The sequence below is a fragment of the Indicator indicator genome, chromosome 31 (assembly GCF_027791375.1).
Source record: "Indicator indicator isolate 239-I01 chromosome 31, UM_Iind_1.1, whole genome shotgun sequence".
NCBI lineage: Eukaryota > Metazoa > Chordata > Aves > Piciformes > Indicatoridae > Indicator > Indicator indicator.
The window spans coordinates 8185667-8328931 of record NC_072040.1 but is presented as its reverse complement, the minus strand read 5'-3'; the positions used below and the strand labels follow the sequence as shown (position 1 = coordinate 8328931).

Sequence of the window (143265 nt, the reverse complement as noted above, 5' to 3'; positions counted from 1 at the left end):
TGAGGAGCCAAATCAGAAAGAAGCCAAACAAAACCCTCTCCACAACTCAGTTCCCTCTTTATACTGAGTGGCAGTTTTATGGAATGGGACAAACATGTAGCCAGCTCAGGTCAGCTGCCCTGATTGACTCCAAACTGCTAATGACCTGCAACCCAGGGCTGCCCCAACAAAAACAAGAGAGTATTCTGCCCCTTCGCCCCCAGAATTGATTTCACACCTAAATCATGCCTGTTCTTCCCGTCTCTCAATACATAGATACACACAGGTCCAGGGCACTGGAGCATCTCTCTCACAAGGAAAGGCTGAGAGACCTAAGGCTGTTTAGCCTGGAGAAGAACAGACTGAGAGGGGATCTTCTCGATGCCAGACTCTTTTTGGTGGTGTCTGGCTACAGGACAAGGAAAAATGGGAACGAACTAGAACCTAGAAGGTTCCTTCTGAACATAAGGCAAAACTTTTCTGTGAGAGTACTGGAGCACTGGAGCAGGCTGGTCAGAGAGGTTGTGGAGCCTCCTTCTCTGGAGAGATTCCAAACCCACCTGGACATTGTAATCCTGGGCAAGCTGCTGTAGGTGGAGCAGCTTTTGCAGGGGGTTTGGACTGGATGATCTCCAGAGGTCCCTTCCAGCCCTTACCATTCTGTGTGACACTGTGTGTGTAAAAGGTGCTGAAGTTCACTTGATGCCATTTCACCAGCAGATGACCACACAGTCTGATAAAGTCAATGTTAAATCTTTGAGTAGCCTGTAGGACAAAGCTTAAGATCTTACATGAGGATCCTGAAGAAGCAGGGAGCAACCTAAACTGCCTACTCACTGGCATTCAGGAAGGAAATTTAGCAGTTAATCCATTGCTGTAAAGAGGATTAAGAAGCCATCTATTTGCTATTTGAGTCTTCTGTTTGAGTCAGATGCTTTTATCAGTCCTTTCTCATAAAACAGGGGAAGATAAGAGCTTAATGCAGCTGCTGTAATACTCAGGTTGTGGGATTTACTCTATTTGCAGGGAGGGCATATGCATTTAAATTCTTCTTCTGCTTCATTTCTGCACTGCTCATGGGAGTGTTCAAGGTTATTGGATATTAACTATCTGCAGAGAGAAGTTAAGAATGGCTTTCCAGGAGCCTGTTGGTTTCCTCACTAGGCTGGGAGTTGGGAGTGTCTTTGAATCCCTTTTCCAAAGAACACAACATAAGATACTTAATGTTTATTGGTTAATGGAGACTACCCACCCCTCCTCCAAATCTGTGTTTTGTGTTCCAAGAAGTATTTCATAGGGACCTCACACAGAACCTTATGGAGCCACCTTGGGCTTTCTCAAGAATGGATCTTGTCCTAGTAATTTCCCTTTCCAGACTAGCTTTCCTCAAATTCCAATGACAATGGCAGGGGTGAAAACAAATTTTCACAGCATTTATTATTAGATTTGAAACACCATGGGCCAAATACTTGAAAAATATTGACCTTTGTATGATCATTTATTTTTATACTAAATGGTTTCCAACACCCTGTGGCTATCAAGGTTCTTGCACTGTTGCTGCTGCTTCACAAACACCAGACTTCAGCAGGAGGGATTGAAGAGTAACTTAACCATGGTGGGGCTAAACAGTAAGGAAAGTAATAGCACAGCTATGCTGTTTCTGCTGCTTGAAGCTAGTGAAGGGTCTTCTGAAGAGCAGCTGAGGGAACTGGGGTTGTTTAGTCTGGAGAAAAGAAGGCTGAAGGAAGACCTTCTCAGTCCCTATTATAACTCCCTGAAAAGAGACTGTTGTGAAGTGAGGATAGTTTCCTCTCCCTTATGTCAAGCTATAGGACAAGAGGAAATGGCCTCAAGTTGCACCACGGGAGCTTTAGGTTAGATATTAGGAAAAATTTCTTTCCTGCAAGAGTGGTCAGGCATTGGAACAGGCTGCCCAAGGAGGTGGTGGAGTCACCATCTCTGGAGATGTTCAAAAACATGTAGACATGGCACTTTGGCACATGGTTTAATGGCCATGGTGGTCTTAGGTTGACAGACTTGATGATCTTAGAGGTCTTCTCCAACATTAGTTGAGTTGGCACATCTGGCTCAATGGAAGGCAGTGAAAAGAGGAAGGGGAAGGCTGGAGACAATGAGAAGAATGCACAGAAGTAGGAATGGAACAGAAGTAGGTGTATGTGTAGTAGGGTAGGACTTGAAGAAGTCTGGGAAAGAAAGCGATGGCTTGGTGAGGGTGGATTCCCTGTGTTTTAGATGTGTCCTTGCAGTGATTCCTATGAGCTCTGCAGGATACAGCTGAGCAAGGGCAGCAGATGCTAAAATTCCTTGGTGCTTCTAAGCTCAGGCAGGATGGTTATTAGAGTGAGAGGGAGGAGAACAAACTTCTGGTTTTTATTAATATGGATACCTAGAGAAATTTCATTAATATGGCTATATCTACAATTTTGTGTTTGGAGTTCAATCAGAAGTGTTAAAGTTTATTTCTTCTGGTCGTATGTAACATGGAGTTCCTTAGGAAGAATTTCTTTTCTATGCACTCCTCTTTCTGTCTCTTGATCACTTGTTCATCAATACATTTCAAAGGTTACCAGTATGAAGTACTCTCTAGTATGTTTTTGCAGTCAGTTTTCAATCAGCTCAGTGTGCTCTGATATCAGTGCTTTTAGATACAGAAAGCTGCATCCTAGACACACCAACCAGCATGTTACCTACAGCTAGAGCCAGCAAATGGTGTAAGGAAATAATTGAGAGGGTAGGCATGTATGCAGGATCTCCAAAGCCTCCATCACTTGCTGTCTCCACCGGCAGTAGCTGCATTCCTCCATCATTACGTTACCACCAGTAAAGACCCATCGGCACCTACAAGTCTGACATGAGCACTGCCTGCAGTGCCACTGAGCTTTTGTCATACCTGTGCCTCCTGTTGTCCTCTGCCAAACTGGGAATGTGGATCGGGGCATGGCTTTAGGCTTAGGCTTAGGCAAAACAGGAAACTGTCTAGGTCAGTAGGCTGCCAAGCAGCCATGGTGCTGGTGGAGGCACTGCTGGCAGCAGCAGCTTTGTGTGGCTGCCAGGGGAAGGGCATCAGCTTTTCCAGAGGCTGGGATGGCTCAAGTGGCCAATCCCTGTCCTTTTCTTGGAACATTTCATATTGCTGCTCCAGCAGACCTGATGATAGCTCAAAAGAAGAGCAATTGCCTCTTTTCCCCAGGAGCCACTTACCTTTTACTCCTGAATGCCAGGATCCTTTTCCAGACTTTCAGTGGGTTAAGAAAGAGACATAAAGAGTCCAGCAAAATATATTCATTGTGAGGATATCAGAAACATTGAAAAACTCCTTCTCTGTAGGGAAATATCAGAGAACAGTTAAAAACCAGTTAGAAGACCGAGTGACTTTCATGGAAGGTATCAGAAATGAGCAAAAGATCTGTAAAGGAATGGTAAGAACTGGATGAAAAATGTTGTAGGAAAATGCTTTTACTCTCGGGTAGGATCTTTTTACCTTTGAAGTCCTTTTTTGTACCATTAGACAAACAGCAGACCAAGAGCCTGTAATGCTCTCCAAGACTTGGTGCAGAAGATGTAGTTAGAAATATGCGTTGATATAGAAGAGACAACAAACAGTGCCTTGGGCATGGAACAGATGAAAAAAGACAAACAGCTAAATTATTTCAGTGGATTTCAAGCTCATTGCCACATGGAGTGAAGAAAGGATAGTGTTGAGATGAAAGAGCTTTTGATTATTACCAGAGTCGAATAAAATTTGACCTTCACAGAGAGAGGTCTGCAGGGATGTATGCTGAAAAGCAACCAGTGCCTTGTCTTTGTAGAGCAAAGGAGGCACTACCAGAAATAATCTTTGGGTTTTATTTCTCACAGATCCTAACAGCACAGAAGTGAGACTCTCTGTACTTACTAACAAATGTTGAATTATTGTCCATTTTTTACTTACAATATTCTACAAATAGTGCAAACCCAGGTTTTCATATGTTCTAAATGTCTGCTGTGCAATACCTTTGTCCTGCTTCTTCATAAATGGCATCCTTCTCCTGAAACTTCCCTGAAACATCTCACAGGGTAGGAATATCTGTAGCCAGTTCTACAGGGAGGTTGGAAGCTACAGAGTTGGGAAGTGGCTTGTTCAAGGATGTATACCTTCCCTGCTAGAAGGGTCCAGAAAAAAAGATTATCTGAAGCTTGAGGAGGGTAGATTTAGACTAGATATTAGGAATTATTTACAGTGAGGCTGATTATACACTGGAAGAAGTTGCCTAGGGAGGTCATGGATCCCCTTCCTTGGACAGTGTGCTGTAGATGACTCTGCTTAAGTGTAGTTGGACTAGGTAATCTCCAGAGGTCCCTTCCCATCTCTGCCATTCTGTGCTTATTTAACTAGACAGGGATCTGCTTTTCATGTATTTATTACTTTGGCATTTGCCTCTTTTCTTCCCTCTTCTTTTCCACTCTCAGATTTAATAACTTGCTTATGCACAACTAAAAACAGTTACTAAGGACATGAAAATAATGCTTTCATGTCTTCCCTGGGACAATGCTTGTCTTCTCCAGAAGTCAAACTGAAACATGTATAAACATACATTCTAGTCATATAGCAAGATATAGAACCCCCATCACAGGAATATCACTGATTTAAGGACTGACTCAAGTTTATTTTGATATTCTTACAATATTAGGCCAATAGGAGGAGAAGGAACAGCAAAGAATCACCTTCTCCTCATCAAATGAGCTTTATTGTCCACATGGGACATTAAATTTAAGGTGGAGTCCACAATGTAATGTCCGTGGAGTTTCATTATGTGACCCACAAATACAAAAAGAGAATCCATAAGATACATATATGACTGACAGTTATGTCTGTCTCCTAGCTAAGTGAGAATGATAGGGCTGTGTGTGAACACAATGGGCTTTTTGCCCTGTTGAAGTGTGACCTTTGATCTCTGGTAGCTACTCCCACATGAACAGCACAGGGCAAACCTATCACAAAGGATGGTGTAAAGTTTTTCCCTCCTACTGCTTTGATGCCTGTAAAGCTCCAAATTTGCCTGCACAAATATTTTTTGCATGTTTCAGGTATTTGCTTTGGCATGCATTTTGTATATTTTTGGTAGCAGTTTGGCTCCATGTCCTTATGCTTTAGCGAGGCTATTCCAAGTTTATTAGGTCAGGTAAATAGGTGTGAAACTTCTGGTCTCAAAACAGTTTAAACCAAGTTGGTTGTGCTTGGTCCAAGAGCGTCCAATGGGTTTCTCAGCATCTGCTTGGCTGAGCAGACCTCAGGGCCTTACTGTGCTCCTCTTGGCACAGACTCCTGCCCACCACAGACTCACAGACAGGGGATGGCCCAAGGCCACCAGGTAAAGCTGGACCCAGTTCCCAAGTTCTTTTTTCTTCTCATAGCCTCTGTCTCAAAGGCTTTCAAACTGCATAGCACATCTTTCCAAGGATAAACTTGAGCTGAGTCACACAAGGATATTTTTGGCAAGGGTTCAAAACCTCATAGAGCTTCTTCAAGCACAAGAAACAGCTACAGATCCAGCCAAAGCCCCAGCCAGCTGCATGTGCTTTCCTGCCTTAGCTGTTTGCTGGGCAATCACTTAGATCCAAAGGATGTAAAAAACACTCCATTCCAGCAGCAAGACATTATGCTATCACCCTCAGCTAGCAGCCAGACAGCATCAATATAGTAAGCATCTATTATGGATGGAGGAGACTGAGGGGACATCTTCTCACTCTCTACAACTACTTGGAATGAGGATGTAGTGAGGTCTTGGTCTCTTCTCCCTAGTAGGAAGTGACAGGATGTGAAGAAATGCCCTCAAGTTGCACCAGGGGAAGTTCAGTTTGGATATTAGAAGAAACTTCTTTACTGAAAGGGTTCTCAAACACTGAAACAACCTCCTCAGGTAGGTGGTTGAGTCCTCATCTCTGAAGGTGTTTAAAAGAGGCAGAGATGTGGTGCTGAGGGACATGGTTTAGGACTAGACTTGGTAGAGCTAGAAAATGGTTGGACTCAGTGATCTTGAAGGCCTTTTGCAACCAAAATGGTTCCACAATTCTATTCCATTTTCAGTCTTCTCAGAAACCTCCCTCAGGTTAATGCATTTGGTTTCCTCCCCTTTGCTAGGGTTCAAACCAAAGAAAAGTATCTCACATAGAAGCCAAATCATTACAGGCAGCCTTCTTTGGCTCCTTACAAATAAAAGCATTGGTAGAATGTAAAGAAAAGAAAAAACCCTGCGGAGAAATATAGACAAAAGAACCACACGTGAGCCTGGCAGTCAGGTTGCTTAATGCAACTTAGGAAGACAATTAGACAGACACAACACTCAAACATGAGAAGGATGGGATCATTTTTTTAACTTGTCAGACACATGAAATGCAAAAGATGCTCCCATTTTATTCTAATTAACTTTTCTGGAGGTGCTGTATTGGAAGCACAGGTTTATTTTAGTCCTAGTGGAAAAGAGAAGCATTATGTCAGTTTTACTTTGAGAGGCACTCCCTGATTTATCATACCCTAGCCAAATCAAGCTTGAGAACTACTAATCAGTAGATGTCTATTATACAGCAAAGCATTAGCCTAAGCATGCACAACGCCTTCGGCATTCAACAGGGCATCTACTGGAAATAAGAATTCCTTTGTCATTTGGCCAGGGAAGCAATTACCTCCCTAGTTCACGATTTGTATAATAATCAGTTAAAATAAGGTGTGTCATCTGCAGAAGCTCATGAAAAAATTAACCTTCTGGTTCTTATTTAGCAGCTTTGACTTCTTAAACACTTGAAAAGTCCTGCAAACGTAGACTGTGTATTCAGGCAGCCTGGATTCTCTTCCTGCAGGGCTTCCTTTCCCCTCTTTCTCCTCCAAAACACACATTTTTACAAGAAAACCAGGAAACTCCAGTCACACTTCCTTCTACAACATTCCTCACTCTGATATTGCCTCCCACTCCATGTATGCACAGGTGAACTACACATGTTGATGTGTTTATGGGATAACATAAAATAAAATAAAATATAAAATAAAAAATAAAAAAATAAAATAAAGTAAAATAAAATATAAAATAAAATAAAATTAACATGAAATAAAATAAAATAAAATATAAAACAAAATAAAAATAAAATAAAATAAAAAAATAAAAAATAAAATAAAATAAATATAAAATAAAATAAAATATAAAATAAAATAAAATAAAATAAAGTAAAATAAAATGTAAAATAAAATTTAAAAAATAAAATAAAATATAAAATAAAATATAAAACAAAATAAAAAATAAAAAATAAAATAAAAAATAAAATAAAATAAAATAAGTTAAAATATAAAATAAACATGAAATAAAATAAAATATGAAATAAAATTAAAATGAAATGAAATCAAATATAAAACAAAATAAAAATAATAAAATAAAAAATAAAATATAAAATAAAAAATAAAAAATAAAATATTAAATAAAATATTAAATTGAATTAAATTAAATTAAATTAAATTAAATTAAATTAAAATCAAGCCCAACACACGTTTATGTGTTTATTATCATGCATATCACCAGCTCTTCCTGCTAATTTTCATACCAGTGTGACAAATGTTCCAGGTCAGATCTCTGAGCCAGGCATGGCCAGGGAGCTCTAGCTCACCTGTGAGTACCCTCAGGAGGCACTGTGTCCCTGAGAGAGCTCTGGCCCTGAGAGTTTCCCAGGGGAAGAAGAGATGCAAGTGCTCTGGACACTTAGCAAAATGTGTCATCTTGTTTTATATGCTGTTTATTTAGAGTGAATTACAGCAAGTAAATATAAGCTGTTTTAACCACTATTTATTTACCATTTATTTAATCCCCACATTTGAATGGAGCTACAGGGCATGCAAGCTACCATAGTCCAAATGTGTTTGAGTCCAGGGTCAGGTAGCTCACCCCTAACTTCCTTGCATAGCATGTGCTATAACTTACACGTGCCTTTTGCTATTAATTAATTGCAAAAAGAGCTTCACTAATGGTATGACAAAGTGACAAAGACTACTCCCATATACTCCCATACACTGAAAAGTGTCTTCATTTTACTGAACAGGAAAGTACTAATAATTAATGTAGAATAATTGGTAGTGAGCAAATTGCAGATCATCATCCATACGCTTTCGCCACATTTTTAACCATTAAGGTTTGCAGGTGGGCATCAAAGTCCATGTTAATAGCCTACATCATAGCTGGGAGACCCTCTGACTGCTCTCATGAAAATCACTTTAAGCATCACGTCACTCACAACTCTCATATGACACACAAAACCCGAAATCAAGTAAGTGATATCACAATCAAGTGCTTAAAGTATTAAGATTTCTTATTTATTTCAGACATTATCTCTCCATCTGTACCAAGTTGTGTTTGTTAGCATGAATCTCGGTTTTAGTGGTCCAAACCAATCTCATGCCCCCTTTCATAAGAGCCCAAGTAGCTTCCACTTCCTCCCCCAAGCTGCTGTCACTTACAAAAGTTATTCTGATGACATCAGGAAGAATCATTTTGAACCTACTGTTCTCTGTAGGAATTCAAGAAAATTACAGCCTTGCCAAAGCCCAATTCTTACACAGTGAAGAGAGCATGTCCATAAACATGTGAAAATGGCAGGAAAATTAAGCTACCTACACTATGATTATTTTATTTCTTCTACATCATATTGTTGAACTGGGAAAAAAAAAAAAAAGAAGAAATAAAAAAGAGATGCATTAGTCTGCTCAGAAAATGACAGAAAGTGCCATCCAAAGTGCACTAATACAATAATTTTCCAATTACACAACTCATTGATGAGAACTGAGGGAGAAGTATATTCATCAGTATAAAGGGAGGAAGGGATCCTTGTGATCTTCTAATTTGAAAAAAATAGCCAAAGCCATGCACAAACTAAACAAAAGGGAGAATCACACCTGGAATCAGAATTATCTGGAAAAGTTTTATTTAATTTGTTACAGCTTTATTTTTCACTCTGCTAAAGAAAAAAAAAAAAAAGTCACACAAAGCTTTCTTATTGGCATCAAAAGCATGAAATACATTGAGATTTCACCAGGGATTCCATCTTCCTGAAAAGCTGAAGCCTGTGAAGCCACAAACCACAGAAACGGTTTCTGTTTACCTGTTCATGGGAGTTATAACCACCTAATCAAGCTAATTGACTGAAATATTGGTTCTGCAGAGAGAAAGAGGGTACTTACCTACCTACTTTAAAAAGGAAGCCAGGCTTTGGTGGCCTGTGGCCATACTAAAGCATCCTGTCCAGTGACCCAGTCAGCCTCTCTCTATGCAAGGGATAGCCCTTAATAAGCAGATGCAAAATTTTATGGCAAGTGTAGTGTTGTGTCTAAATACAGCATTAAAACCCCAGCCTTTCTGGTCCAGCTAAGAGCTCACAAAATCACTTGTCTATATTTCTTTTCCCTCTAATAAAATACCTACATCCACAAACATGCATAATGACACCTTCCTTATGAAGGTGTTTTATTGATCTGTTGGTGCTTGTAATACCATTGGAAGATGAAAAGTTCTTCCCCTTTCCTCTTGTGTGAAGTCGTTACTCATTCTTGAGTCACATGGAAATTGTGGTGTCTTCCAGGAGAGTTTTTACTGAGGAGGAATCTCAGCTTTCATTGTTAAATTCAAATATTCATGCAAATTGACTGCTTAGCTTAGTTACCTCTTGAAAACTCTGCATGGGAGAGGTGCTGGTACTTTGCAGTATTGTTAAGCCGTTTCTAACAAGAAGATATAGGAATACCAGGGCAACATCTTTCAAATGAGAGCAGAGGCAGGCAGAACCCCTAGTCCCACATCAAGTCCTAGGACAAAAGATTATGTTTAAATCAAATATTGTTAATCATTTCAATAAATAAGCTTCTACTATTGGAAATAAGGTTGATGTATGCTGTGGATTCATTGTTCAAATACTTGAATGTGGCTCCTTAGCAGTGCATCCGTGCCACTAAAAAGAAATCCAGAAGAAAACATTGAATGGATTCAGAGCACTGCAACAGGAAACAGGATTGTCTCTGCTTTTTTTGCTTTAACTTGGTGACCAAGACAGAGCTGTTTTCTCTAACAAAGTGCTATTGTTTTCCTTTGCTAATCCTTGTCGTAGTTATGACAGTGACAGATGATTGCAGTAAATCTCTCACCTTTTTCTTTTTTTTTTTTTTAAAGACAGACTGAAGCAGTCTTGATCACAGCTGGTGACTCATAAGCAAATAAAGGTAATGTCTTTAATAAGGTCTCTAAAAGTCATTTTGTAAACTATGATGATGATAGTGCATCCTTAAATGACTTATTTTGTTGCATGTACTATAAACTTAGAATCACAGAATGATTAATATTGGAAAAGACCTCTCAGATCACCAAGTCCAACCTTCTACCCTTACCTCCATGACCACTAGATGAAGTGCCACATTTGCACCCTTCTTGAAGACCTCCAGGGATGGTGACTGCACCATCCCCCTGGGCAGCCTGTTCCAATGCCTGACTGCTCTTGCAGGAAAGAAATTCTACCTAGTATCCAACCTAAATCTGCCCTGGCAGAGCTTGGGGCTGTTACTTCTTGTCCTGTCGTTAGTTACTGGGGAGAAGAGCCAAAACCAGCCTCATTACAATCTCTTTCAGGCTGCTGTAAAGAGCAATAAGGTCTCCCCTCAGCCACCTCTTCTTCAGGCTAAACAATCCTAGTTCTCTCAGCCTCTCCTCATAAGAAATGCTTTCCAATCCCCTCACCAGCTTCATTGCCTTTCTCTGGACCTGATCCAGCACCTCGTTGTCTTTCTTATACTGCAGTGCCCAAAGCTGGACACAGTCATGCTCCAAATAAATGTTTGAAGCAGGTTTGCTCCCTATCAAGCTTCAGCAGTCTTTGGGCTATGGTGCTTTGTTCTGTTCACTGAAATTGGTTTTAAGCCTTCCATGAGCTTTGAACGTGAGCTGAAGGTCTTGAAAACTCCTGCCTGCTTCTGGGAAAGAAAACTATGTTCACGTGTGATCTGCAGTTGGTCAAATATCTCATTAAAAAATCTGTGAAATAGTTTTGGTTGCTGTAGTGTGTCAGACAAAATAGCTGAGCTTAGGTAGTGTCTTCTTTAAAATGTCTACCAGCCAAAAGATAAACCTGCTAGACAACTCTCTAGGGTGGGGACTTTTTGTGAATAATTAGCCTTGAGCAATGAAACTCCAGAGCCACACCTGGGTTGGATCTTTGATCTGTCTTTATACAGCTAGAGCCGAGTTACAGAGTTTATGCCTTATCCTGATGTTGCAGGTGATAAAATCTTGACTCTTGCATACATACTGCAACAAATACATGTGTGTGTGTGTGTGTGTGTATGTGTGTGTACACATCTTTATATGTCTCTCATATATATAAATATATATGGGGGAAATGGATGTTAAGGCTCATCATTCCAGGATGTGTCTCCATTGCTCATTCTGGTGTGGTTTGATAGCTTTTCAGATTTGTTATTTTTCCTTTCTTTCACATAAAAGATGAAACTCAGTGACTCACTCTTTCTTGATGGCATCAGAACAGTATGTACAGCAATCTGGGTGCTGACAGAGCAGAATCTTTACCTGACCTATTTAGTAGGTAGGCTCATCAAAGATGGTGAAAAGAAGTTAATCATTTACAACATATTGGTGTATTTCTCTTTTTACATAATACCTATTTTTTTAGACAAGTTTTATTATGTAAGAGACTCTCATGTATCTGATCTGACTACATATGGCCTTTACTGGACAAGCCACAAGTGTGAACTAAGTGATAATCAATTTGTCCTCCATTTCAGCCCTTGATGCATTTCCAGCTCTTCCTGTAGCCTTGGGCAAAACCCTGAACTTCTCTATCTTATATGTGCAATAAGAATTACAATACCTATAGAATTAATTGGGGGTTTTGTTTGCCATTTTGAAGATTCTTAACCATGTTCTTTTGTAATGTCCCATGTGGAATGGGCCAGTGGAATGGGCTGGCCAGGGAGGTGATGGGGTCACCATCCCTGGAGGTGTTCAAAAAAAGCTTGGATGTGACACTTGGAGCCATGGTTTAGTTGTCAGGAGGTGTATTAAGTAATAGGTTGGACTTGGTGATCACTGGGTCTTTTCCAACCTGGTTGATTCTGTGATTCTGTGAAGTACATGACTTTTTGCCACTTAGAAAAATTCAGAGTTTCTGCCCTCATACTTATTGGTGTAGATCTCTTCTGCCACTAAGTTCTGCAAATACACATGGGAAATGCCCATGGGGTTATGAAAATTGTCAGGAATAAAAGACTTTGCCTCTTTCACCCTGTGTAGCAGTAACTGCTTCTGATTTAGAAATAAATAAGAAAAAGAATTGCATGCCAGCTATGCAGTAAAGCTCTAGGATGATTAGAAAAATTATTCTCACACAAAATCATTAGAAACTTGGTCACCTTGCCCACCAAACTTAGAGGTTCACCATTGTGTAGTCTCTTAGTAAAATATGCCCCAAAGCATTGTTTGGGCTGCTGATTTTTTTGCTGTCTGTAGTTCTTCAATAACATCAACATACATCTGTGTGGCTGGGCTGTTCAGCCTGCTTCAGTTGCACTCCACACATGAATATTCAGATTTACTGCACTGATGCTGTTGATGCCACTAAGAAGTAACCATCTGACAGTGGATAAACCATTGGGCAAGTATCTGTGAGATGTAATTCTTTCATATCTATTAGTGCTGAAGCAGTCAGGATAACTTGCACACCAAGAGAATTTCAAGATTCACAGATTGCAGCAGGTTGGAAGGGACCCTCAAAGGCCATCTTGTCCAACCCCCTGCAGTGAGCAGGGGCACATCCAAATAGAGTAGGCTGCCCAGTGCCACATTGAGTCTGATCTGGAATGTCTCCAGGGACATGGCCTCAACCACATCCCTGGGCAGCCTGTTCTACTATTTCACCACCCTCATTGTGAAGAACTGCTTCCTAATGTCCAATTTAAATCTACCCTGCTCCAGTTCAAAGTCATTGCCCCTCATCCTATCCCCACAGGCCCTTCTAAACAGTCCCTCCTCAGCCTTCCTGTAGGTCCCCTTCAGATATTGAAATGCAGCTCTAAGGTCTCCCTGGAGCCTTTTCCTATCCAGGTTGAACAACCCCAATTCTTTCAGCCTGTCTTCGTAGGAGAGGTGTTGCAGCCCTCTGATCATCCCTGTGTCCCTCCTGTGGAGCCACTCCAGCAGGTCCTCATCTCTCCTGTGTTGGGGCCCCAGAGCTGGACACAGTAAACTCATTTCACTTTGCTTTCAGTATTGACAGATTCAAAAAACAACATTTTATATGCATTCTGACTTTTTCTATTTAAATAAACTACTTTAAAGGTAAAATGTTTATGAGGCAGATGAATTGAGAATCATCAATATCCCTTCCCTTCTATATTATGCAGGAGACTTAGTGAAATACAGGCAGGTGGGAACAGCCTTTTAGAAACACTTTCTGAGTGTTTGGTAATGACTATATTATAATGCATCTGATTTTTTTTTTTTAAGTCATTAATATTTTTCCTTACTGGCAAAAATGAAGTGGAATATACTCTTATTTCCAGGCATAGCTCATGAACATGCATGGATTTCTCTTCACTTGAGCATTTATGCAGCTGTATTGGGATGACAGAATGGTTTATGCTGTAATATCAGCTCTAGGGAGTTCCATCCTGGGCTTGGCTAAATGTCTGAAAAGGGATTTTAAAAAAATTCATGGTGATTGAAGACATTACATTTCATCTCTGTTTAACAGATCATTTAAAAATTAATTCAATTGGTTTGTTTATTTGTAGCTCTAAAAACCCACAGAAAGCGCACTTCTAGGGACAAACCTCCCTGATTTTCTGATCCTACGGATGCCAGAAAGCTCTGAGCAGAAGGCTTTCCTTATGTTCAAACTGCAAAACAACCTGTGAACCTTTCATCTGGCACCTTTTGCTCAGTACTGATGGCTCCACCATGCAGAGTCCCACATTTGGGACTTGTCTGTGAGAAGGGGAGATTGGGGGACACCCTGAATGGAGGACACTCCTCATCTCCCTCCCCAAGGCAGAAGCCCACATAGCTTTCAGCTCCAGCAGCAGAATACTTGCAGTCTGTCATCACCTGGGCTTGTTTTTGTGCTCAGACTCCCAGCTGAATCTCTGAGAAGATCCAATGAAGCTTGCATCTGAGTGTGGTTTCACCCAAAACCTCAAATAGCATTCGTCAACAGTGTTTCCAGTGCTGTGGTTTCAACTGCAGGCTGAGAAAACAAACACTTAATGGGCAATAAAAACTTTAAGAGACTTGAAAAGTTGGGGAATGTGGTTTTGCTTGGCTACACACAGTCTCTCATGCTGAGATAGAAACTTGCATGTTCAGTGCACAGTTCCTTGTTAAGAGCCATGCAAAATACTTTAGGAAGCTGTTACAGGGCTAAAATCCACTCACAGGTTAGTAATTTGGGATTCATATACTTAAGCACCCTAAAAATTTTGCTGATAGGGTTGGTGGGAACAAATCTAGAGTACCAAGTGATTTTTCCAGAGTATAGGTCAGAGTTAGTGTGCCACCCAGCCTCCTTGTTAGCCTTATTTCCAAACACACTGCACAGCTCTTTTCATAGACTTGTGTCCTGCTGTGGGTGAAGTGTTCTTCCCTATTTCGTAGCAGCAGAGTCATTACTGTAGGGAAAGACCTCTAAGACCATCAAGTCCATCTGTCAACCCAACACCACCATGGCCACTAAACCATGTCCTGAAGTGCCATGCCTACATGTTGTTTTGAACACCTGTAGGCATGCTGACTCCAGAAGTCACCATACTTTCTGCCCAGGGAAATACTGTTTCTGAATTATACTTTTTAAAAGCACGGACTTCTCACTTGCATGTTCAAAGAATCACTACTCATTTTTTGTTCTTTCTGCCTTGCTTGCCCTGTTCTGCTAAAGCCCAGCCTATAAAATTCTCTACTAGTCTGGCACAGGCTGCAGCACCAATTCCTGCTTAGTTACAGGTTTGAGAATGATGGTGCCCGCCAGCAAAACTATCCCAGTGGGAAAAGATGAGAAACCACTCTAATCTATAAGGAATGAGATAACAGAAGGTGTAAGAATTCCTTCTGCCCTCAGATTTCTCACAGAGTCAGCAAGATCAGGCCAGGATTCATCTGGTATGTCATAGTGCATCAACCAGCATCCACTTTGGTTGATGTTAACCAGCTGGGCTGTGAGCTGCTGGGCTTGAGGAACCGGTTCATGTCCACCTCTGTGACCTGGCTGTGAGGAGGCAGCCAGGAGCAGAAAGGTGGAGCAGGCATCTTCAGCAACAACCTTTTAAAGTGTCTCTTTTACTGTCAGGAGTTTGTCATTCTAGAATTCTAAAGCCAGAGAGCTGAAGAGCACTGAGAAAATACAGGAAAAGAAGATTAAGCTTTTGGGCTTCGATGTAAACTTCCCATTTACTATAAATGAAATGGAACTAGTTAAACAAGCTAGGCTGTTACTTTGTCCCAGCTGCTTTGTCTGTAAGAGTCTGACACAAGATCCTCTTTAGAAAGGCCAGGTGGTACCCATGCTGTGCTTAGCCATGCCACACTCCAGGGCTCCTGTTCCCATATTCTCTTTCACCCAATGCTGTGATTAGCTCCTTGAAGAAGCAGGCAGAGCAGTACATACAGTGTGCTGATCACCCAAGTTAGCTGAAATAATTTTTTTGTTGTTGTTTGAAAGCTGATCTTTTACATGAGGAATTGATATGCATAGGTACAAACATATATGAAACATGCATGCAACACACGTGAATAAATGTGAACATCACTGACATTATTGTAATTAAAAGGTTTCCTGCATCAATATTCATATGTCCTTTTGAAATTTAAAATAATAATAATAATAATAATAATAATAATAATAATAATAATAATAATAATAATAACAACTTCTGCTTGAATTAATGAGCAAGAATGATTTATTCCAGAGGTATTTCTAAGCTGCTCTTCTCATAAACAGGAATAATTTCTTCCGGAAGTATTTCTCTGTAGCCAGGCAAACAAAAGGCCTTTGTTGTGAATTCCATTTTATTAGGCTATTTAGGGCTGATGACCTAAGTAGAAGATACCTACTACACCTCTCCCACCCCATTCCTGACTCAATCTCCATGTTTTCATTGGGAAGCACATGGATCCATGGCCAGCTGCTGGCAACGATGGGCTTGTCCCACCTGAGGTGTCAGAGCAGGGTTTGGGGCACATTGGCTGCTCTGTCACCAAAGGTGTTGCTTAGTCCTAGGAGGGCTGCAACTCACAGAATCAACCAGGCTGGAAGAGACCTCCAAGATCATCAAGTCCAACAGCCAGGAAAAACCAGAGCAGTCAGCAAAACACACTGAGGTGGCAGGGGGCTTCTCTTATCAGTATGATACCAGCTTCGGTGAAAATTTAAATATTTCATTCATTGAATTCAAGTTTTGGAGACTGGCCTGTTAATTCACAGAAATAATAAGCAAAGCTTCTCATTATTTTTTGAAAGAATGAGCAACAGATAACAAAATGATCACATCACTTCAACCAACAAATGAAAATTCAGTGTTTCTACAAAGGCAAAAATGAAAATGCTCCGATGCAAAAATAAAAATGCTGTGGTGCAAAAATGAAAATATTCTGGTGCAAAAATGAAAATGCTCTGGTGCAAAAATGAAAATACTCTAACTTTTTAATGACCTTTTGGCTTGTGCATATAGTTCACAACTGTGATTTTTTTTATTTTGGTTTTTTTTGATCTATCTGATGTGGAAGCCCATCAGATTCTATGTGCTTTTCTTCCTCCAAAGCAAATGGTATGTGGCTTAAATTTACTGTTAGTAGTAAAACCTCCTGACAGAGTAGTGTTTTTTTTTTTTCTCCTGGTGCTAATGAATGTAAAGACAAGCTCACAGTTGCAGTCCTTTGTGTAGCCTTTTCACTGCTTCATATACTGCTTTATGGTATAGTTTAGACTAATATTTGATCATTTAGAGTAAATATTTGTTCTTAGATCTGTAGTACCATTTCATAACTATGTTTTTGTTTGTTTTATTAGAGGTTAGTGGTCAATATTTTTGTACAAAAACTAGAACATAATTAATTGAGCTTGCATTTACTGCAGGAAATCTGTCAGTTTCTTTTATGTTTAATAATTCCTCCTTTCCGGGGATTAAAAAGATAAACAGGTTTGACAAAATTGATTTCAGTGTTTGTCTGGTTACTACTCAATGGTATTTCAGTCCTTATCTGCTGTCTGATTAACCTGTCAATCTTTAAGTTTTCTCAGCTGAGTCTCCTGTGACAATTCTGAGGCTCCAAGGTTGTCTCTTTTAGTTCCAGTCACATTAGTAAACAAAAAAAAAATTTTCTCAATGTCTGACAGAGCATTCTCTGCAATTTGAAACCAAAAATGGCTGATGGCACAAATATGATTAAAGAAGCAGCCTCTCAAGGTATGACTGGGAATGGAATAGAATAGAATAGAATAGAATAGAATAGAATAGAATAGAATAGAATAGAATAGAATAGAATAGAATAGAATAGAATAGAATAGAATAGAATAGAATAGAATAGAATAGAATAGAATAGAATAGAATAGAATAGAATAGAATAGAATAGAATAGAATAGAATAGAACAGGAGGAGAGAAAGAAAAGAGAAGAGAAGAGAAGAGAAGAGAAGAGAAGAGAAGAGAAGAGAAGAGAAGAGAAGAGAAGAGAAGAGAAGAGAAGAGAAGAGAAGAGAAGAGAAGAGAAGAGAAGAGAAGAGAAGAGAAGAGAAGAGAAGAGAAGAGAAGAGAAGAGAAGAGAGAAGAGAAGAGAAGAGAAGAGAAGAGAAGAGAAGAGAAGAGAAGAGAAGAGAAGAGAAGAGAAGAGAAGAGAAGAGAAGAGAAGAGAAGAGAAGAGAAGAGAAGAGAAGAGAAGAGAAAGAAAGAATAGGTTGTACAAAACCCAGCATGATCATCTAGTCCAACTGCCTGACCATTCCAGGGCAGACCAAGTTAAAGCAGATTGTTAGGGGCATTGTCCAAATGCCTCTTAATCACTGATAGAGTTAGGGCATTGACCACTGAGTTCTCTAGAAAGCCTGTTCCAGTGTTTGACCACTCTCTCACTAAAGAAATGGTGGAAAATTTTCTAGGCATAGCCTAGAATTTAATGTTGGGAGGAATTTTCAAACCCCCCCAGAAATGCTTCCTAATGTCCAGTTTGAACCTCCCCTGGCACATCTTTGAACGTTATCTTAGAAGACAAGAAACAAAGTGTTGCATGATAAACTTAGTATTTAATTTAATTTCGGTTAACATAGTTTATTTCCATCCTAAGGGATTAGTCTTAGGAAAGAGTTAATGACACAGAGTTTCAGTAGCACATTTCATGTGAGAAATATTGTCTATTTTTGTCCTTACTTTTATTATGGTTAGTGAATGTGATGCATGACAGTTCTGAGCCAAGCAGGAGTGCTGTCGTTCACACCTGCTCTGTAAGTATGATCACATATGTCAGTGGCCATAGTTGTCTTTCTGACAGGAAATGCTTTGAAGAATCAAAAGTAAAATGTCTCCAGAACAATTTAACTGCATTTGAAGCCCTCTCAAACCCTTACTCAGTTCAAAGTGACCTTCAGAGTCAAGCACTCTAGCTTAGGTAGCAGTTTTTCCCTGTGGGAAGTGTGCAGAAAATAATTACAGTTATAAACAGTTCTACTATGAAATATATAATTGCTGCTTCTCACTTTATAAATGACTGTATAAGGAAAGATGGAGTAGAGAGTAATGGAGTAGAGAACAACTACTTAATGGCACCTTTGGTGAGCAACTGTAGCCCAGTGGGCCCTGTTTCCTAATCAATTGCACCTTTTTACATCTGCATCATACTGTGGGTTTTTTGGAAGCAGGTCTTGATAGCACTGATAGTAATGAAGTGAACTGAGAAAGAAGCCTGCTCCCTAGTCTTCAAAAATATTAATATGCATGATGAAATGCATTGCATTGCTTGCCAGTCAAGAGCAACTTGTCAAGACTCTTTTCCTGGTGTTTTCTTGGACTGTGCTATTCAAAGCTAAGCAACAGGCAGTATCTTGTTCTCTAGTTAAAGTCTGTGCCAGAAAGTTCTGCACAATCCCTGAAGTTCTCCAGAGCTTGCTGACGCATTTCTTCACAGTTTACCATATTTACACCACATCAAACCACATCAAACCCAAAGAAGACAACTTGTCCTTTTCACTGTTTATGTTTTCCTGGTGTGTTTATCACTTTCATGATAGCCATTCCCTCAAAGATCATAGAAAACCTGGCTGAGACCTGAAGTATGCAGTTGCCCTTTGTGTGGTTAAAGGAAATCCAGGAGGAATGATTTCACAAAGCAGCTCTACTTCCAGCCAGATTTGCCCACCTTTAACTATCTCTCTTCTTGCAAAAAAAAGCCAGATGAAAACAATATTCTATGAATAAATGTTGAACAGCAAATGTATTCCACCTTCAGAAAGCTACGAAGACTAAAAGCTTTCTTTCCAGTTTAGTCTTTCCTTTCTTTATTTCTTTTTTTTTTTTTTTTTGGTCAGAGGTATGCAGATGTGTTGTACTCCTAAACAAGGCTAAAAGGTACTGAAAAGGGCCAGGAATGCTCTGATCTGAGTTAGTGGAATGCTGTGAAAACCAAGCTGCAACATGCATGTTGCTGTAGAAATGCTAGTAGTGATTTATCAACATGATTTCCACACACTCATCTCCTCCAACACACATCAACACAGGCAAACACAAAATACACATTGAGCTGCACTACTTGTATCTATGGGAACAGATTCTAGTTAGTGTAAGTCTGGCTTTAATATTATTCAGCAATACATGTAGGTTTTAATTCTAAAGGAGGAAGTAATTGTGTGAGGTAGGGCAAAAATGCACTGCTCCTGCCGAAAAAAATACTTAGCTTCACAAATATGGGATGGGGAATGGCTAAGCAAGAGGTATGCAAAGTAGAATAAGCTTTTTGAGGCTCACAAGCTAAATGGGATCTAAGGTTTTCAGATATAATTTTGTAATTTTTGGATTGCTTTCCACTGCAACCCATTTGTTTCAAATTCAGAAGGAGAAGCATTTCAGAGTGAGTCTACATCCAAGTATTTACACCATCAAGGCTCTTCCCTTGCTGTTAAATCTCCAAAACATATCTGTCTTGGGTTCCTATCAAGAGAAAGTGGTTGATGCCTGATAGCATCCTCTCTTTCTTCTCTGGATCCAGGCCAATTCCTCTTGAAGTCACCAGAAAGAATCCCTCCAGCTTGAGCAAGAAATTAAATTGGGCTTTCTTGAGTTTGTGGTATAGCCTTGGGCAAGACACCAACCCTCTGCCCCATAATTCATTTATCTGCTTGCTCCCTTCCAGTATCACAGCAAGGCAAGTTAATACTGCATTTGGAGTGTGTACATCTTTTATGGTGCATTTCAGGTAGTTCAAAGCAAAGCCTTATTTTAGGTACTTACATATAATTATAAAACTGAGATCACCAGATGCTAGAAGCAGATAAAATGTGCAGGGTACACAAGGATATTACAGAGTTGTTGGGGTTTGTTTTTTTCTTCCTATAAGACAATTATCTTTCTGTTTACTACATCATCTGGAAAATGGACAGCATAGGAGAGGGACTTGTTAACAACAACAACAAAAAAAGTAATAATAATTTTCATTGTATCTGCATTTTTCCCTAATGATAGCTTTAAAGCTGTGATACACAAATGCCATAATACTGCATTGCATGGAATATGTTAAAGGTCAGGGTAAGGGAGGATGAGTTCTGCTTTTGAAACAAGAAAAATACTCTTTTGAAAGCCTCTTCTTTCTGTATATCCTCAGTTTTAGGTGAGAAACTTTCAATTTCTGAGCAAAGTCATAGGAAACTTAAGTAATAAAATGTATACTTGCACATTGTGTTTTGGTTGACACTTGGTTTAAAGGACAGAGAAAGGATTGCAACACTTGCTTACAAACCCAGGGATATCATACAACAATCAAATCAATCTTAGCATCAGACTTACTGGCCAAAAAAGTAGTTAATGGTTTTTGCAACATGCACCAGTTCTGAGTTGGGAGGATGTGAGAAAATTAGTAAAGGAAATATTTAACCTTTGTTCCCAAATACCCAAGGTAAGTATCATAACCAGGCCCTGAAAAGTAGTTAATGGGGGGAATTGTATGAGACTCATCTGACTAAATGAATGTTTACTCCACCAACACAAACACCTGAGCTTAGGCTTTTTTATAGTCAGCAGAGATCTGGCTCAGTTGATGGATATGTCTCACCCTAAAGCAGATGCCTACCTTTGGGCAGATTAATTTTGTCCTGTGTGACACTGATCATATTTACTCACCTTCCACTGACTGCAGATGGTGACTAGGTGACCCTGGTTACTTGTGTGACTGACTCAGATGGAGGCATCTACATGGCAGGTATTAAAGTGTTAGATGAATTAATGCTGACCCTGGTAGTTTGTGTAAGATTCAGTTGCACGTTGAACAGATCTAATAGAAGAGCCTGGGCAAGACAGAACTTAAAATAGTCAACTGATTATTTTCTTGGCATAGGAAAGACCTTGAGACAGATCTTTGTTCTCAGTTATTCAAAGTAAGGGACTGAAATCAGTATATATTACACTCTATCAAGGTCTACTAACTTAGGGGCTACTACAGTTACTCTTGTGATGTGAATCATAGAATCATAGAATTGTTAGGGTTGGAAGGATCATCCAGTTCCAACCCCCCTGCCATGGGCAGAGGCACCTCACACTAGATCATGTTGCCCAGAGCCACATCCAGCCTGGCCCTAAAAACCTCCAGGGATGAGGCTTCCACCACCTCCCTGGGCAACCTGCTCCAATGTCTCACCACCCTCATGGTGAAAACCTTCTTCCTAACATCCAATCTGAATCTACCCATTTCTATTTTTTTTCCATTCCTCCTGAAAACTTTGGAAGATCCCTTTTTCATTCCAGTGCAGTGCAGAACTCATTTGAAAATCTCTAACAGTTCAAAGGGATTTCAGCTCCACACCTTTTTGTTGCTCCAGTCTGTGCCTCCAAGGCACATTTGAACATCTAACCCTTTTGATCCATCTGGTGGAATATACACACAGAGCAGGAGAAATTTAAAGGGGAGTTGATTTATTTTACACATTCATAGAGCTTTCTGCTATCTGCTTAACATGCCATACCCTTACCCTGTGCCTTGGCACACTCATTGAATCAGTATTAGATTGCCTTAATGTTTCTTAGCCTTAAACCCTGAAGGCTAAATTCAGAGATAGTCTAGCAGATGAACAGGGAATCCAGTGTGGATCTAAGGTGGTTTACATGACTGGCAAATTAGATAAACTTAGATTACCACTACAGTTATTTCATCTCACAACTGCAGTTACTTTGAATTTACACAAAACTTAATACCTGAAGGTGGCAGCAGGATGAGCAAATCGATACACAGCCATAGATGGCTGCAAAACCCACACCATGACCCTGCAATTATTTTAAGTGTTCATTTAACTAGAGTGCCACAAAGGGCCTTTCAGGGTGTGTGGCTGAGAGTAAGTTCTGTGGTAGCAGTTGGTTTGAGGTTTGCTCTAAGTAGTTGTCATGGGTTTTTTTCTGCTGAGCTGTAAAGTTTTTTAAAAGAACACCTTTTCCTTTGGGTGCCTTTTAGCATCTCATGCTACAGGTTTGCATGAATTATCATAAGCACTACATACCAGGAATGGTGAATTTTGGACATTTTTTTGGTGAATTTATAGAACATAGACACAGTAATCCATCATAGATGGCTTGTCTTCTCTGTCTAGTTTAAAGCCCTCTTCATAATGTGAACACTGTATGGAGTGCCCACTTGTCTAGAAGGTTATTTTGGTGGTTGTTTATTTGGGGGGGGGGGGGGATTTTGTTTGTTTGTGGGTTTTTTTACCTTGTTCTGTGCAGGTAAAAGCTATATCTGTATAGGCTGGATGAGTCTAGAGAAAAGAGGAGATGCACTGTCCCTATGCATACAGAGACATGAATCACTCATCTTTACATAAGCAAATTTTTTTAAAACTCCTTGGTAGCAAACACAAGATCATATTGAAATGAGGAGGGGGAAAGTTCCAGTAAGCTTAAAGATTATTAGATGAACCTTTTGCTTATCCAGACTCAAATCAGAAAAAGCAAAGAGGTACAGGTTGCTCTTGCAAAATCATTAGGACAGCCAGAGGGAGTCTGACTTTACCCCCAGAGGAACTCAAGCTTTACTCCATCCCCATCTCCTCATCAGAAACAGGCTTTTCAGACTTGGTTAACCAGGGTGAACCACCCCATGCAGGGTGGCAAATCTATGGGATGGTAAAGCAATATGTGGGCACGTTCCCCAAAGCTTCCTCCTGGAAGAAAGAATTTGCATCATTCCTAAACGATGGCTACACCTAAATGGTGCAAACCAGCCCTTAGGTCTTCCAAGACATTTTCTGGTAGGCAGAGACAGTTTTCAGTCTCTTTACTGTAGTGCAGGTTGTCAGATTCCTGGAGAAGAAAGCTCCAGAGCAGTACTTTGCTTTTGGGTCTTGTTTAGCTGGTGAGAGTAGCCTGGCTTCCCCACACCTCTCCCTCTGTGCTGCTGTCTCAGAGGCACCCAGGAACCAGACAGCTCTGGAAAGCACAGGCTGTTGAATTTGAAAAAGCATGTAGGAGAAACCATGCCTTAAAAATGTTCAGATAGTATGAATAATACTTAGCTTACCTGCTTGCCACATGTCTTTTTCCACATGAAAATCCTGCAGAAGGTTTGCCTCAGCCTTGCTCCATCTCCCATCTGTCAGTGCTGAGATGGGTAAAATGCCTTTTCTCTCATGTCAGACCCGAGGTTCTCCACATTTTCACATCCTCTGCCTTCCAAGGCACACATCCCAAACCTGACCAAACTAGTCTAAGCTAATCCCACAGGGCAATACTTCAAAAGGCTTTTTTTCTGCTTAATTTTAGTATTGCAGTTTACCCTCATTATTTTTAATTCCTACAGCAAGCACTCCTGCTGTTAACTGATAAGCCAGGGAGACTTTAACTAACAGCTCTGTCACACCGTCTGTCCAACCTCAGTGCAGTCAGGAGAGCTGCTGCTGAATGTTCAGTGCTTCTACAACATCTACAGCATCAGCACAGGAGAAATGACACTGCCAGCCTGAGAATTGTATTGGGGTTTTTCTGTTGCAGCTTCTTTAGAATTTCACTCCAAATGTTTTATTGTCAGAGCTCTGCTGTCAGATATCCACTGCACTGCTTCTAGCCCCAGCTCTGCCAAGGCAGAGTTAGCCCCAGCTCTGCCAAGGGAGAGTTAGCCCAGCACTGGTGTGGTTGTAGCTGTGGTTTTGTTCTCACCTGGGCCATGTTGCCCTCCAGATGTGCCTGGAGACTATGATCTGAAGACAACATGTCAGAATGTATTGCAAAGAAAACTGGAACAGCTCAGTGGTATTACCTCAGCTAATGGCAAGTGCTACTGGCCTGCCATTCTGAATAAACAGAATAAAAATAATTGGTAGACAGAAAAAAAATACATAGAACAGAGGGCAAAAAGTGAGGCCTGTGACTGCTTTCTGTTTCTGAAATAGACTTGGACTTGCAGAAGAGCCCTGAGTGTAGCAGGCTGCATGAACTGGAGTGTGCAGGGTCAGTCACTAGAACATAGCTCTTCCGGTACCCCCTGTGCAATGGCAGCTTGTTTGTCTCCTACCTCTGTATCAATTCATCTCTGGTGATTGGTACAGAAGGGCAGCAATCCCAGTTCTCTACTCCATAGAATCCATAAGGTTGGAAAAGATCTCTAAGACCATCAAGTCCAACCATCAACTCAACACCACCATGACCATTAAACCGTATCCTGAAGTGCCATATCTACAAGTTGTTTGAACACCTCCAGGGATGGTGACTCCACCACCTCCTTGGGACTCCATCACCTCCTTGGGCAGCCTGTTCCAATGCCTGACCATTCTTGCAGGAAAGAAATTTTTCCTAATATCCAACCTAAACCTCCCTCGGCACAACCTGAGACCGTACCCTCTCATCCTGTCGCTAGTTACTAAGGAGCAGAGACCAACACCCAGCTCTCTGCAACCTCCTTTTTCAGGTAGTTGTAAAGAGTCCTCCTTCCACTCCTTTTTCTCTAAAGAACAGTACTTTCTGTTTTCCCTGTTTCCACCCTGAGTTTTTACCCAGGCTATGACTAGATAAGCCCTTCAGATCCAGTTGAGTGATAAGAAAGGTTGTCGAATTAGCTGCTGCCTACAAGCTTTTTCCAATGGTTAAGTCCTTTTATTTTAAAATTCATTTAAAGTTTTTCTGTTTATATGCCAGATGAAATCGTGTCAGATATTTTGCTGAATGGAAATGAACCTGGATTTGGAGGTGGAGGGGGGTGTGTGTGTGTGAAATAAGTCAACCCACCTGTAAAGGAGAGCCTTGGAGCCTTTCCAGCATTCACATTTAAAGGTATCCAAGGGTGTTTTATAAAACAGAAATGTACCTGATCTCTTAGTCACAAGCAGAAAGTTTTGCCATTGCATCTGGTTGCTGCACCTCCAAAAATATTCACAGTGTTTTTATGACAACGTGAAAGTGGCTGCAATTAATCTCAGAGGCTTTCCCCATTCAAAGTATAAACAACAGTGCCTGATGTGCACAGATATTAGAAGTTTAATGCAGCCTTCATATTAAAAAAATCCTTTGAATGCACATGCCTGTTCTCCGTGTTCTATGACAGAGAAACAGATATTTTCATCTGGAAAATGTTTTCTTTTGTTAGCCTAGAAGGACCAAGGAGCACAGCACAGGTATTTGTGTGTTCTAAAGCACATTTGTGCTTCTGCTTTTATGGACTTTCATAGAATCATAGAACCAGTCAGGGTTGGAAGGGACCACAAGGATCAGCCAGTTCCAATCCCCCTGCCATGGGCAGGGACACCTCACACTACATCAGGCTGGCCAGAGCCTCATCCAGCCTGGCCTTAAACACCTCCAGGGATGGGGCCTCAACCACCTCCCTGGACAACCCATTCCAGGCTCTCACCACTCTCATGGGGAAGAACTTCTTCCTCACATCCAGTCTGAATCTCCCCACTTCCAGCTTTATTCCATTCCCCCTAGTCCTGTCACTACCTTTCCTTAGACAAACCCTCCAAAGGAGATGTTCTTGTATCTGAATCTCCAGCTATTAAATAGATATCAGGCTTCCATGGGAACTGAGAACTTCAGGAAAAATGGTTTTTAAATCAGGGTGACTTGGCTTGGGAGTTTACATTGGCTTCTGTCCAAACAGAAAGATCCAAGAGAGCAAATTACAGCTCCACGCCCAGTTAGAAAGTCTGCAGGTATTAAGTTGTTTGTTAAGCAGAGGCATTGCGTTAGTAATTTTAGCTGTGTTTGTTCTTTGTGGAAGGCAACAGGCTCTTCCAGATAGTTTCAAAACACAGCAGGGCAAAACTTGATCTTATTAAAACTGAGTTTCTACACAAACTGTTGATTCTCACTTCACAGGTTTCCTCTGCTCTGCTCAGCCAAAACTGTTGCTAATTTATCTTTCCTTGTGCAGTGTTGTTTTGTTTTATTTTCACAAGCACTTCTTTCAGAACCTACACTCAAATCCTTTGCTTTAGGGAAAACAACCAAACTCACCATTTTGACAGCAGACTCCTTTGCCTCATGGCCCACATCTTCTTACCCTAGTTATTTTATATTTCTCCTAATCAAAGGAAAAACTGTGCCTCTCTCTTAGAGCAAAGTTGTGCTGGCATTTTTTGTGTATTTGAATTAAAGCATGCTTGCACACAGCCAGCAAATCAGATAAATTATTTGTCAGTTTCCTTAGGCTTCTGAATTTCAGGGTCACTGAAGCTGTAGCTCAGTTCTAGTCATCAGTAGAATCCTTACTATAGAAGCCTGGCCAGAAATATTTCTATTTTCTGAAGGGATTTGGCCTCAGAAAGCAAGGATGACCAAACGATTACAATAACAATCCTATGCTTCAGTTGGCTCTTTGCTGTTGTACTAGGAAATTACTCTTGGAACTCCAAAATGAGTGGAAAGGTCTGGAGCTAGTATCTGTCCTCTGTAACAGCAATGAAACATCCTAGCTAGTTTCAGTGAAGTGCAAGAGTTGCCCCAACTCACAGAGATGTGACTGAAGGCAGAGTTTAGTTCAAAGGCTGATATAAGTGGAACCTACAAGCCTAGCTGGTTCCTCTGGCTCTGTGAGTCTGCTCATTTGAGGAGGAAAAGCAGGATTGTGTTTTGCAGAGGCAGATGTTGCTTTAATTCTTACTGTGTTAAACCGCAACACAACCCAGAAGAAATCTGCTCTGCAGGTGCCTACAGTCCCTAGCAAAGATAACCTTCCTAGCAGAGGACTCCACTGCAATGCAGTGCCCTCAGTCTCCCCTATATCTTCAGGGTGCCTGCAGACTACTATCAAAACCTTATGTAGCTGTGGCAAGTGGGCATGGAGGAATTGCAGGCACAACTCTCTCAATCTTCCTTGGCCTTGCATACCGCTGCAAATTGCTGTGCAGGCTTCTGTCCCTTCAGTGAGGAGCTCAGCTGTCCCCTCAGTGAGGAGCTCAGCTGTCCCTCAGGCTCAGTGACAACTGCTGACACTTGCTAGGGAGGTGTGAATTATGCCAGCTTTCAGGGGTGATTCATCCTTCTTGTACCCATGTCTCCAAGCATGCTCCAAATCAGCATATTCCAGCTCACATATGGCTTCTAGGCCAAAAAAAGGTTCAGCTGTCCTTGCTGTGGATTGTATGGTTCCTTTCCAAGTTCAAGAGGCTGAATTGGTAATCTGCAAATGACAGGAGAGATTTTCTTTTGCCTTCTCCTACCTGTGTGGAGCCTCTCGTGTGTTCAGCTGCAGCACAGCCACTGGAGCTTGTTTTGCAGGCTGTGCAGAAGTGGGCTGGTAACACATCTAACCAGAGCACAAGCCTTGAGGCTTCTCTTCCAGCCAGCTGTCAAAGCTTTGAAACTATCATGTGTTTAAGGCACTGAAAGGGCTGTGCTGCATGAGCCTGATGGGATGCACGGTACTCATTTCTCTCTGCAAGCTGCCATGTCCTGCTTGGTGAATTAGAGCTATCAAGCAAAAGAAAAAAGAAGCTGCAAAGGAGTAAGAGCCTCTGCAATTATGCAAGCTGCTTGAAAGCTTGAATTCACCAAGCCAGGCTTTGGGCCTTCATTGGAAAGACTTTCAGAGTAGAACAATGGATCTTGTACCTGGCCAGATTGTACCTTGATGCTGCACAACTCCAGAACGATTTATAACAAGCACTCTAGAAACAGACAGAGTTTTCCATTGCAGAGATAGCTTGAACACTGAAGCCAAAATGTGAGTAGATGCCTGACCCTGTGTCACAGAAGGATGACAGGGATTGAGCCACATGTACACTCTAAGCACAGAATCGTCCATCTCTCTTCTTAGGAGTCAGCTTTAGCTTTGTGCTCAGCATCCAAATCTGCAAATGACTCTGTGACCAGTTTGCAGTTAATGCTGTAGGCAAAGAGCTGGTATTGCAAATTACTTAGGAGTAAGAGCAGTTAATTAATTTTTATATTTGCTTTGAGTCTAGCCAAAATGACAATGTGATGCTGCAAGGTCATTGCAAAGGCTGATGAAGAATTCAAACATCTAAAGACAAAGTTTAGAGCAGGACCTGCCATGCAGCTCACATAAGTCACAGAGCATTGTTTCTGTAGCCACACCATGCAGAATGAGTGCTCTAAGTGGTGCAGTGGATTTCTTCAGAAGGAGGGATGGAAAGCCAGCTCACTGCAGACCTCTAGCTGATGCTCTGACTTGCTAAATGTCATCATTCTAAGCTCCCTCTGTAGTCACTGGGAGGAGATCAGCGTCTCCAGCAAGTAATTGAGATCTTGGACACTCTGATTCATCTTCTACAGATGACTTCCTCTCCACTGACTGCACTGCACTGTGTTTCTGTTTGATTTACACAAGTTAGATGCATAAAGTCAAATGGTCTAAAAGTTCCTCCAGACTAGCTTGGAGAATTCCAGTGTATTCTTCCTTCTTCCTGTATTGCAGCTTCCTAGTATCAAGTGACAAAGCAAGAGGAAATGGCCTCAAATTGTGCTGGAGGAGGTTTAGGTTGGATATTAGGAAAAATTTCTTTCCTGCAAGAGAGGTCAGGCATCAGAACAGGCTGCTCAGAGAGGTGGTGGAGTCACCATCCCTGGAGGTGTTCAAAAAAATACAGGAGCATATCACTTCAGGACATGGTTCAGTAGGCATGGTGGTGTTAGGTCAACAGTTGGACTGGATGATCTTAGAGGTCTTTTCCAACCAAAAGGATTCTCTGATGACATTACTCTATGAAAGCCTGCTGTTGGCAGTGTGTAATTGGCCATCTGTGTATTCAGATCTAATTGCACAGGCCAGATGCAAAGAGATGGAAAACAGGGAGCTCTTGATTAAAAGATGGAGACTGCTTTTGCAAACAGAGACTGAGGAAAAACATCTTGCAGCTCCCAATATCTTCTGTGAGGAAAAATGAGTTGTGGGTGTTGCTGGGGTACCACTTGTGACTGGGAGCATGTGGCACAACCATGGACATGAAAGGAAGGGTTTGACAGGAGGGGACATTTTGACATTAGGGGGGTTTGACATTAGGAGTTGGTTGGTTTTGTTGCTTTGATTTGGTTGGGTTTTGCTGATTTCTTTTTCTCCCCAGAAAATGAGATAACTCCAAAACTGTGCTTTAACAGGTATAAATACATCAGAAAATATTTTGCCAGTGACCAAATCAAAGAAGAGTAGAGACATTATCCACAGTGGAAGCTGGGTTTGGTAGTTTTGTGGGGTTTGTTTGTTGTTTGTTTGTTTTTTTTTTTTAAGGATTGGCTTTTTATTCATGATAAATCATGACTGAAATCTAACCGGATTAGGATTATGTCTTAATCTATGGCTTTGGGGTAAACTGAAAGAGCTATGTTCACTGGTGAGGGTGACAGCCTGCTTTTTTTGCTTTCCTAGCAATTTCCATAGCTAACTACTGGTTGTGTCACTGTCTTTCTCAGCAGTTTCCTAAATCCAGTTGTACCAGTCGAGTGAGGTTGATTTGTTACTCTTCTTTTAGCTTTTTTGATCAACTGTTAAAAAAAAAAAAAAAAAAGACTCTCAGGTTAATATTTTACCCAAAGAGAGCCAGCAACATTCATAATACAGAAAGTTCTCCTACAAGCTTATTACAGGCACCTGGTCCCATTATCCAGAATTCTTTAACACCTTTATTTCTTATAGATTCTTTACTTTTCTGGTTTTGTCTGCTGTTCCTTTCAAGGCTGAAATACCTGAGCAATCACTTAGAGGGGGGGGGAAAACCCAGTATTTCTTTTCAAGAGAGGTTCTGTTGCACCCCACACAAAAAATTTCTTGTTTCCACACTGTTATTACTATTTTTAATCCCATTGCTACTAATGTAAAACATTTAGAGTGCACTGTGATTTTTAATCAATGTGATTAAACCCAAATTCTCTTCCCCAAAGAGGTCTGCCATTAATTAACAAAAAAGACAGAATCACAGAATCAGCAAGGCTGGAAAAGACCTCTAAAATCATCAAGTCCAACCATGAACCCAACACCAGCATGTCCACTAAACCGTGACAGACACAGTTACAGTCAGATCAGAGGGTACAGAGAAGGGCAACAAAGCTGGTGAGGGGTTTGGAGAGTATGTCTCATGAGGGGAGGCTGAGGGAGCTGGGATTGCTTAGCCTGGAGAAGAGGAGACTGAAAGAAAACCTGTTTGCTTTTTACAGCTACCTGAAAGGAAGTTGTAGTGAAGCCAGCCTCTTTTCCCAAGTAACTAGTGACTGGACTCAATAATGGCCTCAATCTGTGCCAGGAGGGGTTTAGATTGGACATTAAAAAGAATTTTGTTACTGAAAGGATGGTCAAGCATTGGAACAGGCTGCCCACAGAGATGATGGAGTCACCATCCCTGGAGCTGTTCAAAAACATGTAGATGTGGCACTTTGGGACAGGGTTTAGTGGCCATGGTGTTAGGTCAATGGCTGGACCTTCTGGATCTTCTCAAGCACTAGTGATTCCTTGATTCTACAATTCAAAGGTGGGAGGGCAAAAAGAATACATAAACACATGGTGAGCAGAGTGGGACATCTTTGTACAGTGTGCAGCATCCTGAGCATTGCTCCCTGGACCTGTGCAATCTACCCAGTGCTTTGCTGAAGCACCCTTAGGGTCCATGCCCCTTCCTAAAGCTAGTTTGGGAGACCTGCACTTCTCAGGTACCCAGCTGAAACAGCAGACTCTTTGGCTTTCTGTCTGTCTGGAGTTTGGCTTTTTCACCTTGGATGTGGGGTACAGAAAGTGCTAATCAGTGTTCCCCATGTTTTGGTAGGTGTGCCTGTAGTGAGTGTGCTAGCAAACCACACCTCTCCATTTTCACCACTCTCCTTCCCCATCTAATTACATATGCATTACATACTCTTGAGAAACCAACTGGAGAACTTGCTAATTCTTTCTTTTGTTGTTGTTGTGTTGTTTGAGGCATCAATTTTACACCTAACAAAGAGTAAGACTTTTTTAGTGCTTAACCTTTGCTTCTTCTGACAACATAAAGGTAGAAACTGCCCATAATGATTTTTTTTTTTCAGGACTAGTGTGAAACCCAGTATTTGAAGCCTTAGCCTTGTTCTTAATACCTGCTTTTCTCTGGTTGGCTTCACTTTCTCCTCCTTTATCTTTGTGTATAAAGAAACCCAACTGGTTTAAAAGTATCTTGCAGCAGCCTTCTAGTACCTGAAAGGGTCCTACAAGAAAGCCGGGGAGGGACTTTTTACAAGGGGTTGTGGTGGTAGGACAAGAATGAATGGATTGAAGCTTGAGAGGGGCAGATTCAGACTGGATATTAGGAAGAAATTCTTTACAGTGAGACACTGGAACAGGTTGCCCAGGGAGGTTGTGGATGTTGCCTCCCTGGAGGTGTTCAAGGCCAGGCTGGATGAGGCCTTGAGCAACCTGGGCTAGTGGAAAGTGTCCTTACCAAAGCCAGGTGGGTTGGGACTAGATGATCTTTAAAAGTCCCTTCCAACCCAAATCATTCTTTGAATCTGTGATGCTTAGAAACTCCAAGATGGCAATTTGCTAATCTGCAGCTTTCTCTCAAGGTCAAAGTCTGGCAGATCCATAGCTGAGGAATGCATGAAGGGAGAAAGGTGAGGAGTGGATGAGTGGATTCAGCCAGACAGTAGATAGCTGAATAGCATCTGGAGTTACACAGGTGTCTTACATCATTAATTTGTGAATCTGTGCCCAAGTACGCTGTGGTATTTCATGCTTGCATTAGCCTGATCAAATGATCAGAAACAACACCTGGGGAAGAATTGCTTCCTAACAGCTAATCTAAATCCAGTTTCTTCCAGTTTGAAGCCATTCCCCTCATCCTGTCACTACAAACCCTTGTAAAAAGTCCCTCTCCAGCTCTCCTATATATCTTCAAATACTGGAAGTCTGTTGTAAGGTCTCCACGGAACCTTCTCTTTTCAGGGATGGGCAATTCCAACTCTCTCAGCCTGTCTTCATAGCAGAGGTGCTCCAGCCCTCTGATCATCTCTGGACCTGTTCTAAGGGTTCTGTGTCTTTCTTGTATTAGGGACTCCAGAGCTGGCCACAGTACTGCAGGCGGGGTCTCACCAGAGAGCAGAGAGGAAGAATCACCTCCCCCTCATGCATTCATGGAGAATACACATTTCTCCAGACCATTCAGTATACCTCGATTATCTAGTTCAAGTGACTTCAAATGAGCAGGACTTTGCAAATGTGATGTGTCCTTTAGCTGCCATACAGGGGGCAGATGAGCACCTGGCAGCAGCTTTTGCAGCACCATTAGCTGTCACTGTGCGCAGAGGCAGCTCTGTTGTCGTTGTGGCTTTGGGAGCTGTGGCCACTGTGGTGAAAGGTCCCTGTGAAAACTGAGAGCAGACAGCTGAGATCAAGGAGTTTTAAAAGGCACTAATGAAACTGGAGAGCAACAGAAACCCAAACTTTGCAGAGGGGCAATGCCTTTCCTCCATGTTACACTGACCAAACTAGAAAATTGATTTCCTGATTCATAGAATCGTTAAGGTTGAAAAAGACCTCTAAGATCATTGAGTCCAACCACTGACCTAACACCACCATAACCAATAAACCATGTCCTGAAGTGCAGTGTCTACAAGGGTTTTGAACACCTCCAGGGATGGTGACTCCACCACCTCCCTGGGCTGCCTGCAGCAGCACCTGAGCACTCTTTGAGAGAATAAATTCTTCCTAATATCCAGTCTAGACCACCCCTGGCACAATATGAGGTCATTTCCTGTCATTCCATCACTTCTTACAGTGACCAAACTAGAAAACTAATGTCCTGAGATCCCAGGAGAAACAAAACCAGGTTGATTGTGTGAGAAAGACCTGGATAAACACAGGACTTCATAATAAACCTAAATCTCTGCATGGTGTATGCAATTAAGGGAAATTAATAGACAAAGATTTTTATAAGTGTTTTAAAAGGGAAGCTTCAAAAAATGCCGGAGTGGCTCTCTGCTTGCATGGAATCCCAGCTGTACATGTAATCCTAGTAATTGCTTCCTTCTAATTAGACTTGTAATAGGTACCCAGCCCAGTCTAGATGTTCTTCAGCAACTTGTCTGAGACGTCCATGGACCAAATTGCAACAGAAGCTGACACAGGGACGATGGAGCAATGCACAGTGAACCTGTCCATCAGCAAGTGACCAGTGCAGGGGCTGGCCACATCTTCAGTTCATGCACAGCTTGGAACTCAGGCCCAGATAAATCTCACCTGCCTGACTAAGCACCTGCCCATCAAAGGCAAAATGATAGAAGGAGAATCGCTTCAAATTTCTACATGGCCAGAAAGAGCCATCTCTGGAGGCTCATCTTTGAGGAATCTTGAGCAGGGGGCACTTTATTGACTTTATATGCACTTGTGATGATTATCTTGGGCAGGTGATATGAATTTAGGCTTTGCAGGGGTATTAAGGAAGACTGCTCCACAAAGCAGGCATGGTAGCCTGCATCATACCAATAGCAACCATGCAACTTATTAAATGCTACTCAACCTCTAATGATCCACATTAGGCCCTGTGGGGACTTATTTCTTGGATTTAGGGATGTGAGAAGTCTCCACCACTTGTGCTTCAGCAGAGCATTGGCAAGGCCAAGCAAGAGCGGCTGCTTCAGGTCTCGTGGTACAATATTCAAATGTGCCTGTGTCAGGAGAATAAACTAAGAGCATGATTCACATAATTTAGGACTCTGACTTCATGGATCTTATTCAAGCCTCTTGCAGAGGCATTTCTTGCTCTCCTTGATCATATAAATTGAGGAAATTCATTTCACCTACAGAAGCAGATTTTCCCTCACAGGACCTGTCCTAAAGTCCAGCAAACTCCAAACCATCATTCTCCATGAATTCAATAGTCTCTGGGTCAGTCCCTTCCCAGAGATGAAAGACAGGATCCAGAAGAACTGGAGAGATAAAACAAGCTGTTCTTTATTGCCAGCAATGCAGCATGTTAATCTTTAATGGTGCATAATGACTGCTATTTACAGGGAAGGCTGACTCTTGATTAAAAGAGAAGTTTAGTAGTCATTCTTCGAAGGTATGCACTTCAGTTTGTTGAGCAAGTCCCCGTTGCTCAGTAGGATGCCAGAGAATGACCTGGAGAAGGTGACTAATGAACAAACTACTTGCTGCTTCTCCTAACAGAGTGCATTCAGTGGAATAATCACTCCTCACGTTTAAAACAAGAGAAGGAAGAATTTTTTTCTCGTTGCACATAACTAAATTGGAGGAACTCCTTGCCAGGGGATCTTTTGGTAGTATGAAAGTGTTAATACAAATTAATGGCAGAAAGATGCATCAGGTATTATTGGACATAGCTGTATGGATGCAGTTTTCCAGCTCATGAAGTAACTAACCACCAATGACCCTTTTCTGGGAGTTCCTTTCTGGATTTGGCTGTTACACTAAGCAGCTGCTATTGCCCACCCTCAGAGGCAAGCTGGTGGGCTAGAGAGAACTTTGGTCTGATTTCACAAAACCACAGAATAATGGAATGTTAGGGGCTGGAAGGGACCTCAAGAGATCATCCAGTCCAACCCTCCTGCCAGAGCAGGATCACCTATACCAGATCACACAGGAAATCATCCAGGCAGGTCTTGAATATCTCCAGAGAGGGAGACTCCACAACCCCCCTGGGCAGCCTGCTCCAGTGTTCTGTCACCCTCATAGTGAGATAATTCTTCCTTCTGTTTCCATGGAACTTCCTATGCCTCAATCTCCACCCATTGCCCCTTGTCCTGTCATTGGGCATCACCCAGCAGAGCCTAGCTCCAGCCTCTTGGCACTCACCTTTACATATTTATAAACATGAATGAGGTCATCCCTTAGTCTCCTCTTCTCCAAGCTAAAGAGCCCTCAGCTCCCTCAGCCTGTCCTCATAAGGAAGATGTTCCACTGTTGGATGTTTCTGTGGCAAGGGATGTGATACATTCTTATGTCATTCATAATTCTATGAAGACATCTTCTCACAACCTCACTGTGCAGGCACAGAATACCTAAAGATCCTTGGCCAGATATAATGCTTTAAAGCTTTGTCTGAAACACAAAAAGAGTTCAGATGCCTGCATTACTAGTGCTGATATAAAAGGAGAAAACAACAATGCCATTGCATTGAAGAAGAGGATGTGTAATCTTTTATGTAGTTAAAATGTAAAACAGAAGTATTACCTTAGGGAAAAAATTAAAATATGTATTTCAGCCTCAAGCCTGGTCATTGGCCTCTTCCCCAAAAAATAAATAAATACTCTGGCATGGTAATATTTTTGGGGTGGGGTGATGTGGGAATTTGTGATCGTTTCACCAGAGCTAGTTGTTGAAATAGAAAGAACAGGAACTCACTTCTTTTTATTGGTCACAGAGTGTTGAAACACCATAGTTCTCCCTGTTCAAAGGAAAAAAGGAAATAACCTTAATTTTACTCAGTGACTTTCATGTCTAATTATTAATTTTTGATAAAACACTGTCTTAGGGAAATGCTTTTGGCTGTCACTAGTTACTGTTGCTAAGGGGGATATTTTAGTGATGCTTGCTGATCTGTATGGCTTCCACTTTCTCATTGCCTCAACACTCAGATGCAGGCTACACCACAAAGATCTGCTCTGAAGAAAAAGACAGGGGTACCAAAGGAGTTTGGAGGGGCAGGGCAGCACCTGAAGTCATTATCTATGTAGTGATGACTAAAACAGGAAAAAAACATCCAAGCAAATGGTTACATCTTCTGGGGTTCAGTTCATACTTGAATAAGGCTGGATTCAGAAAGTCTTTGTGCTATTAGTCATGCAGTTCACACAGCAATCGCTGCCTGAGCAGCCGGATCAGACAAGAAGCTGCATGCTCTGCTTGTGGCTCACATACTTGCTTTATAAAGTCAGTTGAAAAGAAGCTGTCACACCCCCAGTAGTGTCGTCGTTTTGTCAGTGCTATGGAAGTGCAAATACCCTCTGAGCCTCAGCAAAGGCAGCAGATGAAGCCCACTGCCCATGCCCCACAGCAGTGCATACATACACCTGATTATTGCCATCTAAACCTGCCCTGGGATTTCCATAATCACCTTCATGCATAACCCATTAATGGTACAGACTGGAAGGGCTAGAAGGAAAGGCACTGGCTTCCTTCCCTTCTTCTGCCCTTCCTTTCTTCCTGGGAAGAAGGGGCAGTTAAGGGATTAGTTCTCCACCCACCACATGTGAGGGCATTGTGAGAAGCATCCGCCCAGCAAGCCTCCTTTTGCCTCTCCTGTAGCTCAGCTGCAGTCACAGCCAAAGGCAAAGCATGCCTGTCTGTCTGTCTGTCCCCTGCATGACTTGCAGGTGGACACAGATGGCTAGAGTTGTACACAGGCTGGGAGGCTGCTAGAAATAGTGGTGGGACAGGGCACCATACCAGACAGCCTGGTCTGGTATTTTAAAACCAGAACCAAGTGAGTGTGATAAAGGACTAAGATTGACAAGCAGTCAGTTCTGAGGTATGTCTGCTGCTAGCCAACGGAGAGATGGGGGAGAAAAGCTCATTAAAATTCCCTGCCTTTTAAAACCCACAGATGCAGAGCCTTAAGATGTCTCCTCTAAGCTGCTATCTGCAGTTAGGCAACACATGGCAGTGCCACTGAGGGTGTTACACAGCCCTCCTCAGACCCATTGTCTTCATCAGGTCTTGTCTTCAGCACCCTCTTGTCTGCCCATCCTGCCCAGCAGCTTTCAGGAGGAAGGATTCAGGTGCAGAACTTGTGCATGAAGTTTGAGATAACGTAGTCATCCATACAACCAGGACTTTGCCTGAGCCAAGATGGGAATGGGACCTCTCTTGGCAGGCATGGAAAAGGATTGAAAATAAAAGTAAGATGACAGAGTGTGCTTGAGGGGTTTACTTGCCTTTGGGTACCAAGAGCAGTAAGACTGGATAACAACAAAACATTGCTCAGCATTTAGAAACCATGGATGGTTTAGGTACAATATATTTAAATTGAGATGGTGAGGTTGCTTGTGTGATATTAGACAAACAGGCCTGGCTCTTGGAACAGAGATAGACAGATAGATTAGATAGATAGATAGATAGATAGATAGATAGATAGATAGATAGATAGATAGATAGATAGATAAAAGGGAATTTTTAACTGCAAATGATATCAGAAGGTCAAGAGCAGGCACCTTTGTGTCTTACTAACATCCACATTGTACAAGTGTGAAATGTCAGCATAGGCTTTTCCTTTTCAGTTCAGAGTGCAAACCAAAAATTCCCCCCCCCAACATTAACTTTGCCAGACTAGCCCAGGTGGAAGCAAATGAAAGCTGTATTTACAAGCAAAATTAGAATCAACAATGAAATGCAATGAATATGTACAAAATATACAATATTTACAGTATTTACAGGTATTTACACTTAACAAACAGCACTAGGACCCCCCCTGGCCAAAGACCAGGGGAGCTGCAACAGTTTCTCTCTCCCTGCCTCCCCCTGTACAAAAGGGACAAGAGAGAGAAGCAGAGATATTAGACTTAACCAAAATAAAAGCAATGCAGCCAAGGTCAAGCAGAAGCCAGCAGAAGCACACAGTTAGTATCTCCCAGCCAAAAAGAAGAGAGTGAAATTGCTTTGAGAACCAAATGTTATGGGAGATATCTCTCCAATGGAATTGTTTAGAATAATCATTATTCTCCTTCTTACACCCAATAGTGATTTATTTACATTTTACTACTTTCTGCTCAAGATCTGTGAAAAATTTTAAAGGCACAGTCTAAAACTACCACAGTACCCAACAACTTCACAGCTCTGGAAGTCAGTTATACTATCCCTAAATCCCAAGAAAAAAGAATTCTCCTTACCCTGTGCAAGTTAGCAAATCAGATGAGAGAGACACATTGAAAGAGTGCTCCAGACACAGTCTTACAATGCTATCCTTTATGCCATACATGCTTCTGCTCTTCCACTTGCACATCTGAAAGTGATACCTAACTTTGCACCATCAAAGCAGGTCAACTTTTACATCATGTAAGCACAGAGGTTCATGCTTTAGACTGCCAGGCCAAGATTTTCTGGTGGTTTCATTTTTCAGTGGCTGCTGAAGTTCAATTCTTAAATTCATCTTCTGAAGTGATGCTGTGATGCTCTTAACCAGCTTGGTTTTCTAATTAGCAGGCCAGCACTAATCTGGTGATATTTGACATCTTTGAAATTTGTGTTTCTGAGTGCATCTACAGAAGAAAGTACTTAGATGCTTGGACATGACTTTGCAAGCCTTTTAGAAGTGTTGCTTGGACTTGACCCTCCACCTGTCACAGCACTGATCCTGGGTAGCTCCAGATTGCTCCTTGAGTTTCTTTTTCTTGCTTTTTTTGGCTTTTTTTTTCCCTTCTTCCTTAAATCCAGGCAGGCATCATCCCAGTGAGCAATTTCATGACTACATTGATCTAATCATTCTAATTTCCACACTCCTTATTTTTCTTCTCTACCTTCTTTTCCTTGCATCCTGTTTGATTTTTCCTAGCTTTGTTGAAAGCCTGACTTTCTGACTGTGTTCCTAGGTTTGCTCCACACATCTTCAGCAGCTCAGAAATGTCAATGTTATAATCACTGTTATCAACAGTTACTAATGGCAAGTAAGCTGAAATGAATAGGCTGCAAAAATCGCCTCTTCTGAGAATGCTGGAAAATTGCCTTTGGCATATTCCCTAAATGAAGTTTTAACAGTAAATTTCATACCAGACAGATGGGTTGGTAATATAATAGATGGTGTTGTTAATAGGGCTGACAAAAGAGAGATACTCATCCTAGAAACTCTTTTTCCTAGAGAGAACTTCTTTTGGAGTGAAACGGATGCTCAGCAGTCCAAAACAATCTTGAGAGGCTTGTACTCCATAAAAATCTTGTCAGCAACAACAATGGTCCTGTTGATATTCAGATGAGAGTCCCAAAACATATCAAAACATGACAAAACATAGACCTGTATACCATAAGCATTGCAAAGTGTGCCTGTGTGCCTTACCTGGCAACGAATTCCCAGGAGCTCCAGCTCCATAAATGTAAAATAAGATATATCAGATGTCAGTACATTGCCCCAAACCACTTCTAAGATATAAAGTGGAGCAGGTGGGACCACTTTGCTGAGGTATTTCAGACAACTTGCTTCACCTTTCTGTGCCTTGGGTTCCTCATATGAAATTAGGATGAATGGTGCTGACTTCTTCATCCTCTGCTATGACAGAGCTAATGGCATTTCACTTTTTGCCTTCTCTTGCTGTGACAGAAACTCTCTTCTTTACCCTTCCATGAAGGTCTGAATAGAGCATTGACAAAAGAGTTTAAATCTGCTTTCCTGGGTGCTTGCCAGAAAACAGTTTAGAAAAGTCTTAGGTTGGCTTCCTCTTCAGAATGGAAGCCTGTGTTGACTTAGAAATGACAGATCCTCCAGGGAAGTGCTGTGGAAACATGCTTCCTTTAATCATGATGGCAAAGTTAATAGCAGAAAAGTTTAATTATTTAAGTTGCTGGGGGTTTTCACTTCCCACACAGGAGACTCACTCAAGGCTAAGTCTGAGGCTGTGGTATTAGGGGGGTGTGTTCCTGGTTATCTCATATAGCTCCAAGCCTTTGCTACAGCCCCAAGGGCCTGTCCTACCCATCCTCTGCCCCTGGCTTGGTACCCACAGCTTTTCCTCCCTGCCATCATCTGCTCTGGAAGTTTAGTGTCTTGAAAAAATATGTGGTTTAAACCATTTAGGATATCTGAAAGTTGTAATTCAGCCACTCACAGGAGTGAGTATATGCATGATCTTCAGAGTCACGGGTAATACAAAATTGTATAAATATACATATCTTAGTTAAGAAAGAAAATATGGGGAAATATTTAACACAAACTGCTAGAATAAGTCAGAATTAAACTCCTCCTGGAAAAAAAAATATAAACTAGAACAAACCAAAACAAACAAATGAAACCAAAAGCAAGCAAACAAAAACACCCAAAACAAACCACACTAAAGTGAAACAAAGAAAAAAGTTGAACTGAAAAATAAACATTAAGAAAAAAAAAAAAAAAGAAAAACTGTGCAAGGTGTAACCAAGAAGAATAGAAGGGAATAAACTAGAAGTGATAAATCTTTTAATTTAAAAAGTCAATTAAGCCATCCACATTATCCTGCTCTGTAAGGTCTCATACAAAGATGATAAATTCATGCATAGGTCATTTCAGGGTTTAACATCCCAGGCTGTATGACGCTTAACTTTTAAAGGCACATTTAGCTTCTTTCATGTGTTTTCCTCTTTCTTTCATCTATTTTTTTAACTGTGGAGTTAAAATTGGAAGCTTTAGCCTACAGGAACATTAATGTTAGCTGTGTAGGAAAATACCTACAACATATACCTGACTGAAATGCTCGATCTGACTCCCCATTTCCCTCAGTAATTCCCACCTGGTAACCTCGTCACATATCCTGAAGGGAAGGAGTCTTGGGAGATGGAGATTAGCTCTCCTTCAGCAACGCCTTTTACCAGCCTCCACACTGAAGCAAGTTCTGGAGACGGATTTTTGCCAGCTGGAATTTTTTATCTGCATTTCAGTTATGTCTTCACCATTGGTGACTACCTCCTCCTTCATCCTGTGACACAAACAAGCCAAAACAGATCAGAGAACCATTAAGATCGGAAAAGACCTCTAAGATCATCAAGTCCAACTGTCAACCCAACACTACTGTGACTACCATGTCCCAAAAGTTGTCACATCACTGTAGAAGGATATTGATTCTTCATCCCACCTGTGGTATGGGTAACATCAGACCATACTCATTCCATTTTCATGCATTTTGCAAGTGACTGATAATAGCTTGGTCAGTTTTGTTCAATCAAGAGCATTAATTTAGAGCAGCAATTAACAATCACAGTGTTGCCTGAAATGTTATCAGGTGACGAATTTTATCACCTTTTGCCATCTAGATGAGACACAGAAGATGTGAGAGAGTGAGAAAGTGTCTGTTGAAATTGAATTCACAGAGCAGCACTGTGCTTTGTTATGACTGCTTTTGTATGTATCTTACACCACTCTCTTCTCTGCACATTTCCCTCTCATGGGGACATCTTACAGATGGTAAAGAAAAAAAAAAATCAATCTTTGTGTGGATGAGGCCTGGCCACTTTATAGGAGGGCTACCCTAGCACAGTACCTTTGTTCTCAAAATACCAAAATATGAGGAGCACTGACATTGTATCAGAATGTACAAGGGGTTCAAACTTGAGCATAGAAGATTTCAGCTCAACGTGAGGAGAAACTTCTTTACAGTGAGGGTGACAGAGCCCTGGAGCAGGCTGCCCAGGGGGGTTGTGGAGTCTCCTTCTCTGCAGACTTTCCAAACCCAGCTGGATGCATTCCTGTGTGGACTACCCTAAGTGATGCTGCTCTGGCAGAGGGGTTGGACCTGATGATCTCTTGAGGTTCCTTCCAGCCTCTGATATACTGTGAGACTGTGAATACACAGATATCCCTAGCTTTTCTGTGATGAAGATATTTATTATTATCTCATCAGGTCATTCTTTGTTGTTTCCTGTTCTTTTTTTTTTTTCCTAGGTCTTGTGAAGCTCTTCTTCCTAATTTTTTCCCCACTCTTACATTCTGTGCACCATGGGAAATGTTAAAAAACCTGTCTCTCCAATGTCTTTAAATATGAAAATTAATTATGTTTGTAGGCAGAAAGTAAAGCAGCCTTTCTGAGTGTGGAGCAGGTTTGTTTATTTTGAAACTGAGAAAGGCACTGAGTGGGCACCCACCCAGTGAGGACAGCAACTGACCCTGCCTTGGGGCACTTGCTCATTGATGACCTAGGTTAGATATTAGGAAGAATTGCTTTACTGAAAGAGTGGTCAGGCACTGGAAAGGGTTGCCCAGGGAGGTGGTGGAGTCACTGTCCCTGGAGGTGTTCAAGAAGCATGTAGATGTGGTGCTTCAGGATATAGTTTAGTGGTCATGGTAGTTGGGTGACAGTTGGACTCAATAGTCTTGAAGTGCTTTTTCCAAGAGTAATGATTCCATGATTCTATGACCCCCTCCTCCAAGCCCTAGGAAGGTGTAAGTCAGGCTGGGGACTGTGCCACAAGGTGTGCAGGACCAAAGCTTTCCCTGTGAGATGCTCAGAGAGTTCACTGAAGTGGTAAGGACGTGGTTTAGCACCAGACTTGGTAGAGTTAGATAATGGACTTGATCTTAAAGGTCTTTTCCAACCAAAACAGTTCTATTGTTCTATGTGTGTATGTATAGATGTATTCGTGTGAGAGTAGTCTGCATCAAATAGTCATGAAACAGGAGGCTGAAAAGCTGAAAAGCTTACACCTCATTTTGAAAAATGACTCAGGAACAATGTTTTAAAAATCATGAGCCCACTGCATTAGGAAAAGGATGATTTCTAAAGCATTCTGATGTGTTAGTTACCTCACACAAATGGAAGTCACTGGGAACTGGACTCTTAGCTGACTTTGCACCATCAATAAGTGACTGAATATTCAGTCAGTCTTTTTTTTTTTCCCTTAATCCAAAAACAAATTGCAGTTTGTGGAAATTTTCCCAGAAAAGGACAAATCTAGGTGTGATCCATTTAACATTCCCTGTCCCCCTTTGCCTCACTGACTCACTGCTGAGCACACTGAGCTCAGCTCCAAAAGCCAAGTGACAGCAGGGACATGCAGGAGTGGCTCTGACAGCCCCAGCCAGCCGCAAGACAGCAAAGCCCCTGTGCCAAGCAATGTGTAGCTATGGCTTGTTGCAAAACTGCTTACCCAGCTTGGAGCCTCATCCCGGGAGGTGCTGAGCCCTCTTTTCCCAACTTGCATTCAGTCCTGGGAAATGTCCACACTGTGGTGGGCTTGCAGGCTCAGGAGCACAGCGGTCATATTGCACTTCCCTCCTAGTGACAGAGTGGAAGCTCACTTATCTTTTTCTTGCCCATTCTGGGGCAGTTCAGGTATCCCAAGGGTGCAAGGAGGGACTTACAACACCTCTGCTGCAGATGTGAGGGACCTATTGCTGAGCAAAGCGGGGAAACCTCTTTGGTTTCTCCATCCCTCACATATTTATGTTTGTGCCATCTGGAATGAGGGCAGAAGCAGGCTGAGATGTTGATACGAGCAGCTCTCCAGTTTCTCTGGCACTGGACATGTGTACATCTCCTTCTCCACCGTGCCAGTGAGAGCACAACCCATAGGAAGGGAAAGGTATGGCAGAAGTTGGTGAAAACAGTCTCCTTCCTCTGCTTGAGATATTCCTACGATCTAATGAATAAAACACTGGGTTTTCCCACCCAAATTAATGTTACCACTTTACTGCCAGCCCCACTCTGCTCTGAGTGCTGCACTGCTATGCACAACGTGCACGGAACTGACTTCTTCACGCCTGGAAGTAAACAACTGGATGGAGAATTTGACTCAAAGGACTCATTTCTTCAAGTCCATATTCTTCACAGTAACACTCATTAAGCTCTTCTATTATATTCAGTGCAAGGAGAAAACTGGTAATTGCATTCAAAGCAATGATAAGTTACCATTTTAATGATTCCTTATGTTGTGAGTAATTTAGAAATCACTCCGTATCTTCTTGGTGAAGCTTGCCTCCTGTTTTTCAGACGTACCCTTTCGTATCCAACAAAGGGTTTCAGCGCAATAAGAATTAAGGTGTGTCTCTCAGCTTTTACCTGCAAGCAATAATGGTGTTGTCAAGCGTTTCAGGTGAGACCAGCCCAGGATTTTGGGGTGGGGAAAGACACTGTGTTATACAGCATCTTCAGTGCTTCCCTCAGAGGGAGGCAGAGACACCTGGAAGGGCTGAGTATAAGGACATCTACCGAGTGTCTTTTTAAATAGACACCAGAGCTGGGAGGGGGAGGGGAGAGGGGAACAGGCTGTAACCATAACTCACTTGGACTTGTACCCCAGAAGTCAGATGCCATGGATTGGCTCCCTCATCGAACAACAGCTTTTCTGCTCCTTTTATTGGTAAGTCAGATTTTATAACACTCTTTGTAAACTGGGAGGTTATGCCAGCTGAGTCTTCCTCGGCAGACCATTGCATTTTACGCTGTAAACGAGCACCCCCTAAAAAAAAAATAAATCTTGTAAAATTCAGCATTAAAGAAAACAAAGCTGTGCTGATTTGAAGCTGAGCTTCTCAAGATTCTATGCAAATAATCTAGTTTTCCTAGATTTCTATATAAATAATCTAGTCTTCCACTAAATGCTGACAGATGTGTCTTTTGATTTCGGCTTTCTGCAGTCTGTTGGTGTCCAATATGTGACTTTCAATGTTTAATGCTTGATTTTCCAGGTGAATGCTTTCTGTGGCGACTATTTAAGGAGTCACTGTCCTTAGTAAAAGTCTTGTTATGAAAATCTTCATAATTTGGTTGGATAGAATTGGTTCTATATCAAGATATTGTTTGATCACTTGAGGGAATATGAAGAGCAAACCTTTTTTCTAAACTGACTAGCAAGAGCTGACCAAATTCTACAGCTATATTCAAGAGAAAAACATGACATCTAGTGAGACCTTAGCTGAGTAAAAATCAAGAGTTGGCCAGTTATTTCATATTACAAAGAAGTCTTGTCCTGTAGAGGCTTAGTGGCTGAGCTGCCATGTGCTAAGCAAGTGAACTCATGATGAAAGTGTTGCTCTCTGGGTTTGTTTTTCTCACTGTAAAAGGAAAGTTGTGGTTAAGGTCAAGTGACAGAGTAGTAGAATGTGTTCATCAAGGGACAGAAACTACCCAAAAAGGACTTAGAAGAACTGTGGAGGCTCTTGTGCTCCTGCAATCTGATTTTACATGGATTATTTTCACTCGTGTGTGCCGCTCTTCTGAAATTAGGCAGAGGTTTAAGGCCCTGAAGTTTGAAAGGAGTAGGATTTCTGTTGTGGTTATGTCCTTCTGTGGATTTCACACAATTTTACACTTAACACAATATATTAGTAAGCATAAATCTTTGTTAACTTCTCATTATTGGCCGCTCTAGAAATGCTATAATCAAGGAAACAGCATTTGTTGTTATAGAGCAATGAAATCCTAAGACTTACTTTCAAAAGATAATCCATTAATGCTAGGTGACAGCTCTGCAGTCAGTAAAGTAGAACTAACCAGCACGGGGCAGCTGCCAAGCAAACAATGACACAACTTGGCAGAAGCCACCTCGGGCTGCGATGAGTTTCTGCTGGTTGAACGCAGCGCGGAGGTCTCTGAGTTTGGCACACTGCACATCACACCAACATCCTGAACTTCCAGGTAGCATTAGTGGCTATTTTACTCACTTACCTGGTGATACCTGCTCCTGATGTGCTGCAGTTCAAAACCAAAAAGCTGACTGTCCTGTATTTAAGATCTGTCCATTCAAAAGTAATTTCATTGCTTTCATCAGTAATTTCATTTCATTTCATCTCTCGGTCCCTGTGGAGCCCTTTTCATTCTTTGAGTATGTTCTTGTTACACTTGTGACTGAGGCAGGGTATGTGTCGGGACAAGAAAAAGGAGCAATTGTGAAAATTACCATTATGTTTGGATGGCTATCAAATATTTGAACTTTTACTACCCAGAGGAAAGAGTTGTTGTTGTTGTTATGCATAGCAGTCTACATGGTGGCCTGTGCAGCTAAATAGCATCTTCTAGCCCTTTGTAGCAAGCTGATGGGCAAACTGTAGAGATTAAATTAGCTCTAAATGATGTATCTGATTTAAGTGTATTCTGAGAATCAGTCTTGCTGTCCAGCTTGGCTAATCTTTCATGAAAATCACCTGTCTGAATGGTGTGGCTGGTTGGTGTCCTGTTAATAATCGTACCGAACAAAAATGGCTGTGAAGTCATCCGTATTTTAGTACACTTTAAAAACTAAAACAAAGAAAGAAAAAAGAAAACTTTACAGCCAGCCCTGAAACTCCTAATTTTCTATATGCATTTCACCATTGGTGGGAGTGATTCTGCAACCCCTCCTCACGTGACTTCAAAGGCGTTATTCTCGTGAGTAAGGGAGTTCTCTCTGTGGTACCTGCACAGACACGTTTTATGGAAACAAGCTGTTTGGTCAGGTATGACTCTTCTCCTGCCAGCTATCATGTGACAGCTAATAATTGTAAATTCACCACATCTCTTACGAGCACTTTTGTCTGGTTACATTTTCCCATGTGTTATCTACGCTTCTCTCTTCTGTTTTTTTTTTTTTCCCTCCGCTTGTTAGGCTATGGTTACCCCTCCTACTCGTAACACACAAAAATATTAAGGGGTCAAATCCTCTCCCTGCATATGCATGTGAAACATGTGCCAAGGTGTAGCCAGGAAGCTGCAGGCTCTTCTGCCAAAGAATTTTGTTGTAGGAAGAGAAAGCAAAGCACTTCTGTATCCAGGAACTATCACCTAAGATTAGGTTCTTCAGTCTGCAGTCCTACATTCCTAAGTAAAAACGGCCCCTCAGTAAAGATGTATTTGCAGCTAGGACATTCTATATATGAATTCAGGTTTTATTGAGGAGATTTCTTCAGGAGACTTAGCATGACTAATTTGAACAACTCGAATTTGAATGATAATGGCATACACCCTGCATTGAAATTACTTTTCCATTCATTTTTCTAATGGTGAAGCTCAGTTACTGTATGGAAGTTCATTATCTCTGTGTGACTCAGCAGAACGGAAGCAATCCCGATGGGAACTTCCCCAAAGTGGACAGTTCTTTGAATAAAATAAAGAAAACTTTGGAACAGATTCTTCTGAAGCATTGTCATACTTCTGCTGAAATGGCAATGGGTTCTCCATCCTTGGTGCAATACAAAACTTTAATGTCAAAGGCAAACACAGGAAGCAATAGAAGGCCCTGACTTCTGCAGAGTAAGGCAACACAAAGTCAGAAAAACCAGCCTGAAAAATCTTCCCTTTTAAACTAGAAGAAGAACATGGCTTAGTGGCTTACAAAATGAGAAGTATAAAAGGAAACATCTTTCTGGTTTGACTCAAACCAGACCAAATGGCTTCTAGTTTAAAATATGAGGGGTTTGACTTCTGTTCCAGCTCTGCTTCCCATTAGTTCGTATCCATTGATTTAACACTTTCAAAAGAGATGCAGGATGAGTAAAAATAAGGGTTAGCAATTTCAACCCTTTACTAGTCAGAGCTTTGGCTGAGTAACAAAGACCTTAAAGTCCCAAAACGCTGACACAACCAGAGCCACCATGGCACCCCAATGACTAATATAATGTGTGAGCTCTCAGCACTCCTCCCAGCCAGGCCAGGAACAATTCCGCTGTTGACTTCAAAGAGAGAGAAGCAGATCCTATATGAATAATGCTGGGAAGATGTTCAAGGTGTGTTCAGTCATTTAGATTTGAGTAGGTGGAGGAGGGAGGGTTCCATAATTGCGTATAATATTGCTTGGCACTCAATTAATGATTAGTTAATCCTTGTTTGTAAATTGCTTTGAAGGTGCAGAGAACCATACACATCCTATGGGCCTCATTCTGTTCCCAGTTACATCAGAATGTATCCAGAATAACTCCAGTGTGACTCTGAGGTGTCATTTTGGACAAAAGGTTCAGGCTCTGTACCACTGCAATAAGAGAGAAGCTTTCAGACAGGTCACTGTACAAATCACATTCACCTTAAACACATTTCCTGCCTCCACCTCTCCCAACCCACACCAGAAAGCTTGTGCAACAAGCCTCCTGCTTCTCTGCAGAGTTTCCATGATTTCACTGCCTCAGACACCAACAGGACAGCAAATCTTGGTCTCATTCTGACCAGCTTGCCTATCCCATGGTCCTCAGGAGGCATCACACACGTTTCAGTGGCTCCTATTGCTTTCATCATCATTAATCAGTAAAAGGATGGAAAGTTCTGTGTTTGGATAATAGTTCAGAAAGGAAATTTGTTCACTACCTAGAGGCATGCTGGAGTTAGCTGCTAGGAGACAGCACTTCTCTGCTGGGAACAGCACTAGGATAAAAGGGGTTGTATCACAGGGAGATGTTAGAAATAACTGCTGGTGATAGTGGAGAACCTCCACCCCTGGATCAAGCTGGACAGATGTCACTCCAGAATTGCTGAGGTTTAGCTGGTGAATGAGACAACTTTATGTGGTGTTTGCCTGCTCTCCTTCTATAGCAGTAGCTGAGAGAGACATTCCTAGTGGAGACAGCAAGTTCTTTGGATCAGCCTTTTCAAATAATACCACAGACTGTACTAAAGACTCTGGATACAAGCCCAGCAAGACTTCTTTCAAGAACCTGCATTAACACATAGCAGAATGTGGGGGTTTCTTACTTAGCATGAGACAAATGTGAAAATACACAGCCTAAATTTGCATTCCCCTGCATTACCCATGAATGAGTTCCTGACATCCCCATCACTGGTGCTCAATAACAAGAACGAAACTCCAGTGTATGATGTATATTCTTCAATGCTTCAAAACAAAACTCCCTATAGGCTGAAATCAAGTGGTTTATGAATTTTCATGTCCTTGGAGAGCAGATTTCTTTCCAGGCATAAGTCTTATTTCAGAATACTCAAGACAGCTTTGCAGTCAGCCCTGCTGAGTATGAGGGTGATGTGGCTGGATGTGAGAAGGGAGCCTCACTCTTAAGTGGTAGAACATGCCACAGGAAGCAGACAGCAGACAAGATTCACTAACTCTGCTCTGGGAGGTGTAAACCATCACTTTTCTGGGTCAAGACAATTGCTTGCATGCCAGAAGAGATTTCATCCCAAGGGTGGAGTGGATTTCACTGTGCTTACCAAAGTAGGTACTCCTCTGCCAATGGGATGAACTGATAAGAGATATTGACTCAGTGCTATTTCTGGTGGACTTCATCATTCAGGTTCTCTGGTGAGGGTGCAATGTGCCCCTTCTGCTCTCCTGTGTTTCCCTAGGTTCTGAAGTGCATTACAAAAGGACAGGTCTGAGCTTCCACTGGGGTGAAATAACCCTACAGTTTAAAAGAAGACTGATACTGCCCCTTCTCTAAGAGTAATGGCTGCACATGAGTTCAAATCCATCTGAAGACCTAAATAATCACCAAGACACAGACTCAAATTCAAAGATGTATTGATGCTTTTAGCCCAAGATGAACACGTTGTAATGATTTTCCTGCAGAGTACCTTTCTTAAGCAATTCTGTCAACAGCTTGCTTAAAGAAACAAGAAAATAAATTCCTTACCCCATGAATAATCCAATAAATGTTTAAGTATATATACACAAATGGGAAAATCCACAGTCTAAAGGTCTCATTCAGAAGCAGATTAGGGCAGTTATCATGTGCCAAGGTCCTGGAGAGTGTTCTGGACAAGATCAGAACACTGGAGACATTGCTTTGTAAAATGACAGATGGTGGACCTCTTACAGCATGCTGGTAAATGGGGAAAAGAGGAAAGAGAGAGGAAGGAGAATGAAGCTGTTGTTCATTAATCTGTGGCATATAAGAGGCTGTTTTAACATGAAGTAAGTGGAAAAAAATTCTGTGCTCATCTTCCAGCCTCGACAAAACAATGCAATAAATTTGAAGAGAGGGAAGTCCCATGAGGTAAAGCTACCACAGGTAGTAAGATTGTCACAGGTTTTATCCAAGTATAACTGACATCAAATCTACCAGATAAAACATGTCAAACAAAAATGTTATTGAACAGTACTGGAAAATTATAAGGAGAGTGGAAAATTGGTAACTGTAGCTGTTAACCACATTTGGTAACAAAAGAGAAACTGCAACACAATTTGAGTCACTTGGCTGTTTGTTTTTTTTTTTTTTTTTACCTAATGATGAAAGAAGCAAGCATCTGGCCCTGCAAATCCCATATCCTTTATCCTTTATTGCCCAAAGAGACCAGGTTTCAACCCAAAAGAGATGCTCTGGCGAGGAATATTCACCATGTGAACTTCACTCTGACACCTTATTTAGGAACATGATTAACTGTACTATTCCTTCTTTCAAATTGTACTAATCAAGAGGTTGAGGATTTTCTGTTGTTTTAATTTTAAAGATAATTGCACATTGCATCTGATCCAGCCACCTTTATTTGCTCAAGACTTTGGTTGCACAGTTAGATCTCAAATCAAAGCCCACTGCACTGCCTGATGACTGCAGCTGACTTTCTATCTTACAGCTCTTCAAACCCCAGTGGGAAGTTTCAAGAAGACATTTTCATTATTTTTGGTTAAACTACAGAGTTGAGTAATCCAGGTCTACTGTGGGCTTTCTAAACAAGAAGAAATAAAATAATAATAATAATATCTTTAGAATTTATAAATACTCCTTTTCTAGGTTCCTTGACATACCTCTTAATAACAATTCTTGCAAACACTTCTCTTGTCAGCTGAGGTGTTGGAACCTAAATCTGTGAAAGCTGCATTTTGGTGTAGGTATAACTTGACATCTGCTGTGGCACATCCTTTCAAACTCACAGTTCTGCCTTGAAAGAGAATTAATTTTGAAGGTGTTAACTGTCAAGGAATTCAATTGATGGATGTAGGGGGGAAAAAAATCACAAAGTAATTTCTGGAAATCCTGTAGCCATTGCCTAGCTTGGCTACTGCAGGAGACTTGAGAGCTGGTACTGCTCCAGTCCTGCAGCACAGCAATGTATGGCAGCTGGGGTTTGCTAACTGCATTTTTATATGCTGATCTTACTGTTCTTGCCTTGCAGGTCCTCTTGGATTTCAGCAGAGGATTTCATGTAGAGGTAATATATATTTCTTCAGAAACTGATTTTTCTGATCAAGTGAAATGTAATCAAAGCAAAAAAATTAAATGGAAAACACTCAAGTAAGCCATTTCTGAACACAAAGATTGAAAACATACTTAAATATTAAACAGTTGCAGGTAATAACCTGCTCATCCTCTCAGGAGAAGATCTGAACCTAAATGAGTACCTCATACAAAGGAATAATTGAAAACCAAGCATGTACAGTCTTAGAGTTTGGGACTTGCAGACATATAAGAACCCACAGGATCCCTTTTCTCCTTATTGCTGTAAATTCTAAGTGTCTGTGTGAATTTAAAATGGATTGAGGTTACTTTTCATATGATGCTGGAACTCTCTGTCAAAGGTAAAAGAGTGGAACGAAAATGGAACAGCAAGATGGAAAACTTTCAGAAGACAAAAACGTGAATGGATCAAATTTGCTGCAGCTTGTAGAGAAGGAGAAGATAATTCTAAGAGGAATCCAATTGCCAGAGTAAGTAGAACCAAAACCAAGTGTTCACTGACAAGGAAGTTTTTCTAAAGACAGCCTGATAAAGACAAAGTGATTTGAAAGTATGCTTGCTAGTAGTCAAAGCAAGGAATAGAATGAAAGAAAGATGAGGCAACATTTCCAGCTCTGCTGAGTCTCATAAGGTGAACCCACAGGGCTGCTGAGGAGTGATCAAAGGCTTCTGAGAACATTGCCATCAGCCTGCTTCCTGAACACCTCAAACCATAGTCTCTTCCTATGCAGCATGTGTACTAGATTGAAATATCTTTCTTTTCTCTCCCACCTTGAGAAACCCCTGAGCAGATGTCCAAAAATAGTGCATGACTTCTGTGGGGAGCAGAGCAAAGTTGTCTTCCTATCCTCTCATCATGACTGTACCCTTACTGAGGTCCAGCCAGAGTGTGATGCTCTTGGGAGTTTCTCTCTCCACCTCCCTGACAGAAGATTTAAGAGAGCTAAAAAGCCTTGTGCAGCACTTAAAATGAGGCTGACTGTTTTGTAAGGAGCCTTCCACTGGTTCTGTCAATTGAACCTTGAGATAAGTGGTTGAGAAATTGAAATGGCAGAGAAATTTTTACAGGAACTAATAAGGGAAAAAAAGACCAAAAAAAGCCTGCAGGTGTCCTCAGTAAACTGGCATCAATTTTTATTGTCTCTTACTGCAGATCCGATCAGACTGTGAAGAAAACAATCCAATCACATACAGCATCTCTGGAGTTGGAATTGATCATGCCCCCTATGGAATATTTGTGGTTAACCCAAGAACAGGAGAAATTAATATAACATCGATAGTGGACAGGGAATTAACCCCAGTATTTGTTGTAAGTACTCCTCTTCTTCTTTCACCTTTATAATGATGGATTCAGGCTGGGGCAGAGAGAGCTGGAGACAAATCCATTTGTTTCAGATTGTCCTTTGCTTCACTTTTGGTTTTAAAATGACTCTGTCTCTCTGTCTAGATCCGTTGCTTTGCTAAGCACTCCCAGACAGGTGTAGACATGGAACCACCTCTTGAACTTCGAGTCAGAGTTCTGGATATAAATGATAACCCTCCTATATTTGCACAAACTGTGTTTACAGGATCCATCGAAGAAAACAGCATGGACAGTAAGTAATTATGGTATTCCTGTTACACTATGGTTGGTGAAGCTCCCAGAATATAGCTAACATAAACCTGGGGTGCTCATTCTACTTTTTCTTAGGCAATGACACATATTGGTCAGGGCTGCTGCAGAGGAAGGAGCAGCAGATGCTTGTGCAAGTGCTATGTGAGCTGGGACCCCAGCTCATTGGCTAAAATTAAGCAGGGATGCTTCCTTCCTCCTTTCCTCCCACACATAAACATTAAATGTTCTAGTTTCTAACCGTATCATCATGCAAATTCTTTCAGATATGAACATCTAAAATAAATCCATTAATTCCTTCTCATTAAAGGAAATTAACATTACATCTACACTTACTTTATGCTTACGTTTATACTTCCTTTGAGGGTATATGAAATACGGGTTTTTTTTTCCCCAAAGTGCCATGTCTACAGATTTTTCAAACACCTCCAGGGATGGTGACTCTACCACCTTCCCAGGCAGTCTGGGTTCCAATGCCTGACCACTCTTGCAGGAGAGAAATTTTTCCTTATACCCAACCTAAACCTCCCTGGCACAATCTGAAGCCATTTCCTCTTGTTCTATCACTTGGTACTAGGCAGAAGGGGCCAACCCCCACCTGACTACAATTTCCTCTTGTTCTATCACTTGGTACTAGGCAGAAGGGGCCAACCCCCACCTGACTACAATCAGGAAACTGAGAGATCTCCCCTCAGCCTCCTCTTCTTCAGACTAAATAACCCCAGTTCCTTCAGCTGCTCCTCAACAGCCCTGTTTTCCAGACCCTTCACTGGCTTTGTTGCCCTTCTCTGGACCCACTCCAGCACCACAATGTCTTTCTTATAACAAGAGGCTCAAAACTGAACCCAGTATTCAAGGTGCAGCCTCACCAGTGCTGAATACAGGGGCATAATCACTTCCCTACTCCTGCTGGCCACACTATTAACACTGATTTTTCCAATTCCCAGAAACTGTCATTTAAAACTGTATAGATTTTTTTTTCCCCAGGAATATCTACAAGCTCAGTAGCTACTGAATTTACATAGTTTCTATGGTGACTTAAAGAAGTTCAGTGAAAATCTGTGTTGCTCCATCTGACCTTCATTTTGAATGCATTTTAAAGTCGTTAACATTCAATCAGGATCTGTGCTATGAAACTGAACTTCTTTTTTTCTAAATGTCAATGAATTGATATCCTTCTGCCATTTTTATACATTTTAGCATTGCTTTGATGTCGAGTTGTTTGCAGGAACAGAGCAGATTTTCTGATTTGCTTTTTTAAATTATTATCTTTTATTCTCAGACACATTGGTGATGAAAATAATTGCAACAGATGCAGATGAACCTAATAACTTGAATTCTAAAATTGCCTTCAAGATAGAGAGTCAGGAACCTTCAGGTCTACCCATGTTCATTATGAATAAATATACTGGAGAACTCCATCTTGCAAATTATCTTGACAGAGAGGTAATATTTCAATTTCTGAAGTTAAATAACAAGATTTGGTGGTGGATATGTGTTATGTGATGAAAAAGACAAGACAAAGACAAAGGAAAAGGAAGGAAAAGGAAAAGGAAAAGGAAAAGGAAAGAAAGGAAAAGGAAAAGGAAAAGGAAAAGGAAAAGGAAAAGGAAAAGGAAAAGGAAAAGGAAAAGGAAAAGGAAAGAAAAGAGAAAGGAAGGGAAAGAAGAAAAGGAAAAGGAAAAGGAAAAGGAAAAGGAAAAGGAAAGAAAAAGAGAAAGGGAAAGGGAAAGAAAAAGAAAAAAGAGAAAAAGAAAAAGAGAAAAAGAAAAAGAAAAAGAAAAAAGGAAAAAAGAAAATTAAAAAATAAAAAGAAAAAAGAAAATGAAAGAAAAAGAAGGGAAAAAGTGAAAGAAAAATAAAAAGTAAAAGGACAAGGAAAAAAGGGGGGAAAAAAAGGATTAAAAAGAAAAAGAAAAGGAAAAAGAAAGAAAAAGAAAGAGAGATGTTATATGGTTTATAAAAATTAAGGAAGGAAGGCATTGTTTTTCCACAGGTTACAATAAAATGTTTAAGCTAAATTCATGCATTAGGATGTAACAGCAAGTGCTGAGTATTTGCAGTGTTTAAGAGGTACAGGTGGTCCTTCTAACACACTCATTTCTCTTTCTGTGACAGCAACACAGTAGCTACACTCTCGTTGTGAAGGCATCAGACCGGGATGGAGCTGTGGATGGAATGTCCTCCCTTTGTAGCTGTAACGTTAAAGTTATTGATGTCAATGACAACTTCCCAACTCTTGCTCAAAGCTCTGTAAGTTTTTAATACTAAAAGGAGAATCATTCTTTTTCAACCCTCTTCAAAACCACAGCTGATAACAGAGCCCTTACCAACCCATAAAGCGTTTTCCCATTGGAATGCTCCACTGCATGAGCAGCATTGTTTCCACAAAGCATGTTCAAAATCCAATCCAGCACTTGCACACCAATTCTGTCAATGCACACATAGATCATTTTCATGTTCAGCGAAGTTAATCCTGACACTGACTTGTCTGTATTCAGAGAAATCAGTCATTTAGGTGTCCAGATCCATGCAACAGAGCCAGGTTCCACAGATTAACCCAATCTTTGCATGATCTTCTTTATACAGAAAACACAAATCCTTTTCATCTAAGTTACCCCTGCAAACACTGGAGGTTGTGTAGCTCTTCAGATCTGCAACCAGGATCTGAGTTTACCCAGAATACATGGGTTTAATTCAATTGGGATGGACTGTGGACAGAAAATCCTTCCAAAAAATCCCTGCAGTCAACTGTGTTTTCCTCACATTATATGCTTTAGTGTTTGCTGAGAGGTATTTCTCTGTCCTTCCAGTTTTCAGCAAGTATTTCAGAAAATTCCCTCAGTTCAGAACTGCTCCGAATACAAGCTCTGGATGCTGATGAAGAGCTTACAGACAACTGGTTAGCAGAGTTTTTCTTTATATCTGGTAACGAAGATAACTGCTTTGAAATTGTTACAGATCGAGCTACAAATCAAGGAATCCTTAGAGTAATTAAGGTATGGATTATTGTGATTCAACTGTTGAAATAATCACCTTAAAATAGTTTTAATTGCTTGTTAACAAAACTAAATGAGCAGTAAAACCACTGTCACTCAACCGTTTTAACCAGGAAAAAAATACATAATATTAAAGGAACCTTTATTATTATCTAGTTCATAGATTCATAGATTTATAGAATGGGTTGGGTTGGAAGGGACCTTAAAGATCATCTGGTTCCAACACCCCTGCCATGGGCACCCACTAGAGCAGGGTGCTCAAGGCCTTGAATACCTCCAGAGAGGGGGTGTTCATGACCTTCCTGGGCAGCCTGTTCCAGTGTCTCCCCACCCTCACTGTAAAGAATTCCTTCCTAATCTCAAGTTTAAACCTGCCCTCCTCAAGCTTCAGTCCATTCACTCTCATCCTATCACAACAAGCCCTGTTCTCTGTGGTTTATCTTTTAGGAACTGAATTACGAACATCTCCAAACTCACTCACTGATGATTGGTGTCAGGAATGTAGCTGCCTTTCACCACTCTGTTGCACAAGACTACCGAATCTCTGGAACACCTCTTGTAATAGAAGTAAAAAATGTGATGGAACCCCCAAGATTTAATCCATCTTCAGTGGTGTTCACCGTCTCGGAGAGCACAAGAGTAAATCACATTGTGGGAACATACACAGCCTTCGACGAGGACACTGGGGCTATTGCAACAAACGTTGTGTAAGCTCTGCTCAGTTTCACTCCCTGGATGGAATCATTCTTTTAACAGAGATTTCAATGGGATGAGGAATGGGTATCTAAAAAGGAGGGCTTTAAAGACAGCCTTAAAGTTGTTAACAGATCAGCAATAGAATAATAGCAATAGAATAGTATATTCTTCGCTGACTGCTTTCATTTTCTGACCTACTTTCCTTCTTTGTGCACAAGGCAAAGAAAATATTTTTCTAACAGGCTGTGACTTCAACAAATCACAAAAGATTTTTTTTAATAACCTAAGAATACTTTTTTCTTTAAATGTTTGCTACAAATAAAGAATTTGTTAACATCTCTATTAAAAAAGCAAGCAGAAAATCCCGATAATGGGCAACGTGATACAATCAGAAGAGGTCACTGCCAGCTCATTCTGCAGTTTGTAAATAAATAATGATTTGACTTTTTTTTTCCTGCTAAAATTAGTGATAATTAATGGGATCATAATTTGTTTATTAATCTATTTAGATATAAATACATCCAGTTTACAAAGGCTTGAAAAGTTTTCATAAACCAGAGAAATAGGTTGGCAAACACAACTCTAGAATGCTATAGGAAGAGCTGTGGATTTAAATACTGATATCAATAGAGTTCTAGTAAAGGTATACAAGGTCCAGAAAGACTTTACTTAAGACCATGATATCACTTTCAAAATATAATAAACTTCTACACACTTACTTTAACCATAATAAATTTTCTGGTCTACATCTTTGGAGGTCTACAGGAATTTTGCTTGAAGAGGGTGAAATGCAGCAGGACCTAGTGCAGCCTAAAGGAAAAATACTCCACAGTGACAAACATGATTTGCAAAATGAACAAGTAACCCCTATGTTAAGAACACACACTGAGTATTTTTACTTTCCCAAACACAGGTATAGTATAGGACGTGACCCAGGTGCCTGGTTCAGGATCAATCAAAACACCGGTGAGATCACGTTGAACAAAGCTGTAGACTGGGAATCAGTCCATGTGGTCAATGGGCAGTACAGAGCAGAGGTCCTGGCTATCACCAGAGGTAAGAGAAGAGATTAAGCTTTCTGCAACAAAGCTCTCCCCCTCAATATTTTCCCCTGTTGCTTATATTTCCACCCGAAGTGCATTATTAGTAGTATCGATGTTCTCTTCTGACTACAATCTTCTTCTTCCAGGAGCTCCTCGCTATACTGCTACTGGCACCATTGTGCTTTCAATACAAGACATCAATGACAACTGCCCACGTATTAACACTGAATTAAGGAAAGTATGTATGCATTCCCCATCAGTGATCATTACAACACAGGATTCAGACACTCGGTCGTATGCTCTCCCCTTCACATTCAGCATACATGGTGAACCTCAAACTACTTGGATTATCAGATCACTAAATGGTAAATTAATCTACATTTTATAATAAAATAAACCATAGTAATGAGCTCTTATCTGAGATAATAGATTACTTTAACCTTTTGGGAAGGGAAGGGAAGGGAAGGGAAGGGAAGGGAAGGGAAGGGAAGGGAAGGGAAGGGAAGGGAAGGGAAGGGAAGGGAAGGGAAGGGAAGGGAAGGGAAGGGAAGGGAAGGGAAGGGAAGGGAAGGGAAGGGAAGGGAAGGGAAGGGAAGGGAAGGGAAGGGAAGGGAAGGGAAGGGAAGGGAAGGGAAGGGAAGGGAAGGGAAGGGAAAATAAATTTTTTTTTTTAAATTAAATCTAATTTAATTTAATTTTTAAATTTAATATAAGTTTTCCGTTTTATTTATTTTTTTTAAATAAATAAACTAAACCAAAAAGTACATATGCCCTTTTTATACTTGTCAGGTTAAAAAGTGATGAACAAAGTGATCAAGGTCAAGTTTTGCAGAATAGAAAGATAACATAGATGAATAGCAAGAGTTTCTCCTTGGAATAAGTGCTGCAGGCACATAAGTAACTGAAGAACTTTGCATAGGAATAGAATCACAGAACCAAAGAATGCTTGTGGCTGGAAGAGACTTCCAAAGGTCATCTAGTCCAACCCTCCTGCAGTGAGCAGGGACAGCCTCCACTAGATCAGGTTGCCCAGAGCCCTGTGGAGGCTGAAAGTTAGTCTTCATTGTGTGCTATCAACATTGCTTACAAAATGTAAAATTCTGTACAGTCTTTATAGTCAATACCTTCATCTAAATATATTTTTTTTCTTCCCCCTAAAGCTTCCTCTGCAGAACTGGTGAATCCAAACATGGACTTTTACATGTATAGGATCTATATCAATGTCAGAGACAGCCAAGGCCGACGCTGCCGTAAACCACACATCATTCCTGTGCAAGCTTGTCAGTGTGACAGTCGCAATTACTGCACCAGTGGGGCCACCAGAATAATTATCATTGGTGGCAGAGGCAGTGGTAGCGGTGGTGGTGGCAGTGCTGGTGGTGGCAGTGCTGGTGGTGGTGGTATTAGTGGTGGCGGAGGTGGTGTTAGTGGGGGTGGCAGCGCTGGTGGTGGTGGTATTAGTGGTGGAGGGGGTGGTGGTGGTGCTGGTGAAGGAGGCCAGCAAGGGGGAGGAGGAACAGAGACAGAAGGTGGTGGCCATGGTGACTACAGACCTGCAGAAGAGACAACAGACTGGCAGAGTTACACTGATGGATACGGCGATGGATATACTTCAGCCACTGACTATGGTTATGGAGATGGAAGTTATGGCAGAGATCTCGAATCTGCTACCACACTTAGTGGTTCTGCCATTGGCCTGATGTTCCTTGGTGGATTAATATTTGTCTGTAAGTATAAAATTAGGAAAACAACGTTATTAATTTTATAAAAAGTGTCTTTTAAAAATTCTCCTAAAACAAGGTAACTTTTCTACTTGTTTTTTAGCCTGTTAGCTGCCATAGACCATTTGACAGTGGGAAAAAAATATCTTTTAAATTAAAAGAATTTATATATCTTTTATGTTCTACATATTTATATACTTATTTCATTCAGAAATAACTACTTCCTTCCTAAGACTTAGAGTATTGTTTTCCTCAGCTGTTATCCCATTCTCAGACCATCAGAAAATGTTTAGTAGAAGGCTCAGAAGACAGGAGTTGTCCATTTCACAACTTAGACTTTGCAATTCATACTTCCTTTACTTTACCAAGAGTAACAGACAAACATCACTCCAAGTTGGCTATGAAGAGATGTAAAGAGTAAGTGTCCTTTGAACTCAAAGCCAGATTTCAGTAGTAGAACCATAAATACAACCAGCTTACATTTTGGACCTTTTGCCTATTGCTGCCAAACACTGCATCTATTAAAAGCAAGTAGTTATTTGTGGTAGCAGGATCAAAACTTGTTCATATGTCCTGGCATTTGTGAAGAAATGTGAATTTCAGGAGTAAGAATGACTCAAGTTAGTTTTTATGTGAGCAATTATTTCTAAAGCCACCACAATCAGATGTGGTGATCTTTATTTCATGGCCTGGGCATCGAGCAGTCAACACCTAAAATCTCCCAGTGCAGGACTTTGATGAGTAGGAATCAACAAACACAACAGTCTGAAGCTGCAAAAGGCTGAGGTTTTTTTGTGGTTCCCAGGTAGGGACATGTTACAGGACAGACCATCTTTCGGCTTTTGGCCATCTCCTCTCCTAGTCAGTACCCTGGAGTAAACCTGTCCATAGTTGTGCAGGGTGAGGTGCACTTTGCACACTGTATATAGCCCTTTACCCTTTTCTCTTCAGTTCATTTTGATGATAAACTGAGAGCCTTAGATGCTCTGCAGAGTCTGGTGTAGACAACTCTCTCTCTCCATGCCCTCTGCAGTGACAGGAGGCTACTAACTTGACCATCTAGGTTAAGGAGCTGAAGGCAGCCAGAATGACTACTCCAGTGCCTTTCTAAAATGTGGAGTGTTTTCAATGTTGGTGTTTAAGGCATTCAGCAATTTCCAACACTGAGCTCTCAACACAACTCAGCACAATACAGCACCCCGGGAAACCTGACTCACTCTATGCCATCATTTCTTAAAAGTGGGGTTTGGGGGTTGCCTCTCTTAGTACACATCAAGCCTTACACATATGTGATGTGAAAACTGCAGCAAGAGCCTTAGCCACTGCAGGCAGACAGACCTCTCTCCACTGATTCCCATATGTCTGTTATTGCTAATGTGTATTTCTTTCCAATTACAATATCTGAGGAGACAAATGCATGCTTACATACTAAGAAGGATTATCCCCGAATGCTGTATGTAGGAAGACTGGTTCTGTGGGTTTAATTTTCCTATGTAACTTGTATTCATTCAGCTGGGATAGATCAAAGTCTGTTCCCAGGTGCACAGGCATACATTTGGAGTAACAGCCCTACTCCAACCCCACTTTGCTCTGCTATAACTAAAGGTACAAATTATTCTGCATTTCCAAATGCATGCATTTCCAGAAGCAGCTAAGAATTCTGAAAGCCAGGCTTGCAGGATGCTTGGTTTGAAACATTTTAAAAGTTCTTGAGCACCTGCCCTCTAGGAAAAGCAGCTATTCCTGTGAGGCAAAGATGTCCTAAAACCTTTGTTCCTGTTTCTTTCCTGTTCAGTGATTCCAATTTTGATGTCAATGAGTGACTGTTGTGGCTGCGGACCTGGTGCTGCAGGTGGAGTTGGAACTGGATTTGAACCGGTTCCTGAATGCACAGAAGGGGCAATTCATCCATGGGGAATAGAAGGTGCACAGCCTGAAGACAGGGTCAGTATATCCCATGTTTCTAAAACCCACAGCAACTCATATTTGCTAGAAGCAGGAAAGTGATTATAGCATTGTGTCATCTTCTGCTAGAAGCCCTGCATTGCCAACAATCCCCAGGCAGATATGAAAGGTGATTCTTAGTTAACATTTCCAGGTGGTGTTTGTGGGTTTTTAAGCTGTGCTCAGTTAGCTTAGCCCAGCAGTTTGGTGTTACTATGCCCTCAGCTGAAACACTAACTAGAAAGTTTTTTTCAGTGCAAAGCAGGACAAGCCAATACAAACCATAATCAATGAACATCTTCTACCTTAGCAATGAATAAAACTTGAGTGGAGTCTTCCTTTTTTTTTGTTAATGGAGATGGTAGTCAATACCTATCCTTAACAGTTTAGTCTGCTAATTCCTTATATGATTCATAAAGTCTTGATCTTCATAGGAGAATTTCAAACTCATAATTCAAGGTGTCAAAATGTTATTTTCCAGGATGTCTCACACATTCTTGCTCCAACAACAGCTGCAGGAGGTGATTTTTGTGAACCCTCTGGTAAGCAGATCCTAACATTTTCTATGTGCACTCTCATAAGGCTATTTCAGAACTTCATGTCTTTTGATTCAAGGAGTACTTTGGTTTCTCAGCTACAATCCAACTTCTCCAATTCCCCATCTACAGATACTCAAACTGATGCTAGCAGGACTTCCAGTATGAATAAAGGATCTGAGGTTTAAGCCCTTGGGCAGATTCATTTCTGCAAACTACCTTTATTTTTAAATACCTGCCAAGGCTTTCAAATCTCAGGCAGATTTTTCATCACTCCAGCTCATGAATGGAGTTTTAGTACACCAGTTTTAGTACAAACCAGCCATGAGGCCAGAATAAAGAAGTTTTCTTTTACAGCTCAGTGGTGAAAGGTTTAGTTCTTCCTCATTTCCAGGCTCTGCTTCCCATAAGGGAGAATAAGACCTCTCAAGTAGTCAGTTAATTACTGATCATTTGTGCACTAGCCTAGACAGAAAGCTGGTACACAGCACAATAAATTTATACTTCTGAGATAAGATTCCCTCAAAGAATTCAACAGGCATAGAGAGTAAGTCAAGCTCTGCAACACCACTTTCTCTTTTTCCCCATTCCTTACTCCACAACAGGAAAGAAAGATATTAGCACAGATCCATTTTCACTATCTTCTAACAGGAAGAAATGTCACTCTGCAAGACAATTTCTGCTGTGGCTGCTGATTAGTCAAAAATGTTCTCATCCTTAAGGTAAAATCAAAAGAGAACATTTTAGGGCATAAATATGAATTAAGAGTCTACATTCTCAGGGAAGTTCTGCTGCCATGACAACTGACAACTTTAAGACTTAGACACATGTGATTTACTTTATTTCCACTGTTCAGCACCACTGTGAGGAAAGCCCCTGGTTCAAATTCTATAAACTGAGCCTAACAAGATTAAATGAAACAAACAATAAAATTTAGCCTATGTTTCTTAATGCAGTCAAGATTCCTGCATGCAATTAGTTTATGTCACATGCCAATATTTAAGGCCACTAATTCCTTGTTATCATACATGCAAAAAGCCCTGGAGATTAAATCCCTTAAGTATGACTCTATAATTTATTGTAAAAGTCATTTTCATTCTGCATTCTGAACAGTGCTGGTTACTGGGATCAGTTGTTGTTCTCCCAAATTGCCCTTAACAACTAGAAAATGTGAAAGGAGATACAAAGCCATTTCTTTTAGAAAAGTGTTGAAGGAAGAACAATTTGAATGCCAAAGTGAGCATAAATACACATTTATGTGTTTGCACACATATCCATAAGCATTACCTGATTTTCTAATGTAAATCCCAGGACATCACACATGTACACCAGACAGGGGAATCTCTCCAGCTGATTAACACAAGTAAATCACTGATTTTCTAAAGCACATAAGCACATGCAGCCTAGCCCCAGGAATAAAATCAAGATCACAGAATCATAGAATTGTTTTGGTTGGAAAAGACCTCAAAGATCATTGAGTCCAACCACCAACCTAAGACCACCATGGCCATTAAACCATGTCCCAGAGTGCTATGTCCATACATTATGTGTGCTGATGTGGACTTCATTGCTTGGCAGATGTGCATGGATCTATGATTGAAATTGGTCTAAAATACCATCAGTAGTATTTGTGAAAAGAACTAGAAAATCCTGAGTAAATTTTTGCAGAGCACAGGAAGGACAACTTCTCCTATTTTTATGTTTTCAGACATCTATACAAACACATATGGAGGAGGAGGAGTAGTAGCTTCTGGTGTTGAAGAAACTACAGGGGTTGGCTACGGCACTGGTACTGGTTACGGAACAGCTGGAGGAATTTCTGGAACAGGGGAAGTAAAAGGATCAGTTGGAGGAACAATAAAAGAGTATCGAGAAGGAGGGGTGAACATGGCCTTCCTAGACAACTACTTCTCTGAGGTAACTACTTTGCATTATATCTGTGGGCCTACTGGTAGATTCTCAAGTTATGTGGTGGAAATCCAAAATAACCCCACTCAGACTGACACTTCTCTGATATGACTGATGTAAGAACAAAACTGTCCTGCTCAAAATGCATTTCCCTCTGGGCTCACCGAGCTTTCCTCGCTGTGGCCAACCCTCCACCCCATCCCCTCTCTCCTGGCCTCTCCACCGAGCCCCTTGCCTATCTCCTCTTCCTACCGTTTCATCCAGATGCAGCTGCCTAAACAGTACATTCTTTTCTGCTCCCTTTCACCCTCTTCCTTCACCCCATGGTCAAACCCACTGAAAACACACCACATTAGAGAAGCTACATGTTTACAGAAAGAAGATTAATAATAATAATAAAACTAATTTCAAGGTCACAAAAATGTTGATTTAACTTGTCTACTTGATGTCCTGTTCTTCAATCAGTTGGGCCTGACTGGTCAATGCTTTGAGTCTTCATGGTTAAAAACCTGATGAAAAATCACTCTGTTCTACTTTTTCTCTTTCTTTTTTTCCTGTTTTTTTGCAAACTACAGAAAGCATTTGTGTATGCAGACGAAGATGAAGGCCGGCCAGCAAATGATTGCCTCTTAATATATGACCATGAAGGAATTGGTACTCCTGTTGGTTCTGTGGGTTGCTGCAGCTTTATTGGAGAAGACATAGATGAAACATATTTGGATACATTAGGACCAAAATTTAAGACCCTGGCAGAGATCTGTCTGGGCAAAGAGATCGAACCTTTCCCTGATGTCAATCCACCCTGGCCGGGAATTAACATCAACTTTCCCAACACTGAAAGTGATCTAAACCTCCCACCGCCTGGAACCACGATCGTTGTCAACGGAGGTGTCCCTATGCCCCCCTCGGTCAGCACCACCACGGTTGTTACAGAAAACACCTACACGTCTGGGTCAACCATCCAGCCCCCGAGGCCAATGCCAGATCCTCTGCTCCACGGCAACATGACGGTGACTGAGACCTACACCTCTGGCTCGTCCGGTCTTTGCGTCGACCCTCTGCGCGCATCCAACGTTGTTGTAACGGAAAGAGTTGTTGGTCCTGCCTCTGCCTCTGACCTGCGTGGCATGCTGGACATCCCCGACCTCACCGACGGCTCCAACGTCATCGTCACCGAGAGAGTGATCGCACCCAATTCCCGGCTCCCGGCCTCCCTCAGCATTCCTGATTTGGTAGACGGGTCAAACGTGGTGGTGACAGAAAGGGTGTTCAGGCCTGCCTCTGGCATGCCAGGCAGCTTAATAAATATTCCCTCAGAGTTATCGAACGCCCACAACGTAGTGGTCACCGAGAGGGTAGTGTCAGGGTCTGGGATGAGCAGCCTTGGGGGGACAAGCCTGGGCAGTGCAAATCTGGGGGGCCTGAGCAGCACCGGTCAGATGCTCAGTGCTGACTGTCACCTTGGCCAGGCGATGGGCACTGCATCCCCTGGCACCTCCCGGAGAAGAGTGACAAAGTACAGCACCGTGCAGTACTCCAGTCAGTAAGGGCTCTGCCGCAGCCCTTCCTGCTGAAGCCACCGTCTGCACCAACGCTCGTTAGCTGCCACCCACCAGGAATATTGGTATTATTTATAACTAGGAAATAGCGCTCAGCTTTCAGGGATTCCTATCTTGGGTGAGGATCCCCGAAGGGTGCCCCGTTCCAAGGCCAAACACAGGACATTGTCAGTGAAGGGAAAGATGAAGCTAACTTTCAATTTATTTCTTTCTCTCTACCTAGCACCAAAAGTGTTCAAACAGATGCTTATGTTTTGGGGGAGAGATCTGATTACCGAGCGGAGCAGTGGGAAGGGATCCTTGCGTGCATACAGTCTCAGTCTGAATTGATGTCACATCAAAACGTGTTCAAATCCTGTACTGCTGAGTGATCTTGCACAATAAGCAGACTTGGGTTAACAGCCCCTCACTGACAAGACAGGAAAAGAATGTAATTAATAATTAGTCAACTCAAGACTAAATAAGCACTTTCAAAGGCATCACTTTGCATGTAAATCAAGAAGTGCTGAAAAAAAGGGCACTTTCAATCATTTCTCCCATCACCCACAAGAGTTATAAATAATAATCATATAAACACAATACATTTTCATTGCTTTCTGAAGTTCTCAGTACAACAAACACTCTGCCACGGCCTGCCATGCTCTTACTGTCATGGTGAGGAGCATGACCAGCAATGTGCTACAGCCAGCACTGCCACATTGACGCTGTCACCCAGGACAATGTTGGCTTCATCTTTTCTCCATTATTTTTACAGCTTTACCTAAATCTCAAAGGACTTCTCTGCCAACCAGGAGCATTTAGTCAGATTTTTGTGCCGAACTATGACTACCGTTTAAAAGCCCAATGTCAGGTTATATTAAGAGGGCTGTAAGTTCTCTTTTCCAATGCTGACAAGTAGAGTCACAGAATCATAGAACAGTAAGGGTTGGAAGGGACCTCTGGAGATCATCTAGTTCAATCCTCCTGCTAATGCAGGTATTCCAAGATCAGGTTGCACAGGAACGTGTCCAGGCAGGTTTTGAAAGCCTCTGGAGAAGGAGACTCCACAACCTCTCTGAGCAGCCTGTCCCAGTGCTCCACCATCCTGAAAGCAAAGAAGTTTCTCTGTAAGTTCAAGGGAAACCTCTTGTGTTCTAGTTTGTAAATAAAGTTTTAGAAGCTCTGTGATGTAGGGAGACATTAGCAACAATTGTATCACTGACACTGGTAACTGAAGTCCTTTAGGAAAAGCAAAATACAAAACACTTGGGAGCAGTATAAATTTGGTAGTAAGCACTGTGGAGAATTGTTTCATATGTCAATGTATTTTGCATTGATATTTGGAAAGCTTATTTGAATGTGTTAATGGAAAAAGTCTCTATGATTCTATAATCTCAATTAAATCTGGCTTTTATTTTCCCACAAGAGCAGCTCTACTGGACTCTGTTATTCTAATAATACCTTAACATGGCTTAGAACAAGGTCTGAAGGAGCAAAATACTGAAATACCTATCTCATTTTACTTTTGTATCATATGTATAGTAACCATAGTGTACACATCACTTCAGTGTAAATATGATAGAGTTATACGAAGGGACTACTTTTTTTTCTGGACCACCAAATTGGTAGTTTTCCCTTAAATTTTGCTTCTTCAGCTTTAATGGATAGGTTAGTGGAAAGTTTAAGAGCTGTCTGTGAACCTCCTGCTCTAGAAAACAGAAAAGAAACTTTCAGTTGCATATGCAGATTAATTTAGCTCAGAAGAACTGGAGGACAAGTTTCTGAGTCTGATGTCAGGAAAAGGCTTTTTAAAAGATGCTTTCAGAAAAGTGACTACTGTCAAAGACAACCCACAGTGCCCTCTCAGTCAATGCCACTGCCATTAACAGCAGTAATCCCCAGCAGTCATGACCAAATCCCAAGGCTACCTCAAGAAAGGGTCTTTTCTGTGGCTTCAAATTCTTTTCTGAAGAAACTGAGTGTGTTAAATGCTCTCCCCCACAACACCTGAAGTATTGCTATTTTCACTTCATCCTGTAGCCTTGCTTATCCTAAGCACCACTAAAACTGCTTTGACTTCAGTGGGATTAGGCTCTCCTATACATTATGTACCAACTGTAGGTGTGGTTTCTGGACACGTGTTTTAAAGAAGCAAAACAGGTGCTAATATACAAAGCTGTCTCCTTTTAAGTCTGGGGAATCTGTGCTGAAACTCCCTCAAATGCTGGCAAGCTCCCTTTCATTTTGCTAACCACCTACTGACACATAAAAAAGCAAATATTTGATGTAGGGACGTTCAGAAAGCCTATGTGGTATACCAAAAGCTCACAAGAGATGTTTTTTTAATGTAAAAAAAAAAGTGTTAAAATAATGAAGTTCTGTGTAAATAATTCCATAATCATCTTATGCAAATCAGAAATATTTTTCCTAATTGTGTCTGAGAGTAATAAAATTAGTCTTTGGGAGCACATGTTGAATTCTTTGTGACCCTCTTGAACCAGAATGCTGTGTGAAGTATGAGTGTCTGAACTACCTACAGTCTCTGGCATGTCTAGAAATAGAAATAATACAGAGAAAATGTTTTTCTAAAATAGAGCTTTTAGTTACTGAAGTGGTTGTCTACTTCTAGCACAACCTTTTACCAACTTTTTATAGATAAATAGCACATTATTTAATACAATTTCTTGAAAGGTTTCTAGCATCTTTAATACTGGTGTCTGACACCAAATAGCAATCACATTATCCCTCAGTGCACTTTAAGTGCATTTCTGAAGATGAATTTCTATTGCTGCGTAATTCCTACAGACTTCCTTCAATTTCTTTTCTTAGTGAGATGTGGATATTCTTAGGTAACTACAAATTGTGGGGAAAAAATCGTATCTGAAGATGTGAACAAATATTTGGTTCATTAAAAATCCTGTGCAAATTTTTTTCTAGCTTTATTCTTAAAAGTAGCATAAAGTTTAATCCTGACTAGCAGACATTAATTTTATTTCTTTTTCTTCAGTTGTAATTTAGAAGTCTGCTTGCTGTCTACCTTTAATCACACTGTTTAATAGTGAGGAATCAATGGTTTTCAGGAAAGAAAGATAGATATGAGTAATGTTATCAATCCTGCTCTAAACCATTCAAGCAAAAAAAAACTTAGGAAAGTGTCAGCAGCACTCAGCACCAAGTCTACAGCCTTCTTCCTTGGGTCTTGTGGAACAGGATCCTACTGTTTTACACAAGCTCATTGAGATCTTGGCATCATGAAAAGCATGCTGTCATGGCAGAAAACAGAGCCACAAGATGAGGATCTCATTAGATTTCTATCTTGGGAACGCTGTCTGAACTGAAATTGCAGTTTTCAAAGCTTTTTATTCTGTCCTGATTTTGTGGTAATAAATAGCATATTGAAACTGTTGTGAGCAGCACCTACTATGTGCAATAGGACAAGACCACACAATATAAGCAAAAAATAAAGTCAACTCTTTTGCCTGAATTAAGACACATGAATAAATCAGATGCTCCTCACTACTGGGTAACAAAATGCATCATTTTCACTCTATTTAAAATATACTTAACATTGCAGTCTTAGTGTGTTTTCATAAACAAAAATATTAGAGATTTATTTGTAATAATTTCTGAGTAGCACTGACCAAAACACAATAAATGATCATTTGGAACATCGTGTTTTACGTAGAGTGGCTCAGGAATTATTGTTTCCCATTTATCACTGGGAAATGCAGTTTCTTTAAAACTTGGTTTGTGCAGGAAAACTCTAGTTTTCCTTCTTCTCTTCTCTTCTCTTCCCTCTTCTCTTCTCTTTTCTCTTCTCTTCCCTTCCCTCTTCTCTTCTCTTCCCTCTTCTCTTTTCTCTTCTCTTCTCTTCCCTCTTCTCTTTTCTCTTCTCTTCCCTTCCCTCTTCTCTTCTCTTCCCTCTTCTCTTCTCTTTTCTCTTCTCTTCTCTTCCCTCTTCTCTTTTCTCTTCTCTTCCCTTCCCTCTTCTCTTCTCTTCCCTTCCCTCTTCTCTTCTCTTCCCTTCCCTCTTCTCTTCTCTTCCCTTCCCTCTTCTCTTCTCTTCCCTCTTCTCCTTTCTCTTCTCTTCTCTTCTCTCTTTTTTCTCTTCCTCTTCTTTCTCCAAGAAAAATTCACACCACCCTGAGGAAACAGTTTATGGACTTTAGAACAGCCTTGGTTGCTATGCAGAGAAAAACACAAAAGAGTTGCTCAGCCACTCCTTGTTTCATGCCCATAACAGACAGTATTTCATGCTGTCAGATGGTAACAAAATGCCTGTGTTCAGGGCAAGGCTCTGCTCTGGCTTTTCTGTGGCTCTGCCAATCCCACAGCACACAGCTTGGTTTACTCACTTCTACAGCTGCAGCTGGTACCTGAAAGTTAAACAACCTGGCCACACCAGAAAAGAAAAACCAGGCAGGCTGCAAACAAAAGAGTGAATACAGGGGAAAGAGCTGAGGAGAGAATAAAGAGAAAGCAGCTGAGAGTGAGCAGGTAATACAAATGAAAGGCACAGGATTATTCTCAGGGACTAAACAGCTTAAAATTAAGGAATGTGATAGGAGGCATGGAGAAGCAAAACTACAGTTAACACATGGGGAAAACAATGACTCAGAATCTTCCGACAGCACCCATTATTTACTTAAAGTATCAAAACCTGTTGCTAAAGTTCTTCTCTCCCACCCCTGTTCATTTATCCCCACAAGGGCCCTGGTTCTGCCAGCAGTATGAAGCTGGTAACTGCACCTAATGTGACTGCTCTGGACCCAAGACCTGACTAGGGGTTAGGAGCCATCTCTGTGACATGCATATTTTCCACAGAATATGCATTATCCATTATGTATTTTGAATAACTAAATCTAATTTTGATCTATTCAGGCACAGCCTTAATTCACTGCTTTCTGCTGGGACATTTTGCCAAAGGCCAAGTGGCAGCTGGGACCATGGTGCAGTAAATGATCTTTAAACAATGCAGAAAAGATTAACTGCATAATTTCAGACAATGTGAAATACTTGCATAATAGCTTCATCTGAAGCATAAATTAATTTCAGCATTTCCTTACTAATACTCTACACTGGAGTTTCCACCTTAACACCATTTGCTAGATACTGCACTTGTCTCATTTGATTGAATCTCTTGTCTAAAAGAAGAAACTGTACTCTTCTAGGGAAAAAAAAGGCAAAAAAATTAAGGCAAACAAAGCAAAAAACACAGCTGCAGTAAAGTTAATCTTTGCTTTTGAAAAGAAGCAGAGGTGGACTCTTCTGGTCTGCTCCAAGGTCTGGCTGGCTGTCTCCTCCACCCCAGGGAAGCCAGCAGTTGCCTGGGACTGCTGCAAAGCATTACTCAGCATGAGCAGGGAGTGGCAAGCAGAGGGGCAAGGCAATGTTTCAAGAGTCACCAAGGGCGAGCTGCAGTCCCTTACACTGAGGCCACTTGGCATGATTATAATTCACTGGAATACTTATACTGACAACTACTAGTCCTGACAGCAAACACTCTCCCCTAAAGAGAAAAATGTTTAGATTATAATTTGTTTGCTGTTAGATTATCAAGGGGATTTAGACAGATGCTTGTACTGTGATGTGTCAGTGTGAGCTGGAATTCCCCCCACACCAACAATAACCAGGCTAGCTCAGCAAATGAGAGCTGTATTTACAAGCAGATCTACAATCTAGGATGAAATGCAATGAATATGTACAAATATACAAAATTCACAACATTTATAAATATATGCAATCAACAGAAAAAGCACAACCAAGCTCCCTTTGCTCCCCCCCAAAGGGGACCTTTCCCAAGGGGCCTCCCCCCAGAGCCCCCTGGCAGAAAGCAGAGTTAGCTAAAGCAGAAAGGTTGTTAACTTAGCTCGCCAAGGTCAGTGTGTTATCTTCAGCCAGAAGAGAAGAAGAAACAGCAGCCAGACAGCCCAGCAAGCTGCCCTGACTGCAGACTGCCCCACTTCGTTTTGAGTAGTAGTTCTTAAACATGTCTATCTATCCAATGGAAGTGTTTAGAACAATCATTATTTTGCTTTCTTACACCCAATGGTGACTTATTTACACTCTTTCACTTTCTCTGCTTGAACTTTGCAAAGAAAAATTAAAAAGACAGTTTCAAACCATCACATGTGAGACAAGAGCAACCAGGTATTTGCCTTACACCTTGGAAAGCCCCTTTTCTCACCAGGCACTGAAGAAGGGTTCAGCTGCTTTTATGGCTTGAAAAACAAAGACGAACTTCCTCTGTTCTGTAGTGTCGGTGAACTCTGAACTGCTTACTGTATCCAGACAGAAAACAGAGGTCTAATGTTCCATGGATCCTCCCATGCAGAGTGATTGTAGGGGAAGAGCTGTGGTTTGGTTATGGGAACAGTGTTTGGGAGCTGCCAGGTTGAAGTGGAGGAAAAGCAAAAGAAGTTTGACTTCAGCGGTCGGTGAGACAGCTACTAGCAGTGTTAGAAACAAACTGATAGTATCTGATGTAACATCAGGCAAATTATTTCTGTAAATTATGAATAACATAAGTCTTCCATAGAGAGAAACTGAGGAACCTTCATAATATTTAAATTATTTGTGTTTTGGTCAACTAAAGGGGGGGGGGGGGGGGGGGGGGAGTTTGGAAGGCCCAAGCTTTTTTTTTTTGTGATGATTGTCTTGTAGGATGTGCAGGACATTTACCTAACCCGCATGGAAGTTCTAAGCAACATAAGAATAGACATCTAAGCTCTAGCAAAATAATTTGCAGCACAGCTTCTGTCTCTCTGTGGCTACGGAGCTCTGTGAAGATGAGATGATTCTACTCATTCCTCCCATAAACACAGAGGTAACTTCAAAGGGAAATCAGTGCTAAGGAGTTTTCAAAGGAAATTAAATTAGCTTTATAGTCTATTTTTTAAAATGGCAAATGGTTCTAAATATATTTTTTACTAACACCTCATTAACAATTAATTGGATAGGCAACCAAAGGCTTTTTCAGAATTCCAGGGAGCTAACTTCCAGATTTAGAAGCAAGTAACAAATCAAGGTTCTTTTCTTGCAGCCTTTGGATGCAAAGAAATACTTTCAAGTTATGCTCAACCATCAGGCTAGGAAATGCATGATTATACGATTCTATGATTCTATGCAATATACACTCCGAATTGAACTCTCCTTTAAATCCCCAAATTAAAAGTAGTGTGATATGAAGCCTCTTTGAGACGTGCTCTGCCACATTTGTCTCACGTGGGGATTACTAGAATTTCACATTACTTTTACCAAGATTAGCAACATTTGCTGTTAAGCCAGTACCAAATGACACTCCTGCCCCTGAGACCCTAAAGATCCTCAAGGATCTCAAGGTATATTTTTGTGGAAACAAGCACATGTACACATTTCTCTTCAGTTCCAAAGCGATCAGTCCAGTGCCATGACTTAGTGACAGAACCAAGAGACGAGGTAGAAACTCTTAAATTCTGCGCATTTAATGTGTACTAATTTCTGTGTTTCTTCCTTTTGTTTTCTTTACATTAAGAAAATCATCTTAATGCAAAGATATCAGTAAACTCCATAAATTGTGATATTCTAGATACACATAACTTCTCAATAAATTCTGAGGTAAAACTGTTTCCCTTCTCATCCCTGTGTAAATGATAAATGCTGCGATTGATGTCAAGCACAATGTGAAATCACTTGTCATACATTATTACAATAGTAATAAAAGGTTATAATGTAATTGGAAAGAGTCCCACAGGGCTGATTCACTTGCACAACCCTAATGGTATCACACATAGTACCCAAGCAGCCTCTTCAGAAATTCAGGTAGGGGTTAGGTCTCTTCTCCCTCGTAACAAGTGAAAATGGCCTCAAGTTGCACCAGGGGAGGTTTAGGTTGGATCTTAGAAGAAAATTCTTCACTGAAAGGGTTCTCAAACACTGGAACAGGCTCCCTAGGAAGGTGGTTGAATCCCCATCGCTGGGAATTGTTGAAATGAGGCAGAGATGTGGTGCTGAGGGACATGGTTTGGCACCAGCCTTGGGCGAGTTAGAGAGTGTTCAGACTCCATGATCTTTTCCAACCGAAACAGTTCTGTGATTCTGTGATTCTATTTATGACAAACGAGTGTGATCTTAGAAAGATTAATTAGGAAAGTGCTTGAAAGAGGAGAGGAGGTACGGGAAGTGTGTGTAGTTGTTTCACCATCATAAAGAATCAGTTATGCCTTCCTAAGCACCAATTAATCAGGTGTATCCAGGAAAGATCTCTGCCAGGAGAAAGTAGGAAGAATATAGCTCGGAGCACATCAAAAAGAAGATCACAGGGAAGGTTATGATTAAAATCCTCACAACTTTATTTTCCCACGAGACTGTATGCCCCCCATCAAACTACTCCTCAACTTTGCCGTTTGTTGTCACAGTCGCTTTGCATGGCTCCTACCCGCCCCAGCTCGCCTTCCTCGGCGGAGGGGACGGCGGCGAGGAATAAAACCCAAACTTTGCAAGCCAAGGATAATGGCGACCGCCAGTACGACGGGCAGCACCAGCCTCCGCGGGCGGGTCTCGGTGTGGGGGACAGGGCTCCCAGGAGGGGCTGGGGCCGGTACCGGAGAGGGTTGGGCACTACCTGCCCCCGCCCGGCACACTCCACCCACCTACTCGCGGCTACTTGTGCGGCCCTCGACGGGCCGCCTCCATTTCCTTTGGCGAGCGGCTCGGAGAGGTGACCCTGTCCCAGGCAGAGCGCGGAGGCGGCGGCCATGTCTTGGGGCCCCGCCGCGGCGGTGCGGTTGCTGGCGCTGCTGGTGAGTCCGGCCCCCGACGGGAGCTCCCGGTACCGGGGCGAAGGGAAGGTGCTGCTTTGCCGGGACAGGCAGCGGGTGTTGTGCGGAGCTATGCAGCAGGGCAGCGAAGGCACTGCCTGGCCCCACGGGGGGCTGGTGTGCAGCCGCAGGGAAGAATTCTCCCGCCGGGGCTCGGCAGCCGTCCCGCCGTCGGCTGCTGGTGGCTGAGAAGGAGTTTTCTCCCTTTAGTTGGAAAACAGATAAAAGCAATCGGCGTTTGTTATCCGAGGGCAGGTGAAGGTAGAAAACCCCGATAAGAAGGGTGCTGGGGATGGGTGGGGTTCGGTGAGGCGCCGGGAGGAACAGGAATGCAGCGAAGGGTTCTGGTGTTGTTGCGGTCCTCTTGTTCAACGTATCACCCGTATTAATACATTGCATGGCCGTTTTGAGGAAACAATTCCAGGAGGAAAAGTATATAAGGTATGATTTAATGGAAGTGTTTATTGCCTTGGTGAAATTACACCAAACCTTAATCTAAGACACTTCAGGCTTTTTCCTTTCCTGTCCTCACTCTCTTTTAGTCATCACACTTCAGTCCTGCCATCCCGTGAAACATCTTTCCAGGCTAAAAGCAAGGAGTATTTCATAGTAGAGACCAAACCACCAGGTTTGTTTGACTTGGACTGCTGCTTTCTGGCATTGTTCTTTAGCTCTTCACCTTTGCAGGCTGGTAAAGTGCCTGCGGAAGTCAGGCTGCCGCCGAGCAGTAAAAGGCAAGGGTGGAGACCATGGGCTGTGCCAGGGAGCCGGACAGGGTTCAGTAACGTCTTGTGGCATGGCCAGGCTGGCAGGTGCTGTAGTTCGGGACCTTGCTCCCTGAGCTGGAGATCCTGCAAAATGGGATTTGTTAGCTGGAGACATGTTGCTTGGTGACTTGATAATACAAACTTGTGGTTGGCCACAAGTCAGCCAGCAGCAGTTAACCTTGTTCTTTGCAGCAAGCTGGGAGTCATGGTTTGGTTGGAAAATGTTTTATCCTTGTGGAGTGCTACTTGTGCAGAAATTTTCATTGATTGTTTCTCTAACACCTGAAGCCATACTGTGATTTGTTTTGGTGAGCTTGCACTGGTCTCAGGGTACTGTTGGTTGTGCCTGAAGAAAAGAGGAAAATTGTCCTCAACCCTCATCATTCCTAGTCTCAGCTTGAAGCAGGGGCAGGGTATGGCATGCTAAGAGTGAACTGCTTTAGGTGCTTAAATGCCTCATCAGATGGAATGCTAAAGAAAATAAAGCTGCCTCGGCTGGTTGTTACCAGGAGGGACAGAGGCACTGGCAGGTCTTGCCTTTTTCATTGGGCTTTTGGTTTCATGATTTTTTTAATTTTTTTTTTTTTTCCCCCCAATCTGGTCAAAGCCATTCATGTGGAGGAAAGTCTAGTTGCTTGACAGCATCAGACTTGGGTCATTTATATCTTATGCAATGCAAAGGTGGCACTGATAACATCAAAACCTTAAGAAACTGCTGAAAAAGAAGACATCTAGAAGTAGTGTTATCCCAAAGCACCTTCTACTTTAGAAGCAGCAAGAGCTGTAAGTTGTTCTTGCTGTTTTTCCTCAAGTATCTCTAGCCATCTGGGCCCTCTCTGCCAGTGGGCTGCATCCTGATATCTTCATCCCTGGATACCTCAGAGGCCAAGGCAGCTCTCCCCATGTCCCTGCCTCCAGTCCTTTTCCAGGAATATCCTGGTGTGCTGGTCGGTAGCACAGCCCTAGGCTTGGGTTTCACTTGGGTGTGTCCAGGGTGCACACCCAGAGCTGTGGGGCTGCTGGGCAGGTATGGCTATCGAGGATATTACACTGGGAGGTTTCTTGGTTGTTTCTGAAGGGCGTGGACATGGTGTGTTCAAGAGATTAAATCTTAGAGCACCTCTTATGTTTGAGTGAAAGAAAAATTGACAGAGATTTATGAATCTTACTGCATGAACTGCAGAAATTGTGGGGTGGTTTGTTTTTTTTTTTTTTTTTTTGCTCTGAAAGTCTTTTCAGATTGTACTTCCTTGATGGTTGGGGTATTAATCTTGGGCTGGGTATGATGAAATTCAGTCCAGAATACATGAGATCACTATTGTAATGTCAGAGCCAGTAGCAATTACCTTTAGAAATTAATAGAAACAAGCTAAATTTAAGTATCATATTGGCTTTCCTTTTTAGTTTTAGAGCAAAGGTGAGATAATTCAAAGCAGCCCAACTTCTATTGCCAGAAATGTGGTGAAACATGACAAAAGTATTTACAAGCATCTGTGCATTGATTCATCAACTTAATACAGCCACAGAATAGGGGGGAAACAGCACTCTGGTGAGATAGGAAAGCAGATGAAAAATGCATGAGTTCTAACATTTTATCCAATGTATTGAACTGTAGTGCTGTATTATTTTGTACATCAGACTTCAGAATAAAGCGTGTCTGCCCAGGAAGGACTAGAGGAAAGCAAAAAAAACCCAAAAAACTCCAATCTAAATTCAGGAAATCCCATGGTTTTGTTTCTTGAAGTGAAATTAAAGGCTTGAAAACGGATTGAAACAAATCTCCAGAGTGTGTGAATCTGATCCCTCCTGGGTGAAACTGCTTTGAGAGATGCATCCATCTGCTCATAGGTGTTTGGTCTGTGGGACCAGGTTAATTCTAGTCTGAATTAACAACCACAGAATGTGGATTGTGTAGTGTTGGGTTTTCAGCAGCAACTACTTTGCTTTAGAAATCATCTAGTATTGGTCTTAAAACTAAACATGGCTACAGTCAGTTGAGTCCAGAGAGAAGCAGGAGATGTAGGCTAGCTTTGGGGTGAATTGAACTGCTCTGATCTTTTTGGATGTGTTTCTGTTGAGTATAACAGGAGTTTAGGCACTTAGTGTTCATTTAAGCATATGAAGTTGTATGCCTTAATCTGGAACTGAATCTCATCCATACATCAGTGTAATCAACTTGCAAAGAGCTAAAAATGAGGATAAAACTTATTAATTGTTTTTTCCACCTGTAAGGTTAGTTAGGCTCCACCTTGGCTTAGCTAGGGAGACTGTGGGACCTCCATCACACCTTTTTAAGAATGGGTTAAATAGTTGTCAGAAAGTTTGTCCTGGCTCAGGGCCAGGAGGTGAGCTAGTAGATAACTTTGAGCCTGGTTCTCCAAGTGTTGAAGATCTTCACTTGCCCATAGCCTTCAGCACCAAACTGACTCACAGGAGGTGTGAGATCCAAGACTCCCAGTGCACAGCATACGTGGAAGACCACGTTTCTAGGCATTACTGTTCCGGTGTAACAAGCACAGGCACATATCTTCTTACTTAGTCTTCATCTTTCCATTGTAAAATGAAGCTGTGTGTTTGAAATCTGTCCTTTAGTCACTTCTTGACCATATATGAACATGGATTGGGGCAAGAACAGCCTTGTCCTCATGACAGTTACACCCTTCTTTCTCCTGCTCCCTCAGCTACTCCTGCTGTGCCTCTCTGGTGTTTCATTCCATTTCTATTACTTCAGGCCTCAGGTTTTCCACTTTGCTTTCTGTTATCTTCTGACATGCCTACTCAGCTCTGTCTCATCAACAGATCTCATCAGTAGATGTCTTATTTCTTGTACTAAGACCATGATTCACCTCAAGGGAAAGACAGGGCTTTTTTACTCTTACTAAGCCATTTAATAAACAACAGCTCTAGGATATTAAGACGAAAATTCAGCGTTTAACACCTGTTTGATATGTGACCCTGCTCTTTGTCTTGAAGAAAATTTCACTGAAAAGCACTTTTCACCTCTTTAATTTTCAGATCCTTTAAAAATTTTCAATGAAAACGCAGAAAGTATGTGTTTGTTCCAAATATGCGTTCTGTATCTTATGAATAAAATTGCTGTTCTTAAATACCTTTTATTGATTTCTTAAACTCACACATGAGATTGCCAGTGGACTACAGATTGGAAAGTACAAAAGCAAAAGGGTTTTTTTTCCTGTCTTGGCAATAAACCAGAAAGGTTTGATACTGACTTGAAAACAAATTGATTTTTTTTTACTTTTAGTTATCTTAATGAAAGACTTGTGGTTTATAATGACTAGTGTGAAATTCTCCACTTTCTTGATATATATTTCAATGGAAGAGCTGCTTGTTCTTCAACTTCAGACACTTTTGTTGTACTGTGGTTCTCTGGTTTCCAGTACCAGGAAGCTTCTCACTTTGTCTCTGTTCCATATTGAGACGTTCACAGATTGCATCAGGTCAGAAGGGACCCTCAAAGGTCATCTTGTCCAACTACCCTGCAGGCAGCAGGGACACCTCCAACTAGATCAGGCTGCCCAAGGCCATATCAAGCCTGATCTTGAATGTCTCTAGGGACAGGGCCTCAACCCCATCCCTGGGCAGCCTGTTCTACTATTTCACCACCCTCATTGTGAAGAACTGCTTCCTAATGTCCAATTTAAATCTACCCTGCTCCAGTTCAAAGCCATTGCCCCTCATGCTATCGCTACAAGCCCTTTTACACAGTCTTCTCCAGCATTCCTGTAGGTACCCTTCAGATGCTGAAATGTACTTATGAGGTCTCCCCTGAGCCTTCTCCTCTCCAGGCTGAACAAACCCAATTCTTTCAGCCTGTCTTTGTAGGAGAGGTGCTGCAGCCCTCTGATCTTCTTTGTGTCCTTCCTCTGGACACGCTCCAGCAGTTCTATGTCTCTTGTATTGGAGTTCCCATAGCTGGACACAGTACTCCAGGAGAGATCTCACCAGTGCAGAGTGGCAGAATCACCTCTTGATCTACTGGCCATGCTGCTTTTGATACAGGGACAGGAACAGTTTTCCCTTCGGTTACCAGTAAGAACAAACAAGGGTGGTCATGACATCTTGACAGCTGTGCACCTTCCAAATGACTTGCAGCTTCTGTTGGAAACTGGTAACTATAAACCGAAAGCCTCTTGTCACTTTTGCTGGCACAACCTCACTAATCATGAAACCAAACCTTAAAAATCCATATAACGAATAAAACCAAATAAGGTTTTATTAAGGAGGAGAAACTTCTTTACAGCAAGAGTGACAGAGCACTGGAACAGGCTGCCCAGGGGGGTTGTGGAGTCTTCTTCTCTGGAGCCTTTCCAAACCCACCTGGATGCATTCCTGTGCAGACTACCCAAAGTGATCCTGCTTTGGCAGGGGGGTTGGACCTGCTGATCTCTTGAAGTCCCTTCCACCCTCTGATATACTGTGAGACTGTGATATTCATGAAAACAACTTAGTCTAAGGTGCAAGATCCTGTAGCTCTCATAATGCATTTCTTTTAGAGAACTTAATGGTCACTGATTTGTTCTGTTGGTGGTGTTTTTTTGGTTTGGTTTGGGGTTTTTTTTTTTTTGTCTTCAGAATATATACATTGGGAAAACTGCCTTGTGGAAGACAGTTCTGTTGTGCAAGTTGAAACAGCAGTCTGCTGCATTGCTCAATGTTGTCCACTGCATTGTGTGGGGAAGAGATAAGATCTTTAAAAAAAAAAAAGAGCTGTCATCGATAGGGTGATGAAGGTTGAGTCAGAGGGATGGATAGGGAGAACCCAGTTAGCAGCCTAGAAACCAGTTGAGAGAATACAAAGAAATAATCCCTGCTTTATTTCTGTAGGAGATCACCTTTTCTGTGCCTGCTTTGCCTTAGGCATTAGCATTAAAAATAAGTAAATAAATAAATCACCTAACATGCAAATTGTAGGTAGATGTAATCGTTCTGGGGACAATAAAAAATTTCTGCCCAGTACAAAGCTAAAAAGCTGTATTTGCTTTTTTTGTGTGTTGCAATAACCTAGTTCTTGTTCCCCAGTGCCTACATTTTGTGGCTGCTTGGGGGTGGGGTTTAATATGTGCAGAATGTGTGTGGAGAGTGGATGTAAACACAGGGTCTCAATTTGGCTGAGGCTCCAGTTCCTTCCAGCTAGGACAAGGCAACTGAGATGTTTAAGGGCACAAAGAGCAAATATTGGTGTGTAAGGTTTTGTCAGACCAAGCATATCTGCTTTCTTTAAGGGATGGATAGAAGCTGTTTACCCTCCCTGCACTAAATAGAGATCTGCCTGTGTTGGTTACACTTCAGCAGATGTTTTGATTTAGTCCTTGCTTTTAAACATTATGTGACCTTGCTTTGGTCTTCTGATGTGGATAGTAACACAACACAATTTGCCCTGAACAGGGAGATTCCTCAGGGTGCTGCTGGCAACCATTATGTACTTCAGTCAAGGACAGCAAGTTCCATGGGTTTGGAATAACGAGGCATTATTCAGCACCCAAAAAAAATGTTGTTTAAAAATGACTATAAAGTCTGTATTTCTTGGGGGAAGGGGATTAGTTGCTTATTTTCTGTTTCTTCCTATTGATTATTTATCTGTTGCCTGCTAGGACAAAAGTGCAAAATGTAATAATTATATTAAAAATATACACTAGAATGATGTGAATGGCTGTAGGTGAATTTTTTGGAAGCTGTTATGGGTGGGTAGTAAATATTAATTGATGGGCATAGGATTCATAGATTCATAAGATGGTTTAGGTTGGAAGGGATCTTACAAAGATCATCTAGTTCAAACCACCCTGCCATGGGCAGGGGCATCTTCCACTAGACCTGGCTGCTCAAGGCCTCATCCAACTTGGACTTGAACACCTCTAGGGAGGGGGCATGCATGACCTCCCTGGGCAACGTATTCCAGTGTCTCACCACCCCCATTGCAAAAAGTTTCTTCCGAATATCCAGTCTGAATCTACTCTCCTCAAGCTTAAAGCCATTCCCTCTTTTCCTATCACTACAGGCCCTTGTAAAATGTCCCTTCCTAGCCTCTTCCTTAGGGCTTTGCTGCTGTTACAAAGGAGGTTGTGTCAGTTAAGTTTTAGTACTGCTAAAGTAACGTGGAAGTTATAATAATCATTATTAATTTTATTGCAGATCTGTTTGAATGATGGAAATGGACTCCATGTGAAGGTAGGAAATAATGGAAAACTATTTGCTTTATCAGTGCCTGAAGAAAGGTTCTCTGAGCAAAATGCCAAAGCTGTGTAATGAGTAATGAAAAGAAAGCTAAAATGTAAGTGAATAGATTCCTACATCCATCAAACTGAGTGGCATTCAGCTTTGAGAAACTTTCCCTAAAACATTAAGTTTGTAGATATTTTTAGCTCTCTGTAAATGAAATGAACTACTCTTTTATGGAAGGTATTAATTGTGAAACATTTCCAGGTGTTAATCTGGAAGTCAGCAGACATAGTGGGGGCTGGGATGGACAGAAAGATGAAAGGTGTCATGCAGAATAGTGGGTAGTTGAGCAAAGATAGCAGAGATAGTGAATGGGTTGAACAGAGGCCTGCTGTTTTGGAGAGAAGGTTGTGTACAAGGAAGTATTGGTAGGATGACAGCAGGGTAATAAGGCAGGAATCATGGTTCAAAAGGGCCCTAGTGCCAGACTTCTTCCTACATCTGATGGCAAGCACCTGACAGTTGGACTCAATGATCTTAGAGGTCTTTTCTAACTGGAATGATTCAATGAGTCTATAAATCTTCCAGAACAGATGTTGTTTTCACCAACCTCAGATCTTGGGAACTTGCTCATGGATTTTAAAGGTTGTGTTACCTGGTTCTGTTTTGATGAGAAAAAAGAAGTGTGGTAATCCCTCTTCACACAACTAGAAGAGTGTGTGGCTGTTGGATTGTGTCTTGGAAGGCTAATGCCACTCTGTGATTTTGAAGTTAGCAGCTACTGAAAGAGCAAAAGCTTGTTGAGAAACCTGAGCTACAGCAGCAGTAAAGCCTTATCTGAAATGGCTAAATGGAATGCTGGCATTCCACCTTCTTTCTTCACAGGTTTACGGTGGACATGGCAGCAGAGGCATGGTGGCTCATCCCAACAGCCTGGTCAGACAGAAGAGAGAATGGACAGTCCCTCCGGCTTTCATACGGGAAGAGGAGGACAATTCCTATAAGAATCCAATTGCTAGAGTAAGCCCAGCAAGCAGATAAATACAGAATACAGATAAAAAGAGAGATGAAAGTGGAAAGAAAGAATGTGGCTGCCCTAAGCACATGCACAAATATTTCTTTAGTTGTAAAGGACTGTTCAGTGTCAGCTGAAGATTGGCACATTTGTTTCCTTCCTGCAGCAAATGCAGCCTGACTTGGCTCAGTCTCTCATGTTTTCCCAGCCACCAGTTTTCATAAAACTTTTGGCAGTGCAACATCCTTGAATTTTTATTTATTGATTTATTTTTCACTTCAGTGAAATTCAGCCATAGCTGAATTTGTCAAGTGTGTCCCAAAGCTACTGGTGGTGCCTGGGGAGAGAGGTTTTCATGGAATATGATTGTTCCATGTACAAGAAGCTGAAACATGATGATAATTAGGAGAAAGAGCTAAAAGTAACAAAGGTGTTATCCTTTGTGCAAGAGTGATATGCTTTTGGTTCAGCACCAATGTGAACCATTGATTCACCACTCCTGTCACTTCAGCATGTAAAGTAACTGCAGATGGTAGCAGGCTGTTGCCCTTTGCTTAGACTACCCTTCAACAGTGATGCTGGCACAATGCACATATGCTTTTCAAGATGTTTCAGGTATTTGCTGACAGCAGAGTATGATCTCTAGTCTGTGCAGCCTCTTCTACTTGCTCCTCTCCAGGTCTGACCTTTCTTCTTCCACCCTATCACTTCCTCAGTCCTTGTCACACTGACTAGCTTAGGTCTAATCTCCCTTAAAAAAGTTGTCATGTTTTATTTCCAGGCTTTGCTCAAGTAATTCCAATCTCCTCTGCTCAACTCATAGTCTCAGACTACCTTTCTGGTCTATCTCCACATTTTATTTGTCCCCATCCATTTGACCAGCCAGTTTCTTTCTTCACTCCAGCTTTTTACCTTGCCACAGTGGCTCTCCAGCCTTTCTTTGCATTTGTATCCTGTTTCACTCTCTGTACAAGCAGTCTCAAATTTCTTTTCTCACAGAACTCTCTGCTCCTCAGTTCCCAGCTGTTGCACTGCCCATCTTATTCCTCATCTCCCTGCACCAAATCTTCCAACAACATGCAGCTGAACCTGCATTCATCTCAACATCTCCACACTCAAAAGAGTGTAGGGAGATGCATTTAATATTTAACTTGATTACCAAAATGGGAAAACATTTTTGTTTCATTTTGAAATGTGGTTTTATTTGTGGAACGTTACTTAATCTGTTATATTTTTTGCTAGATACATTCTGATCTTGAAGACACAGGGGTAGTGGTGACTTATACTATATCTGGTCAAGGAGTAACAGAACCCCCTTATGGATTGTTTGTTATCAATGGAAAAACTGGAGACCTGAATATAACTGGAAGAGTTGACAGAGAAAAGACTCCAATGCTCCTTGTGAGTTGAACAGTAATTTTTTTCCTTCTAGGTGCCTTTCTATCCTATTTTTGCATCTTTAAATGTGTTTGCTTCCATGTTTTAAAGTTTCTGGGTATTCATGTGTGTATGTATAAATAAGCATATTATGATTATATAAATGCTTAGATTTTGTTATATTTGTATATTTTTTTTATATATAGGTTTCTATTTTGCATATGTATTACAGTCACAACAATTTGCTTATTGTTTCTGTCTGTCTTACAACAGCTCAGAGGTCATGCATTAGATAAGACTGGAGCAAAACTGGAAGAGCCAATAGACCTCCCAATTAAAGTTGTGGACATTAATGACAATCCTCCAGTGTTTTCACATGAAGTTTTTGTTGGCTCAATTGAAGAATTAAGTGAAGCAGGTAACAACATGATTTTTGTAATTGTTTTTATTTCATTTAGCTTTTCCCAGCATGTGCAAGGGCACAAGTGTTTTTACAGCAGCACATCTGCAGTAACAAGGATGCATTCTGCTTGCCTAAGACAAGTGATCCACATGTCAATGCCTGTGTTTATTCAGGGCTAGGTTGTGTGGTGTGGTTAAGAGAAAGTGTCCACCTGAAGGCAACAGAAAATAGCACTTCCTCTTACAGCACCTTTGGTTTGGTGTCAGCTACCACAGATCCAGGAAACAGAGTCCTTCAGCAGGTACTGCTTGGGAAGTGCACTCTACCTTCTGGGCTAGCAATCCCAGCCTATTTGGAGGAGACTTGCCTCTGCTATACTCATGAAAAGCTCTGCTTTTTACCTGTGGGCTGGAGAGATACTTTGTTGTTAAGCATGTGGCCATGAGCAACCCCTCAAACCATAGTTTTCTTAATGTCAGTAGACATAAACCCAACAGATTATTTCCCAGAAGATAAGATGAAATAAAACCAACTAATAAACAAAATGTGTTCATTTCAAAGTCACAATAAACTGAAGAAACAAATTCTTGACCATTCACTTCAGTAACCGAGGTGTTGTGTTGAGGTGTTGAGTCCCTTCAACTCTTTCAGGTCAGTAGCAGCCATATGGTAGTTGCTTTTTGCCTGAATTCCAGCTGATGTTCCAATCTGGGCACAGAACACTGAGGCACGCTTTCCCAGAGGACAAAGCCCTGTGCCATGAGATATAGAATCATAGAATTGTCAGGTTTGGGTAGGACCTCAAGGATCATCTAGTTCCAACCCCCCTGCCATGGGCAGGGACACATCACACTAGAGCAGGTTGCTCACAGCCACATCCAACCTGGCCTTAAAAACCACCAGGGATGAGGCTTCCACCACCTCCCTGGGCAACCTGTGCCAGTGTCTCACCAGCCTCATGGGGAAGAACTTCTTCCTAGCATCCAGTCTGAATATACAAGGGGATTGCACCATGGGGACCAATGTATTTTGAGTAAAGCTGTTGGGAGGCATCAATACAGAGCCAATTGTTGTTCAGGTAGAGGAGTTAGTGCTGCTCCCTGTTGAATAATGGGATAAAAATGTAGCTTGTTCAAAATGTGTTTCTTCTCTGTATGGTATCTAGAGTTTTCTGTCAGTGTTTGAGAGAATTCAACCTGTTGTTTAAATCTGGTGCATTGAGTTCTGTGAGTCACAGATCTCTTTGTTGCTAGAGGGTATACTTTTAACACGTTTAGATTGCAGAAATACTACTTCAGCTCTATTCATTAAAGGCAAGAGCATCAGGAAACTGTGCAGTGTACCTGAAAGCTTGTTCTTATCTGTGACATTACAGGAAAAATGCTTTCCAGTGCATGGCTGTGTAAATAAGCACTGCATTTTGTTTGCTTTTTTTCAGGTACACTTGTAATGAGGATAAATGCAACAGATGCAGATGAACCAAATAACCTAAATTCCAAAATTGCTTTCAGAATTGTTTCCCAAAGCCCCAGTGCTGCATTCAGTATGAATAAGGATACTGGCGAGGTTCGAGTAGCAAAAATAAACCTTGACAGAGAGGTAAAAAGCCCTTCCAGTTTTAATCTATCTACAGTAGCCTTTTGATGTCTGTTGTCACCTGCAGCTCTGCCTGCCAGGGTGAAAACTTGTCCACCTCACCTTCCTTCACCTCCTTTGGGATTAAATCCTTGTGTGGTTGATACATGTTCTTCAGGGAGTAGGATGGTGATGGAATTAAGGCTGTATTCCATTTGTGGCTGTTGCTTTCTCTCCCTCCCAAGCAGCTAGGGCAGCAGCTCCATGAAGTAAGAGGTCATTCCTTTCTGCTGGAGAGCATATGGCAAAGAGAACCCAGGTCATGATCTGCAAAGCTGCTGATTGCAATGAGATTTGTGTAGCCTGCTATGCAAATTGAGATACAGAGAGCTGGGAACAGGAACTGCTGTGAAATAGCTTTGAAAGCCACACTCTTTACCTGTGCCTGCATAAATTTTCGCTGGCCAGCAGATGGTGATCTGGGTGTTGGCTCTCTGCAGCTGAGGGCAATGTCTCTGCCCCTAGCTCTGTCCTGACATGCACATATTGCTGGTCTTGTCATTGTTTCTGATCACTGACTTGTAAGTACAGCCTAACTCTTTGTGGGGAAGCACAAAACTCCCAAATCCTTTACAAAGCCTCAGCTCTGTTCTAGCAGCCTGTCGAGGTAGTTGTGGGTGAGATTTACTACTAGCTAGGAGCAAAGGAGCTATAATTTGTTGTAAGAGAGAAAATCAAGACATGATAGAAGTAATAAAGGCAAGGAAAAATTTACTGTGGTTTAAACACTTCTTTCTTATTGCAGACACAAAGCAGCTATTCCTTGGTGGTGGAAGCCAAAGATCGTGGTGGTGAAGTAGGTGGGAATGCTGCAACATGTTCTTTAGAAATCAAGATTTTGGATGTCAATGACAACCTGCCTGTGGTTCAGAGTAGTTCAGTAAGTCCATTTATTGCTGTTTGGCATGTTCCCACATCTATGTCCAGTTGCTTAATATGAGGTGGTGCAAACTGTCTTTCAGTGGTGGTGAAATGAGGTAAATCCTGATATCTTTTTAAAGAATGGTGTTTTTCAATTGCAGTTTGAAGGAAGCATTGAAGAAAACAGAGCAAATGTGGAAATATTACGAATAAAAGTATTTGACCAAGATGAAGAGTTTTCTGATAACTGGCTGGCAAACTTTTCTTTTGTTTCTGGTAATGAAGGAGGCTTTTTTCGTATAGTAACAGATGCCCAGACAAATGAAGGCATCCTGACTGTTGTGAAGGTTAGTACAGCCTTTGGAGAGTTGTCTTTAAAGATTCCTTTATTCACATGGATATAGAAATTAATTAGATTCAGTCAGGATGTAAACTGTGCATTTACAGTGGTGGACACTCCTGCTTTGATATATGCTGTTTTGATGCATTCAATAATTCTGTGCAAAATAATTATATTGTCCATGTTTATCTTTTACATTCTGTCTGATCTCAGACATATTCAGTAGGGCAGTCCCCAAACTTGCCTTGTTGGGCAACAGTGCTAACATGTATGCTGTAAACTTCCCCATCTTTTTGCTGCCTCTGATGGTCTCAGTTTAAATTCTTTATTTCCTGTGGCCACAGATAACATTACAGGCAACACCTACTCCATGAGCCATGGGCTACAGACTATTCCATGAATTTCCAGAGGTTGAAATCCTTAAAAATACTTTCCATAAATTCAAATTTCCATTTTATTTTCACTCCATGTTAGTCCATGAGACCTGAAAATTCCCTAAAGTACCTTTCCTTTATTATTTTTCTAGTTTCCTTCTCTGAAAATTGATAATTCATTAAAAAAAAAATTGGAAGAATCAAGTAATAGTCAACCTTGCCTCACTGAAAGTCAAGAATATATGAGTAGGAGTTAGTGCACCTACCTTAGTTAGTTTAAATTCAATAAATTAGAGGAGAGTAGATTAGATTTAGATTGAATGCTAGGAACAAGCTCTTTGCCACAAGGGTGGTGGAACTCTGGAATAGGTTGCCCTGGTAGGTAGTTGAGCCCTGTCTCTGGAGATCTATTCAAGGTCAGGCTCAATAAGCCTCTGAGCACCTGATGTCCCTTCTGGGGTTGGACTAGATGACCTTTGAAGGTGCCTTGCAACCCAAACCATTCTGATGCTATGAATATAAAGAGAGATTTATGGTGCCATCCATTAAAAATCAAGAGTAATCTTCCTTATATAGAGTATTCTTCCATTTGAAGAGCTGAAGCATTATGTACTGAGAGTAATGAGTTAACCAACAGTTCTTTGCATCCTTATTATTTAAGTAATAATAAATACTAATTTAATAGATGTTAATTTATTATTTATACAGTAATGGTTAAATAATATTATTTAAATAGTAACTATATGAACATTGTCTAGATAGCAGATTCTGTCAAATTTTGAGTGATGGTTTTAATTACTATTACTAATTTGTTTTTATTGTTCTAGGAACTGGATTATGAAAAAATGCAAAGCCTGAACTTGGGCATTGTTGTAACAAACAAAGCAGAGTTCCACAAGTCCGTTAAGTACAGTTATAAAGCAAAACCTATTCCAATCAAAATTAATGTGGTTAATGTGAGGGAAGGCCTTGTGTTCCCTGGTGGCACCAAAATTATTGAAGCAAGTGAGAAATACCAGCTCAGCCAGGTCATTGGGCAGTATCAAGCCATTGATGAAGACACAGGAAAAGCAGCAGAGCGTGTTACGTAAGAATCCTTTTTATAACCATCATGACTGAGTGTGTCAGAAATCATTTCTTACTCTAGAAATGTGAACTGAACTTCAGAGACAATTGTGTTCTACTCTCTATAATTCACACCTAAAATAACATCCTTATCTTCATTTTTCTGTTGTGCAGAAAGTAGCTGATATGAAAGTCCTGCTTGTTCTGTTGCATGTGCTGAGACGTGAGTGTTTGTGCAGAAGTTGCCCGTGCTTGCATGCTGTTGGTCATGCCTGTCTGCTTTTGAATCTGATTTACTCATCTACTCTATTGTCTGCAGAAACATCAGGAGGAAATGTGCAGAAACATGTAGCAGTGAGACAGTGACAAGTAGATATGTCTGCAAGGGCCCGATGAGAAAGTTGGGAAGGGACTTTTTGCAAAGGCTTGTAGTGCTAGGATGAGAGGGAAGGGCTTGAAGCTTGAGGAAGGCAGCTTTAGACTGGAGATTAGGAGGAAGAAACTCTTTACAATGAGGATGGTGAGACACTGGAACAGGTTGCCCAGGGAGGTCATGGGTGCCCCCTCCCTGGAGGTTTTCAGGGTCAGGTTGGATAATGCCATGAGCAACCTGGTCTAGGGGAGGGTGTCCCTTGGCAGGGGTATTAGAACTAGATGATCTTGAAGGTCCCTTCCAGCCCAAACCATTCTATGAATTGCAGCTTTTCAGCTAAAATGTTGATTACCATCATGACTTTTACAAATGGTGCAGACTAGCAGAGGCACACAACATGGATCCCTCTTGCCCACTCCTGTAGCGGAGTCAATCCCAGATGGCTGCTGGGAGCAGGGATGGGGAGGGCAAGAGGACCACAAACAGCAGCACAGCTCCTTTTCCTGCTTCCATCTCACTCCCTGAGTGTCTTTTTTGCAGTGTTCCACACCTAGATCCTGGCTCTAGAGGGAAAAGCAGGTTTCAGTGCTCAGGGCTTTTTATATTCTTGGGTTTATAGCTGACACCAATTTCAGTGGCAGAAGCATCAGACCCAGGGATTTGGGTTTTGCTTTAAACAGAGCAAACATACTCTGAAGCTGCTTTTCTGCTGATGGCTGTTTTCCTGGTTATTAAATGTGTAAATCTTTGTGTGCAATTTCAATCAGGTACATAAAAGGAAGAGACACAGCAAACTGGATCACTATAGACTCGGTCACAGGTGAAATCAAACTTGCCAAAGAACTTGATTATGAATCATCTCATGTGGTAAATGGCACCTACACTATCACCATATTGGGTGTAACTACTGGTAAGTTGACAGAGGTTTGTTTTCACACTAAATGTTTCTTTTTTTAGGGTTTAGTTTGCCTTTCTACAACTATAATTGGTTTAACCTCCCTCTCTGTAGCAGCCTAAAAGTTAGACACCTAGTGCAGCTTCCCATAAGCTCTGTATTTGGAGGACAGATGTGGGCAGCTCAATGAAACCTTAGAATGAGTTCCTGAGGTGCCCATTGCTCTCCTTTGACTAATACAGGTGAACTTTTTCTAAGTTTTGCAAAAGCCAACAACATCCCTTGGCAAGAAGGAAATTGCCAGTGTCTCACTATGCTGATCAACAGACTTCAGAGTCCAAAGTTTTTCTTGAATGCTAAGCAAGAAAGACTCTGAGCTTGTTGTGTGTCTGATCAAAATTCATTTATCATCTGCATGTTACTGTGTAAACATACATGGAAAATATGTAATTTTTTAAGTCGAAATAGTAAAGCATCTTGCCTTCAGAAGACCTTTGTCATTGTGTTTAAAGTTAGGAATGAAATCCTGTTCCTGTAAGCTCCAGGGAGAGCTTTTTCTTTCAGAAATGTTTGTGGGTTTGGAAAAGACTGAGGTGGTTTGTTTTAACATGAAGCTTTTGAACTTTCCAAATCAGTTTACTTTTTTGTATTTTAAACTGTTAGATTCTCCTAAGAAAACTGCCACTGGCACAGTCGTTATTCAGGTTCAAGATGAGAATGACAACTGCCCAGTTATTGTGAACCCTGTGCAGACTGTCTGTTCAGATACCAAGCTGGTTGATGTGACAGCTAATGATTTGGATGGCCACCCAAACAGTGATCCCTTCAGCTTTACAGTCATTGACAAGCCAGAAGGGACAGCAAAGAAATGGATAGTTGTATCCAGTAATGGTAAGAAAAAAACATTTTTAATGACTTTCACTTCGTTGGAGTCCTACTTTTGTTCATTCCAGTTGAATTGACAGTTTGGCTGATCCAGAATGGAAAAACAAGAAACCAACCCAGCATACTCAGGGAGTTAGGCAAGCAGATACCTCATGTGCATTCTGCTCCCTCTGATCTCATGGCTGTAAAAGCAGTCATGTCTTACGAGGCCTGTCAGCTTCCCTCAGTTTGGACCATCTTTGAGTAGCTTGATGACACATATGTGGTGAGCAGGATTTCATGGGTAATGCTGGGATCAAACCATTCCTGTCTTCCCACCAAAAGCATGCAGTGATGGAGGGTGCTTTTTGTTAAAACTGAGCTTGGAGATGTGGTTGTGTCACTGGCTGTAGATGCTCTGGCTTACAGTCAGTCAATCAATCAATCTTTCTGCACAGTGGGCCTTGAAAAGGGGAAATGCAGTGCAAGCTAAGATAGTCCAGCATGGTAGAAACAAGTCAGGAATCGTGAATTATGAGTATTTTAAAATGAGATCAGCATTTTCTTGCTGTGTTTCTGTTCATAACAGCCTGGGAAATAATTGAAGGAAATGTTTCCGGTAGATTGAAGGCACCAGAAAACACCTTTTTTCTTCTCAAACTGATTCTATTTCCTATAATCCCACAACCTAACAGTGCAAAGCAATTAGCAGAGCCATCCTAATGGCCAGGTTTAGGACCTGGAAGGAATCTTCTTAGCTTTCCTCACCCCACTTGCAGCCAGACCAGCAGCAATTGTGGGGATCACAGCTTTTCCAAAACAGGAGGTGTTCCCCAGCTGGGAACATCATCTGGGCATCTCTTGTCTACTTGTGTCCTTGACATGGCATGGCCACAGGAGCAGCTGGTGTGTTCCCTCTCTGGTCTCTGCCTATTGCCTGCACCAGGTTAATCTTCTAAAGAGTGAAGCTGTGTTTTGGGGAATTCAGGCTTTAGCTCTCCTGATGACATGAAGGTTAGTGCTATATAAATGGTTAGGTTGCCTTCCATGAAGACTCTCTAGTGGCATTAAACTCTTTTCTGTGGTGGCCAGTGATAGGACAAGGGGCGTTGGGTACAAACTACAACACAAAGTTTCACTTCAAGGAGACCTTCTTTACATTGAGGGTGGCTGAGCACTGGAGCAGGCTGTCCAGATAGGTGGTAGAATTTCATCTCTGGAGAATTTCAAGACCCACCTGGACAGGATCCTGTACAGCCTGCTGTAGGTATACCTGCATTAGAAGGAGTTTTGGACTAAATGATCTCCAGAGGTCCCTTACAGCATTCTAGGATTCTACAATTTGACTGCAAGGAAGCATGGCTGCTTTGTTACCAACATGAATTACCTGGTAAAAATAATAAGACATCAATTGTGGCTGTAGCTAATTAAACTGAATTCCACTGCATTGGCTGAACTGAACTGGAGGGGCTTGTTGGGAGGCTGTGAAGTTTTTATTTCCCTTAGTTTACAGGAATCAGCTCAGCACTCATTTCTTGTCCTGCCTTTTTCTTTAACCCCCCCCTTTCCTGCCACAGGCACCAGCATACAACTGGCACCACAGAACCTGAAGCCAGGCAGAACTGAAGTGCCCATCCTAGTAAAGGATTTCCAAGGGCTCAGCTGTGCTCAGGCCCAGTCTCTGCAGCTGAGTGTCTGTGACTGTGGAGATGAGGGCGTCTGCAAAGAGAAGTTCATTAGTGCCAAGTCCGTGAGGCTGGGACCAGGAGCGGTGGCACTGATCATCTTGGCCTTTCTGCTGCTGCTGCGTAAGTGATTCTCCACCTTATCTCAGAAGCACTGTAGGCATGGGCTGCAAGGCATCAGGAAGGAAGCAGTGAATCCCAGGCTTTATCATCTCAGTTGTTCTGGTTTTATCATCTTGACACATTCAGTGTAAACGTCGAGTGCGTGTGAAGTCATGGCGACTCCCCAGCTGCTTGTGCTAACATCAGCATTTCACCCTCAAAGGATTTCAAGCTGTGCAGTTTACAATTAGTACCCACAGCTTTAATACTTGTTTATGGTGCTGTAAATAACAGGTGGGGAAGCAGTGGGGAATCCTTTTTGGTGTTTCTGCACCTCCCCCTGTGAACCCTAACTCTTCCCACTCAAACCACAGCTGTCTCTCCACCCTTCTCCTCACTGCAGACCCAGGTCTGGTGCCTTGCTCTGAGCACCCAGGTGCCATTGCTCTTTGGGGAGACAAAACAGAAGCTTGAAAATAAGAGAATGCCTCTAGTCAAATTACGGCCATGTGTACTGGCAATAGTTTACTGCTTGCACTGGTAGCAGTCTAGCTGTGGTTCATGCCACACGTTCACACTTCGCTCCTGAAACTGGATTGTTTTGAGATCCCCAGACAATGCTCTAGGCCTGTCATAGGAGTGATAAAGTGGGATTCAAACAATGTCATTTAGTAGTGAACAAAGGAGGGGTTAGAAATGCTGAGGTTGTCCAGTGACATTTAGGGCTTAGGTTTGATCCTTGGCTTAGGGCTTAGTTCTTTGATAGAAGTATAGCTATGAAATGTGTGGTCATCTGACAGGTTAATTGTCAGTTTACTTTCTAGGAAACCATTCTGGCAGGTGTTTCTAGGAAATAGCTTGAATATTTGGGAACCTGTGTTCATTCTTTATCAGCCCTTGTACTGATCCACTAGCTCATTAATGATCAATTTTGACAGGGGAGCTGAGCTGGCCAGGCTTCAGTACTGATTATTAGCATGCTTGGACCCTAACAACCAAGCAGTTAATGGCGAAATTTTTGTTTCCTGTAGTTCTTCCCCTGTTGCTGCTGCTGTGTCCCTGTGGCTCAGGAGCAAAGGGATTTGCTGCCATCCCAGACTACAGTGAAGCGATGCTGCGTCAGTGGAACAGCGAAGGAGCAGCTCCTGAGGAGAAGGCATGTATCCCTGACAGCATTTCTCTTTGATTTCTGGCCAAGTGTTCACCTTGGCTCTTGGTGCCTCATCCACTTTGCAGGCTGATGTTTCAAAGCTCTACAGCAGATTTTAACCACATGTGAACACTAATTAAAATTAACCCAGTGAGGCTCAGTGAGGGATCCGTGGAAGGTGAATTCCACCATCAGCTCTAGAAAAACCAACCAGAGTGTTTAAATCCCAAAGTAAAGGGAAAGCAGTCAAGCAAGTTGTGATGGTATCTGAGCAGAAGATGGGACTGTGGGAAGAGTGAAGCATTTGCATTTGCAAGCCTGGAATGTTCTGCACCCATTTGGAAGCTTGGTAGGCAGGGAAAGATTGGATTATAAAGCTTAGCTTCTCCTCACTGGTTTAAACTTTTGGGCTGTAGTTTAAATTATTTCCCTTCCTAAACAGAGGAAATGAATAATTAAAAAAAGAAAAAAGGCCAAAAAAAAAAAAAAGTACAAATATGTAAAGGAAATAGTGACTGCCAAGTTTGCACTTTTCTTGTTATCCTAGAAACCCATTTTCAAAAAAAAAAAAGGCATGACACTGGCAGACTTTCTCATAATAACAAAACCAAAAAAAAAAAAAAAAAGAAGCTAAAAGACTTTGATTTAGGGCCAATGCTCAAACCAAATTCTTGTTAAAGACAATTGCCAGGGAAGCTGAACTGCTAGGAAAGAAATAAGGGCCAGGCCAGGCCATGCCATAGAGGCAGCAGGCAGTGCCTACTTTGTGTCTGAGGAAAACAGGGCACAGTTCTTCTTGGGACACCTGAACTCCCTGCAGTTTTGCAGACCTTTTTTGGGTGTTTTTTTTTTTTATCCCCATGATTTCACTCCCAACTCTTTGAGCTTTAAGAAAACAATGATCTATAGAAACATATTCATGCTCCTCCTTGGCAACAGCATTGTGGAAGCTGCACACCTTGTGTCAGGAGGGTTTTACTCTCTGCAGCAACATGTAGAAGTGCAAATTCAAACACGTTGTAAGACTGCATCCTCCCAGGTCCCACCCAGCCCTGCTGCTGGTTTGGTGAGTTCCATGTGCTAGACAGTGCAGCTTTCATGTCGTATCCTCATTTGTGTTCTTTATGTAGCCAGTGCTCAGCTTCATCCCACCCACTGCACTGGAGCACTCAAAAGGAGCAGCCAGTGGAGCAGTGACAGCAGCCTCAGCAGCAGCAGGAATGAGCGGAGAGGAAACTTCAACAGGAGGAGTCTCTACCTCTCATGTCAGAGAGCATCACAGCACCATCACCAAGGAAGGATGGGAAGAGCAAAGACATCTCCTTTCTGGTGCTGAGTATGGATCCGTGGCAGCTAGAGGGGCTGGAGGCATGGCAGGGGTAGAAGGCAAGACAGTGGTGGCTGGAGGAGGAGTCATGGTGGGAGCAGCAGGAGCCATGAATGAAGAATTCTTAAGAGACTACTTCAATGATGTAAGCATATGACCAAAAATAACAGTGTCTTGATATCTGGTGTTGGGAAATGCTGTTCATGTTCTTGAAAGCACAGATGGGGAGATGTTTGTATGTAGACAGTCCTGATATCATGGTCAGTGTTGGGGGCATTAAGGATTTTTGGATTAGGCTCACCTGTGAGACACTACAGTGTTTCTATCTTATAGCACTGGGTGTTTGCAAGGTCTCCCACAATGAGGCTCTTCTCTTTAGGGAAGTACTTGGGAATGGGATTCAGAACATTCAGCAATGACCAAAGGAGCTCCTTGCCCAGGAAGAAGCCGTGACAAAGATGTTGTGATCTAAATCTCAGGGACTTCAGCACACTGAACTGGCCTGCAGGGAGGCATCTCTGACTCACCATGAGTCACAGCCACAAACTTTTACCATGGAGCAGGTTTTTGAAAGATAAACCACAGATGTCATAGGGTTGAGGGTGGGTCTGCATTTTCAAAGTAGCTGATGAAGTAAGTGGTGCTAGACTTGTCTCTGCCCAACAGCCTTGATGAAGGGCCTTTCATCAGAAGCTTTTGAGGCACATGTTGCAATCCCCTTTCTGACTCCTTTTATTGGTGAGCTAACCACTGTCCACTAGGCTGTTCCTGCTCATTGCAGCTGTTCCTCTTTGCATCTCTCACATCATTAGACCTTAGGCTGGTGACCCTCTTGTACTGAAGGTTCCATATCCATGTGCCAGGGGATGAACAGATTGCCTTTCACCTCTACAACCAAAACAGTTTCACACCCTACAGCTGGCTGATGATAGGTTCTGCAGGGGATTAGCTGTACAGGTTTGAATCACCACCTCAGGCCAGTGATGGATTTGATCTTAAGATACTTGTATGTATTCTGAGCACTCTAGCTACTGGTCCTTTGGGTGGCCAGACACAGCAGTAGCAATTCTGCTTTCCTTCCACTCTTTGTGCTCCCTAATATGAAGACATCCTCTAAGAGCATAGTTACCTGCTGAAGTCCTGCAGGAGGGCTTAGCAAAGGTTGTACCTGTGGTACTCTTTACCACTTCTAGGAGGCTAACATAGCTCAGATTATAGGCTAAAAGAACCACCCCAGACAAGTAATCAAACCAAATAGTTTCAGATGTGTTTTGCAGAAGTATCTTGTATAATGTACTTGTTTTCAGGATCAAACACAGATAAGCAGAGTCTATGTGAGTCTGGATATACACCACATGAGACAGGTACCTCAGCTAATATGCACTCCAGAACTTCAGATGTGGCAGAAAAGTGGTTCTGAGCACAAGCCAGCAACTGTATTAGATAAAGCTGGTTCAGCAGGCCCAGAGGATTTGGCTCTCCTCACTCCTGGAACTGGAGCAAGCATGTACACAGATATTTGTGCTTGAACCAGCAGCAGTTTCTTTGCTTGCAGACTGACTTGGCCCTGGTGGCACTACAGTCAGAACTTGAGTCCTCCTTGTTGCAAAGTGGCCTGCACAGCATCTAAAAATATATGTGCTGGACTGTGTTCCTGTTTAACTTTGATTGCTGTTGGGTGTGATCTGCAGGCTATGGTAGTGAAGAGGGCTATGGCAGGTGATAACATGTCAGTGTGCACTCATTAAATGCATGTTTAAATATTGGTACATTCCCAGGCCTGGCTTTGGCACTCTCCTACAGACACCTAGGTAGAGGTTAAGTACATTCACTAAACCAAAACAAAAGCTATCTCTTTGTGCAGATGGAGCAGGATCACAAATGGCATGACTCCTGGTGGGAATAGCAGCAGGTGGTGATAGTATCCAAGGTTTTCAATTTAAGCTGAGCTTTTTCTTCTCATCAAGTACAGACTAACCTCAAAAAACACCCAAAGCACCTTTAGTTACTTCCCTCACTTGGTTGATGGTTTCTGTGGGTTCAGTTAAATGTTATTTTAATTTTTTTGACCAAGCATTCCTGATGTGTCACATTTGTGAAGTCCAGAGCTGACACTAATGAACTCTTGCTTGCTTTTGTTTCCTGTCTCTAGAAAGCTGTCTCTTTTGCAGAGGAAGATGAAACCCAAGCTGCCAACGACTGTCTCCTGGTTTATTCCCAGGGAGAGTCAAGCTCCCCCCATGGCTCCATTGGCTGCTGCAGTTTTATTGAGGGTGATCTTGATGACCATTTCCTCGATGATTTAGGAGACAAATTCAAGACTTTGGCAGAAATATGCCTGGGCAGACACATCAACATGAAAGATGGAAGCTCCAGGAGTGAATCAGGCTTTGGTCTTACAGACACAAAGTCACAGTTCTTAGATCAGCAAGGTGTATCCAGCTCTGAACAAGCCTTTGCCTCGGGCAGCCGCCTCCAGCCCGTGCATGCAGGCAGTGCCACAGGAGAAGAGACACTCTCCAAGGAGGTGGTCACAGAAACAACCTTCACATCCCACTCTGGGCAGCACGACACCCGACCCCTGCCCTCAGCCCACATGCAGAGCAATCTCACTGTGACGGAAACTTCCTATTCTGCAGGGGCTCCTGCCCGCTCCACTGCTGTCTACCTGGACCCCCAGTTCAAGGAGAATGTGGTGGTGACAGAGAGAGTGCTGGCACCTGCCTCAAGCTTGCAGGGCATGGTGGAAATCCCCGTTTTGCCACGTGGAAGTAACGTGGTGGTCACAGAGAGGATGGTGAAGGCGGGAGGTGCCATGCCAGGAGCTCTGATGGTTCAGGATCTCCCAGACTCCCAGTACGTTGTGGTGAGGGAGCGAGAGAGAGTCCTTGTCCCTGCCACAGAGCACAGCTCACTCAGCATCCCCACTTCAGCTGAGGGGCACAGTGTGGTGGTGAACGAAAGAGTGGTGACATCCTCAGGGGTACAGAGCAGAGCTGAACATGCAGCTGGTGCTGGCCCAGGAAGACAAGAGCACGTGTTGATCACAGACTCCCTGCTGAACCAGGCAGGCTCCAGCTTGGAAGGGTCACCTTCTGCCACCACCACACTGAGCAAGTCTTCCAGGGTCACCAAATACAGCACAGTGCAGTACAGTCAGTCATAGCCTGGCCCCTTGCAGTGGAGGTGGTGTCCAGCACCCATGTGCCTGCCTGTGTCTCACCTCAGCTCTTCAGACACAACATTGGCTGGAGCTTTCAGAATGACATGGACTTGCTTGCAGTAAGGACTATGACCAGGAAGATATCAAAGAAATCTGCTGGGTTTGTTATGTAAGGTTGGCAGCACTGCTTCTGAAGTGGAAAGCCATGGGAAATACACTTTGTTTCCTCCTTTGCTAGTTTTGTAATCATTTCTTATTATTTCAATTAATGTAACAATGCCACATAACTACAGCTGCAGAGTTCTGGGACAGCAGGTAACTCAAGTCTGAAATCTAGTGCTGGGCAATGGCATGCAAAGCACAAGTTAGGTTTCTGAACTGCTGTTTGGTTTATCTGGTGAAGATACATTGTGGGCCAGGCCCTCTGAGCTGCAGATCTCTGCCCCTTGGTAAGTTGCTAAGAAATCTTCCTGGAGGGATGTCATAACTCAGGGTTATCAGCATTTGTACCTTAAGCAATCAATACTTGCAGCTTACCACAGGGGTTAGAGGGAACAAGGAGCAAAAAAGCTGAGAACTACACTTTTTTGGTACCTTAATGTTAAAACTCCATTACTTGGTGTGGGTCTAGGCTTTGATATGGCCAGGTAAGCATTGGCATTGTCTAGATTTTTCACTGGCTTGGTAGTCCTTTAATGTGTAAAAAAGAACCAAACTTAGCTTAGAGCCAGAGAGACTCAGTCACTGGCTTTGCTAAGCAGAGTTCATGGCCTGTCTGGAGTAGAGTACATGGATGTCTGTAGGATCTGATTTACAAGTGCAGGGAACTAAATGATTTTAATTCTGTTCCTGAACTCGGAGACAAGCACACAAAAGCAGCCTGGGGGGGAAGATGGCTGTGAGGTTCTGGCTCCCATTACCAGAGCTGGAGTGGGCTGTGCAGTGCTGTGTAAGGGCAGCTTTCCTTAGCTCTCAGAAGGCAAGAGAAAGCTCCCTTGATGGCTGCAGCATTTAAGATTTACTTCACCACAAGCTTCAGGGAAAGAAAAAGAAGACAGAAGTGCACTTGTTTATTTGGCACTCTGTATAAATGCAAATGGAAGTATTTCTGTACAGTTTGAAACATTTTAAAATGAATTTTATAAAGGCAGAATTGAGAAAAAAAATGAGGAGTGTTTTACAGAGTAGAGAGGAGTATTTTATGTTAGGGAGTGGTGCTGTTTGTCTCCTACCTGAAAAAATGAGCAAGCTGCTCATAAGCTACTGCACAGCCTGTGCAGCTGCAGAGCTTTCTGGTTGGCTCTGTCTCTCCTGGAGTTTTTCCTGCAGCTGCAGTGTTGTGTTTTCCACTGATCTGTTTTGCTTTTGACTAGAAATACTTCTGGAGTGTTTGATTTTTACTGATAAGGGTGTGAAACTCGATTCAGAAATGTAGAATGTAGGAATGCTGGCTCTGCTCAGCAGGGTGCCCCTGGCAGCTGGGCCACTACAGGAAAGGGAGAAATACTCCTAAGCAAGCCAGATGACTGGCTTAGGCCTGTTGGTTATTGTCAAACTTGCTTGGACTGTTGGTTGTTTCTCTCTCAACTTCATTTGTAAAGTGTGTATTTCCTTTTAAACAAGCATGCAGCTGGAAGTGGTCACCACTTCTTTCTGCAGCTAGAGGGAGTCAACTTATTTCTGCCTGTTTAATGAAATATTTCTGTGGGTTTAGGCAATCTTGAAATAAAGAGCTCTACTGTCTCTCTTTTGTTCTCCTTTCAATTTTAGGAAGGCTACCTCAGGGAAAACACTGACTGACTTTCATCATGCAAGCAAGTTTAAAAGTAGGGGGAAGAGATGCAGTAAAAGCTGCTGTCCTGCTAACTTAGAGATTCTGAAAAATATGTGAGTTCTGCCTCCTGCTTCTGCAGGATCTTGATCCAAAACAGCAGCAGCTCCTTCAGAGACTTTTACTGGGCTTTGAGTCAAACTTTTCTAATTAGTTTATGATTTCAAGCAACATGACATGAAATATTTTTCTAGTTATTAAAACATAGTTGTTAACATCCAGAAGATGATGTAAGAGTCAGGACTGTGTTGCAGCAATCCTGACTTCCCTGTGTATTGTTTGTAGATTAACTTTTATCCCAGCTGGGCTTGTGCTGTAAAGAGTCTGTTTGAGTTGATGAACAGAGAGTGAATGTCCATTCTTTTGGCTTAGCATCTGAAGCCTTGGTACCAGACTATCAGCATGTGACAGTGCTGGCAGAACATCCATCAGGTTGTCACTTCTACTGGAGCTGTGTTTTGTACATGGTGGTGGCTGGTGGGAGGAATGCACAGATCCAACCTAAGGGAAACGCCTGGTTAGCATCTGACCACTCGATAACCCTGAGGCCAGGACCAGCCCTGCATGCTTATTTTTGGGAGTGATGCCTCATTCTGACTTCAGAAGTGAAAACAGTCTGTAATTATCTTATCTAAAAATAACAGAGCACTGCTGAAATACCAGAGTGACAGGGACTGTTTCCATGCTGCTCTGCTGTAATTTGTTTCCTGTGCCTCCTCCCTAATGGCATCAGATTCCACAAGCATGAACCAGCCTGGCATGGCAAGGACATGGCTGTCCCCAGCAGGAGGGCAAGGAGAGTACCTGCAGTGCCCAAGAGAAGGTATTTCCTTTGTCTCAGCATATACTTGAAGCTGAGCTATGCTTTGCAGGACAGGATGAGATCTTCAGGCTCCATTCCTTCCTGGGAAAGCTTAAAGCTTGTGTGAGTCAGCAGTAGTAAATTTGGTTTTAAAAAGTTAGCTGCTTTCTCCAGGAGAGTGATGGTGTTTACAGCCCTGAGGTATCCCAAAAATGCATCACTCCTTGTGCTTCTGGCTGTCACCTCTCCCTCCTGGCAGCCTGTGAGCTCCTTGTGAGCTGGAAATATAACAACAGCCATCTGCTTCTCCTACCTTGTGAGCAGGAACGTTGACTGCTGTCTGCTACCAGTGCATGCTGCCAGCTGCATTCCTCCAAATGAGGTGAAAATCTGAAGGGAGAGGAAAAAAAAAAAAACACACCACTGAAAACAACACTACTTTTGCAGATAACATGAGGCTGGACTGAACAGGGTCCTCAGGGGCTCATAAGGCCAGTTGGGTGTAGGTTTTGAGCCCATCATCTGTAGCACACAATTGAGAAAGCTCAGCTGCTGCAAATGGAGATTGCATGGAGTCAAGACAACTGCATCAAGAAGAAAACCTTTGGGGTTACTGTTTACACAGAAGGGGCTTCCAGCTCTGGGAAAAAGCTGATAGCTGAATCTTGCTGTGAAAATCCAATGCCATAGTTATCCCATTACAGTGAGTGTTGCCTATGGCATGTTGGATCTGCACTCATCATGATGCAGGAGAGACTTGACATAAGGGATACCAGGACTGCAGCCACCTGAGGCAAAGGGCCAGTAGAGCAGGGAGGTAAGTGTATGAAGAGAAACACGGTGTTGTTGCCCTGCAGAGAGAGGAATCACTGAAAAAGAACTGGGTTTAAAATGGCCCTGAACCTCCTTTCCTTGAACTGCATAACAACAAAAAGCATCTTCAGCTGGGGAGTGGGAATACCTCCATGAGGGGTTGTGGAGGTGCTGGGGAAAAGCATATGGCAACCAGCTTGTGCTGCAGCCTGCTGGGGCTGGGAGGGTTTATAGCCCTCCCACCTCAGCTCCAGGCTGGTTTCCGACCTGTGATTTGGATGTTTCATCAGAGTATTTCTCTTAGGTCTCTTATCTCTAGCAAATAGAGCTCAGAGATGAGATATCACTTCGCACTGACTAAGCAACAGACTGCATCGATTCCCTGGCTAATGATTACCCAAGAGCTCTGGGGCTTAGCTGAAGTTTAAACCCTGGGGGAGTGCAGGGGTTGGAGAGGACAGTGCTGGTACCAAGTGATAGGTCTCCCTCAGGCCTTGAATACAGCCTCCCAAGGCAGCCAACTACCTGCTGGAGATGGGTCATCTGGGAACAGCTGTGGGACACAGGATGGTGGCACACAGAGCTGCTAGGAGTGGGTCAGGGGCAGTGACATGGGCAGCAGGAGGGCATGGGCTGTGATAGGATCCCAGGGCAGGGCTGAGACAGCCTCCCTGGGTGACCACCAGCATGGCTGTTGGCCTCTGCTGGTCAAACGGCTCCCATCCTTGCTTCTCTAGATTTATTTCCCTCATGAAAAATTCCCAGCACTGCCTCTCTGTTCTAATCTCAGAGCATCACCAATTAGTCCTTTTACCCTTTTGTGAAAGGAAAACTAGAAGCAAAACTTCCAAGCAGAAGGAATTGTGTACCTATGGCACTGGCTTTCAGGTGGATCAGATCTCCCAGGGATGCCTTGCATCTGATGTAACTCAGTCTGACCTCTCAGCTAGTGCTGGCAGGGGATTTGCTCTGTGTCCAAGGGCACTGACCTTTTTGCCATTTATCATCCTGCCAGCCACCAAACGCTGTTGTCCTCCAGCCCCCAAGCTTGACTTCTGCAACAGTAGGCACCACAGAAAGCTTTAGCACTCCTGTTGAATCAGGACCACAGGGAGGAACTGGTGAAATAACAGAACTGCTGAAGGAAAGGTTCCTGGTCAGCCATCCCACCTTTGCTTGGTTCCTGTAAGCAAGACATGGGAGAAATGAAGTATAGATCCATATGAATATTTAGTTTTCCATAGTCTTGGTAACTTGGAGAGGAGCTGTTCCTCCTCCCTGCTCTGCCTCACTGGAATAAAATCTTCCTAACACAAAGCAAACCATTTGGAGGTCTGGGTGAAGTAATTCAGGCATCTCTTAAAACAAAAAAAGGAATTCTACTTAGTGTCAGAGGGGTGAAAGCGTGGCTGCCCTCTAAATGCCCCAAATACCTTTCTCCAGGTTCAATACCACCCTCAGGGATGGTGCTGGTGGAATTCCTGGCTGAGCTTCCTGCACCTTGGCTGTCAGATGGGGCAGATGAAGCCCAGACTACAACAGAAACATCTGGAGCAAATATCCAGGACCTGTCCTGAACAAGGGGTGGAAGATCATTCTAACACCCCTGTTCTTCAGGTTAATGAGCATTTAAATATTTGATACCATGTGAAACAAGCCCAAGCAGAGTGAGCTCACAGCATCCTTGAAGCTGTTATTTGGGATGCTTTTATCAAAGAAAGGGAAGAGAGAATGGGACTGCAGGTGTAGATTTCCCTTACAAACTTCACAGAGACAGCCATCATTATAAACTCTGCTCATACTACTTCATAAGTTCAAAATCCTTGTGAGACATTCAGAATGAAACTTACTTTGAAACATAAGGTGGGGGGAATAAAGCTTACCTGCCTTCAAATCCTCACCCCCTCCTATCATGTGCTCCTCCTTTCAAATCCAAGAAAATTCCTGCAAACTCATTTAAAATTAAAAAGACAAAGACTCTTACATCTGTTGAGCACAACACAGGGGTGAGGAGCTGGGAAAGCAACCACAGTACCACTGGACTCAGAAATTAATACAGTCAGCATAGAAGCATAGCTGCTGTGTGAGGGTTTAGCACATTTAAAGTAATTTAAGAAAACATTCTGCTCAAGAGCCCTGAGCATTCCAGCCTCCCCCCACCCCCCATCCTTGTAAGAGATGTTTTAATAAATAATACACCAAAGACGTCACCACTGTGTTGTGATCCACTTCCTACAAATCCCACTGGTAGCTTCCAGTTCACAGGATCACAGGATGTTAGGGGTTGGAAGGGACCTCCAGAGATCAAGCCCAACCCCAATGCAGCCTGGCATTGTTCTGTCTCAGCTCTGGCTGGGCAGTTAATGGCCTTCATCACAGCTCCTGTGGTGCTGCATTTTGAGCCTGTGACCAAGGCAATGCTGACAGCACAGGGATGTGTTAGCTACTGCTGAGCAATGCTTCCACAGCATCCAGACCATTTCTGCTCCTCACATTGCCCTGCCAGCAATTAGGCTGGGGGTGGACAGGAAGTTGGGAGGGGACACAACCAGGACACTACAGTCACAGTGCAAAATCCTAAAGGAAGGGCAGGACATGGTGCCCTTCTTTAAGTAATGACTCTTCTTTACCTGCTTTTCAGATGTCCTTTTCATGTTTGTCACTGAGAAGAAGTCTTCTGCCCTATAACAAAACAAAACCAAAACACTTTTGAAGCACCTGAGTGGAATTCAGTGTGCATTCCATCCTGAATTCAGTGTGGATCCCTAAATTCAGGAATTCACCTGCATTTTTTATGAGATCTGGAGCAAGAAAATAAATTGAGGTGGAAAGCTCCAGAGCAGTGAGGCTCTACTGCAAACACAACTTTAGGCTCCTGTAAGCTTATTAGTTGCATCAGGTGAAGTTTGAGATTAGCAGCAAAGGACAATGTGAGACAATGTGATGGCATAGAAGGAGAGAAGCTGTTGTCTAGAAGAGAATGTGTGGAGCATATCACTCAGTCTGAGCTTCAAACTTATCTGCTGTATGCTGGAGAGGAATAATCTGTGAGGAATGTTTGCTGCACTACAAGGAATTCCTACCACAAATAAATCAGCAATTAGTACCACCAGGGCTCATTTCAGAGAGAGCTGCTTTTGAAAAGCCCTGCCCCTCAGATAACCTCTCTGTGCTCCTCTCCCACATCCACCTTTTCCTGCTGTGCTCTGTAGCCAGATCAGGGGATCAAGAGGAATCAAAAGCCTCCACTGTGCCACCCACACATCTAGCAGACTTGGTGCTTTTGGTGCACAGGAGTTGGACAATATCTGAGTGCATGAAGTTTGTTTGCAGAGCATTAGGAAATGAAATCCAGGCTTGCAAAGGGAGGGGAGATCTGCCTGCAGCAATTTTGTGCTCTGTATTTACTTTGGTGACAGAATGATGTTTAGGTTTTTATGGCTGGCTCTGCCTGCCATAGCAGATAAGCTGCTGAATCACAGCAGGAGAGGAGTGGCAGTGTCATTGAAAAGAGAATTGTTACCTTTGTTGTCAATAGCAGGCCAGCTACTTCCCTCCAGGCATCTTGAAGCAGAAAAATTTAATCTTCCTTCTCTCGTGCACTCCAAGTACTGGGTTCAGTTTGGGGCCTCTCACTACAAGAAAGACATTGAGGTGCTGAAAGAAAGCTGGTGAGGAATCTAGAGGGGTTATGAGGAGCAACTGAGGGAAATAGGGTTGTTTAGACTGGAGAAAAGGAGGCTCAGGGGTGACCTTCTTGCACTCTGCAGCTACCTGAATGGAGGCTCTAGTGAAATGGGTGTTGTCTCTTCTCCCCAGTAACAAGTGATGAGACAAGAGGAACTGGCCTCAAGTTGCAGCAGTAGAGGTTTAGGTTGAACATTGGGAAAAATGTCTTCCCCAAAAGGGTTGTCAAGGTCTGGAACAGGCTGCCCTGGGCAGTGATGGAGTCACCAACCCTGGAGGAGTTTCAGTGTCATGTAGATGTGGTGCTGAGGGACATGAGGCTGACAGAGCTGGGGTTGTTCAGCCTGGAGAAGGCTCCAGAGAGACCTTGTGGATTTCAGTGTTTAAAGGAGGTCTGTAAGAAAGCTGGGGACAGACTTTTCAGCAGGGCCTGTTGCAGTAGGACAAGGGGTGTTGGTTTTCAACTAAAAAAGAAAAAAAAAAAAAAAAAAAAAAGGAGATTCAGACAAGGTAGAAGGAAGAAATGTTTTATCCTGAGGGTGGTCAGACACTGGCCCAGGCTGCCCAGAGAGGTGGTAGATGCCCATCCCTGAAACCATTCCAGGTCAGCTTGTTTGGGGCTCTGAGCAACCTGCTCTACTTGGGGATGTCCCTGCTGACTGCAGAGAGGTTGGACTGGATGAGCACCCAACTGAATCTATGATGTAGTGGGGCCCTGGCAGTGCTGGGTTGAGGGTTGGACTCAATGATCTTAAAGGTCTCTTCCAACCAGAAGGAGCCCACGACTGTGGTCCTGTTCCCTTGAGGGCAGGATGCTGCTCTCCCTGCTGCCCCGTCCCGCAGCCGCTCCTGCAGGCAGCAGCCCGGGAGCTCCCGCCCCATCTCCTGGACAAAAAAAGGCTGTTTTACTGGAGCCGGTGGGAAACATCCCGGGATCGGGAGGGCCGCGGCCGGCCAGGGCCAGCAGGTGGCGCTGCGGTCGCGCAGGTCCCCGCATCCCGGGACAGGGGATGCTGAAGGCGGCTCGCTGCCAGGCCCGGGGGTACCCAAACCCTGCTCTCAGACACCTCTGAAGGGCAGCAGAGAGGCTGGGAAAGCCACCCTCACACCCAGCAATGCCAGGAGACAGCCAGAGAGCCTTCTCCAGCTCCACTGCGTCTGAACGGTCTTTGGTTTACTTAGAGAGACACCTTAGAATCACAGAATAGTTTTGGTTGGAAGAGACGTCTAAGATCATCAAGTTCAACTCTCAAACCAACACCACCATGCCCACTAAACCATGTGCCAAAGTGCCATGTCTACACGTTTTTTAACACCCTCGGGGATGGTGACTCCACCACCTCCCTGGGCAGCCTGTTCCAATGCCTGACCACTCTTGCAGCAAAGAAAGTTTTTCCTGATCTCCAACCTAAACCTCCCTTGGTGCAACCTGAGGCCATTTCCTCTCATCCTACCACCTGTTACTTGGGAGAAGAGACCCACCCCCACCTCACTCCAACCATCTTCACTGGCATTAAAATGTAACTCAGTAAAGCCCATGGGAACAAAGAGCAAGGTCCTGGGCTGCAGTGCAGTCCGCTTTTTCTAGTGGTCCCTTTCATGTAGGTTTCAAATCCTTTCCAAAGGATAACAATTCTTCCAGCCCTGTCAGATCTCTTAAACAAGATGTTCCTGGCAGCACAGCAATGCTTCCCGAAGGACAGATCTCTCAGGAAGCACTTAGGGCACTTTTCTTTCAGAAATGTTGACACGTTTTGTAATTAAAACAACTCTCAACCTGATTAATAGAACAAAAGGTGCCCGGCAGGGAGGGGTGGGGGGGAGCAGTAAGTTTTCTTGCTGGTCTCACCATCGATTAACGTTGAAGCAGTCCCTAGCAGCACTTCTCCATCCTCTTCTCTTTCACTCTTCTTCTCGTCAGCGTTGTGTGGTTTTACCCTGAGGCAGCTCTGCCGGTGTGCTGGGGAGGCAAACGAAACATCTCAGCAGCCCAGTTCACTGCGTGGTGGTTTCTGTATGATGAAGTCAAAAGGAAAACTGGTCAGTGACACCTTTAGAAAGGAGACCTAATACGGATTTTTTTTTTTTTTTAAAGCAAAATTTAGGAAGAGATTGAGAGAGAGACACAAAAACAATATCCACAAACCAGCACAGGCTGTCCCCTCCCTCAAAGCTTAAGTCTTGTTACATGCTATGCAACACAGGACATTTTTTATCCTGTGCCTCGATCTCCACTTCCTAGATTTTCCACAGAAAGCTGTTTTTCTTCTGTTGGTGCTTATTTGTGTCATGGCTCATCCTTTCCGTCCCACCATGCTGAAAGAATCATGAAAGGAGACATGATGTGACCTAGGCAAGGCTAAGGCAACGCTATGACAAAGGAATTACACAAGCTCTTCAGGGGAAAGGGACAGTGCGTATTCATTCCCTCTAAACTTTGAAGCCCCAAAGACCCCAATGCCTCCTTTTCAAGGGCTCTGTAGAGCAGGATGCCCATCAGACAAGGCTTGAGAAGGCACATGGGGCAGCACATGCAGCTACAGCTTGAAACACAGAGGCTGCCCCAGAAAAATATTTCAGCCTTGGGGGTTTGGGGTTTTTTTTTTTTTGAGTTCCTTTTTCCCTGGGAGCCTCAGGCATAAAAAGCAGTGGAGAGCTCCAGTCCCCAGGAAAGCAGGCATGCAGAGCTGCCCACAGAACTGCTTTTCTCTGCATTGCTACTATCTGTGTCATTCACAAGACAATATGTGGCCATCACCTCCTCAAAGTGCATCTTTTGTTTACCTCCCCCCCCCCTCCCCCATCCAGTCCTTCTGCTGGTTTTGCAGCTCTTGTTTCTCACCATCCCTCCACGTCAATCCTACCTTTTACTTCCATTTCAACCAAGCGGTTCTCTTCCTCCCCTTCCTTGCTCCTGTGAAATATTTGGCTCACATTTCTTCTTCCCCCCCAGTCCCAGGGATGGGTCCCTGCACAACTCTGCCCTGTGTCTCCTCTTCCTCACATGGTTCTCCTTGGTGCAGCTTTTCTACTTAAACATCATCTCCACTTTTTTTTTTTTTTTAACTGCTCTCCTACACAAGGAGGCTTTTGCTCCTTAAGCTTCTGTGAATGCATATGCTGTGCATCACCATCCTCTCCTCCCAGATGACAAATTACATCTCCTCCTTCCCAGACTCCCTGTCTGCAGCCAGCTCTGCTCTTTCCTGACTTTCTGTGCCCTTTTCACTTGTTCCTTCTCAAACCTCACTCTAAGCAACTTCTGCCAGAGGTTCACCTTTAACATTTGTTACCTTAGCCACTCAGGTTTGTTTCTTCCTCCACTTTCTGAAGTAACTTGACCACTTTTGCTTGAGAGAGTAGAGCTGCATTAGCTGGGAAAAGAGAAGAGGAAAAAGGGACATTTCTCAATGACAGAAGCAAGTCAGACTCTAGAATGCATCAGGTTGGAAGGAACCCTTCCAAGGTCACTTTGTCCAACCCCTCTGCAGTGAGCAGGAACATCTTTAACTAGATCAGGTTGCTCAGGGCCCCATCAACTTTGATCTTGAATCTCTCCAGGGATGGGGCCACCTCTCTGGCCAACCTGTTTGAGTATTTAACAACCCTCATTGTGAAGAGCTTCCTCCTAATGTCCAAACAGACAAACTCTGAAAGACCTGAGCTCTCAGAACTGCTTTTCCCCCACAAAAACCATTCAGAAGGAGTAGGGTAGGACTTTTGTTGCTTTTGTTGTTGGGGTGCCCTAGGAGGCAGAGCCATCCCAGGGTGCAGAGTCTGAGTGTGGAAAGGAAGGGGCAGTTGTTGTTCAGGATCCTGACCAGCCCCTGAGGATAACAGATCCATGGAGGGCTGAGGGTGGAAGAGGAGCACAGCATCTACATCAGCAGTTCTCAAGCAAGCAACAGAAATGTGTAACTACACAAAAGCACTGAACAGAGGTTTCTGTTAATCTGTGATCCCATAATCGTCTTTTGTTGCCACTTAGCAACAGAATTGCAAACTGAGGATGGAAAGCCAGGGTGACTTAAAATTCCTCTCTTTGCTGAGCAGGGAGGAGAAATGATCCCTCTGTGGGCAGGCACAGCAGGATTTCCAGGGCCTGGCACTGTGGTGCCTTTCAGCACTATTCTGCAGACACCTGAACTCCAAATTGCCCAAAGTCCAGCTCAAAAGGGCAAATCAAATTGTTTATGAGAATTAGCAAACTTTCCTCACAGAAACCCAGGATTAATCCAAACAAAGACATCCAGGGACTGCATTAAGGTCATAGGTTGTAGGCAGGAGGAACATAGAAGGGACTGGTGAGCCAAAAGACTTCTTCACTGGAAGTTACTCTTAAGTGGTAGATAAAAAACAAGTTACCAGAACTTCTGGGGATCCACCATGTCATAGAGAAGCTCAGAGAATGGTGCAGAAGGGTGTGATCCTGCTGCAACAACCCCTACCTGAAGCTCTTGGTCTTCACCATCCTATCTTTGAGGGAAACCCAAAGCAGTACCTGCTGACCTCAGCACTCTCCTAGGTTCATCTCTTTTCATGAATATCACAAGAAGTGCTAGATTTAACTGCCTACCACCATGCTCTTTACATCTCAGCCTTCTCTTTTCCCCCCCATCTCCTTCTCATCTTTTTTTCCTCCTTCTCACCTTTTTTTCCCCCCCTTATCCTGTGTTTTTAACTGAAGAGCCTGGAGCAGCCAAGCCATCATCTTCAGCAACACTGCTGTGGTTCTGGGGGCAGATGTGCTATGAGCTGCTCAGAGCAGTGGTGAGGCTGCATGTCCTGCTTGTCATTCAGCTGATTCTGCCCCATGGTCCAGCTCAGATGCCTTTTTTCCTTTTGCATGTGCTGTGATCCTCAGAGACAAAACTCCAGCAACCACAGCTTCCTCCCACCTTAAGCAATTAGTTCCCTGTCCTGCAGAAGGGATGGGCTCCCATCCCAGCAGTGCTGCCCAGAGGGGAGAGGGAGGGATTCCAGCCAAAGGGCAACAGACTCAAGGGTGCTGCTAAAATGGAAGTTGAATTTAATATTTACATTTTCAAAGGATGAACTTGTTTTGCTGCCTTTGTTTATCTTCAGCCCAAGGACAGGGCTTTTTTTTTTTTTTTTTTTTTTTTTTTTTTTTTTTAGTTTTAGTTTTACAGTGAAGTTTTGCTCTGAAACTGAACAGCCAAGACCTGCCTATGCCAGACCCATGAACCCTGTTTAACAGTCACTTTGTACTACAACAGGACTCTGCTGCAGGCTGCTGTTTATTCCCCAGCCAGACCAACCACAGCAGGACAGGTCTGGCCAAGGGGGCTGCAGAGCTCCTTGGCTGGGTGCAGAGGGAGGTGAATGGGAAGGGCAGAAGCTCTCCACGCTTTTGGGGTGGTAGGGTGAAAGGAACAGCTGGAGGAATTCTGTCTTTCAAAAGAGCCCAGGGGGTGTTTCCTCAGAGCAATCACATTGGCCTACGAGTTGTGTACAGGGACATGTTAGGTTATGTTTGGACTAGATGATCTTGAGATGTTGTCCAACCAGGTAATTCTATGATATGACTCTGTGATATGTGACCAGAGTATTTATGGACCTCTGCAGGAAATAAGTCACCATCCACAAGCCAGTTGTGCATGCAGCATGCAGTTGTGCACATCTCTTCAGGCAGAGGGGGGAAAAGGTCTCCTAAGCTGCGTACACCTGGTGCCCCCAGCATGAAGGACATAGAAGTGACTGGAATGGGTCCAGAGGAGGGCCATGAAGATGATCAGAGGGCTGAAGAACCTTCCCCATGGGGACAGACAGAGAGTTGAGGCTGTTCAGCCTGGAGAAGAGAAGGCTCCAAGGAAACTTAAGAGCTGCCTTCTAGCATCTGAAGAAGCCTACAAGGAAGCCAGGAAGGGACTTCCTACAAGGGCTTGTCATGATAGAATGAGAAGGAATGGATTGAAGCTTGAAGAGGGGAGATTTAGACTGGAGATTAGGAAAAAAAAAGGCTTTACAGTGAGGGTGGGAGACACTGAAACAGGTCATGCGTGCCCCCTCCCTGGTGGTGTTCAGTGCCATATTGGATGAGGTCTGGACCAACCTGGGCTGGTAGAAGGTGCCTCTTGCTTAGTGTTGGACATTGGAACTGGCTGATCTCCAAGATCCCTTCCAGCCTAAACCATTCTATGACTCCATGAATCTCGGTGCTTCCATGCACTGAGCTTTCCCCCAAATTCTGCATGCCAACCCTGGGCTAAAAATAATTCTTAAAAAAATATATATTAAAAGACAAATTGCTGAACAGAAGAGAGAGTGAGTAGCAATTACACACTTCTCTGCTATTTACAGCCTTCCTCACATAGCAGTACAAAGAAGGAGCAAAATTAGTATGTGTTCCTCTTTTTATGTGACTGTTTGTACTTTGCAGAGGAACTTCAAGAGGCTCATCAAGCTGGTGCTAATAAAAGCTCTACAATTCTGTCTGTAGTCAAATATTCCCCAGATGATAGTCGTGGGCTGGAGTTATTTGCTGGTTTTGCCCATTTTAGGCTATGCTTCTTTCATCATTTTTTAAAGACTAAAGCACCTACTTGCTGAGCACCATCTTTAAAGGAAAAGCTAAAGTTTGCTTCTGCCCTGTCACCAGGAGTCTGAAAGCTAATGACATCCAGCTCATGGGAAACCATCAGTATAAAGCAGTAGCTGACAGTGTAGAGGAGTCTAATCCTGAGGACAGAAGGAATCTTTTAAATCTCTTCAAGGGAAGCAGAACAAAAAAATCATCTGGAGTGCACAAGCCTTTTGTCCTCTCTTGGGGAGAATGGTCATTTACAAGGGTGGGTAAGGGTTTTAATCTGACATTTCAAAGCATTTTGGGGGATCCAACCAATCCCAAGGTCTTGCCTAGATGGCCACATTTGGGTGAGTTAAGGCAGAATGTGAACATAAAGCAGTAACTGTCCTGCTGGGTGTGGACAAGCTGCTGGCTTCGATGGCTTCTCTGGCCTGCAGGAGAGGGGATTAAAATTCCCTTGAAACACACACTATGGGAAAAGCCCAGAGATGAAGGGGATTAAACTCATTTAGTTTACCAGGACATATTTCCCTAAGCTGGTTTCCAGTGGCTCAAACATTACAGGCTGTGCTGCAGCTCAAGGAGGACACGGGATGCTCGCTGTGCACAGCATCGTGCAGTAGTGAAGGCACCATGGAGATGCCCTACAACAGGAGCCCCCAGATCAGCCCTGCATGAACACTGGAGTGATGAGGAGCAGGAGTGCTCCATGAACTGCTGTTAGAAGGGCCAGCACATCAATCACAGTTCACACTAGAAGGACTCCAGAGTCTCTTGGATCATTTTAGTCAGGCAACATTGAATTCCTCAGATTTGAAAAACCAAAGCTCATCCTCTAGAAGAAAGTGTCCCAAACAAAAAAGTGTCCCAAAAGTTAAAACACAACCTAGGCTTGTTTTACTGGTACATTCTACAGCATAACCTGCATTACAGATAGGCTTTACAGATTTTAGAGCCAAGCAAGGAGAAAAGTTTAGACTAATTGCCTGAATGTTAAAGACCTGTGGGGGCTGACGTTGAATTAATTTGCACATTAATTAATTTGCATACAGTGGACAAACATCCAGCATCAAGGGACCCTTTGGACAACTCTGCTACCAGCTTGAATGATGCAAGCAAGGAAAACCACAGAATATATATCCAGACCAACCCAGTAGTGCAGGTCAACACTAAACCACCTCCCTAAGTGCCAGGTCCACACGCTGCTTAAACACCTCCAGGGATGGTGACTCCACCACTGCCCTGGGCCTTGACAGAAAGTTGCTTGAGACCTCCACATCCCATGACAGCATGCAGCAGGAATTATTCACTCCACTTGCACACTGAATTTTTCATACACAACATTAAAAAAAAAAAAATCACTGTGTGGGCTCCAGCTTTGTAAAACAAGCTGATGGAGTCAGGAACTCCAAGTTCCTATCTCTCTGACTTGAGTACAGGGATACCTCTCTTTTTATACCTGGTCTGACTGGCTGCTGCAAGCCAGCTACTGTTTCACCCCCAAACACTAAACACTGCATGACACATGGATCTGCTGGTTGCTGTCCTGAACTCACAACAGGTCTCTGCTTCATTATTGTTGTTGACAAAGCAGCCGGGGAGGCAGAACAAGTCCTGAACAGTCCAGTTGCTCAGCAATGGTATGTGCTGACCATATAATATGCAGATTAAGAAAGAGAAGTTGCATGCTCCCTAGGAAGGGCAGCCACAGGGCAGGGATAGAATCCATATTCCAAGTGCAAAAAGCAGATTTCATAACTGTAGATCTAAACCAGTGACACAATAGCCAAACACACAGCTAAGCTGTGGCCTTAACTGATGTATATTTTATTTTTGCACTGCAAGAGATGTTCTGAACCTAGCTCAGAGACAGTGAGCAAAGGAACTATTTTTATCCTCAGCAAGTGTTGCAGTGAACTCCTCAGAGGCTTGCACTCTACAAACCTGAGCATGGACCTGCCATGTGATTAGAATTCAGTCTCTCAGCCTGGCTGGCAGTAGGGAAAGGGAGTTAGAACCACAGAGGCTTCACCAGGGAAAGAAGATGACACAATCACACAGAATCATTAGGGTTGGAAAAGACCTTTGAGATGATCAAGTCCAACCATCAACCCAACACCACCATACCCACTAACCCATGACCTGAAGTGCCATGTCCACCTGGTTTTTGAACAGCTCTAGGGATGGCGACTCCACCACATCCCTGGGCAGCCTGTTCCAATGCCTGACCACTCTTGAAGGAAAGAGATCTTTCCCAATGTCCAACCTGAACCTCCCTGGCACAGGCATCTGTGTGTTGCTTGTGTTCATCCACTTAAAGCAGCAATCTGTGCTTGCAGTTTTGTAAGGCAGACAGCACTTCAAGAGGAGTGCATCCTGGAGAGGCCCTGTGTTTACACACAGGAGACCATGCACAAGCTGGATTTTCCCTTACAATGTACCAAGCCATGACTGCCACTTCATCTCCTGTTGACTCATGGAGCCCACAGCCTTTCAAATTGTGCAAATTATTTTTCTCCCACATTGCCAGTAAACTGAGCTAGGTCTGTGCTATGTGGCATCAGGACCCTCAGAGCCACTCCTGGTTTTCATAGTATGCCTTCACCACGTGTTTCCTACCTAGCTTTCACACCTAGCACAGACACCAGCAACAGCTTTGGCTCAGGTAAGCTTGTCTGAGAGCAGTGGCTGCTCTGCAAAGGCTGTTAACTCCTCTGCTTACACATCTCAGTGTTTGCTGCTGGAAGTGTGCAGCCCTTCTGCAACAGCTTTTCTTCTTATAGAATGACAGAACCATTTCAGTTGGAAGACACCTTTAAGATCATCCAGTCCAACCATTCCCTAACTCTACCAAGCCTGGGGCTAAACTGTGTTCCTTAGCACCACATCTCTGCCTCTTTCAAACACCTCCAAGGATGGGGATCCAGCCACTCCCTGGGCAGCCAGTTCCAGTGTTTGAGAACCATTTCAGTAAAGAAGTTTCTTCTAATGCCCCACCAAGACCTCCCTCGGTGCAACCTGAGGTAATTTCCTCTTGTCCTATCACTTGTAACTTGGAGAAGAGACCAACACCACCTTGCTCCAATGCACTGTCAGGAAGTTGTAGAGAACAAGAACATTTCCCCTCAGCCTCCTTTTCTGCAGACTATGTGCAGTCTGGAAATGCTGCAGTGTACTTTATTCTTGTTCTTAAAAGCTGAAGAAGGTAAAAAAGACAAAAGAAGAATTTCAGATATTACTGCTGCATTGCACATGAGGGCCAGAATGTGTCCTGTTCCTATCCTTTTGAGATACCTTCCTTTTTCTGTCCTTCAAAAGATACCATTTTCATCCAGTAGACATTCCAGGCACACATTTGGTTTTGCCAGACCAGTGACACTGAGAAAGATACTTAGGGTCTGATACAAAAGTTCTATGAAGCCTGCAGTAGATCCAGGGACAAGGTTTAGGAGACTCAGCATTTCCTCAGAGCTTCTGGCAGGAAGCAGGCACCACTTCCATCCTTTTTATTAATTGATGTGTGACTGTCACTGTCACTTGGTAGCTTCCCACTCAACATCATGTGCATTTTATTCCAGGACAGCACTGCACATCCAAGCTGCATCCAGATGAATCCAAGTGGTGATGTCCACTAAAGAAAGAACTGAGTATCTTCAGTGCCATGGTAGGATGATTAGCCATTAACCAATGGCTGATTGGGCCCTCTGCAAATTTGAAGTAGCCTTTGAAGAGGTACCCAGGTGCCTGCTGGATAAACAGCCATTTCCACACACCTGTTTGCATTGGGTACCAGAGTGAAGTGCCTCAGACTCAGCATTTTACAATCTTGAACAGCAAGATGCTGAGCAAAGTACAAAGCTGCAATAGCTTTAGCAAATATATGTATAACCTAAGAAAAGATTATGAATTAACCCCATAGGATCTTTTATGGGGTTATTTTAACTTATAGCAGGGTAGATTTGGGTTGGATATTAGGAAGAAGTTCTTTACTGAACTGAGGAACACGTTGCCCAGAGAAATTGTGGATGCCTCACCTCTGGAAGTATTTAAGAGCAGGGTGGATGAGACTTTGAGCAACTTGATCTGGTGTGAGGTGTCCCTACCCTGGCACCAGAGGAACTTTAAGGTCCCTTCCAACTCAAAGCATTCTATGATGACAGCTGGGCAAGATTTGTATTGTCATGTCTGATTCATTTAGCATCTGCAGACTGCTGAGAATGAATTGAGAAGTCGTGGAGATTCCCTTCAAAAATGCCATGCCCTCCCAAAAGAGCCTAGCCAGGACCCTAAGAATATAGCAAAAAGCATTAACAGAAGCCACTATCTGAAAGGTTTGCATCATGGTGTAGATTCATTTTGTACCTCTTGCAGCAAGAAGGGGACAAAAATAAACTTGTAAGCATCTAATAATGTTGCTAACAGAGAAACTGACCTTTTAAAACACCCATCTCATGGCAAGCTCCAAGCATCTTCCAGCAAGAGGAAAGGTTAAGGGTGTCAGGGCTGGCCCAAGGTTATTCAATTAGCTTTGTGTTTAAATTGATTTGGGTTTGTCTGGACTGATGGATTAGTGTGTAGAGGTGAATACCTGTTACAGCTGAAGAACAGAAGTTTGATTTCGAGGGATCACAAGGAGAAGGACCTCACAGATATCAGTTCCCAGTGCCCTTGGAGTGGCAACACTTCAAAGCCACAGCCTGCTGAGGTGAGCAGGTGCCAGGTGGATTCACACATTACAAATGCCCCAAAGCAGCAATCTATTCAGATGTTTCTGGTTTTAGACTTTGGGCTATGCTCCTGGGACATAACCTTGAAACGATCAAGCCCTGTGATAAACACCTGAAGATCAAACCAACCAACTTGTCTCCTAAATGCTCTGTTAACAGTTTGCGCTTCCTCTCTGTATGACTAAGTGCATTTGACATAGAATACAAAATAAGGCTGATTTCATTATTTTTCTCTTCAACACCAGTAGTGTTGCCTTACTTGCCATTAAAACATCGATTGTTAATGAACAAAGAGACCCGAGAATGGCCATTACAGCTCTGAATACAGACACCCTCCTCAGAGAGGATGGAAAGGGGCAGCAGGCTGACAACCATGCACACACCACACACACCTGAAAAGCCACTTTTCCTTAATGCATTTCTTTGCAAATTGAAATTCAAGCTCAAGCATGAACCTCCCTGAGCACAGCTTTTAATTAGAAAAGTATTATCCCTGGCTTGGCAGGGTGGGGGAAAGTTACTTAATGAGCAAATGTTGAAACCAGCAGAAAAATCTCTGGCTGGCTTCAGCAGGTACCATACTGAGCACTTGCTGATCTGCCAGAGCTCTGCCACAGCAACTCAGTGGCACAAAACTGGAGCAAACCTCAAAGAATCCTTGGCTCTAGTTCAGAAAATTCAGGCAAGCTTCTTGCAGAGGCAAATCTCAGGTCTTTTCCTATAATCCCTTGCGGAATGTTACTCCAGCAGAGTGAAAGAAGGTGTCACATTCAGGTCTCTATTCCTTAGAAAGGATTTTTTTCAGAGCTCAGGAATTCATTAATTCTTTAGGACAGGCCAGGGAACTCTATCCAGATTACTGCAAGGCTTACCATCTATCAGTCCCTTACACTCCAGTGTCACAGGAGCAGCTTACAGGGGTTTATGGCCAAAGTCAGATATTCCAGCCTGTCTGAACACTTTGTCATGTAGAGGCAGGTGGCTTTCTCAGTCAAATGAGAGAGAAGGGAATGGAGCAGAGAGTAAGGAGCTTATCAGTGTAAAACAAGCCTGAGTGTGTGAGACTGGATGGGAGAGGCAGGGAAACACTGTAGGACATAAACAAGAGCATTAGCAGGCTGTGTTTGTTCTTGACCTGCACGTTGCAATGCCTCCATGCAGGGAACATGCTTTCATTAAAAAGAGGCATTCATTCTAATTCTTCAGAGCTGGACCTCAACTGATTTGGAATTCAGATAAGCCTTAGAGCATTTACATATTTGAGGATTATCTAAATGTTTCCATAACTGGGGGGTCTCATACTTCTTGGCTTCCATAAGCTGAGGTTGCTGTGCATATCAAGGACTCTGCTTCTCTCTCCTCTGGCCCCCAATCACTCTGTGTCCAGGTAACCACCCCTTCTTCTGGGGTGGCCCTTAGTCCCCAGATAGCTTTATGTACATCTCTGCATTAGCTGTATAACTGACAGTTTCCTCCACACCAGGAATCCTAAACATCTTGTTCTGGGAGGTTTTCAGAGCCTCCATTCACTCTTTTCATAGAGAAGGGCTTTTATGCTTCCCTCTGGGCCAAGGCTCTGTGTTGCACCACTTTCCTTGTTGCATGTATCCTGCTGGCAGTCTCTGGGAGCTGCCCTGTTCCCTGTGCTTCATGGTGGCTTCCTTGCTCCTTCAGATGGCTTAGAGTTTCCCAGCCACACTTCCTCCTCAGTGCTCAGCCTCTTCTAATTTCACTTTCACATGTATTGGTTTTTTTTTATCCGGGGTAAATCACTCACAGAATCACATCAAATCCAATCATTAGCCTAACACCAAGTCTTCAACTAAACCATATCCCTAAACCCTACACCTACACAACTCTTAAATACCTCCAGGACTCCACCACCTCCCTAGGCAGCCTGTTCTGATGCCTGACTGCTCTTTCAATAAAGAAATTTTTCCTAATATTCAATCTAAACATTCCCTGGTGCAGCTTGAGGCCATTTCCTCTTGTTCTATCACTCATTACTTGGTTGGACAGACCAACCCTTGCTCCTCTACACCCTCCTCTCAGGTAGTTGTAGAGAGTGAGAATGCCTCCCCCCTGAGCCTCCTCTTCTCCAGACTAAACCCCCCCAGCTCTCTCAGCTGCTCCTCACCAGACCTGTTCTCCAGACCCATCATTGCCCTTCTCTGGACACCTTCCAGCACCTCAACATCCTTCTTGTAGTGAGTGCCCCAGAACTGAACACAGTGTTCAAGGTGCAGCCTCCCCAGAGCTGAGCTCAGTTTATAAGCTTCAGACTCCCACTGGCATAGAAAAGGTTGAACAACCTCAGACAAACAACAATCAGCACTCATTGGATGCTCAGCAGTTTCCCATCCTATTCCTCCATTTTGCTTCCACAATCATGTGTTTGGATTCTCCTCCAAGGTAGTAAAATTCAGCTCACTGAGCTCGGCACATTCTGTAAAATTTGAGAGTTCAGGTGGGTGCAAACACAGAAAACTGCCAGTACCAAGCAAACACAACCAAGAGGATGGTGGCTCTAGAACCACCACGTCCTCTTCCATTTAATAACCATCCCAAGAGAGGCCTGCCTCTCCTCTTGGGTTTCATCTTTTCTTCAGACTCCAAAGAGGTTCATTTTTCTTCCAGCAAATACTCTGCTCATCATTCTTTTCAGCCTGCTGCTGCAAATTCCTGAGCCCTCCCATACACGTTACAGAAAGCAGTAGTGTATTGTGCTAACAGATGCAGAAATATCTACCTAGTGTTGCCTTCACCAGACTGCAGTAATTTCCAGTTTGCCTCAGATGGATTGTGATAGAATTTGATACAAATTCTAGATGCTCCACGGCCTTCCAAATCACAGAAACAATACAGATCTTAGGGTTTTTTTTTAACCTTCTCACTAAATCCACTCAGAACTTATAGCAATGATCTATGCAGTTACCTGCAAACTGGGTGAATGGACATTCATGAACACACAAAAGGTAATTTCCCTTTAGCATGGTGCTCCTGCTAATAGCCATAAGATCCCTGTCTGGTCTATGTATGGGATGGGGAGAGCTGAAGAAAAGAGATAGTAAATGAAGGACAAGAAAAAAAAAATATCCCATTTGAGGTTAGAATTTTCCATGCTCTTTATCCACTTTGACAACCAGCTGCCAAAATGTCAATGTTATAAAAGAGAGAAGTGAAACAGATCATATGGGCAGCTGAAACGCGCTACCCCCAGAGAGCTGAGTTTGCACAAACTGCTACTACACCAGAAAACATAAAGAAAATAGTATTTTTTAAAGTTTTTCACCCATAGAAGAGCAATTTCAGGTGCAGGCAGGTGCCAACATCATTAGCTCCTTAGCATTATTCCCTTGCAGAACAGCTGGCAGCACAGGAGAAGGCAGGAGAAGTCTGCTTGCCCTGAGTGCAGATTTCTCTTCCCAACATACAAAACATTACTGTGTCAGAGAAATATTTACAATGGGAGCAAAACAACGAAGCAAACTGTCAATGCACAGATCTAAGAGCAGTAGCTAAGGCTCCAAGATCTGAACATATTCTACAAGCATGACTGTGGCATGAGGGGCTACTGCTGGGCACCTTGCATTGACTTTTCCCGGGCATGCAAAAGGAGCGCAGGAGCTACCTGCGTGCTTGTCTGCTCTGCTGTAAGTACAAAGGGCACTTTGATCTCAGCTCAGCACGTTACTGTACTGTAGATTCTTCTCAAAAGCCAACTTTGCCTGAAGAGTACAACTGCATAAAGCAGCCTGAAGGCATGAAAGCCACTGAAGAATACCATCCATGACTCCTTCCCAAGATCTTCGTTATAATCCTATTCAAATTAAGAGGTCAAATTGTTTTTTGTTAGAACACTGTGAAATCAGCACCAGCTTCTTGTAGGCTCAGAGTTGTTTAGGACATGAGGAGAAGGAAATGTCCCAGAAGGCTGTTTCTTTCCCTCTCAGCTAGCACAGGGTGCAAGATGGACAATTTGTATGTGATGGAGCTGGAGAAAGCCAGGTATACCACATCAGTTCCAGCAGCTGGCATCTTCTCCCTTCCTACTTAGCTTGGAGCTGAGGTCACCCCTGAAAAGCCTCTTCCCCAATGTCCATTTCAGAGCACAACAGTGACATTTGCAGTACAACAGGAGTCTGGCAATAAGAGCATTAGCTGGATGTTAACTTCAGCTGTGCTAGTTGTCTTGGCTCTTTCTGGAGTACATAGAGCAAGAGAAGACTCATTTCAACTTTCTTGGACCTTTATCTTCCCAAGGGGACAGACCCTTCCAGCTTTCTTCTCAGTGAATAAGAGGAAACCTCAATGTCTACCTGAAGATTAGGCATGATGAATCACAAAAAAACAGGTTGGAAGGGACCCCAAGGTCCAGCCTTCCTAGGTGGTAGTGTATTTGAATCCTCACAAACTTCTGGTGAGAGGCATTCTCTTGTCAGACCCTATCTAAACCACATTTCAAAAGAAACATTGCTCCTTTTAAACAAGGAAAGGAACTGCTTGGGAACCTGTCTCCCAACATGAACACTGAGTTAGACAATGAACAACCTCCATCACACATAGGAGCCTGCATGTCTTCAGAAAGCACTGAATGCTTTGAGAAGAAACATTGAGCAGAGCCTCAATGCTCTTGTGCCTATCATAGAATCAGTCAGGGTTGGAAGGGACCACAAGGATCAGCCAGTTCCAACCCCCCTGCCATGGGCAGGGACACCTCACACCACATCAGGCTGGCCAGAGCCTCATCCAGCCTGGCCTTAAACACCTCCAGGGATGGGACCCCAACCACCTCCCTGGGCAACCCATTCCAAGCTCTCACCACTCTCATGGGGAAGAACTTCTTCCTCACGTCCAGCCTGAATCTCCCCACTTCCAGTTTTATTCAATTCCCCCCCAGTCCTATCACTACCTGATAGCCTAAAAAGTCCCTCCCCAGCTTTCTTGTAGCCCCCTTCAGATACTGGAAGGCCACAAGAAGGTCACCTTGGAGCCTTCTCTTCTCCAGACTGAACAGCCCCAACTCTTTCAGTCTGACCTCATAGGAGAGGTGCTCCAGCCCTCTGACCATCCTCATGGCCCTTCATGCACCACCTGAGGGCAAGGTAAAGAAGATCTAGAACTGGTTGGATTTCTGGGCAAACAAAGGTCATTTACATGATTCTGTGGAGAGCTTTGTGAGCCTAATCTCCCCAGGCAAGGGTCATGTTTGTGTCCGTTAGTCATTTTCTTTGCCCTAATGATCTTGCAGTCCCTCCATTGACTGCAGTGGCAGGGCTTTGCATGGGCTGCCTCGAGGATTGGCCAGTTTGCTGAGCAAATAATCAGAATCAGCAGATTTGGAGTCATATGGGCACCCAATAAGCAGCCTGTTTTGTTGTAGGGTCGGGTATAAAATCCCAAATCCTCTCAGCTCCTCGCTGCTGGCACCAAGGCTCACTACCAGCAAACAGAATGGCCTCTCACTCTCTGCTCCTTGCTTTCCTAGCTGGACTGGTACTTTTCTCTGAAGCTGCACCACTGGTGAGTCTCTTGATTCAAACTCAGTCATTACAAGAATGATAATCTGGATTTTCTAGATGACTAGCATCCTCCTCAACCATGAAATTCTGTAACCATTAGGCTTTTGCTGGAGTGTTATTTTACAACTATTTCTTAAACAACTTCTTCAGAATTCTGCTTTTTTTCTTTTTTCTTTTTTTTTTTTTCCCTTTTTTTTTTTTTTTTTTTTTGTTCATTTATTAATTTGTTTTCATAGAATCAGTCAGGGTTGGAAGGGACCACAAGGATCATCTAGTTCCAACCCCCCTGCCATGGGCAGGGACACCTCACACTAGAATTTTAGTATATTTTAGTATATTATGAAAGGTTTGGGGATCCAGAAGGTGTGAGCTTCTCTTTCTATCTTGTCAGTTTGTGACTTGCATGCCATATCTGACTATATATAGAGGCAACTTTACCCTCTTCAGCAAACAAGTGCTTTTCAAGGCACTAAAAAAAAAACCCCAACAAGCCATTTTAAAGTATGACTAAGGACTGTGTAGCACATTGAAATCTAAGAACCAAATCATCTTTCAGCCCCATGGATATCTCAGGTATTCCTTTGTTGGGCTCCTAGGCTAACACTCTCCCTGCACTTCAAACAATTTCCTATATTCTTTTTTGTGAGCTCATTAAAAAGGTAAATTTTATAACATTGTCCCCCATCTCCAACCCTAAATATTTAATCAAGCAACCAATTTGTGTGTGTGGAATAAAGTGATCACTCTAAAGCTCAAAGATAGTCTGCTTTAAGGAGGAGAGGTTTGAAGACTAGCTTTGAATAACCATTTGGCACAGAAATTGCTTTTAAGTCAAGATTAATCCTGCACCAAGAATCCGTTTTTCCTTTGGAAGAAGGTTTCTGCTGAACAGCTCCTATCCCACCTCTCCTGCTTTCCCCAAGGTCTCCCATGGAGCTGTTGATTCCAAATGCCCTCTGATGGTGAAAGTGCTGGATGCAGTCAGAGGAAGCCCTGCAGTTAACGTAGCTGTCAAAGTCTTTAAAAGGGCTGCAGATGGAAGCTGGGAGGACTTTGCTACTGGGTAAGTGATGTGGTTTGATGGAGATGTTTGCAAGGTTCCACGGGCAAACAATTGAGAAATAAAAGGAATGGAGCTCTGATTTAAAAAAAAAAAAAAAAAAGGCAATATCTAATAACAATATCATTGTTAACAGCACCTGAATTCTGATTAAAAACCCATCATATTCAAATGGAACTCATTGATGTCTGAAACACATGCTAACTGCCAAACATATTGAGATGCTCCTCTTATCTGTGTAAAGACAAAGTTTAATAATTTTTTTTTCCTGCTGACTTCAGTACTATCTTTCCTTTCTACAAAGAAGAGAAGAAAAAAAAAATAATAGTAATCGAAGTTTATTTACCAGAATTGTGCAGGTAATGCAGACTAACTTTCTATAGAATCATAGAATGGTTGGAGGGGAACTTAAAGACCATTTGCTTGCAACCCCCTTGCTGTAGGCAGGGACACCTTCCACCAGCCCAGGCTGCTGAAGGAATTATCCAACCTGACTTTGAACACCTCCAGGGAGGGAGCATCCACAACCTCCCTGGGCATCCTTTTCCAAAGTCTCACCATCCTCACTGGGAAGAATTTCTTCCTAATAACCCAGTCTAAGTCTTCCCTTCTCAAGCTTCAATCCATTCCTTCTCATTCTATCACTACAAGCCCCTGCTAAAAGTCCCTTCCTGGCTTTCTTGTAGGCATCTTCAGGTACTGGAAGGCAGCTGTGTGGTCTCCCTGGAGCTTTTTTTTCCCCCCCTCCCTCTAGGCTCCACCTGCAATGGATATGGAGCTTTATTAGCTGCAGACAGATAGAAAATCCTCTCTGTAGGCTTTGTGCACCAGTTCACCAGTGGTTTTCTCCTGTGTAACAAATATGCTGGTTGGAAGAAACTCCTTGACCAAAAAGTTTCAGAGCCCCACTGTAACAGCCCCCAGAAGCACCACCTCAGCATTAGTTTGTGGCCATCTCTATAGAATGACAGCTTGAAACTCACAAAACATCCTCAGAACCTCCCTGAGGAGCAGGCAGCAATAGTTACCTGCAGTCTGTGGGGAATGTATGGATATCAGAGGAACACAGCTTACTAAAATTCTAATAGGTGAGGTGTTCAGGCACTTAGGTTTCACTGTAACAATTCATTGAAGCAGAATTTTAAGTCAAGAGAAATTTCTAGTAACAGCAGGGTGTTCAAGCACAGAATGATAAGCAGGAGCAGGAGCCACCACAGCATCCAACTGTCCTTTACTAGGATTTTTATAGCATGATTTACTTCAAAGCTTCAGAGGAGAAGATGACAAAGAGAGAGAAACCTTTCTCTCCTTCTGAAAGGTTTCTTTTTGGAAAGCTCAAACCAAAAAATACAAACAAACCTCCCCCCCCCCCCCCCCAAAAAAAAAAAAAAGAAAGAAAATAACCCACCACACAACTTCTCCCCATTGAAAAGGAACAAAAAAGGTTAAGGGATTGCAGGAGAAACAAACACCTCCACTGCTAAATGGTGTGTTAATGTAGCAGCAAATGACTCTCAGAATGGATTTCTATACTTCAGCCAAGAAGGAAACCTCACCAAAAAAAATGACATGGTGTTTTCAAAGAAAGGGGAGACAAGGGTAATATTTTGCCCCTCAGGAGTACTTCTGACATGATGGAAACTCAGATGATTTAAAATGTCTCGTCAAGTGCTCCTGAACAGGTGATACAAGATGCAGTTCACAGAAGAATAAGATAAATGCAGGATCAGTGTTAAGAGCACTCATGGTTGGGGCATGCCAGTGTTTTCCTGTTCAGTTTGCAGTGCTACTCTCAACAAGCCCAAGGAGGCAAATCCTGCAGTTCCCCTTCATCAGCCTCTGTTGTCACTTCATATCCCAGGAAAAAAAAAAAGGATAAAATCACTTCTTAAATCTAAATTGAGAAGATTAATCCAAGGCAAGTGAGAAGTACTTGGCTGGGGGAAGGCAGTGGAGGAACATTGAGCCACAATTATTATAGCAGGTACAACTTTTGACCTTTCCTTTGAGGTGCATCTTAGTGAAGGCTCCTTTCCAAGGCACCACTGATTTCAGCTGAACTGGGTTGCTTGAACTGGGTTTTCACAGGTGATTGTTTTGGGTAAAGCAGAATTTCTCTGTTAAACCAACTGAATGCAACCAAGAAACACAATCTGTAGCTACTCCTGTTAGTCAGAAGTATTTTGGTGCTACCCTACCTAGCAGATTGCATATGGAAAAGTTCCATTTTGCACAGATACCTGTAAAATGTAAACATTTACCTTTGCATTTGTTTTGACTTTGCTAATACCTCTCAGGGAATCAAGCAAATGCAGCCAGCAAGTGGTGCTTTGAGAGTAATGGCATTTAAAAGGCAGGATGGAGTTAGCATGACAACAGCTGACTTTATCCAGGGGCTTATTTCAAAACTGGTCTAGCCAAAAAAGTGTGCAAGAAGAGATAACCTGAGCCAAGATGCACTCTGAGGAAGGCTTTAGGTCACAGTGACCTGGGAAGCATATGATCTGGGTTCTAGAGGAGCTCCTCCAATAACTAACTTTGACATTCTCACTCCTCACATGCCTAAGCCTTAGCATGTTGTTCAAGAGTTCCATTCACCAGGCAGTTCTCATGTGGCCTAGATTAGAAATCATAAAACAAACAAACAAACAACCCCCTGCAGCATATTTGAAGTGGTTCCTCCCACACTCCTTTTAAAAAAAAAAAAAAAAATCCCTCCAGAATAATAATTCATGCTCCTGAGATATTTCCTCAGCAGCCTGCATCTGAGGGCAGAGTTTATCCCAAAGCAGTATGTGCCCCAAGAGTTCACAGATGTTATTTCACAGGCAGTGTAGCTGTAACCTGGCCACAATGCACAGCTAAGGTGCAGACAGTGAAAAAGAGGATCAGGGCTGCATTCTAGGTAACAGCTGGAGGAAATTAACCAGAGGTTTGCAAATTTTTTGCTGAAAAATCATAGTTTATAATTTAACATCCCCTTTAGAGCAGATGGTAGCAGTCCACTGCCTATTAAGAATAAGCAACCACCCTGTGTTTATTCCCCCAGTCAGACAGAAATACAAGTGCTGTTCAGAAAGAATACTTACAGCATTCTGCTCATCAGGGCTGATGCAGGGCATCCTCTGCCTTGTCCTAATCCCAGCCAGGCTCTGAACCACAGGCTGTCCCATGGGCTGTCCATGCTGAAGGCTTTGCTTGGGAGATCGCTTGCACTGAAAGGCTACCACTTAATAAGTAAAATTTAGTAAGTGCCATTAGCTCCTGGAAATGGGAGAGAGTCTTCAGCTGACCTCCTGTTTCCAGTTTCCCATCAGTTCTGGACATTGAACATCTGCAGTTATGGCTCAGCAGCCATGATGGAAAGCACCATTCCAGCTACATCCAACCTCTTCTCAAAGAGAAATTAATTATTTGGCTGAACAAAGCTGTTGAGGCAGACACCATTTCTCTTTTCTTGCCTGGACTATCCAGCTTATATCCAAGGAGGTGTATGTGAATTGCCAGCTTGTGCTCTCAGTGTTTCTGCAGGACCTCAGCAATGCTGCTCCATGGCTTCAAGGACACCCACTGCTGCATTCCCTGTCCTTTTACCTATTGCCTTTTAAGGCAATTTAGGTTAAGCCAGGCTGTATTAACTAAACCAAAGAGAAACCAGGTGTATACCTTTCACAAATTGCCTGTGAGCCTTGTTTCAGGCAGGGCTTGGCTTCTCTGCAGGTGTGGTCTACCCTGGATACAGCTGATTTCACTTGGGTGGGATCAGTGAGGCTTTTGTCAGTCTTCAAAGTGCTGAACATGAAATGTAGGAAAGCCTGAAAATGAGCAGGGGGGCACCAATCTTATTACTTCTTAATTTAACCAAAAGCTCAGACTCCTCATTCACTACCATTAAGCAAAGATGACAAATAAGATAAGGGAGGAGGCAGTAACTGGGATCAAAAAGCTGCAACAGTACAACTGTCTCTGTCAAGCAGCATGTCACTGCTTCCTCCTCTCCCTCTCTTCCTCCTCTCCCTCTCTTCCTCCTCTCCCTCTCTTCCTCCTCTCCCTCCTCTTCCTCCTCTCCCTCTCTTCCTCCTCCTCCCTCTCTTCCTCCTCTCCCTCTCTTCCTCCTCTCCCTCTCTTCCTCCTCTCCCTCTCTTCCTCCTCTCCCTCTCTTCCTCCTCTCCCTCTCTTCCTCCTCTGTTTTCTACCCAGACAGCTACTCCTTGCCATAGGAAGGGGAAGTCCCACTAAGGCCAAGGCTTTCTTCATTTTTCTTTCAGCTACATCAAAACTCTCTTAAAAAAAAAAAAAACAACAGAAATAAAATAAAAGGAGGGAAAAGAGATGAGAAGGGTTTAGGAGAGAAATGTAGAGAAACAAACAGCTGTCATACAATACTTGCTTCTTCTCAGACAAATAGATTGTAGTGCCAGCTGTATCTCCTCCTTGCTTCTGAACTTCATTCACCCACAGTTTTTTGGTCAGGAGCTGAGTATATCATCTCAGAGCTGGGAATTCCTATTGCTCATTTAGATGGCACCCAGTGCAAGAGGCTCCTGCTCTTTGACCAAGCCATTGTAACTGAAATTAATGAAATCTTGTGATGCTAGATTGCTTTTCCAAGACACTACCACTCAGGGTCATGTAAAACTGCATCAGTCTATAGGGGTAAAATCTACAACCTCAGTGCTGATAACTAGAGAACAAAATCCTTTTCCACTAAAATCTGCCTTTTTTTCTTTAGTTATAATTTGAGATTTGGCATCTTGCCTTTCAGCACGACAGTCCTTGCTCACATCTGGTTCCAGAGGGCACTTGGTACAAGTTGAACATAACATTTAAAGAAGGGCCTTAACTACAACCTCTGATGTAGCAAGAGAAGTGACCAAAAAAATCCAGCCAGCTTTCATCTGTGATGTGCCTGGATGAGTTGGTACCAAGGACAGGCTCTGCAACCTACAAACATGGTGCACACAGGGGAGAATTGTTTCACATTCTTAGAGAGCATTCCAAGTAGAACTTGGCTGTGCAGCACCTCTGCTATTTAATATTCCATCCTGTCTGTTTCTGCTTAGCATTAGAAGGGATCTACAGCTGGGGAGGAATAACAGCAGGCACCAGTATAGGTTAGGGGCTGCCCTGCTGGAAAGCAGCTCCTTGGAGAAAGACCTTGGAGTGCTGGTGGACAGCAAGGTCTCCATGGCACAACAATGTGCCCTTGTGGCCAAGAGAGCCAATGGAATCCTGGAGTGAATCAGGAAGGGTGTGCTCAGCAGGTCTAGGGAAGTTCTGCCTCTCTACTCTGCCCTGCTGAGATCACACCTGGAATACTGTGTCCAGTTTTGGGCTCCCCAGTTCAACAGAGACAGAGACCTGCTGGAGAGAATTGAAGGGAGAGCCAGGAGGATGCTTAGGGGACTTGAGCATCTCCCCTGTGAAGAGAGACTGAGAGCCCTGGGGCTGTTTAGTCTGGAGAAGAGAAGACTGAGAGGGGATCTGATCAATGTCTATCAATATCTGAGGGGTGGGTGTCAAGTGGAGAGGGCCAGGCTCTTTTCAGTGGTGCACACTAATAAACAAGAAACAACAAGTTCAAACTAGACCATAGAGGATTTCACCTCAACATGAGGAGAAGCTACCCTAAGTGATCCTGCTTTGGCAGGGGGGTTGGACCCAATGATCTCTTGAGATCCCTTCCAACCTCTAATGTACTGTGATAGAAGAAACTTCTTCCCTGAAAGGGTTCTCAAACAGTGGAACAGGCTGCCCAGGGAGGTGGCTGAATCCCCATCCCTAGAGGTGTTTAAAAGAGGCAGAGATGTGGTACTGAGGGACAAGGTTTAGCCCCAGACTTGGTAGAGTTAGAGAATGGTTGGACCCAATGACCTTAAAAGTTTTTCCCAAGCAAAATGATTCTGTGACTCTCTGACAGCATAAAATATTTATGTAGATTCTTTCCCATTACAGGAAAACCACAGAGTATGGGGAGATCCACGAGCTCACAACAGAAGAACAGTTTGTAGAAGGAGTGTACAGGGTTGAGTTTGACACCAGCTCTTACTGGAAAGGACTTGGGCTTTCTCCATTCCATGAGTATGCTGATGTAAGTATTTGCAGATACACCTGAGACCCCATATGCTGTGCAGTGGCATCAGCTGGAAAGAACAAACACAGGAGCAGCAACACTCAGTCAAGTGGCTCCCTGCCACAGAACCCTGGGCAAATAAAGGCAGTAGAGAGCTGGCTAAGCCCTGCAAATACTGACACAGCTCTCCCAAAGTGGAACTGCACCCATTCAGACCAGTAGGGACCATTGTCCAGAAAGAGCTACATTAGGCAAGAATTGGGAAAAAAAATTAAAAAATAGAAAAATAAAAAGAATGAAAGAATGAAAGAAAATAAGGAAGAAAGAAAGAGAGAAAGAAAAAGAGAGAAAGAAAGAGAGAAAGAAAGAGAGAAAGAAAGAGAGAAAGAAAGAGAGAAAGAAAGAGAGAAAGAAAGAGAGAAAGAAAGAGAGAAAGAAAGAGAGAAAGAAAGGGAGAAAGAAAGGGAGAAAGAAAGGGAGAAAGAAAGAGAGAAAGAAAGAGAGAAAGAGAGAAAGAGAGAGGAAGAGAGAAAGAGAGAGAGAAAGAGAGAGAGAGAGAGAGAGAGAGAGAGAAAGAGAGAAAGAGAGAAAGAGAGAGAGAGAGAGAGAAAGAGAGAGAGAAAGAGAGAGAGAAAGAGAGAGAGAAAGGGAGAGAGAAAGGGAGAGAGAAAGGGAGAGAGAAAGGGAGAGAGAAAGGGAGAGAGAAAGGGAGAGAGAAAGGGAGAGAGAAAGGGAGAGAGAAAGGGAGAGAGAAAGGGAGAAAGGGAGAGAGAAAGGGAGAGAGAAAGGGAGAGAGAAAGGGAGAAAGGGAGAGAGAAAGGGAGAAAGGGAGAGAGAAAGGGAGAAAGGGAGAGAGAAAGGGAGAAAGGGAGAGAGAAAGGGAGAGAGAAAGGGAGAGAGAAAGGGAGAGAGAAAGGGAGAGAGAGAGGGAGAGAGAGAGGGAGAGAGAGAGGGAGAGAGAGAGGGAGAGAGAGAGGGAGAGAGAGAGGGAGAGAGAGAGGGAGAGAGAGAGGGAGAAGAGAGGGAGAAAGAGAGGGAGAAAGAGAGGGAGAAAGAGAGGGAGAAAGAGAGGGAGAAAGAGAGGGAGAAAGAGAGGGAGAAAGAGAGGGAGAAAGAGAGGGAGAAAGAGAGGGAGAAAGAGAGGGAGAAAGAGAGGGAGAAAGAGAGAGAGAAAGAGAGAGAGAAAGAGAGAGAGAAAGAGAGAGAGAAAGGGAGAGAGAAAGAGAGAAAGAAAGGGAGAAAGAAAGGGAGAGAAAGGGAGAGAGAAGGAGAGAGAAGGGAGAGAGAAAGGGAGAGAGAAAGGGAGAGAGAAAGGGAGAGAGAAAGGGAGAGAGAAAGGGGAGAGAAAGGGAGAGAAGGGAGAAGAAAGGAGAGAGAAAGGGAGAGAGAAAGGGAGAGAGAAAGGGAGAGAAAGGGAGAGAGGGAGAGAAAGGGAGAAGAGAGAAGGGAGAGAGAAAGGAGAGAGAAGGGAGAGAGAAGGGAGAGAGAAAGGGAGAGAAGGAGAAGAAGGAGAAAGAAGGGAGAAGAGGGAGAAAGGAGAGAAAGAGAGGAGAGAGAAAGAGAGAGAAGAGAAGAGAGAAAGAGAGAGAGAAAGAGAGAGAGAAAGAGAGAGAGAGAGAGAGAAAGAGAGAGAGAAAGAGAGAGAGAAAGAGAGAGAGAAAGAGAGAGAGAAAGAGAGAGAGAAAGAGAGAGAGAAAGAAAGAAAGGGAGAAAGAAAGGGAGAAAGAAAGAGAGAGAAAGAGAGAGAAAGAAAGAGAGAAGGAAAGAGAGAAGGAAAGAGAAAGAAAGAGAGAAAGAAAGAGAGAAAGAAAGAAAAAGAAAGAGAAAAAGAAAGGAGAGAGAGAGAGAAAGAAATAGAGAAAGAAAGAAGGAAAGATAGGTAAAAAAAGAAAGAAGGAAAAAACCCAACAACCTGCTTTAATTATTGCTGAAGAAATAGAGAGATTTGGAAACCTTAATTTTAGAGGAACAAGCTATTTTTTAATCAGAGGTATTTCCCCTGTATCAGCCACCTGAAAATCCCTGATTTATAGTATGCTCTGTAATTACAGGGAAAAAACCCAATTCTTTCTGATGTGCCTTTATACACACATATATATAAAAAAAATGCTGAGTACTGCAATATGCAATACAAAATAAAAAGAAAAAGGCATCAAATATGAAGAAATAACCATAGTGGGAAAGGAAAAGTTGACTGTTTCATCAATACTCAAACTTCATCAGCAGGGCAGGAAATAATCTTGTCTTGTGCCTCCCTTTGCTTTCAGCCCTGCACTGATTTATTATGTGCTCTGTTCTATGATATTTATTTAGCACTTCCAAAAATAAAAAAAAAAAAAAAAAAAGTGAAAATACTTTGTTTAAATTCTTCAAGTTTAATCTGCCACTAAATGTAAGTTTCCCCAAAATTAAGTAGTCTGGAATGGCTGCAGGTTGTGTGTCGTGGAATATTTTCAACCACAAGTTTATGAAGCTTGGTGGAAGAATAAAACAAATGACTGAGGTTCAGGTCCATAAAAGTCTGAGATCATTTAAGTCAAATAAACAGTCCTCCAAAATATTCCCTAACAGTGTGGATGTCCAAAAGTTGCTGAGGCCCATGGAAGGGCTTCACCTCAAAAGGTGGTTAAACAGTGCCTGGTTGAGCCAGGTTCTTGAAGATGCTGTCCTTTGAAAGCAGGCCAACAAATGAGCCTGAGAGGTGGGCAGAGTTCAATGGCTGTGCACAAGGGGTCTGAGGGTTATGGTCCTCATGTCCCAGCAGCTGAGACTTTGGCAGGACCAGGATATATTAGAGGGAACTCTCCAGTCCTCTAGTAGAAATTTCCTCATAGTTCAGATCAAATATGAGGCTAAACTGAGCCACAGAAAGTGGGAGGTTAACCCAGGTGCTGACCCTTTCCTGGGAACTGGGTGTCCCAAGTTGCAGGGACTGATTGGAGAGCAGCATATTTGAATTAGGACAAAGGTCTCTCCTTGCTCCAGCAAGTTTAGCCACTCATTTCATGATGCAAGAACTGCTCCATCACCAGCGGGGTTAAAACGGGAGTGAGGCACTGAAGAGCACAAAGCAGCTTTGGGCTCCGACTGCCTAACCTTGCTTGGAAAACTTACACAGAAGTTGTGTTTATGTTCACTAGATGGGATTTCAGCTTATTTGTTGTTTGAGATACCTCCCCCCCATCCTCCCCTTCCACAGCACAAACTAGTTTGCCTGACTCAGGTGTGGGTATCTCTATCTAGCTTCACCACAGCTGAGGCTCGTTGTGGGCATCACTCAAAACCTCCCAAATCCCTCAGTCTCCCATGAGCATCACAAAGTGACTGGGAGCCTTACCCTTCAGAAGGGGAACATCCTTGCTGGGACAGACCTGGCAAAGCACTGTGCAGAGGAAATGAGGAGTGCTTCCTGCCTCTTAGCAAGGTGGTTTTGAATGAGTGTGGCTGATGGTGACCACAAATCTTCTCTTTTGCAGGTGGTGTTCACTGCAAACGATTCTGGTCACCGCCACTACACCATTGCTGCTCTCCTCAGTCCTTTCTCTTACTCGACCACTGCTGTTGTCACTGATCCCCAGGAGTAAACATCTACTGTCCCTACACACACACCCTCTTCCACTAGAACTATTGTAGGCTTTTAGGAGGAAGGTTTTTCCTACTGCTAATGTGTAACTTTTTGCTCCATTAGGGTTTGTTGTTTGTTTGTTGTTGGTTTTTTTTTTTTCCCCATTTTGTAACCTGGCAAACTTCAGGCAAGTCAATAAAATGTTACTTCTTTAAAAGAGTTTGGATTCCAGTGGTGAAGTTTTATTGTGGTCTAAGGTGTCATGATTTGTGTTCAAGTGCTGAGAGCATCTGGAAAGCAAGCATGGCATGGCACTGGATTTGGTTCTATTAGTCTTCCTCCACTGCCTTAAAAAAATCTGACCAAATGCAGTGGTTGGAAATCTGAACATTATAAAAACTGTGTTACCTTAAAAGTTTTGACCAAAACCATGCTTTTAAAACAAAGTCACCCATGCTACTCATAGTTTACACACAGAAGAGACAGACCCACTGTCAACTAGGTCAGAGGGCAAAGAAGAAAAAAATCTGAATACCTAGCGGCAGAGCAAATAATGCAGAAAGGCTTTTGAAATATACATTTCCAGAGGGCTGAAAGAGTTCAAATCTCTGTAGTTTTTAAACTTAAAACTTCAGGTAACCCTCAACACTTTGTCACTTCAAGAGGAAACTTTGCTGCTCAGTCAATCTAAGCAGCTCTGGAGCAATTTCACTTCACACCATTTTTACCATCCTTGATCTTTAACCCAGCTGGCTGCTGTCTTCAGCTGCATTCCAGTTTTCTCTCTAATAAGCCAAGTCTCCAACTATCTTTTTTTTTTTTAAGTCCTAAAATAGAAGAATTAACCTAATATCCTCTTTGCATTTGTAGAAAGGAGACAAGGTAAGCTGTGGAGTGACTGTGGTTCATATCACCTTGTTGATAAACTGACCAAAGACTCTCAGAGCCTCAGCAGTGATTTCTTAGACTGATGGCCTGTTGTATCCTGAAGCAGAGAACTGGTTTCTAATGGGATTGCAGAAACTACAGAGGTAGTTACTGACATCATGCCCTTCAGGGCCCATCCACACTCATCTCCCACTGACCCTGGAGATTTTCTCTGCACCCAGAGCCTGCTGGGATGACTGCACACCAAGTGAATTCACAAGCTTGCCTTTCACATCTCACTATCAGGTTACTTTTTCCACTGATTTCTGCACAGCACCATGGTTACACAACTCTGGTAAGCAGTGTAAATAGTTTCCAAACTGCCTTCACCTTAAAGCAGGCAGATTTCATGGGATCCTGAGCTTGAAATCAGTAGGTTTCATGTGCAGTGGGCTCTATGCCCAGGGCTCGAAATAGTGCATCAATAGGTTCATACAGGTATAGTCATTTAAAACAACAACAAAACACAGACAAAAAACCTATTCTGCTAGTAGCAGCCATCCACCTGATGACAGGAGAAAGCTACTAAGAGAGTGTACATGCAAATGTCTAACCAAAGATTACACATAGATGAATTTCAAGAAGTACCATTTCCCTAAAATGCAGCAGATGCTTCAGGTGGGAGCTGCCCTGATGTTTGACTGAATCTAAGGGACAAGTAAAGCACTAAGGCTGTGACTTAGAACACTGTGCTTCAGAAATGGGTATGTAAGTATCTGGGTATCGTGCTGGAAACCAAAAGGGACATATTTTTCCTCCAGGGGAATGCATCAGATAACTAGACAGCCCACACACTAGCTTATATCAGGGTGGGGAGAAGGTCACCACAGAGAAACATAGGTGGGGTAAATTATGCCAAGCCAAAACCACAGAGAAAGTCTCCCTGAAACTGTTGATCTGACCACAAATCTGTATTGCTCTCGACTACAGGAGATCTATACAGCACTGCTCCTCCACAAAAAGAGACAATAAACCAGGAACAGACCTTGTCTGCAAGAAAACAGAGGCACTGCAGCTGAGCTATGAGAGAAGCAATGACAGAACCCTTATTTTAGCAGGCAAGGTTCATGTTTGCATGAGTTACTTATTCTCTCACTGTTTACCAAGCAAACACCACGAATCGGCAAGTTGAAAGTCCTATGGCTCCTCTGATAAGTAGCCCCTGCTTAGAGGCTTTGATATAAAAATCACAGACCCCACCAATTTCTACCTGCTGACACTGAGACTTCCCAGTGGCAGGCAAAATGGCTTTTCACTCAGAGTTCCTTCTTCTCTTAGCTGGCCTGGCACTTCTCTCTGAAGCTGCACCACCGGTAAGTGTCTCAGGGTTGAGGACCTTCATAGTGAGGCAGTCCCAGCTTTTGGTTCTTGCACTTTAACGAGTGTTAAGTGAAAACCAGAATATCCCACTTGATTGCAATTACTTTGATTTGTTTGGCATGTATCAGCTGTAGTCCTCTCCTACTGCTCTCTTTCTGGTGCTTCTTTCACCTTCTCTAGTGCTCACTTTTGAGGGCTTTATGGTCAGAGAAGCAGCACTTGTCTAGTTAGACTCAGTGATGATGTGCAAAACAGTGCAAGACAAGGGGAAAAAAAATCATATTCACTACACAAAAGCCTTGGGCCTTTTGGAAAGTAACTAACAGCCCTTGTAACATCACAAACAAGCTCCTGATAGGAGGGATTTGCTTTCCTGTTGTGAGGAACATGCTGGAGAAATGCCTTCTGCAGCCCTCTCCCTTACTGCTGTACCCTCCACAGCTCTATCCTGTGCAAGAAGGAATCTCAGCACTCCCTGATGTAAGGAAAGAAGAGAACCAAACCCAGCTCCTGTTTCCAGAGGGTTCATTTATTCCAGCAAAGCAATTTGGAGGCAGAGATGCCTCAGCCTGCCGTTCTTCTGGAACAGTCCTGTCTCCCTCTCTCTCCTCCTGCTTGCCTCAAGATCTGATCCTTGAGAAAATGAACACCTGACCAATTTTGGTGAGGAAGGAGATTTTTACTGAGCTCCAGGAAACTAGGTGGTGGCACTAGAGCTCCTATTGCCAATGACCCCAATGAGAAATTAGCAAGGAGCCTGTATGTTGTAGACAAGAGGGGGTTTGAGGGGTCAGGGCACACAGGCAGCACAGATACATTCTGGTTCACAGGGTTCCTAGCCTGTGGGATGGCCACCACATCCCAGCCTGTAAGAGGGTATGTAAGAGTTTCTAGCATATTTTACCATTGGTTTACCATTTGCCTCTTAATTTTTATCACCTACACCGTGATTCATTTTGCAAGGATTAAACAGAGATCGATGGTTACTATTTTGAGATCATCCCTGATTAGCACTTTCCACAAAGCTCTGTTTTCTCACCTTTCATCTACAGAATTAGGCAAGGGAAGGTTAAAGCCCTGATTCAACTCTGCCTTTAAAGAGGCAAAATATCAGGGCATAACCACAGCTTGTGTTGAACACATTGGGAATGAGACTACAGCCATCCCATCTCTAAAGGAAGGTTGCTCTGTCCTGCTCCTGCACAGCTGTCAGGGGCTGATAAATCTGACCCTACACAGAGTTAGTTGAGAGTCCACATGTGGTGCTTATCAAGTTTACAGCAGCATTAAGATAACTCTGTGGCTACAAGACATCAGAGGCTCTCAACTCCAGACAGCCACTTTCGAATCACCACTCCGAAATACAGAGGGAGAGTTGCCACAATTTTAAACTTTCCTCCTGCCTTTGAGGATTTAATTATTTCATGTTGGGGTCACAATTTAGGTAGCACTTCATGCTGGAGATGATGTGTAGCAAGCCATGCAAAGAGAAAACAGCACAGCCTCCCCACAGCACATGGCTACACTCCTCCTGACAACTCCTGACATCTTCCTCTCTGGCTCCACTGTACCCAGCCCCCAGGCACCCCGAGGCTACATTTCTGCAGCACACAGTGCTCCTGATGAGGGGAATATGGTGTAGTCTGTAGATCTAGAGAAAAATATTCCTTACTGCTTCATTGTGGACCATTGCTCACCTTCCTTGCACCATGACACTTCTCTCTTCCCGTCCCCAGGTCTCTGCTGGCTCCAAGTATCCTCTTTTCATAAAAATTCTGGATGCAGTCCGAGGAAGTCCAGCTCCAAATGTTCCAGTTAAGTTATATAAAGAAGCTGCAGATGGATCTTGGGAACTGTTAAATTCAAAGTAAGTCATACCAAAATAATGAGTGAAAGTAGGGGAAGGCCATGGGAAGAGGCCAAGGAGTTGCAAAAGCAGTTTCCCATTCTCCAGCAGAAGAGGTGATTTTACTCAGAGGGAAGAGAAGGTCCTGTTGGCCTGATTTGTGCAGGCTGTCTTTTAACTGCAGCACAGTTGCAATACCAAAATGGGTTTATAATGCTTCATAATCACTCTGAGCACAAGAAATTGTTTTAAACTCTCCTTTAATTCAATCTTTGCTCCTCTTCAATTTCATTACCAAGGATTACGTTACTTTTTTAGCAGCCAGCAATGAACTGCTGCACTCTTACCAAAACCATCAGGCAGACTCTTCTAGGGTTTGTTTTGGTTTAGGATGAGGAAGTTGTGATGATCCTAAATCAACCTCTCCAGCCCTGTTAATTTGTAAATAATTGAACATTAGCAAGAGATTCTGAAACAACTGCTCTCAGGCAAAAGATGTTTGGGTTTAGCTGAGAAAGATTAGAGAAAGGAACAGTTATCTAACAATGATCAATCTACAAGAAAGGAAAAATAGAGACCTCTGCATCCAGTTCTGCTGCCCCACAGACAAGATGGACATCGAACTGCTGAAACAGGTTCAGAGGAGGGCCACAAAGATGATCAGAGGGTTGGAGAACCTTCCCTGTGGGGACAGGCTGAGAGAGTTGGGGCTGTTCAGCCTGGAGAAGAGAAGGCTCTGGGAAGACTTTAGAGTAGCCTTCCAGTATGTGAAGAAGCCTAACAAGAAAGGTGGGGAGGGACTTTTTACAAGAGCTTATAGTGACAGGATGAGAGGCAATGGATTACAGCTGGAGAAGGGCAGACTTAGATTGGAGATTAGAAAGAAATTTTCTGCAGTGAGGGTGGTGAGACACTGGACCAGGTTGCCAGGGAGGTCATGGATGTCCCCTCCCTGGAGGTGGTCAAGACCAGGTTGGATAAGGCCTTGAGCAACCTGGGCTAGTGGGAAGTGTCCCTGCCCATGGCAGGGGGGTTGGAAAGAGGTGATCTTTAAGATCCCTTCCAATCCAAACCACTCTGTGATTCTTTGAATCTGAATGGATTTTAAAACCTCTGATAACTGACTACAGAGAATCTTGTAAGACACAAGTGGTGTTCTGTGACTTCATAGTTGTAAGTTATATTAAAACACAAGTCCCAAGTAATGCACTAGAGGATGACATCAAAAACATCCACTTCTTCATTTGTCTCTCCATGCATTTGGAATAGAATATGTTCAGAGAAAGATCTGGCAGCTAGACCCCAAACCAGTGGTTTGTGACTGCTAAAATCAGCAGCACTATCACTTGTGGATAACCTACCTGAGCAAACCCTGATGTTATATAACTTACTTCACAGAAACAGGCTTCAACCCAGAGCCATGTTTGAGAGACAGCATTCAATATTGGTTCTGGAGCCCTAAATGGGCCAGTGTTCAAAGGTGTGTGGTTTCATACCAGTGGTATGGCCTTGGATAGCACTGATAGCATCTTCAAACCAAACAAAAACCTGTGTTTGTTCAGGATGGAAAACCAGCTGATCAATACAGGCATGTTGGCTGACCTACAGCCATTGCAAATAGCAGATGTCAGTTTTCAAATAGCCAACTGCAATAAAAGCCATTCCTGCTGATAAAACAACTCAAGAGGCTTAAATAAGAAAACCATGGAAAAAATCAAGAGCTGACCTTACTGCTTTGCACAGTGAGGGCAACACAGAACTTCCACATTGTTTACAGCAGTGCTGATGTCTTCTCTCTGAGTGGGTTCATTTAATTAGCTCCAAGACTCTGCCAAGAGCCCATGCATGATAATCCAGCTTTTGGCTCACCCCCAAACCATGCTGAGCAGTGAGGTGGCAGGCAGCCATCTGCTGTGGCCATCATGGAAGCAGCAAATGCCAAGATAAGCTCTGAAGCATCCCTAATAGAGATGGACACGAGCCATTCCTGATCAATAGAAGTATTCATCCTGTTACTTAAGCTACACAACACCCACATCTTAACCAAACTATGAGAGTGCTTTCTTCTGCTGTCACACAGACACACCAATGACGACGGAGAGCTCCACGAGCTCACGAGTAAAGAACAATTTGTAACTGGGTTGTACAAGATTGAGCTGGACACAGCCTCTTACTGGAAGAAACTGGGCTTGAATCCCTTCCATCACCATGCTGATGTGAGTACTCACCCCTTCCTGCACTTTAATTCCACAGAATGAAGGCACTTTATACGGCTAGGCTTCATTTACTGTTTGCATGTGTCAGAATTTTCTTCTTTAAAATATTTTTACATTACCACTTTAAATCCACAGTCTCAGTGGACAGGACAAAGAGTAATGGCTTCCAATTGGAAGAAGCTGGATTTAGATTGGACATTAGGATGAAATTCTTCTCTAGGAGGGTGGGGAGGAACTGGAACAGGTTACCCAGTGAAGCTGTGGAGGCTCCAAGCCTGGCAGTGTTCAACACCAGGTGTGATGGGGCCTTGAGCAACCTGGTCTAGTAGGAGGTGTCCCTGCCTGTGGCATTGGGGTTGGAACTGGATGATCTTTAAGGTCCCTTCTATGATTCTATGATTCTACGAATTACCTGGTATTTGTTTTTTCTTTCTCCAGGTGGTGTTCACAGCTAATGACTCTGGCTATCGCCATCACTCCATCACTGTTTTCCTCAGTCCCTTTTCTTATTCAACTACAGCAGTAGTTAGTGAGCCAGTGGAATAGAAGACATTAAGCATGAAAAGTTAAGATGTGTGAACTGAAATTCCCATAAACAATAAGACTTTTGTTTCTGACTTTAGCAACACTTATCTTTAGGAAGGATGTTTATTGACTTTGTTTTCCAATACTCTTCTGAATAAAAGCATTCTGTATTTCTGTATTCTGTAACCACTGCTCTTCTGGGTAGAAGTTTAGGGCTTGAAAAAAGAAAAAAACAAATATATTAAGCTTAGGGGGGAAAAGTGCATTGAAACTGCATTACTGGGATTCTGTGAACAAATGGAAGCCTTTCATGAAGTTAATCACCCACATTCCTCCTCGCAAAGGAAGGGAACAAAACACATCTGAAAGGCATCTCACAGAAAGTAAGCAGAGAAAATGCAATCTACCACCTACTATCAACTCTGCTGTAGTAGTGAAGCCTGCAAGAGATGAAGACACATGGGACCCACATACTGTCAGCTAAATTCTCCTCCCGATATTGATTTTTAAGATGCAGAAGCCGAAGCAGCTTAAAAGTGATAGCAAGGTAGAACAGCATTTAAGGATGCTGCCTGTACTTGAAATGCCTTCTTCCCTGTTTTTCCAACATAAGTGCTGAGACCTCCCAGGACAGCCCACATCCAGTTCTGCAGAGAAGTAGAACCACCAAACAGAGCTGAAGAAGTTTAGTCATGTCTTTTCATAAAAGTCTGCAAATAACTTTGTCCCCAGTTGGAGTACTCCCCAAAATTACTTGCATACCTCTAACCAACAGACACTTTTGTAACAGTCATAAGAAAAATGAGGATGACTAACAATTCCTGAGAAACCCAACTCCCTGTTTAGTGCCAGGAGGATGAATCCTTCTATTTTACATTCTTGTAATCCATAGGCAAGGAAGATTACCTCCTAAGCAGAAGAATAGAGAAAATCCATAGGCAATTCCACAAGAACAGCAACCCTGACTTGGAAGAGTACACAAAAACACTGAGTCATTTAGCCCAAGAAAAGCAAAAGCTGAAAGAAGCCCAATAAAGGGATTTGTTAGCCTAGGGCTTGACCCCATCACAGCCTAACCTCATGTATTTACTTGGCAGGTGTCTCCTTTTGGTCTAAAAAATAAAGCACTAGAAAAATGAGTACTTGGTCTACAAACAAAACACAAAAGGTATGTTCTGGGGTCCCCAGCAGAAGAGGGACATGTTACTGCTGGAGCAGGTCCAGAGGAGGGCTGGAGAATCTCACCTATGGGGACAGGCTGAGAGATTTGGGGCTGTGCAGTCTGGAGAGAAAGTTCTGGGGAGACCTTATAGTGGCCTTGCAGTACCTGAAGGGGGCGACAAAAAAAGCTGGGGAAGGACTTTTTACAAGGGCTTGTTGTGATAGAGAGGGAATAGATTGACGCTTGAGGAGGGCAGATTTCGACTGGAGATCAGGGAGAAATTCTTTAGAGTGAGTGTGGGGAGACACTGGAACAGGTTGCCCAGGGAGGTCATGAATGCTCCCTCCCTGGAGGAGTTCAAGGCCAGGTTGGATGATGCCTTCAGCATCCTGGTGTAGTGGAAGGTGTCCCTGTCCATGGCTGGGGGCTTGGACCTAGATGACCTTTAAGGTGCCTTCCCACCAAAACCATTCCATGAATCTATTTCTCCACAGAGCCTCAGAATAAACAAACCAATACCATCTTTAGAACATTATATTTCATAAAAGACAATGATAAAAAAGTACAAACATTTTCATGAACAAAAAAAAAAAAAGAAAAAAGAAAAAACCAAACTATGATAGTACACAGGAAATTCCCAGCATTTGTTTCAGTGCAGTTTTCATTAAGCCTATCTTATATACCTCTAGAAATAAAATCTTCTTAAGTACACTTCCTCTTGTTGATACACAATGGATCCTTTTAGTATCAGTAAGTACCTGGCTCATTAGTAACCCACTACAACAGAGTCATTAGTAAACATAACAATAGAAAAATAGACTGGCAAGGTCCAAGGAAAAGGACATTTTGCACTGGCTTTTCAACATCCTGTCCCTTGCAAAATGGATTTTATCTTCCATATTCTCCTACTTCAGTTTGAAATACAGCAAATGGGCTTAAGAGTATCTCGGCATATCAGTCAGACTCCACTGTTAATATTCCCATAATGTTTTTACTTGTTAATTTGCAAGACATTCAGAACCTTGGAAAACCCTCTCTCCTCCTTCTCCCTCCATGCTCACTCCTCTAAGAGAAGACAGCCAACAGCCTTAGTTTGCCTTGTCAGCAATGCAAAGCTCAATCGTGATTGCCTTCTTTCTGCATTTTACCAGAGCTGTGGAAGCATCAAAAGGAATGTGGACAACTCCTAGTTCTGCATCACGCTGATTTTGTTTGAAGGCACTGTCTGTGTTAAACTCCACTACAGAAGAGCAGGTAGCATATGAACACTATTCTGATGTCATTTCAGATGGCAACTTCTACAAGTTCCCAACAAAGTGATAGAAGGTATTGAGAGAAGAGCGTTGGGTAACAACTCATAACTGAACATCCATCACTTTGGGGCCACCAAAATGTAAACTTGGGAGAACTCAGTTGTATGTCCAAATCCCTTCACAGACTGCTTTGCATTACCCTTTTCCAAGACTCTCCATGATTAAATCACTTAAAGCTGTGAAGCTCTATTAGCCCAGCCAGAGTCTATGTGTAATATTGTATGTATATACAGACATATATGCATTAGAGTGTTTTGAATTGCACATTAATTTCACAGAATGCCTAACAAATGGGCACAAAAGCATGCTTCAGGAAACAGTACAGACCTAGAGTACCAAAGGATGTTTTATAGCCATAGGTGTTGAATCGGAGTTGGACTCGTACTGAAAACCACCAATCACTTCAAAATACATCAGGGCTTCAAAAAAAAACCAAAACACACCAAACAATCTATTCAATAGTTCTTAAAGAATTGTATTAGCCTGGTAGGAAATATATCTTCAAAATAAAATTAGCCATAATTGTTCATACAGTGTATCAGTTGTCCCCCCTTTGTCCATATGCTTCAGAATATTCTATATACTCAGCTATAGAAAAATATATCAGGAGGTGCTCAAGCCACTTAAGCATGCTTTTGAAGGAGGGTTTGTTCACTTTATGCTCACTTGCTGTTTTTTGCATTGCATGACATCATTCCTACAGCATATTGGATTAACTGGTAGATGTTAAGGTAATCCCAACACAGTTTAAAACACCCCTTACAGTTGTTCTCAGCTACTTAACTTAAATCACTACATTTCTATTAAATATTTGGGATGCCTACAACTAAAGCTCCTAACTTTACTGAAGAATGGCTAGGGGCAAAATTGCTGCTGGGATGTCAAAGACATAAAAGGTGTTTTATGGCAAACAAACTGAAATACACAAAGCACCACACCATCTGTGGCAGCAACTCAGGCAACCAACAAACACTAATGAGTTGAAGTTAGTATTCTTTGTCAACAATCTTACAGTACACTCTATGGATAAACAATCCTTATTATATAGTGTTTTTCCATTCTTTGTGGGAGCAGAAGTCAGTCTTTGGTTCCTAAAGAGTTGAGTAACTGTGACAAACAAAATAAGTTTAGCAGATCTTGGTCAGCATCTTTGCATTAACACAGAAAATAAATGATCCTGTCCTTTTGCTCAGTATTAACAAGGGATGTAAAAAAATATTAGGAGGAGATAATGCTTAGCAGGGGGATACTTTTAGGTAGCATAACATTGGAAGCAAACAGAAAATAAATGTTTTTCATTGTCAGCCAAGGAAAGAGGCTTGCTACTCATACATACAACGCCACAAAAATTAAGAGACAGGCAGGACCAATCCTTAGCAGGACTGTGAAACCTCAACATCTCATTGAAAGTCATCGACTTGAGGATACTTAGTGCATCATAGAAGCACTCAGCACTCTACCAGAACAGGCCCTTAAATAGCTTTATTGATTAATATATTAGGAGTGGAATTTTAAAAAGCACTTGGGATTGGCCTGCTTCAGTTCCACTTCCACCATCAGCAGTGGAACAGTCTGACCAACACCCTGG

The 143265-nt window shown here is 42.7% G+C and overlaps 4 protein-coding genes across 5 annotated transcripts; all 4 read left to right on the top strand.

The window, feature by feature from the left end:
- Positions 1-44595: 44595 nt before the first annotated feature.
- On the top strand, positions 44596-65379 carry LOC128977220 (desmoglein-1-like). The gene is made up of 16 exons (XM_054394711.1): positions 44596-44643; positions 51312-51347; positions 51715-51843; positions 52527-52682; positions 52821-52968; positions 54268-54431; positions 55104-55238; positions 55799-55984; positions 56432-56691; positions 57594-57736; positions 57870-58088; positions 58884-59450; positions 61240-61388; positions 61870-61930; positions 63633-63841; positions 64408-65379. The coding sequence occupies exons 1-16, from the start codon at positions 44596-44598 to the stop codon at positions 65377-65379; spliced, it is 3582 nt and encodes a 1193-aa protein (XP_054250686.1).
- An 8726-nt stretch (positions 65380-74105) lies between these two features.
- On the top strand, positions 74106-97744 carry LOC128977219 (desmoglein-2-like). Its single transcript, XM_054394710.1, has 15 exons — positions 74106-74150; positions 81086-81121; positions 81998-82132; positions 83370-83528; positions 83778-83922; positions 85346-85506; positions 86288-86422; positions 86565-86750; positions 87945-88204; positions 89323-89465; positions 90114-90341; positions 91892-92122; positions 93133-93257; positions 94382-94723; positions 96731-97744. Exons 1-15 carry the CDS (start codon positions 74106-74108, stop codon positions 97742-97744), a joined length of 3345 nt encoding a protein of 1114 aa, XP_054250685.1.
- A 23840-nt stretch (positions 97745-121584) lies between these two features.
- LOC128977221 (transthyretin) lies at positions 121585-132549 on the top strand. 2 transcript variants are annotated; one of them, XM_054394713.1, is made up of 4 exons: positions 121585-121671; positions 122594-122733; positions 128686-128821; positions 132280-132549. In XM_054394713.1, exons 1-4 carry the CDS (start codon positions 121603-121605, stop codon positions 132385-132387), a joined length of 453 nt encoding a protein of 150 aa, XP_054250688.1. In that variant the 5' UTR covers positions 121585-121602; the 3' UTR covers positions 132388-132549. The 2 variants fall into 2 exon arrangements, with proteins under 2 accessions (XP_054250688.1, XP_054250689.1); XM_054394714.1 differs by having other exon boundaries at positions 121585-121675; positions 122607-122733.
- A 1973-nt stretch (positions 132550-134522) lies between these two features.
- On the top strand, positions 134523-139315 carry LOC128977224 (transthyretin-like). The gene is made up of 4 exons (XM_054394717.1): positions 134523-134608; positions 136352-136482; positions 138542-138677; positions 139116-139315. Exons 1-4 carry the CDS (start codon positions 134540-134542, stop codon positions 139221-139223), a joined length of 444 nt encoding a protein of 147 aa, XP_054250692.1. The 5' UTR covers positions 134523-134539; the 3' UTR covers positions 139224-139315.
- The last annotated feature ends 3950 nt before the right edge of the window (positions 139316-143265 follow it).

Coding starts and splice junctions, on each gene's coding strand:
- LOC128977221 (XM_054394713.1), top strand. CDS start 121,603: ATGGCCTCTCACTCTCTGCTCCTTGCTTTCCTAGCTGGACTGGTACTT. Junction 121,672..122,593: donor TCTCTGAAGCTGCACCACTG/GTGAGTCTCTTG, acceptor GCTTTCCCCAAG/GTCTCCCATGGAGCTGTTGA. Junction 122,734..128,685: donor TGGGAGGACTTTGCTACTGG/GTAAGTGATGTG, acceptor TTCCCATTACAG/GAAAACCACAGAGTATGGGG.
- LOC128977224 (XM_054394717.1), top strand. CDS start 134,540: ATGGCTTTTCACTCAGAGTTCCTTCTTCTCTTAGCTGGCCTGGCACTT. Junction 134,609..136,351: donor TCTCTGAAGCTGCACCACCG/GTAAGTGTCTCA, acceptor TCCCGTCCCCAG/GTCTCTGCTGGCTCCAAGTA. Junction 136,483..138,541: donor TGGGAACTGTTAAATTCAAA/GTAAGTCATACC, acceptor GCTGTCACACAG/ACACACCAATGACGACGGAG.
- LOC128977219 (XM_054394710.1), top strand. CDS start 74,106: ATGTCTTGGGGCCCCGCCGCGGCGGTGCGGTTGCTGGCGCTGCTG. Junction 82,133..83,369: donor ATAAGAATCCAATTGCTAGA/GTAAGCCCAGCA, acceptor ATTTTTTGCTAG/ATACATTCTGATCTTGAAGA. Junction 83,529..83,777: donor AAAAGACTCCAATGCTCCTT/GTGAGTTGAACA, acceptor GTCTTACAACAG/CTCAGAGGTCATGCATTAGA.
- LOC128977220 (XM_054394711.1), top strand. CDS start 44,596: ATGGATTGGCTCCCTCATCGAACAACAGCTTTTCTGCTCCTTTTATTG. Junction 55,985..56,431: donor GAATCCTTAGAGTAATTAAG/GTATGGATTATT, acceptor TTTATCTTTTAG/GAACTGAATTACGAACATCT. Junction 58,089..58,883: donor GATTATCAGATCACTAAATG/GTAAATTAATCT, acceptor TTCCCCCTAAAG/CTTCCTCTGCAGAACTGGTG.